A 125049-nucleotide genomic window follows, 5' to 3' on the forward strand; every position below is an offset into this window, starting at 1 on the left:
GTCGGGATAGCAGTGGGAGACAGGCAGAGACAGAGCCTATACACCTCCGCACTTGTGCCAAGGATCTAAGGAGTAGAAACCAAATCCTGGGATGTATCTGGCTTATTGTGGAGAGGATCCAGTCCTGCAGAGCCCCAGTTACCTGACTGTTGGTGCCTCCAGTCTTGCTAGGGGGATGGAAGCATCATGCTGCAAGGGTTTGCTGTTAGCAGGTCCTGGTGAGAGATCTATGGGGCACCTTAGAAGAAAGGCAGGCCAGCCAATTTGCTGTCTGTCCAAAGTAAACAAATGAAAACTGAAGAGGTGGAGAAAAGTTAATAAAGGCAGGGAGAAAAAGGGATCCATAAGGGGGAATACAGCAATCTCCTTTCCAACATTCAGGAACCTCAAGGGAGAGGGCAGAGGTGATGTAGTATGAAAGGTAGTCACCAAAGAACCCCTTGCTCATAATTGTTCTGCTCACCCAGGCTCCCTGTCACTGGCTATCCCACTACTAGCTAATTCCACTTGGTTGATTAAGCTATGCCTGTTTACTGTTGCCTTCTAAAAAAACAGATCCCCCAAGGGATAACACTTCCATTCAACAACTCAGTGGGATTAGTTTATAATGATTGATTTGGCCAGTCTGAGTACTGACTCTGTGCTGCTTGTATTATGCCAGAAAGTTGGGTAGAATGGAAACAAGAGCTCATTGAGGTGACTAAGAAGATTCATTTCAATCTTCCAGACACCATTGGTCACCTGACAGGGAGCTGCTGCAGAGATAGGAGAGAAACAGAAAAATGTACCACACTGTCACCTCCCTCCAGGACCTTTTAGCCTGGTTGGAGGGAGTCAAGACACAGAACAAGCAGCTGCTTATTTAGTTGCTAATAAAGTCAAGGGCTGCTTGAAGAGCAGAACTGGGGACTTCTGTGTCAAAGAGCCTTTTCAGATACTCTCATGGTTGAACCACACTGACCCTTTTCATTAGGCATCTGGAAAACAAGCTGATACAACCTCACTGTTTTCTAAATTTTGAGATGGGTGGGGCTTCCTGGTTCTACAGCCTCACCTTAGTTTCTGCCTCCCATCATAGAGTTCTTTCTAGGCTCAGCACTATTGAAAGGGAGTTATTCATAAGCATTTACAGGGTGTTTAGGGTCCACCTACCTTTTCTGCTCCTTCTCCCAACTCTGGCCATTTGCCATGTCTTGGTGGGCTGAGTGGTTTCACACTTACTAAATGCCCCTGAGACACATGGTTTCTGTATATCACAGTCTACTCACAAGTTACCCTTGTAAGAAAACTTTGCCAGCTCCTGGCTGTGGCTGCCACTGTGACCATCATCAAATTGAAGTAAAGAAGCAAGAATTAGGAATGAAGAAGCAGACAGGGCCCAGAATCCGGGTAGCAAGTAGGGCCAGACAGGGTGATGTTGGGAGCTGCTCTCGAAATACATGCCCTTAAGTCCTGAGCAAGAGATACGGAACAATTATTGTGCCCTGCAAGGACTTGGGCTTTACCTCCACTTAGATAATGAGGCATGGCTCCAGGAGTAGATGTCACCCGGTGGGGTTGAGTTACACTCATCTTTCCTTTGTAATTCTACCCCTTTGCCCTTTTGGGGATGGAATGTTCCATGGAACCTCCCCTTGTGTATCCCCTATATAAGAATAAAGAATTCCAGTGGCTCTCTCTCTTTCCATGGACTCCTATGATCACAGAGCTGTCCCCGGATTTTAGAAGGTACTTCTCTGTGTTTATGTGTCTTCTTTGCCATTTTCTTAAGTTATTGGAATAGTCAGATTTTGTGAACCCAGCATTAGGTCGCTAACTAGGAAAGGGTTAGCAATAGGGTGATATTGCCAAATCATGAGGAGGTGTGCTTCTTGGTGAGACTGTCACTGGTAAATTGTGTTATCCTGGAAACGTATTCCAAGTCAGGGATATTTGAGGGCTGGATCCAAAGCCCACAAGGAATAAGAAACAGAGGCCAGTGCAGGATCTGACACTAGGGATCAGAAGAGATTGTGCAGGCCAAACCAGAAATCAGATCTGGTACACAAACCAAACCTAAGGTCAAGGTACTGAGGCGGACTAAGGGAGAGGGCGGAGAAGGCACAAGATGGAGATGGGGGTTCAAGACTGAGAGAGCTAACTGATGTCTACAGAGAAGGCAAAAGAGTCCGGGAAGAAACACCAAGGAACTTTCTGAGTAGAGAAAGAATGTCCTAGATGGTGGGAGAAGCCTGGGCCCCAAAGGCATATCTATTTGTCAAGTCATTGGATTGTGCAGGGTGTGGTGGCATATGGCTGTACTTTCTGAGGCAGAAGGATCTCAAGTTCAAGGTCAGCCTCGACAATTTAGTGCGACCCTGTCTCAAAATAAAAAGGGCTGGGGAGGTAGCTCAGTGGCAGAGCTAGCATGGGCAAGGCCTTGGGTTCTATCACCCCTGCCAAAGGAAAAAATGTCATTGGATTTTATATTTAGAATTTGTCATTTCAACATATATAAATTTTACCTAAGAGAATAGTAAACAAATTTAACTCTAGTTAGGGTTATTTGTAGTTGTAGTGTATAGACTAGTGATTCTGAAACTATATTCAACATGACCTTGAGCTCAACATTAATGGGAGCCAGATTTATCACTGATGGGGAAAGAAGTTACACCTATGGAAAGAGTGTGGCATGTTTCCTAATATATATATATTTATGCCTCTATCTATTTCTATATGCATGTGCACACGTGTGTGCAGTATTACCTGTCTGATGAAAGCAACACACACCAAAAGCACACCAATACACACACCAATAGGAATGAGCACATTTAGCACCTATATCTTGATTTTTTTCTTAAAAAATTTCTTCTTTGTGGTACTGAAGATTGAACCTAGGGCCTTCCAAATGCTAGGCAAGTATTCTACTACTGAGCTAATCCCCAGCCCTTTTTGTTGTTTTTATTTTGAGACAGGTCTCACTAAGTTGTTGAGGCTGGCCTTCAACTTGGGACCCTCTGTCTCAGCCTCAGCCTCCAGCATAGCTGGGATTACCAGTGTGTGCCACCATGCCTGACTTCAGGTCTTGATTTCTAACAACCATTCCCCTACTGAAGGATCCAGTCGCTGGGCACAGTGGTGCATGCCTGTGACTAGGTGGCTGAGACAGGAGGATTGCGAGTTTAAAGTCTGGCCTCTGCAATTTAGCAAGTTTCCCTTAGAAACATAGTGAGACCCTGTCTCAAAATTAAAAAATAAAGAGGGCTAGGGATGTGGCTCAGTGATTAAGTGCCCCTTGGTTTGTTCAATCTCCAGCACAATAAATAAAAATAAATAAATAAAGGAACCAGGGATCTTTGAGATATAGCTTATTCCAAGTCTGGGGTAGGGAAGGTAGAGGCCGGGCCTGGAACACCTTGTTGTACCAAAAAACGAGGACATGCTCAAAGAACAACGGTATATGTTGATAAGACTCAGAAATCTTGACGGGGCTCCCACTGACCAAATCTGGGACAATTTGAGCAAAATAAATAATACTTGTAATAATTTATACCTCATTGAATTACATAAGAATCTATACTGACATAAATAAATAAGTAAATGGAGGTGAAGAGAAACCTTTTCATTACAGAAGTATGCCAACTAATAAATATAGAAGGCATGGCGAAGCTACGTAGAAATTCATGGATATTTGATAAGAAACAGGATAGCCACAGAGTTGCAAACTACTATCAAAAAGATAAAACAAAAATATGTATAATATGTCAAAACATATTCTACTATCATGTATAACTAATTAGAACAAATTTTAAAAATTTTAAAAAGAGAAAACAAAAAGAAAATTGTATCTGTATTGAACATGTTTAGACTTTTACCTTATCATTATTCCCTAAACACTACTTTCAATGGCATTTATATCGTATTAGTATTTTAAGTCATCTAGAGATGATTTGAAGCATAGGAAAGGGAGCATGTAGGCTATATGCAAATGCTACACCATTTTATATCAGGGACTTGAGCATCTACATATTTTTCCATCCATGGGGGTCCTATGACCTTCACAGATGCCAAAGAACAAATTACATATTAATTAAAAAGGAAAATGCAGGAACTTCACAATTGCAGACATCACCTTAATCAAATCATCAAACCTAGCATCTCTATATTGGTATGAATTAATATCTAGTATCATGTGCCTGTGATTAAGATGTCCAGAGAGGGACACACCAACGGTTGTGTGATAATCCTGCCAAAAATGTAGAACCTGAATCTGATTATGAGGAAACATAGGACAAACTCAAATTGAAAGACATAACTAGCTTGCAATCTAAAAAAATATTAGAGCCAATAAATAAAAAAGAAAGGCTGAGGAACTATTCCAGACTAGAGGAAAATAAATAGACCTGGCACCTAAATGCTATGTGTGATCTTGGATTTGCTCCTAGACTTGGGTGGGAAAATGTAAGGACTTTGTAAATGTAAGGACTTTTTTCTCATTTGTAAGCAAATGAGAAAATAGATTGTGTTATATTAATGCTGAATTCCTGGTTGAGTTAGCTGTACTGTGACTATATAAAGAATGTCTTTCCTGGTCTTTGGAAAATGCCCACTGAGGTACTATATCTCCAACTCACTCTTGAACGGTTTAGGGGAGAAGTGGTGAGGCTTTCAAGATATGTCTAGGTCCTGGAAGAACTGCCCTCATGAATGAATTAGTGTATTTCCTGTGAGCATAAATTTATTACCACGAAATTATTATTATTATTTTTTTTTTAAATTTTTTTTTTTTTTAAGAGAGAGTGAGAGAGAGGGGGACAGAGAGAGAATTTTAACATTTATTTATTTTTTCTTAGTTCTCGGCGGACACAACATCTTTGTTGGTATGTGGTGCTGCTGAGGATCGAACCCGGGCCGCACGCATGCTAGGCGAGCGCGCTACCGCTTGAGCCACCTCCCCAGCCCCACGAAATTATTATAAAGTGTCTGGTCCTCTGTTCCCTCTCTCTTTCACATGGGCCTACTTGTTCTTAGGTTTTCCTCCAAGAGTTGAAGCAGCACGAGGCCCTCATTGGACGTGACCACCTAATCTTGGACTTCCCAGCCACTACAACTATGAACCAAAATAAAACTATTTTCTTTATAAATTACTCACTCTTGGGTATTGTGGTGTGACAACAGAAAATGAATTAAGATAATTGATGCCTCTGTATTAAGGACTGAAGAAGTTCTTTCTACTGTTCTTGTATTTTTTTTTTGTAAGAAATTATAGCAAATTAAAAAGTCCTCCCCAAAGCAAACAAACCAAATAATAAGCCCGTGATTGTGGTCAGAAACCAGAAAACACTGGTACTAGCAACCGGGAGGTCTGTACTTCCTGCTGGGCCCAGAGCCAGCCCAAAGTATGGCATTCTAGTGACTGCAACAGGATATAGGTGACTACCCTCCTGGTTGGCTTAGTTTGCTGGAACATGCATTATGCAAATTTTGTCGGCAGCCAGTCCTCCACCAAGTGGGGCACAATCCCTGGCAGAGCCCATCATGTCCTCAGAGAAGCCTTACAGCTGTTTTGTGTCAGATGATTCATTGACACCAGGCAGTAAACAGAAAAATCATTGGTAAATGTGTGAAATTGTGCTCAGATTTAATCTCTTTTCAACAAAAGTAATTAATGTTTAAGTCAACTTTTGTTATAGCCCATTAATAAATAGAACATGTTTGTATTTTTGCTAGGAGGCTTGAATTTTTTAAATCTGGTATTCTTTACCAAAGAACAGGAATCAGTTAAGGTTTTCCCGCTTAGCGAGTGTTGTATTTAGGCTGGGGGTACAGATCAGTGGGTATAGCACTTAACTCTGGTTTTGATCTCTACCACCCCAAGAAAGGGGAAAAAAAAGTATTTACGACATACACTTTCCTAAGCAATTCCTTCCCAAAGAGAAGCGTATGTTTAATATGGTTTCTGTGGCCTTTTACCCCAGGCTAGGCCTTTTACTATGGCTTGAATGCAGTGATCTTTTTCTTCACTCTCTCTTTTTGGCCAGGTTTCTGAATTGCTAATTATATGATTTTTCTCCATTTTGCCCCCAGAAGCTTTTTAAGTGTTTTGTTTAGCTATTGGTTTGTTTTGTTATTGAGCAATTTGAATGCACCACTCACCAAAGGCCAATTAGCTGAAAGATAGGCTTCTCCTACAACCTCCAGGAGGTCATCAATAATCATTTTCTCAAAGCAAGAAAAAGCCAATTTGGAATCCCTCCAAAAGCCAATCCACCTGGTAAATTCTTCTGGGCCTCCCACTCACACCTAGGGAAAGGACCAGACGTGACTGAGTTCCTGGGGAGTGGGTCAAAGATTGCCCTTGCTTTTCCCTCTGCTGGCCTGTGGGGGGCGTTTCTAGCTTCCTCTGGGCTCTTGCAGGACAGTACCAGCTGGGAGTACCTGGCCAGTTACAGCAGGGACAGTGGACAGCCTGCAAAACATCTCGCATTAAAGCTAGGGCTGAGTCATCTGGGCGTGGTGGTGGTTGGTTAACATTCTTGCAACACAACAGTGCAGACAGAGAATCTAGACTGTATTTTGTAACACATTTGCAAGGCCAATTCATAAAGGCTAGCTCTCAGACTATAAAAGAACAGGTGAGCACACCCACTGCTCCAGAGCACTGAGTCAGCTCTATGGGGTGGGCTTAGCCCAAGGCTCACCCTTCCAGGGTCCAAAGGCTCTGTAGGGAGAGGGCAGGAAACCAGATTTATGAGAAAGGTTAAAGATCAGGGAAAAGTGATTGGGAAGGGACATCTCTCAGCTAGTCTGTTGCAAGCCTCTGGTCTTTTGGGTTTTAACTACTGATGGTCTCAAACTCCTGTCTGGACAGAATTTATTTTTATTTTTATTTTTTTTATTGTTGGTTGTTCAAAACATTACATAGTTCTTGATATATCATATTTCATACTTTGATTCAAGTGGGTTATGAACTCCCATTTTTACCCCGTATATAGATTGCAGAATCCCATCAGTTACACTTCCATTGATTTACATATTGCCATATAGTGTCTGTTGTATTCTGCTACCTTTCCTATCCTCTACTATCCCCCCTCCCCTCCCCTCCCCTCCCCTCTTCTCTCTCTACCCCCTCTACTGTAATTCATTTCTCCCCCTTTTATTTTTTTCCCTTTCCCCTCACTTCCTCTTGTATGTAATTTCGTATAACCCTGAGGGTCTCCTTCCATTTCCATGCAATTTCCCTTCTCTCTCCCTTTCCCTCCCACCTCTCCTCCCTGTTTAACGTTAATCTTCTTCTCATGCTCTTCATCCCTACTCTGTTCTTAGTTACTCTCCTTATATCAAAGAAGACATTTGGCGTTTGTTTTTTAGGGATTGGCTGGCTTCACTTAGCATAATCTGCTCTAATGCCATCCATTTCCCTCCAAATTCTATGATTTTGTCATTTTTTAATGCAGAGTAATACTCCATTGTGTATCAATGCCACATTTTTTTTTATCCATTCGTCTATTGAAAATCATAGAATTTGGACAGAATTTAGTAAAGCAGAAGGCAGCCATTTATTATCTCAGGCAGAGTGAGGTGCTCTGGAACTGATTTGTTTTAGGGCATTATTGATTTCTACTTCTAAAACTGTAATAAAAAATCCAGTTTATTGGAGATGATGGCACCAGAGATGTAGGTTGGCAGGCCCCTGGTGACCACAGTGGGGCTCACTTGTTTTCCTCACAGCTCACAAACATTTCTTTGGTGCAGTGATTTAAAGAGGAACAGCTGGTCCTGAGCCCTAACTAAATGTCAGTCCTTATGAGTAAATGTTTCCCAAAAATCAAATGGGGGAGCCCACAAAAATTGCTGAGATTAACACCCTGGTGGGATGGCCACATCTGTCTCCAAAGTGGACACCACCTTGGAGATTGGACATTCGTGGGCCTAGAGTTTAATTAGTAATGAGACACTTATTTTCAGTCCTGTGATCAAAGTATGGGGAAATAGACACTCTCTGCCTTCTTGCCTTGGGTTATTTTTCTCCTGCTTCCTGACCTGTACTGGTAGAGACAGTAAAGACAACAGAAGAGGGAGTCCAGGGAGTCGAGAGAAATTCCTCTATGTTTTTAACAAGTTAACATCCTGCTCTTACAATTTGGAAGCAGAGCATGGAGTGGCTAGCCTGTCTACTCACTTGGACAGTTATTTTCTCTACAAAAAAAAGGGTTCCCAACACTTCCATTTATATTGAATATTTCTGTCTAGGGCTTCATATAATCTTGCGAAATTGCACTTGACAGCAAAGAGGGCCAGGTGTACTTATGGATTATGTATACTAGAGCCTGTGTGCTTTCCCCTGAATGGTATAGACCATGCTTGCCTTTTCCACAGCTGTGGAATTTTGGGTCATTTGGTTATCTCTAGCCACCTAGTACTGCTTAAATTTTCCATGACTTTTTTTGAAGGTTGCCAGGAGTGATTGTGAGGTCCCCTGGTGATTCAGCTTTCATTTATATAAATATTTGATTTGAATTTTTTAAAAATATTTTTTTAGTTGTAGGTGAACACAATACCTTTATTTATTATTATTTTTTTATGTGGTGCTAAGGTTCCATCCCAGTGCCTCATGCATGCGAGGCAAGAGCTCTAACTACTGAGCCACAACCCCATCCCCTGACTTGAATCCAAATAAATTAAATGTATTTGGATTTTGTTTAAAAAAAAAAATATAGATATATATATATATAATTATAAACTAGGGCTGGGGAGATAGCTCAGTTGGTAGAGTGCTTGCCTCACATGCACAAAGTCCTGGGTTCATTCTCCAGTACCATTCACGAACAAAATTATGAACTATAAACTATAATTAAAAATGCAAATATATAGTTGTGTTAACTACCAAATTATAACAATGGAAACCCCTGCTGGCACATATAATTTGCTCATGAGAGAGAACTTCTTAGGCTTTCCCTCTCTGGCTCTCTATTGTGCTGGCTGTCTTTCATTATCTCTTTTGACTAATCAGACTTTAAGCATAATTAATCTAAATAAAATGCACAATTCTTGAGGGTATGATTCATGAATTTTCACACGAAAACACTCTATATAACTACTTCCTTAATCAGGTTATTCAGCACTCCATAAATTTCTTTGTCCCCTTTTAAGTCACTAGTAGCCCCTCCCCTTCTGACTTTTTTTTTTTTTTAAACTGGGGATTAAACCCAGAAGTGCTTTACCACTGGGCTATATTACCAATCCTTCTATTTTTTATTTTGAGATAGGTTCTCGAAAAATTGGTGAGGTTGGCCTCAAACTTTGGTCTCTTCTGCCTCAGCCTCCAGAGTTACTGGAATGACAGATATGCCCCATTGTATGCAACACACTGTTCTCACTTTTATCACCGAAACTTAGTTCTGTGCCATTGACTAGGAAGGTGATAGATCTGCACTGACCTTTTTTGTCTGTTCCTGGCACAATGTTCCCAGAACACAGAGCTCAGGCAACTGCTACACAAGGCTCAGGGACATCTTTTTGTCTACTATTAGTCATGCCTTCATTGTGCATTCTCAAGTAAAAATGTAATCTGCCACAAGACTCCACTATTTGTAACACATTTTGGATATTGTGTGTCTTGAGTTTTGCATTTAGAACAAAAGACTCAATTGTCTTAATTTGATTTAATTTGCAATTTTAAAAAATGCTTTGGTTTTCCCTTTTTAAATCTGGGCCTGTTTGAAGAACAAATAACAAACTAAACAGTTTTTAAAATATTCATTTACCCTTTACAAATGTGTGTGTGTATGTGTGTTTGTATAAATTAAATGCAGGGCTTGATATAAGATTGCAATGGTCAGATCTATATTATTTCAAGTTTTGGTGTCATCAAAACAATAATTTTTCTCATAGCTTGACTTTGTGAGAAGTTAATGCTAAATAATTTTTAACTTAACATATATATTCATGAATTGTCTTTCTGTCTTTTTTTTTTTTTCCTTTTTTCCAGTGCTGGGGATTGAACCCAGGGATCCTTTACCACTGTTACATTCCTGACCCTTAAAGAAGTTTGTTTTTTTTTTAAAATATCTTTGTTTATTAATTTATTTTTATGTGGTGCTGAGGATTGAGCCCAGTGCCTCACACATGCAAGGCAGGTACTATATCACTAAGCTATAGCCCCAGCTTGAAGTTTTTATTTTAATTTTGAGACAGACTCATGAATTATTTCTTTAATATTTAAAATCAGAACCGTAAGATTTATCTGAAAAAGTTATACTACTAAAAATGTTTTGTAGGGGATGGAGACATAGCTCAGAGTACATGACTAGCATGTATGAGGTTGTGGATTTAATGCCGCCCAAATGTTTGCAACCGATACCCTAGGACATAATTTGGTTATAAAGACTTGATTCACATGATTTATTCAGGTTGGGGTTTTCCTATCTGTCCTTGTTCTTTTCCTATTCTGATTGAAGCACTTTCTTAAGTGTTTCTTGTGGGAACAATGGAGCAATGTAGTTAACATTTCACCACTTCACCTGGAGAATTCTATATGCCCCTTCCTGGTAAGCTTGATTTTAAAAGTCCCTTTCCGAGTGTGAGTGTGTGTGTGTGTATGTGTGTGTGTGTGTGTGTGTGTGTGTGTGTGTGCTGTTAACAGTATTAGGAATTGTCATTTTTATCCCTGTAGGTCAAAAGTATTCTATTGTTAAAAAAATATAAATACAGATTATTTTTGAAAGTCATTTCCTGAAATTAAGTGGGGAGGAAAGCCTTGGGCTTGAGGACAATGAGTCATCACCAAGCAGCTTGCAAAGAGCACGAGGCTTTGGCTGTGATGTAGAGAAGCCTTGCTTAATCCTCTACAGGGCTCAGATCTATGAGCTACCCAGGATGTGGGAAGGGCTCAATGGAGCTCCAGAGGGGGCCGATGTGTAGGACAGTCAGCATGAGCTATTATAGGCACAGGTGAGAGCCAGATAGGTCCTGGGATATTGCTGGAGCCATTCAGCAGCTGGGAAAATGGGCTTCATTGAGTTGCTGCACTGTCTGCAGTTGGGTTAGGATGGAACCAATCCTAACATTTGGTTGGGCAACACACATCTGAGGCATGTTGAACGGGGATGTGAAATGGACCGTGGAAAGAGGCAAGAGTTTGGAGGTGGGAAGTGGGAAAGGAGAGATGGTGGAGTACTATCTATAGATAGTACTGGGGCCTGAGGCCTCCAAATGATCCCTGGCTCCAAATGTGGATTCATTCACTTAAAGCAACTTCAGAGAAGGGCCTCACAGGCCCTAACCACAGTGAAAACTGGGGAGGACATTCTGATGGAGGCTGCACAGTCATGGTGGACAACAACCCAACCCACCCTCTGCTAAAATTAGAGATGATGCCTTTCACATCCACCCTGTTGGTGGTGACAGAGGGGGAGGATGATTTTCCAGATAACTCCTAGACCAACAAATACCACTAGAGTTTCTAAGAAGGAATTGAGGAAGTGGATCATGAGAGGTCCCACTCTGTATCAGAGTGCGACATCATTGACATATTCCAGCTTTTGCTATGTGGATAACCTCCCCATCATTCACTGCCTTTGCTGTCCGCTATTTCTCTGTAACTAGCAGTGCATTTGAGTAAAAGTGATCACGAAGTCCAACTGCCTGGCTTCATACTTCAACTTTGTGACTTACTAACTGTAAACATGGCCAAGTTTTCTAAATGTCGCTTCATTTCTAATTCTTAATCTGTGAAGTTGGTGATAATAGGTTCAAGTCCTGAAGTAAAAATGATTAAACAGGGTAATGTGTGTAAAGCCCTTGGGTGGTGGCGAGGGTGGAAATAATTATAGCATAGAAATGACGATAGTGACAAACCAAACCGCAGCCATGTACTTGTTCTAAGGTTGGCAGAGTAGAGGAGAAGGTGGGGAAGAGCATCCTGGGGGCTTGTGGCCCAGAGGAATTTGAGAGGGAGGGCTTCCCACTGTGGATACTCTCCAAGGGCCTCACCAACCCAGGCTGATTCATTCCCTTCCTTTGCTGGAAACATCTGAGTGGCTGATGTTTTTGGCCAGGCCCTGACCATTCCTAACCCTGGTGGTTATGTGTCTTTCCATCATTCTCCTGTGCTGCTCCTTATACCAGCCCCTTCTTTCAACTCCTCCTTTGACTTTTACTCATCTCTGCTTGCTTCTTCCCTCTCCCTGAGCCCTATGTCCAACAACTTCCGCCATCCTGAGACTCTTACATCCATAGAATCCCCCTATGCCCCACCTTTCCCTTCCTAGAGCTTCTCCTTCTTACTCAGACCCTTCTTACTGCCTACTGGGCTATGACTGGCCTCCCAGCCTCCAGACATCTCCTCTGCACCCTCACTCAGTCTCATCCAGATTAATCTTTGTAAAACTGGAAATTTCAAACTTTTCAGACCATGACTCACAATAAGAAACATACTGTACTTTACTTTACAAACCAGTATACACACACATAAAACTCACAAAGCAATGTTGTGTTTGGTATTTTTAAATTCACGATCTACCAAATGAACTTTGCAACCCAATAATGGGTCATATCTCACAATTTGAAAACACTGCTTCAAAGCCTCGCTCTGACAATGTCCTTACTCCAGTGAAAGCTTTTGCTCATCCCTGTTAGCCAGTGAATTTAGTACAAGTTGTTTAACCTGGCATTAAAGGCCTTCTGTAGGACCATCCCAATTTGTCTGACATTATTATTTTTTTGTCTGCCTTCATGTATGCCATTTAACCTCTCTGGGTCTTAGTAGTCTGATAGTATAGGATAGGCATGAAAATTCTTCTTTGAAGGCCAAGGGTAGACCAGATGGTCCATTTGGTTTCCTTTACCCTGGGAGTTATGAACCTGGGATGGTAAATGTCTAATATCCAATAACCAAACATGTCTCCTCTCTGGTGTTTGTGCACTCTCATGTCTAGATTTTTGTTCATGTTGTTCCCTTTGGCTATCTTCTCTATCTATTTTGCAATCCCATCAAGCTCCAGCAAGAGCAAAGGACACAGGAAGGAAAGGTCGGAACTTACTAAAGGAACACCATTTGTCCACTAAGGCCCATATGTGACACGTAGGTGAGAAGAAAGAAATGACACTACAGAGGTAGCTGACCTAGATCGTGCCAGATCAAGATCCTCATGCTGAAATTTCATCTTAATTTAGAAATGTTATGAACGAGCTATGCCATTAGCATAGAACAAATGCTTTTGTGTCTTTCCACAATATCAGAATTTATAAGTAAATAAAGAAAGAAAGAAAGAAAATTACAAACTACCCCACTTTCATTGGTCGCTATTCACTGAGTATTTGTGGTTCTTAGGCTGAATGATCATAATAACTTTTATTCCATTCATTCCAATCTTAATTTCCAATATTTATAACACATCATATTTCACAAAATGATATATGTGCATATTATATATAAGTGTGTGTGTCCTTTCACCTCTGTACTTAATACACAAAATGTAGTCACTCAAGGTGAACTACTGCTTTATGAAATGGAGTGACTCAGGATTTGGCACAGCCTGAAAATGACTGTTCTATACATCGTGAAGTAACTCAGAGCAGGATGCAGCCTGCTCTTTACATGGGGAGTCAGTGATAGTTTCAAGGAGATGGATTTACTGGGAGCTGGAAACAGCAGATATCTTTTCAATAATAAAATTGATTGTTTCTGTACTTAATTGGTAGAAGGACAGGCCAGACCAGAGATGGATCTTAGAAACCCAGGCAGGCAGAACTGGCAGGTTCAGCTTTGGCCACAGGTGGACATCCTGAAGAGCAGGACATACGATATCAAGGTTTATGGGACTTGAACAGTTAGCCAAAAAAGTGCCTGGCTTCTGCCAGCTCTGGCTACACAGTGCAGGAACACAGACAAGGACTGGGACCTGTGAGCAGGAGCCCTGGTAGGGCTGATGAGAACAAAGCTTACGGCCAAAGTCAAAGCCCTGTATATGACAGGTTCTCTGTTAAAAGCTCTGCTATTGGTCTTACTCCAAAGCCTGAAGTCTGAATGACAAACTACCAGCAAGTTTTTTTTTTTTTTTTTTTTTTTTAAAGAGAGAGTGAGAGAGAGAGAGAATTTTTAATATTTATTTTTTAGTTCTCGGCAGACACAACATCTTTGTTGGTATGTGGTGCTGAGGATCGAACCCGGGCCGCACGCATGCCAGGCGAGCGCGCTACCGCTGAGCCACATCCCCAGCCCTACCAGCAAGTTTCTGAGGGCAAGTAGCAAATCCTCTCTCCTCCTGAACCTGCACGATATTTGTAGAGTTAACCTTGATAAATATTTTTTGGGTTGAATTGAAAGGGGATTATGGTTCTTGTCATCCCACAGATACTACTGCTTATTTGTCTGTCTTCATGGATGATTCTTTTGCGTCTGTATCCTGGGCCTTAGACAAGAGCCTGAATTCCCTTCTAAATACCAAAGCTCTGTTTGTGACTGGTTAGATTGATAATCTGATTTCATTAATACCTAAATGCATTTCTATCCTCAGCTTCAGTAACTGATGATGGTGTGAACTGCCACAAGAGTCACGAGTGTTATTGTCGTCTTTCACACCAAAGGTGTTTGAAGAGCATCAAGACCTCAGTTCTGCAGTGAAACATTAATCATAAGTTGTCATGAGATCCATTTCCTTTCATGCAGTAGAAACCAACATGACGTTATTTCTCTTTTCTTATAATCTTTCAGATATAGATGTCCCCCACTGATCATGGTTCAACTTCCCTGTTTTTGACTTTGCAGACATGATACACACTCAGTAGAAACTGGGCTTTGAATTTTGAATCTGGATCTTTTCCCCAGCCAGGGATGTGCAGTGTGGTCACCCTGGAGATGCCAGGCAGTCAGCCGCAGCTCCTGTTGGCCTCATGATCACGAAGCTCTGTGGTGTGCTGTGTTGCTAAGCTACGGTGTTCAGTAGGTTAGGTGGATTCAGTGCATTTTCAATTTAGGATATTTTAAACTTAGGATGGGTTTAATCAGGATGAGACTCCACCATAAGCGGAGGAGCATCTCTGTGTTAAAATTTCCCCAGGGCTTGGAAGATGAATGGATCCACTTCAGAAGCAAGACTGTCACTGTCTAGAGGAAGCTAAATCACAGGCTGGAGTTGTTGGCATCTGGGGTCCTACTCAAGTTCCGGCAGCCCACATGGGTAGGAGAACCTGGCTTTGGTCACTCTGGAGCAATACACTCAGGGGTAACATGGAAATGTTCATCCACCAGGAGAAGGGTGTAGGATTGTTTTCGTGAGTAAAGTCTCCATACACATGGGTTATTCAGAATCGTCGAATCTTACTTATTCACAGGAAAATGGAAGAAAGTGGAGCCAGTTCCACTTTTGAGGCTTAGTCTATTTCTAAAAAATGTATGAATGGCTAAACAGGATTAAAACACGATAGCATATTTTAATGTTTGTCTTTAAAATTAAAATTGCATAATGGATTTTGTTTTTATTTCCCTCCTATAAGTTCAGCTTTGTGTTTGAATTCATAACCTTATTTGCAATGAGCATAAAAGTCCAAATTTGAAGCTCTGTCTGAAGATGAGGATGGGAGCTCTTGTCCCCTTCAATGCACCCAGGACTCCCCTTGTCCTTGTTGCCCCTTCCCCCTGATGCCATCATGCACAGGGGACTATATTGCAGCTCGTTGTGTGTCTTTAATGCCATACCATCTGCGCCTTCCCACAGCTACAGAAGTTCCTTTGGCTTCCTCCCAGACCCAGGGAAAACCTCTTCCCCTGAAGAAGGTCTCCAGGGTCCCACAAGCCCTTCCTGCCAACTTAGCCAAGAGCACTTGCTATTTGGCCTGAGTTTTGTGCCTAGTTTCTCCAGCTGTCTACAATCCTGAGATTCAAAATGCCTGGGCAGGATCACCTGTAGCAATAGAGAAAGAAGGGATTCCCCCAGGGAGACTTTCACTTGAACACACAGTAAATGCCTCTAAAGCCAGGGTAGGAGGTGCTGTGATGTTCACATGCGGAAGCATGTGATATGATTTCCATTGTGATAATAAGAGGAAGTGTCAACACCCTTTTTTTTTTTTTCCAAAAACAGCCAGAGACCTGACCCAAAACACTAATATACCTACTTTAAAAGATTTCAACTTGAGGGAACAATGGTCAGAGGGACTGATTTCTTTGTAACTCACTTCTTCTACAGTTCTGGGGGACTTAAACCTGGAGTTCCTCTGAGGCAAGACCTAGCTGGCACTTTTTTTTTTTTTTTTTTTTACTAACACCTTGCCTCTAAGAATTTCCAATCTGTTTCCAGAGAGTTAAGGAATTAGTGCTTAACCCTATATCCCTGATGAAGAATAGTAATTTTATTTCTTTTAGAAGGTGGGAATCTCAGTCCTCAGGGCATCTTCCGTGTCCTTAGGAGGTGGACCTGATTGCTGCCCTAGAGGTCACTGACAGTTGGGAATGTAGGGGTGGTGAGGAGCAGGGAGTGACACAATTAGCTGCCTAAGCAACCTGGTCACCTAGAAATTATTGACATGTATAAATGCCTACTCTTCAGAAAAAGCAGATAAGCAAATGAAAATGAGCCAAAGGAATAACAGAAATTATTATATGCTAAAGGGATAAAAGACATTTCAAATCAACTTCATCTTAATTATAAAGAGGCACAACATGATAATGTAGCTGCTACTACTGTGTTTTTTGGCAAACAGCTATGTCATTTTGCTTTCTTAAGACTGTAGCAAAAGAACAAAAAAAATTAAAAAAAAACATTTAAAAAATTAATAAATCCCAAGGGGAGAAAAGACACATGTGGAAGGAACATTCTTCCCCAGACTCAATCACATTTACTTTGAAAAAGTAGCCCATATCTAAAAATATTTATCTTAGAAAGCTTCTGCTCACTGGAAAAAATGCTAGAAAATAGAGCTGATTTATCTTGGGTGTTAGCTCATAATAGAAAAATAATAATAAAGGAAGTGCCACGTCTAATATTAATTGCTGAGCTTTGGAAGTCTTGGTCACAGGACTTCTGATGTGTATTTCTGAAGGCAATGACTGTTACCATCCCTTCCTCTCATGCCCTTTAGACAACTTTCTTTTTTTCTTTATTTTGTGGTACTGAGATTGAACATCGGGCCTCACACATACAGGGCAAGCACTCTACTACTGAGCTCTAGTCCCAGCACCCTTTCTTTACCTTTAAGAGTAAAGGTTCTGGTAAAGGTTGACATGAATTCTGACTAATTAATTAATTATTTTTTTAAAAAGAGAGAGAGAGAGAATTTTTTTAATATTTATTTTATTTTATTTTTATGTGGTGCTGAGGATCAAACCCAGCGCCCTGTGCATGCCAGGCGAGCACGCTACCGCTTGAGCCACATCCCCAGCCCAATTCTGATTAATTTAGTCATGGCAAGGTTACCACTTCCTTTGCTCCTATACCCACATCTTTTACCCTCCTTTTTATCACCAGTGAAAAATGATTTTCTCCATCTCCCACTATCAAAAATAGCAGCCCCAGTTATACTTTTCTTCGTGTTTGAGAAAAAAAAGATTCAATCATCCACTCAGTTCTTTTTATTCAGCGCATATGTGTTAAGTACTTTATATTTCACTACCCACTGAGGATAAAGTAGTGACCCCAAAAGAGCCCTGAACTAGTGGCAAGAATCACATCAAGGGATTGGAGATATAGCTCAGTTGGAAGAGTGCTTGCCTCAAATGCACAAAGCCCTGGGTTCAATCCCCAGCACACCACCAAAAAAAAAAAAAAAAAAAAAGAATCACATAGGTAAATGTAAAATTAATCTCCGGGATAAGGACCTACTCTCTCCAAAAAGAAATCCTCCTTGTTCTTAGTTCATGCCTTCAGCCCTTCTTGTTCTCTCAATTCCTGTCTCCAACTTTAATCTAATTATCCTAGTTACCTGATTCTTCCTCCCAATGTGCTCTGGTTTTCCCTCTTAACCCTTTCTCCAAATGTCAGGAGAGAATAATTTTATATTCTTTATCTTGTTTTTCAGCCACCAAACCATGCAAGTTGCCCTTTGCAGGTTAGCAGCAAGGATGTCTCCACTATTGGATACTCCTTGTAGCCTTTATCTTTGCTCTTGACCTCTATCAAGAGAGATCACCCCTACCAGGCATGGTGGCACACATGTGTAATTCCAGCGGCTTAGGAAACTGAAGCAGGAGGATCAAGGGTTCAAAGTTAGCCTCAGCAATTCAGTGAGACCCTGCGTCTAAGTAAAATATAAAAAAGAGCTAGGGATGTAGCTCAGTGGTTAAGTGCCCCTAGGTTCAATCCCCAGTACACAAAGAGGGGGCGGGGGAAGAGCTACCTCCATCTAGAAACAACCTTCCCCTATCAAACTGCTCTCTCCTTTCTCCTTATGCTGCGTAGTAAAGACTGATGTCCCCTAGGGTTCCATTTTCCACCCTTCTGCCCATTTGGGCATGCACTTTCAAGGTTTCAATGACACTCTCTCAGCTTCAGTTTGAGCCTTCTCTGAGCACAGACCTACATTTTTATTTCAACCTTTATGTTTAGATGCCCTATTGGACTTCAGATCTGAGGATATGCAAAACAAAACTCATGGCTTTCCCTTTCAACCCACTCCTCTGTTCCTTGTCACAATCAACAGCGTCACTTTCCATTCAGGCGCCAAGGCAAAAGCCTCTGAGTCATATTAGCACACTTTGCCCCTCATTCAGGCATTCTGTCATTGGGTGCTGTTAGAGTTCACCCTTGGATTTTCTGTCCCAATGAGGAAGGAAAATAGATTTCATCTAATGTTCCACCACTGACTGATTGTTAGTAGCTGCATGAAACACTGTGTTGAGAAGGATTCTGAGGTTGTATCTAAGCTCAGCAAGAAATAATTATTGTGATCAGTTATCGGTTCTGCCTTAAGTGATAGAATGCATGCCAGATTATTCCCATCCAGCGCTAAACCTAAATGGAGAGAAGCCCTTCCCATTACCATTGCCATGCCCTGGGCGCTCTCCCAGAGTATCACAATAGCCTCTTCTTGGTCTTCTCCTTCCTGACTCTTCCTCTCATTTATCCAGTCCTTGCATTAGCACTCTAAAGCAAGTCCCTCACACTGCAATAAAGCATGTGACATTAAAGGCCATTCAGAATTTGATGAAAGCACACATACCCATCTCCCTATGCAGCTCCAGGGCCCTGTGTGCTGCTGGATCAGTGGTATAGCATTGTGCTTCACAGCCCAGACTTAAGGCCTTCCTGACTGGTTTCAAACCCCAAATCTGCCATTTACCAGTTGTGTGACCCTGATCAAGTTGTTCGATTTTCTGTGCCTCAATTTCCTCATCAGCAAAACAAGGAGAATAACCATTACTAGCCCACTGGCTTGTTGTGAGAACTAAATGAGTTAAAGCACAGAAAATGCCTAAATCAGGTGCTAGGCCAGGTGCGGTGGTCCCACCTGTGATCTCATCTATTTGGGAGCCTGGGGCAGGAGGACTGCAAGGTTGAGGCCAACCTGGGTGACTTAGCAAGGTCCTACCTCAAAATAAAATTTAAGAAAGTGTTCAGAGACAGAATGTTCCTGGGTTCCATCCAGTAAAACACACACACACACACACACACACACACACACACACACACGGATAGAAAATGCCTAGATTACCTCCTGGCACATAATAAACCCAATGTCAATGTTCACTCTTATTGCCACCACACCTGGCAATAAGCAGACCACTGGTTTTGGTGGGGCTGTTTCTGTTGGCCCTTCCCTACACTCAGGAAGGATCAATCATTCCTTCTCTGTCCTCCCATAGACATGTCAGATTCCTCTACTCCACCAGTTACCCCACTGTCGTGTAGTCCATTGTCTATGTGTGTGTCTGATAAAATGGTTAGGGGTTCCTCAAGGACAGGTAACATATCTTTCCTACTCTCATGTCCTCTGCTTCTACCAGTGTCTGGAAAATAGTAAACAAAGGATGGATGATGACACAGTGAATGAATGAATGAACTGGCAGCTGAGGCAGAATGAGCACTGAGGCCAGGTGCAGTGGGCACTATAATCCCAGGGGCTCAGAAGGCTGAGGCAGGAGGAACACGAGTTCAAACTTAGTGAGGCCCTAAGCAATTCAGCGAGACCCTGTCTTTAAATAGAATAGTTTTAAAAGGCTGGGGATGTGTTTCAGTGGTTAAGTGCCCCTAGGTTCAATCCCTGGTGCCAAAAAAAAAAAAAAATGAGCATTGGGTAAGAATGGTTATTCATGAAACTATTATCTACCTCCTTTGAAGGGTCCAGTTTACATCCTGGAATTCTATACTAGTAACATTTAACATAGTTAAATTTTTTTACTTGCCCATATACCGGGATATCACTAGCAATCAGTTTCCCAGTCCCAACTTTCTCTTTGTCCCCTGGATGGGCTCTAATTAACTTAAATGTTATAGTGCTCATTCTCCTCCATAAAATTAAATTGCACTTGTCAAGGCCAAATTTTCATGATCCAATTTCCTCTCTCCATTTAATTCTGCACTAGGTATGGAACAAATAGAAGCCCTATGCCATTGTAAGACCTATGACCTTTACCCTGATGGAACCAGGGGCAAGTAGCTCTAAGGTTTTCAGGATCATGACTCTCATTACTACAAATGACAACAAGGCATTTGGAGAGCTTCCACTTATAACTTGGATTAGAAAGAATTATCCCTCTTTTGAAAAATACTTACCACCATTTGCCGTCTCACTATGGGTGTGATTTAGTCAATTTTATAGGTGCCTTTGTCGCCAATTTACTTCAACAGTTTAAACTTCCATCCTTAAACTAAAGCTTCTGGGCTTCTCTGAAAGGTTCTCAATCTTGGTTCTTGCTTGTGTGGTTCAGAGCTTGTGACGTGCCCTTCAAAAGTGCAGAGAGGGGGAACTCCTCCATGTTCTCTGATTTTTCTGCACAAACTAGATTTCTCCAGCTGGTTTCACTGAGATATTTATGGTTGCTTGCTAGGAGGAGCATTGAAACTATGCACAGCACATTGCCAACGTGCAGATCTGGAAAGATCTCCCAGCCAGAGCCTGTCAGTCCTGTTTGCCCCACCCTGCCACAGCCCTGGCAAGCCCCATACTTCTGTTTGTACCGCGAGCACTTCTGCTCTGTGGAGGAGATACCTATCAATGGTGACAGACACACTTGCCAGCTGACCTTCTCCTTCTGTTTCTTCAATGTGGCAGACTCTGCACCCAGAGAGTGTTTTGACTGTCTCAGTTTCAGTAAAAGTCTGGGAGGAATTCTTATGAAGCAAGTCTATGTGCTCTTTGCAGAGGGGGTGGGGAGTAGGAAGTATGATTTTCGTGTAAAGAAGAGGACAGAATGTGATGCGGAACAGGTGGACAGTAGAATGACATCCTGGAGAATGCAATAAGTTAGAATCCAGAGCTCATGAGAATGCGCTGGGGAGGAAGGCCAGATAATCATGGATCTGAACAAGCCTGAGCTGACAATGTGCAGGGACAGGCTGCCTAGCAGAGAAGGTGCATCCCAACACCAAGTTCCCAGAAAAGACTCCCCCCTCAGTCGTGAGTGGGTAGTTTGTGTTTCAGGAGGAAATCCTGGAGCATGAGTCAAACAGCAGTAGCCATGGCAACAACACTGACAGCCAGTTCTTGCTGGCTCACGTCAACAGCACATAGAATCCAGCCCTTCATAATCATGGGGCCTCTAGTGGGGCTTCAGGAGGGCCTCCATTCTGTATTTATTAGAACTTTTTGGTAGCAGGTGACAGAAATCAGCCTCAGCAAGCCTAAGCAGAACAAAGATATTTTTAAAAGGATCTGGAAGCAGGGGTCAAGAGTGACTTACAAAATCCAAATGTGAGACTACCAAATGAGCTATATCTCCAGCCCCTCTATCAGGCTTCATATTTTGGGGGGTGGAGGAGTACTGGGGATTGAACTCAGGGGCACTTGACCACAGCCCTATTTTGTATTTCATTTAGAGATAGGGTCTCACTGAGTTGCTTAGCGCCTTGCTTTTCCTGGTTTTGAACTCATGATCCTTCTGCCTCAATCTCTGGAACTTCTGGGATTACAGGCGTGCGTGCCCCACCATACCCGACCTCTATCAGACTTCTTGATTCATTTCCACTGACCAGCTTTCTCTGTTTTTTCATTTCTCGAGGCAGAATATGCTTGTAGGTTTACATGGCAAAGATGCAGCCACACAAACTAAGTGACTAGCGGCCCATTATGGGCCCAAACTTCAGCTCTCAGGTGAGAAAATCCAAATGCTCAGCTTGTGTAAGGAGCTTGCTTCTGATTCTATCAAATGGCAGCTAGGATGAGAAGTCGTAAAATGCCAACATGGCTGCCAGGGGCCACCCTGTGAGGATGGAAGGAAGGTTGTTCTGAGGGCAGTTTTTCAGTGTTGTTTTTTCTGTTCACTTTCTCATTTTTATGGGTTGCACCTTCTCATTATTTAAGTCTCAGCTCAAATATCACCTCCTTAGAGAAATCGTCACTGGCCACACTAGCTAAAGTGATAATCATCTCCTCCCCATCCCTTCCTGATTCTCTTTTATGAACTGAACTGTGTTCCTCCCTAAATTCACTTTGAAGCCCTAACCCTCAGTACTTCTGAATGTGACTACATTTGGAGAATGGGCCTTTAGAAGGTACCTAGGTTAAAATGAGCGAGCCCTAATCCAATAGAACTGGTGTTCTTGGGGCTGGGGTTGTGGCTTAGTGATAGAGCACTTGCTTAGCACTGGTTCGACCACAAAAAGATAAATAAATAAAAGTATTATGTTCATCTACAACTAAAAAAAATTTTTTAAAAATAGAACAAGTTTCTCATAAGAAGAAAAGTTTGGGACACAGATGTGTACACAGTGAAGACTGTGTGGAGATAGAGAGAGAGTGGCCACTTACAAGCCAAGGAAAGAGGTCTCAGAAGAGATTAGCCTGCCGGTCTTGGACTTTTGACCTCCAGAATTGGGAGAAAATAAATGTCTGTCATTTAAGCTGCCCAGTTGATGTTACAGCAACTCTAGCAAACCAGTGCACTCTTTCTCTCTCTCTATTCTTTTGCCTTGTTTTATGTCTCCTCAAAGGGGCAGTTTAGCATAGTTGTTAAGTGTGTAGCTCTAGATTTGGGCTGTATGGAGAGTGACAGTAATGGCAGCAGGTGTGCATGTCAGAGCCTGAGGGTTGTGCCATTAGCCCTGTGGACACAGAAGTAGCTGTGCTAAGAATGTGGTTTTTGTGGTAATTAATGCTAAAGGCAAGAGTGGGTTAGGTCTGAGGGATAGATAAGGAAGGGTGGAGCTGGCCGGGCGGAGGCTGGGTTGCAGAAGGAGCGTTCTTCCTGTCATGGCACCTGGATTACCTCTTACTCTGATGCTGATGGCTTCCCCATTCAAGAAAAGAGGTCATCCTCCCTCAGCAGGTTGTAGCTCCTGCCATAACCCCTGAGGGGTTCTATTTGCAGCCTGGGAGGGAGACTTTCTAAACTAGCATCTGGCATATTACTGCGTAGACCCCATTTCATTTGTTGACAAGGTTTTGAGGAGGCTGTCACTCAGTTGATAATTCACTCATTGAGTGGATTTTTATAAAATGGGGTTGGGGCATACATTAGACCCCCACAGAATGCCTTGGAAATGAAGGACTCCGTGCAGGCAAATAGGATGGAACACAGCAGATGGCCAAAGCCAGTTTGTTCTGGAACTGGAAATTGCTCTGTCTTCAAAACATAAACTGTGTCCCCGTGACACCCAAGGCATCCTTCAGTCCCTAGGTCTGCCAGCCACATGTTCCACGTTTCCAACTCAGAAGCCAGCTGTTGGCATCCGAGGGACCAAATGTCCTGATGTCTGCCTCCACATCTCACTTGTCACCTGGAAGTGTTGACACTATGTGGACGGAGAGAGAATTGCCAAACTTGCTGTGGGCTCTCTGGGGCCAAATGTGAAAACTAGAAATATCTTCATGTTTTCATTTTTTTGGCTGTTCCTATATTCTCTGTCTCAAGATTTAACACCAATGTGTTTTTGTTTATATTTCATAAGAGCTTCAGCTTTTGTGAGCCATCTTTACTTATTTGGCCCACTGTAGTTAGTTTCTGGCAATTTTCTCTCTCTCTCTCTCTCTTTTTTTTTTTTTTTGGCTGGTTCCAGATTCACTCACACTGTTTATATGTCTATAATTTTCTTATTTTCCTTTTTCTCTCCCTTCTCTCTAATTCTATTTTTCTATTTAGAAGTGACTCTCGAAAAAAAAAGTTTGCTCTGCTTTCTCCTCCAACTTATTATTTCCCCTTTTCTTTTTTGTTCATGCTCAGAGTTTTCCCCATTTTGCTCTTGTTGCCTTCTGCTCTCTCCTGGCTTAATCTAGCTGAAATTCCCCTCCTCCAGGCGATTTCTGGACCTTTCAACCACTAGCAGCTTCCTCAAAGCTCCTCAGGCCCTCCAGGTGAGATGACTCTCTTAGGGTCCTTGCTTTTTCAAAATCATGGACCTATAATTTCAGTCAGTAAAAATCAGCCGACCTATCACCTGAGAGCTAATGAGAGACTTGTCCCTTATTTCAAATACCACAGTGATTTTACATAGCAGTTACTCAATGATTTATTTTTACTGATTTATGATATTCCCTTTGAAACTTTTCTTGGGAGAGCTTGTACTAAGGCTTTGGGTTGGGTACTAATGAGCCATTTATTGCATGTGTACAAATTATAAACTCCCAGGCACTCCCTCGTATAGCAAGATCCTTTGTTAGTTTTACCCAACATGAAATTGACACCAAAGGGTTCATAGAGATGAACAAGAGAATAAGTGTAGCTAAAAGGAAGTTTGATCACGCAATTAGGTGTAGTAAGATCTCTAAGTAACAAAGGCACAAGCTTTATCTATCCCTAAAACGAGCAAGATGACCAATAAGAAAGGCAAGTGTGTGACTCATCCCTTGTCTCTATAGCAATGTGCTTGGCTACTCGTTTTCTTATTACCAGGGGATAACCCTCTGGGACTACCACGCCTGGCCATGTGGACTTATGACTCAAAGTCTTAAGATTTACAGCATATTCCTAAGAGACAAAGGGCATTCCTGTGAGTAAATCCATTGGAATACCCAAAGGTTAAACATTTACTGTGGGCGATCCATTCAAGTAAATTGACTGCTGGGCTACCTCTTCAGAGGAGGGTTTATATTTTTGTAATCAATCTCCAGCCACACAGTGATTTCTGTGTGTCAGCTTAGAGGGGACAACAGTGCAGAAACAGTTTGGCCATGAAGGCCTTTCAAATTTTATCCTAGAGAATGCCAAGACACTTTTTCAGTTCTATCAAGTGAGTCCTTTGGGTGGTCACTTCCCTCCTATGGTGGAAAATTGGGTGAAGTAATTTATCTTTACATTATTTACAATTGATTGGTTGTTTTATGGGAGTGCTGGAATTCTGTGGGAACTAGGTGATTCTTGGATAAGCCAGTTGCTACAAGATTTTTTTTTTTGCTATGTTTTTCTAGATAAATTAGACAAGTCAGGACTTCTGGACTTGGCTCCTAGGTACCAAGAAGCTGGGATAAATAAATAACTTCTCCTGTGTTTTGGTCCATTCAGGCTGCTATAACAACAACACCCATAGGTTGGGTGGCTTATATATAAACAACAGAAATTTTTTTTCTCATCATTCTTCAAGCCGGGAAGTCTAAGACCAAGGCCGTATTTCTGGTTCATAGAGGGTGCCTTCTGACTATGTCCTCACTAGATAGAAGGGACAAGGGGTCTCTCTTGGGTCTCATTTATAAGGTTACTAATCCCACTCATGAGGGCTCTGTTCCCATGACCTAACCATGTCCCCCAATTATCTGTCATCAGCTTGGGGGTTAGGATTTCAACATGGAATTTGTGGGGGGAGCACAACATTCAGAGCATAGAATCCTGACAGTAAAAATGAAACAATAATACTTACCTAATTCTTATAACAGAAAGAGAAGGTGAAGTTAAAAGGAGAATATACATAATTTGAATTTTGTGTGAAATAAAGTATTAGAATTATCAAATAATTGCTTCATAAGGGAATTTGCTCTGAGACTAGGTCTATTGATTTAATAAAAAGTATTTAGTCAGGACTGTGGTTATAGCTTAGTGGTAGAGCGCTTGCCTAGTATGTGTAAGGCTCTGGGTTCCATACTCAGCACCACATAAAAATAAAATAAAGATATTGTGTCTACCTACAACTAAAAAATAAACATTTAAAAAAACAATAACATGGGCTGGGGATGTGGCTCAAGCGGTAGCACATTCGCCTGGCATGTGTGCGGCCCGGGTTCGATCCTCAGCACCACATACAAACAAAGATGTTGTGTCTGCCAAAAACTGAAAAATAAATATTGAAATTCTCTCTCTCTCTCTCTTAAAAAAAAAAAAAGTAACATGCTCTATGGCATGCTCCCTCCTCCTTTAAAAAAAAAACAATAACATTAAAAAAAAGAAGTAGTATTTAGTCAGCTCCCTAGGGAACTGATAATTGACAGGTTTTCTGCTTTTTTGTTTTTGTAAGTATAACAATCTATTAGTTGAATTATTTACTTATTAAATGTTTGGTCCTTTTTAAGGAGCATTAAATAGTTAACTAGAGGGAAGAGCCTTGAAAAGGATCAAGTCAAATAGCCCAAAGGATTTTCTTCTAGTGCTCACACCATGAATTTATTCACTTAGTAAATATATATTGAGTGCCTACTATGTGCCACTGGGATACATTAGTCAAAAGTAAAGACTGTATGTGTAATATGAATTGAATTGCATTCTGCCATCATACGTAACAAATTAGAATAAATAGATAATTTAATAATAATTTTTAAAAAGTATAGCAAAGAGCTGGTTGCAGGAGCTCACACCTGTAATCCCAGCAGCTCAGGAGGCTTAGACAGGAGGATCAAGAGTTCAAAGCCAGCCTCAGAAAGAGGTGCTAAGCAACTTAGGGAGATGCTCTCTCTAAATAAAATACAAAACAGGGCTGGGGATGTGGCTTGGTTGTTGAGTGCCCCTGAGTTCAATTCCTGGTACCCTCCCAAAAAAAGTATAGCAAAGAAGCTGTGGCAAGGTGTGTATGGATGGGGGTGAGGGTGGTGGCCATAATAAACAATAGACATAATAAATTAGCCAATTCTATCGAATGCTGGCAGTAAATAAGTATGATGGAAAAAAAGAAATATTAGACAGGGGAAAGGGATCAGCAGCATGAATAACTAGAAAAGGTGTGAACTACAACGTTCAGCAGGGTAGAAGAGTAGACTCAGAGAAGGTGACAATGAGAAATGACTCAGTGGAGATGAGAGAGTCATAGGGAACTGCCAGTGTGAGGATGCTGGATCGGCAGGAGTCTTGTGTGTAGGAGGAACAGAACAGAGCGAGCAAAGAGGAGAGTGATAGGAAGGAAAGTCAGAGTTAAATTTTAAATTAAAATGTTTGCTAAAAGTAGGCCCAAATCTTCATCATGTGAGATTAGGCCCCAACTTTCTTAATAACACTTCTCTGGCGCAATAATTAAACCTAGAATCAATAAATGGGATGGATTCAAACTAAAAAACTTCTCAGCAAAAGAAACAATCAGTGAAGTGAATAGAGAGCCTACAGAATGGGAGCAAATCTTTACCACAAGCACATCGATAGAGCACTAATCTGTAGGATATATAAAGCACTCAAAAACCTTAACACCAAAAAACAAACAAACAAAAAAACCCAAATAACCCAATCAATAAATGGGCCAAGGAACTGGAAAGGAACTGGACACTTCTCAGAAGAAGATATACAATCAACAAATATATGAAAAAAATGTTCAATGTTTCTAGCAATTAGAGAAATGCAAATCAAAACTACTCCAGTCAGAATACAAACAATAATAAGTGTTGGTGAGGATGTGGGGAAAAGGCACACTCATACATTGCTGGTGAGACTGCAAGTTGGTGCAGCCAATCTGGAAAGCAGTATGGCGATTCCTTGGAAAAGTGAGAATGGAACGACCATTTGACCCAGCTATCCCACTCCTCGGTCTATACCCAAAGTACTTAAAAACTTACTACAGGGACACAGCCACATCAATGTTTATAGCAGCACAATTCACAATAGCTAAACTGTGGAACCAACCTAGATGCCCTTCAGTAGATAAATGGATAAAGAAACTGTGGTACATATACACAATGGAATATTACTCAGCAATAAAAGAGAATAAAACCATGGCAGTTGCAAGTAAGTGGATAGAGTTGGAGAATATAATACTAAGTGAAGTTAGCCAATCCAAAAAAAAAAAAAAAAAAACAAACGCCGAATGTTTTCTCTGATATAAGGAGGCTGGTTCATAGTGGGGTTGGGAGGGGGAGCATGGGAGGATTAGATGAACTCTAGATAGGGCAAAGGGGTGGGAGGGGAAGAGAGGAAAATGGGGGTAGAAAAGATGGGGAATGAGATGGACTTATTACCCTACGTACATGTACAAAGACATGAATAGTGTGAATACACTTTGTATATAACCAGAGACATGAAAAATTGTGCTCTACATGTGTAATATGAATTGTAATGCATTTACTGTCATATATAATAAATCAGAATAAAAAATAAATTAATTAATCAAAAAAATGTTTGCTTCCTTTTTTCATTGTCCCTTAATAGCAATATAGCTTTTATAAGTTACATATTTTTTCTTCTCTAATTTGGAAGATCCACCCCAAGTAGGCAACATTACCAGGTTGCTTAGGTCACCTAATACATACACAGAAACACACACACACACACACACACACACACATACACACACACACACACACATTCTCACATATTATATACATATGAAAAACTGTACTTTATTTATTTATTTATTTATTTATTTATTTTTTAGTTATAGGTGGACACAAGGTCTATTATTTTACTTTATGTGGTACTGAGGATCAAACCCAGCACCTCATAGATGCTAGCTGAGTGCTCTACCGCTGAGCCACAACCCCAGCCTGAAAAACTGTAATTTAGACTTTTCATTTATTACTCTCCTTCAGTCACATTGTATCAATGAGATTATATCACATTGCCATTTTCTATTTGGTTTTCTCAGTGAACCAGGAACCCATTGCCCCAAACAGAACACAGAACATGTGTAACTATGTCACAAAATTTTGTCACAATCACCCAGTGGCCAGTTCCAGCCAGTCCTCCTATTTCCCCCTGAGGTTATTAAAGGTTTCCTACAGTTCTACTGTTGTGTGAGCAGAGTCCCTCTTCTGCTCAGTGCACCTCACCCTGGTACTAACAAAGCAGTGTTGTCAGTCCTTGCCACTTGTGGCGACTGCCATGTCCCCTTAGGAAATGCCCAGTACCTACTTGAGGGAGCCGCCCAGTGGCACTGCCAGGAGTCCTCCCATCTGTCTCTGGAGGTTTGCCAAGAGCCAAGAGCCAGTGCAGCCCTGTGTTGGGTGTATGTGGGTAGTTTCTCAGAGCTTTTCAAATACAGCTCAATCTTCCCTCCCTGGGGTGCTGTCCCTTCCCTGGTCCTTTGTTCTTACTCTTTTCTCTGACACCAAATCCCTTCCTCCTCTGGCTCAAAATCCAAAGCCTCCCAACACACCAGCTCAAGAGGACACAGAGGCTCTTCTCACTGGTGCCATCAACCAGAGGCAGAATCCCACAATGAGACAGGATATGGCTCCTGAGTGACAGAGCAACTGAACTTCCTAATTGTTGAGAGATAATTTAACCTTATGTTCAATCATTCTTTCCATTTCTGAGTGACTATCCCAACTTCCACTAAATCTACCCAATTTCAGTGTCCATTGCAGGCCCTTTCCTTCTTCTCTCCCTCCTCCCTTCCAGTCCCCCCGGCGCCCCTGCCGTCTGTTGACTAATGAATATTCCATTTCCAAAGGTCTATTTCTTTAAAAAAATTTTTTTAAAAATTGTTCTTTTTAGTTATACATGACAGTAGAATGTATTTTGACATATCATACATACATGGACTATAACTTCCCATTCTTGTGATTTACATGATGTGGAGTTACAGTAGTTGTGTATTCATATATAAACATAGGAACATTATGTCTGGTTCATACTACTGTGTTTCCCATTCCCATCCCTCTGTCTTCTCCCCACTCTCCCCCCTTAAACCCTTCCCCACTTCTCCCTCCTGTCCTGCCAATTGTGAATGAGCATCTGCATATCAGAGAACATTTGGCCTTTGTCTTTTTTGGGATTGGCTTTTTTCACTTAGCATGATAGTCTCCAGTTCCATCCATTTATCAGCAAATGCCATGATTTAATTCTTCTTTATGGCTGAGTAATATTTTATTGTGTATATATACCACATTTTCTTTATCCATTTATCTGTTGAAGGGCACCCAGGTTGGTTCCATAGCTTAGCTATTGTGAATTGAGCTGCATTCTTTCATCTTAACCTATTATTTGTGATCATGGCCATATTTAATGCTCTATGCCTAGGTTTTCTCATCTTTAAAATGGGAATAAAAATAACACTCCCTTCCATATGGGTATGTAAAGCACTAAGCATAGTACAAGGCATACTTGAAGAATATTAGCTATTATTATTATTATATAAATAAAAAAAATCTATCTTGGACATCCTTAACCATCTTACTCAGTTTTTATCCAGCTAAATATCAGCTTTCTTGCAAACAACCTTTCACACAGCATAGCTTTGTCCTATTCCTTCCCTTACCAAAGCTACTTTTTACTTAATTGTTCCCTGCTTTGCAGGACTCTCCCCTAGTCTTCGAGAAAACAGACTTCCTAGGAAGGAAGTAATTGGTTTGTTCATTCATTCATTCAATAAACATTACTGAAAACCTGCTTTGCACCACATCCTGAGCAGATGCTGAGGGTGCATCAGGAAGCGAACACCAAACCATTTAGGAATGTCAGTCAAAGGTGTCCACGCTCAGTACAGTTCAGAATGGAAAGGAATGCAAAGCCGGAAACATAGGAGTTCTCATCCATATTTTAGACAGGGACACACCTTCCCACCTCAGGACACAAGTCACCTTGCCCTTCTGGGGTAGGCTTCGGGTAAAGGAAATGGAAACGGGATGAGACTGCCTGCGCCTGGACGGAAAATAAATCAATAGGGTTACAACAAGCAAGCAGAACCTCCCAAAGCAGCACGCACTAAGAGCAGCAGTTAAGGGATGTTCCTCTTAGGAATCGGGTGATAGGGAGAGAGGTAGGGTCCCCGCGGCCTCTCTACTCCCGGTGTCAAGACCTTGCCCCTGGAGCGGCGGCTCTGTTTGTCCTGTGGGCGCAGGGCTGGTCCTCCCATCCCCCGCGAGAGGCCGGGGTGCGCCGGGGCACTGCTCCGCCCCGGGAGGGCGGGCCAAGGGTATTTGAAGGCAGAGCCACCGCCCCGCAGCCAGCGCCCGCACCACTTTGCCAGGAGCCACCCGGAGAGAGCGAGAGAGACGCCAGGCAAGGGTGAGCTGCGTGGGCGTGGGAGACCGCACCTGCCGCAAGGCAAGGGTGAGCTGCGTGGGCGCGGGAGACCGCACCTGCCGACAGGGCAGAGGCTTCGGAGCGCTCACGGGGCTTGGCTGTTGGGACCGGCGATCATGGAGAGCCGGGCAGCCCGCGCTATGCCAGCCCGGAGCCGAGCGTGGGCATAGTTCTGGGCACCGATCCATAACTGTTGATTCTTCCGGGGTCTGAGACCTGGGGAAAGTTAGCAACTCCCTACTGAACTCGCATACACCTAGCCCTGGGGCAGTGAGGACGTCAGGCACTGGGCACTCTCTGCGCTGCCGCACAGCGGAAGCTACCATCCCACCCTCTGCCAGCCGTGCTTTGCGTGTAGAGTAAGCCCTAACCCACAAGGAGCCGCCTGCCAGTCCGCTAGGTCCCAGCGCGAGGGAGTGGTGGGTGCGATAGGTCATCAAACTGAACGGCTCCTTCTAGCTTGGTGTTAGGAACAAGCTCTCCCTTCCCAGTGCATGAGGTACCTTCCTGGGGGCTCTGTAGGTCTTGTGGGACCCCTGACTTGGCTGACCAGGCCACTTTGGGGCATCTGCTGAGCTTTCATCTGCAGGAGATATTGCTGTGGATGCAAATGAGTTCTTCCAGCAGCGGCAAGGCCTGCAGCCTCTCTTTGAAAGCTGACCCCACAGAAAATGATGCTGTCCCAAAGCCCAAGTGGATATATGCCTGACTTAGCAAAGCCTGAAACCTTTAAGCGTTTGGTAAATCAAGTGACTCATCCCTGCTCAGACTGGCTAATATGGGCAATAATCATCTCAAAAGGGTGCTGAGGATGTGTTGGGTGTGGCAAGATATTGGGTTCTGGGATGCAAAAGTCTAGCTGGGGGCTTGTAAAATGTGTGAGGATTTATTCTGAATTATTATTTGCTCATCTGAAAACTTAAACTGCTTGCATTCTGAGGAGTAGGTACTTAATGCCAGGGAGTAAGGGAGACATGAATTAAGGCCTGTGACTTATGTGTCAGCCCAGTCCTTAAGGACATGGATACCTATTACAGAACACTGTGGAATATTTGTAAAGTGACTCCTTGGAGTTGGGTTGCTAGACAATGAGAATACCTGGACCTCAGTCTGTTTCCAGAATCCTGGAAAGAAATGGAAGTTAGGTTGAGTTAACTCTAACAAAAATGATAATGATAAATTTAAACACATAGGTGGGCCCAGAGCATGAAAAAAACTTTCACCAACTAACAAATTTGTAACTTGCTTGCTTCAATTTAATAAACTTTTCATGTTAGGAAACTATGTGTTTCTGTGAAAATTAAAATTTAATAATAATGATTTACTTTTCTGCCATTAAGTCTCCTTTCTAGATACTGATTTGAAGTTCTTTTAAAGTAGAATCTTTCATTCCAAGGATGGTCATGCATTCTCCTTGATCTTAGGGGAATTGGAGCTATTTCCTAAATTCATAATTTGGAAGGTTACATTTGAAATGAGCACTTATCCATATTCTGGGGAGAAGTTTGATGATGGGCCTTTGAATATTTGGAGCTTAGAAAAATCTAAGTTACACACAAAGCTGAACCTAGAACCTTCATTGCTTGGAATCTTCATTAGCCAGACTTGAACTCGTCACTGCAAGAGAAACCTATATTCATAAAGTATAACCTGAGAATCTAATGTCGACCTTACCTACCAATTGACTTGTAAGTACTTATGTACCTGAAACTACCAGTAACTCATCCACAACCTTGCTTTTCTTTCCTGTGATTGTTTAAGACACAAGCTCTTGGTGCCAGAACTGGTTCTTCTCGTTAAATTGAGTGGCTAACTGAAGAGGATAATGCATGCTGTATGCTTCAAGTTTGCTGGTGACTAAGGGTCATGTGTTTGCCATTGACTGCTCTCCAGCTTTTCCAAAGGGGAAAAAAAATCAGTAACTGAGAAGCACAAAGTAACTTTACCTTCCTTGGTGCTCAGGAACTATGATGAGAAAGAAACCTTAGGAAAGGGCAGGTCTTCTTTCTCCTAACTCAGCATCTCAGAGTTACCCACTCAGTCTCAGCAAGGGCAGGAGGTAGACAGCCTCATGTGGGTTCTAGGAGAGTTGGGAATACCTGGGAGCTCTGAGGAAATACCTCCAAAGTCTACTTCATTACAGCTTGTTTAAAGACAGGAGCCTTAATTTTTAAATTTTTTTGTTGGGTGTGTACTGGGCATTGAACTCAGAGGCACTCAACCACTGAGCCACATTCCCAGCTCTATTTTGTGTTTTACTTAGAGACAAGGTCTCACTGAGTGCCACCAAAGCGGCAGACAGGAACCTTACAAGGAGAAATTTTAAAAGTGTTCCTGGGAACCCAGACAACTGGATTGATTGCTAGGTGGGCCTAGAAGAGTAATGTGCAGTGACTAACTACTCTTTATTAAAGGGAAGAGCTACCAATTAACAGCTAATTAAAACGGTCTGTATTGTGACTCATGTTTAAATTTCTTATTCCAAAATTATACTGAGCTTCTTAATGTTGGTATTTCAAATGTGGAGATCCAGGTAATATTTCTGTAATTGTTCATCTTTGATAAAGTGGCCTCTGCTTCCCTGCACCTCAAAATTCTCTGAGACTAGAAGAACCAGGATGGAGTTCACATATCTATACTTCTGCAGAGTAGGAAGATTTTTTTAAAACATTTGATCATATGCATCTCTCTTTAAAACTACTCACCTTTAAAAAAAAAAAAGAAATTTTCTAGACAAGAAAAATACTTGTAATAAGAGATCCTTTTTCCCCCTCCCTAAGTTCTGATGTTACTAATCTTGACTTCAGAAGAATACCAGTTATAATCATTTTCAAATAAGAGATCTGAATGGTTGGGAGTTGGCATAATCCAAATTGTGCATAACTAGTTTTTGGAAAAGTACAACTTATTGGTTAAAGTGTGGATATAATTAGCACAGTGACTATGCAAAATGGCATCCTTTTATTAAATATTACTATGTGTGGCCTGGGTTCAATCCTCAGCACCACATACAAACAACGATGTTGTGTCCGCCGAGAAATGGAAAATAAATTTTAATAAAAAAATAAAAATAAATATTACTGTGTGCTGAATTAGTCATCCAGTTAGTTTTCTGACAAAAACACAATCTTGTTTTCAGTTCAATTAGAATTTCAGCATGCTCTGTAGTTCTGGATGAATAGACCAGAGAATTAATTTCTTGGTGAAGTCATTAATACTTTCAAACAGCTATAAGGTTTCAAGGTGCAAAGTTTTGAATTAGTGTAGAATGAGCCTACATTAGGAGTCAGGAGACTTGGGCTCTGGTTCCTGACCTGTCAATGACAGGTTGACTCTGTGGACCTGTTTCCTTACTTTACAGTGGGAATATTAATTTCTTCCTGTAATTCTCATGAGATTTACAGAATCAAATAGATAAGGTATGTGGAAAATGCTTTGCGTTCTGAGAAGCCCCACACAAATGCAGTGTCATTATTCTAATGGGTCAGAGGAATGTGTCATAACACAGTCCAAACTGTCATACAAGGCATATGTGAAACACAGTGAACTCTGTTTTGTTCCTCAAATTGCATTTGGTCAGATTGGAAAATAAACTAAACAGATTTGAGCAGGTTTTGGGTGGAATAAATGCTAAGTATGGAAATGGCCCCTTTGAGTTTCTGGCCTTCATCAGTCTTTACAGTCATCTTAATTTGATCAGAGTTATATTAATAAGGCACCTATGAAGCACATGATACCAGTAGAAACTTTAATTTGTGCAACTGAAACTCCCTGGTTGGTTTTTATTGATGTGAGTATGTACATTTACATAGGGATTCGAATGCTGACAGTCTAGATTGGTGGTTCTCAGCTAGGCATGGCTTTGCCCAAAGGGATATTTGGCAAGGTCTGAAGACACTTTGGGTTATTACAAGTTGTAGGGTGGTGTGCTACTGACATCTTATGGATTGAAGCCAGAAATGTGGCTAAATAGCCTAAATGCACAGGATCACACTGTGCCACAAAATGTCTACCTGAAGTGACAGTAATATGAGATTGAACATAAGTTCCTGTGCAGTGGGGACATTTCAAAGAAACCAAATGCTTATAAAAATTATTGCTGAGTCTTTGGTACATTGTTCATGGGTGGAAAAGGGTGTGCGATCAAAGGATCCTAAGCTCTGCCCACCTTGAAGTTCAAGATTGTTTTCTACCAGTGTCCAAAATGAGAGAGGCTTTCTTTTCTTTATTGCTTTCTTTTTCTTTTCTGTAACCACTCTTCCCTCAAGTTCCTCCTGTGGTGGCAGCACTGTTTCCTATACAGTATTGTGACAGTCTTGTGGGGAAAGGCACACAAGCATAGGAGCTTCCCACTTTTGCTTTAGAAGTTTAAGTTCAATAGGAAATACAGGGTGGGGAAGGAATAGTAAGCTCTAGGAGTCACTGTGATTTTCCTGTCAAACTGATGGTAGTTTTTCACCATGGGAGTTGGGCATGGTCATAACTAAATAAGTTGGAGAATAACCAGGGTAAAAGAGATGGGAAAAAAATTAGTAAAAGGTAATGTTTGAGAGTGATATAAATAACAGTAGTATAAATACATCTTGTGTATGTAAATGAAGTATATATTAAGTCCTAGGAGGAGCTATGCCTTTTTTTTTGCAGAGAATTTTAATATTACGCATTTTTAGGACCTACCATGTAGTTGTCATTTACTGAATCCCTTTTGGGACCATGTCATTTCTTTAAAATGAGTAATTAACACAAGTAAACAAATAAAGGAAGAAGAGATTCTAGTTGTTTACAAGTCTGGGTAATTTTGACTATGACACAGTTTATCCTGAGCTTAGAAAGAAGTCACCCAGGATGCAGAGGTTCTGGGCTACCCTTCAACTGCCCTGCAGAATGGAAGCAGCTATGGAGCAGGTGTGAAGCACCTTGTGCTTTTGGAGACTTGGTTCAGGGGAAGGAGCAGGAGGGAGCAGTAAATTTTCTCTAGCCCTGTGGCAGCTTTCAGCATGACAAACCTTGTTTGACAGTTCCCACTCCAAAATGTTTTTCTTTTTCTTTTTTTTTTTTAGAGAGAGAAAGAGAATTTTTTAATATTTATTTATTTTGTTTTTAGTTTTCGGCAGACACAACATCTTTGTATGTATGTGGTGCTGAGGATCAAACCCAGGCCCACATGCATGCCAGGCGAGCGCGCTACCGCTTGAGCCACATCCCCAGCCCCCAAAATGTTTTTCTCCACATTGTTTTGTTATAGTGCCCAAGATTTTATTCGGAATACACATACCTTGGAAAAAAGAAAAGAAAAAAGCACTTCCAAATAAATGTCACTATCCTTCAAGGCTTAGTTCAAATACTATGTTCCCTTCCCTACTCCGAAGTTAGCTTCCCAGGTTTGCATTCCCACAGCATATGGCCTGACAGCATGGATCACTTATTCTCTTGTATTTGCCTACATCTGCCTGCCCAGGTGGACTGTGGGCCCTTTGCCATACAGATCCTGGCCTGTTCATCTGAACATCCAGACAGGAGTCTGCACAGTGCCTGACCTGGAGCAGGCATCAATGTGCTCCAGTGATAGAATAAATAATCAGGCAGCAGGTAGAGCTGTTTTTCAGATCTCACTAGGATGTGGGGCTGCCAGAGGGAAGAAAAGGGGACTTAAGTCATACCAACAACTGAGCCCTTTGTGAGGGGTAGTGGAGAGAGGGCACGAAGGAGTGAAGGAGGCTCAGGACAAACCATGACTATTTAAATTATTTACCTAGAAAAAAGGCAGAACATTTTCTTCCTGCTCCTTCTCCCTCATGCATTGTATGTCCTCTTACTCTCAGATTTCAGAACACAAGCTAATGTGATCCAAGTTTGAATTTGAGTAAATAGCGTTTAGTAATGTAGCTGGAAAGCATCCCCACCCATTACTGTTTTTATGGTTTGGCACTGTTGACTTAGGCAATATACCTATAGATTGAGTAGAACTGCCCATGAAGTATTCAGGAAGTTAAATCTTAGGGAAATTAATGAATCCAGTGATAATAACACACACTCTCTCTCTTTTCTCCTCAGGAAAATGGCAGACAGTTTTTCGGTAAGTGCTTCATGTCAGTTTTCTTAGCTTCATACACATTCACATAGGTGTAGGGTTTCATTTTTACCACCAGACTTCCCCTTCTCACTGTCCGACTACATGGTTTCCACTGAGGGCCTGTTAGCTGAAGTCTTGTTTTTTCAGCAGCAGTTTGTGGGAAGAAAGCCAGGCAGAAGCCTGTGAGTCTGCAACAGTCACTCACCCTGCTGGAAGCAGCAGGAAGTGTAGCCCAAAATCTGAGCATCCCCATGTTTGAGATTGGTTTCTCATGTTGATTCAAAAGTGTGTGCTCCAGAGACTGACACAAGAGAATCAAAAGTTTGAGGCATTCCTGGCAACTTAACAAAATCCTGTCTCAATCAATCAATCAGTAAATAAATAAAGGGTGGTGGTGCAGAGGATGTAGCTCAGTGGTGAAATACTATACTTGCGGGGGATGTGGCTCAGGCAGTAGTGTGCTCGCCTGGCATTCGTGCAGCCCGGGTTCGATCCTCAGCATCACATACAAAGATGTTATGTCCGCCGAGAACTAAAAAATAAATATTAAAAAATTCTCTCTTTAAAATGAAAAAAAAAAAAAAAAAAAAAGGAAATACTATACTTGCCTCTTGTGCCCCAGGCTCTGGGTTTGATCCCCAGTACTGCAGTAAACATATACATACATACATACATAAAATAAAGAAAAAAGCATGTGTTTGTAGATCAAGGAGAGCTACCTCCTGACTTCAGCAAATTACAAAAAACTGAGATGATGGGTGGCTAGAAAAAGTGAAGAAACATATAGAATCCCAATGTCTAATTTTAGTCTTTGGAACTCAAAACTATTAAGAGGTGGGGAAAATTTATTGATATTAATTTTGTACCTTTCCCATATTTCTCTACTTCTTAGATTACATGCTTGTTTTTCTGAAAAATCTGTTTTCATGAATATTTTGTATCTTGTAATTGTTTATGTCTTTCTTTTCAGCTTAATGATGCCTTATCTGGGTCTGGAAACCCAAACCCTCAAGGATGGCCTGGTGCATGGGGGAACCAGCCTGGGGCTGGAGCAGGGGGCTACCCAGGAGCCTCTTATCCTGGGGCCTATCCCGGGCAGGCACCTCCAGGGTCCTACCCTGGACAGGCACCACCTGGAGCCTACCCAGGGCAGACACCTCCGGGGCCCTATCCTGGACAGGCACCTCCTGGTGCCTACCCTGGCTCAACTGCACCTGGACCTTATCCTGGACCTCAGGCACCTGGAGCCTACCCAGGGCAACCAGGTGGGCCTGGGGCCTACCCACCTCCAGGACAGCCAAGTGCTCCTGGAGCCTACCCTGCTGCTGGCCCCTATGGCACCCCTGCTGGACCACTGGTAAGATGGAGTAACTCTGTCATGGAATTGATGTGCAGAGGGCTCAGGGAAACTTTATACCTTCAGCTTACAGTCACATTCTGAAAACCAGCTACTGGTGTGTGTTGATTTGGTAGAAAAAAACAAGTGTTCATATTGCATTTATTTTGTACTGTTAGTATAAAGTGAAGATAAAACACCTTTTTAAGGCATTATAAAGCTGCTTTTAATATAAATCAAGTTAGGATTGTAGTAATGAGAGAAAGAATGCCACGCCATTAGTATGCATCTATATTATTTAACCCCAAAACCACCCCATACCATACTGTTATTACCCCCATTTTATGCATGACGAAATGGGGCAAAGGAAAAGTTATATAATTTGCCCAGGGACACTGAAGGAACATGTAGGGGAACCAAGGTAATCTGATTTTGAAAAACCTCTTAAAGATAATTCTGATATAAGGTTTGAATTTTCATGCAGATTAAAATACATTTTAACAAGTGAGTTCCAAATGAATACATAACTCAGGGAATCCAGGTACACTCAGTCATGGATATTTCCCTTGCAAATTGATAGTCTAGTTGAAAGAGAAGATCTAAAAATGAAGAAAGAGCTATCCAACAGTGTTGGATGTGACCATTTCATGACTTTGGAGAAGATGGCTCAAGGCAGCACCATCTTCTTCTGGAACAGTTTGGAGGAAAGCTCAGAGAAGATGGGGGACAGTGGGTAGTACCGGGCAGTGCCTGGCACAGGGTCAGTCAAGAGCAGGCAGGAGGAGACTTGAAGGCTGTGGAGACAGGCATATATGAGAGAATGCAGAGGAGAGCTTCCAGGACCTATTAAGTCTTAGGAGTCAGGACTCTGGCTTTCAAGGCTGGACAACTAGAACATCAGCAAAGCTTTAGCCCCAACTGGGAACTCAGGAAGAGAAACTGATGGATGGGAGAAGGCAGGGGAGACACTTTTGGTTCATACTTGCTGGACTTGAGGCTCTAGTAGCAATGCCAGGTAGGAGGAAATGCAGGGCTAGTGAAGATCAGGCTAGAGATGAAAGCTTCATGTGGTAGTTGAACCCAGGGGAAAATGTTATAAAGGGAAAGAGAAGAGGCCACAGATTGAGTTCAGGGATATTCATGGCATCTTGAACATGGATGGAGAATACACATCTGTGGAATGAACTGTGTAAGTGTTCATCCCACAGACAGAACTTAAGCTTTTCCAGAAATTAGTCTGTGTGAATGAGGTGTGGATTGAAATAGCCCTAGGAGTGTTCTAAGAGGGAAGCTTATTTCTCTAGCCCCTGGGCAAGGCAGCCTGAAAGTCAAAACAGATGGCCTAACCTGGGGCTGTATTGTTCACAAATACTAATTGTGACTGAACTTTAGCTATATTTTTTTCTTTCCCCAAGAAAAATGACTGTTGATACACATATACCTGTTCTTTCCCAGACTGTGCCTTATGACCTGCCCCTGCCAGGAGGAGTCATGCCTCGCATGCTGATAACAATTATGGGTACTGTGAAGCCCAATGCAAACAGGTAAAGAGGCAGCTTGACCTATCTGTTGATTCATTTTTGATTATAGAATGATATATTCTAAATTTTAATATTTCCAAAATTACATGTTCAGGATCTTGGCTATACTGTCATATGGGATTATCTCATATTCAATATATGTTCCCAAATAATTTTTTTTTAAGTGTCAGGGTCATTCACTGTAAAGGTAACACACCCTAATCTGTGTATTGGTATTCATTATATCATTTAATTTTCACAGTTGAAGGTAGGACAAGTAACAATGCTACCTCTTTTACAAATAAAACCAACGCTCATGTCCTATAGATAAGTGGCAAGCCTGGGAACCTCAGTCTTCTGAGTAAACACTGTTAAAAGGTTTGAAAAGATTCTATCCATTGACAACTTCACCAAAATAAATCAACCTTTGTCATTGGAACTGGTTTGACTGAGGTAGGCTAGGATGGAGTAAGGTTTTATTGAGCTAATTTAGGAAAATTCATGCTGATTTATGATTGCCATGGCTGCCTGGCCCTGGTTGTCACCACTGGTGCTGGTTAAACTTACATACAGTATGAAGAGGCTGAAAAGGTCCTAAAGCCATCCCCTATACCTGTCCCTGAAGTTAGTGCCATTAAAGCTCCTCCAGCCATTGGTGAGCTGTCTCTCTGAGTCTTATAGGCAGTACACAAAAGGTATTCATTCAAATCATGTCACAGGCTTCTTCAAGAAGATCATTTATTTATCCATAAATAACCTGAGTTATCTGTCAGTTTATTGCTGGGGAATCAATGAAAGCCACATCCTGTCACCAGATGAGCACATGTTCTAATTGGATAATTTTACATTCACATAGCCCCCTGGTGTTTTCCTCCAGCCAGCCTCCTCTGGTTCTGCATGGAAGTATCTACCCTAAGCCAATCTTTCTTTTTACACACCTAGATAGCATCTCTAAGGTCAACCTTTCCTCACACAAAGAAACTTGTTTGGCAGTAAATTACTGTATGCCTATGTCCTTATACATGTTGCTTCCCAAGGTAACAGAGTCTAGCACACCTTATCCTGTGCATGTGATACCCATGATTTGTTGGTATCTGTTTTCCTCCTCCAGAGAACCACACAGTATCCTTGCCTCAGTTCGTCATTGCAATGGGAAGTTTAGTTGCAGTAATACTAGAGATGTATACTGAGACCATGGTTGATCAAAACTGATTCTGATTAAAATGGTTAATGGCAGTAAATGAAAAAAAAAATTGCAGCTTGGTACTGCAAATTCTGTGAGGAACTACATGAAAAAAAAGTGCTTGACAGAGTTGACAGTATCTTCCTTTTCACTGAAAACAGAGCCATTGAATATTTAGTCAAATACAAATTCTATTGCCATTTTCCCTTGTGAGTTTAATATTGTAAATTGTGGTTGAATGTGACTGGCTGAGGGATTCAAAATTCCCAGAGAATCCATCAATCTAGAGCACAAACCTTATTTAAAAACACCAGCTGATTCCTGATGCTCTATGGAAAAACCTTGAAAAACTCAGGAGTAGGCTTGATCTTTTAATAAAGAAATTTGTACTTGCATTACCATCTAAGAAGAAAAAGAGTCAAAAAGTTCAACTAGCACTTTCATTAGTTCCACTTTTCATCATGGAGTATGCAACATTGTTTTTTGTCATAGCTTTACAATTTAGCAACTACAGTATATCATTCTTGCTGTTTTAGAGGAAGTAGGTTTCTGACTAACCACAAGGAAGCCAGGTATTTTCGCTGACTTGCCTTTAACAAGTATGAGAAGCAACCTGGCAGGGCAAGTAAGAGAGAACCAATACTATCTGTTCAGGCATAGTGTTTTCAAAGTGGTTCTAAACCTGTATAAGGAAACCCTGAAGGGTTTTCATGAATGAGTCTGTAAGGAGGGGATTACAGCTGAATGGGAATATGGGACCAAGGACACTAAGGTAATATGTACGCGTGCGCGCATGCGCACACACACATGCCTTGCTGACTTTAAGATTTTGACAGTAAATAAATTTGGGGATTAGTGTACTTCCTAGTTTGAACCCATTCTCTGGTTTGTTTGCTTCTATTCAGAAAAATTTCCTATGTATTATGAAATAATTGGCTTTTTAGAAACTTATATGCTCTTCACTTGATTAAAAAAAATGCAATTTTGATCATTTTAATAACTCTGGTCTTTGGTTTAAAACAGAATTGCTTTAGACTTCAAGAGAGGGAATGATGTTGCCTTCCACTTTAACCCACGTTTCAATGAAAACAACAGGAAAGTCATTGTGTGCAATACAAAGCTGGATAATACATGGGGAAAGGAGGAAAGACAGTCGGTTTTCCCATTTGAAAGTGGTAAACCATTCAAAGTAAGTGGTTGCTACTATTATATATTAATAATATGTATTTCTCAAGGGAAGTCACTCTAAAACCACAGCACATTGAAATGATTTTTTACCAGCTGTCCTGAGGCACCAAACCAGCCTGTCTCCTCCCTACCTTTACACTTTGCAGGCTAAGAAAATGGCTGAGAGTGAGACATTCCCTAATTCCTTGCAGGCATTTCACCATCATCACAGTGGCCACCCACCCTCACTGCAAGCTAACGATTTTCTAGAAATTAATAAAAAATGGCAGAAAGTCTTTATGTCAGTTATTTCCCTAAAACAATATGGTTGGCATAAAATCAAAAGGAAATGTTCACCATGCGCGGTGGCACATGCCTGTAATCCCAGTGACTCAGGAGGCTGAGGCAGAAGAATCAGGAGTTCAGAGCCAGTCTCAGCAACTTAGTGAGACCCTGTCTCTAATAAAATATAAAACAAAAGGGCTGGGGATGTAGCTCAGTGGTTGAGCACCCCTGGGTACCTCAGCTTCTCTCAACCTGCAGTACCAAAAGGGAAAACAAAAACAAAAAAAAGAAGAAATGAAATGTTCTATTAATTCTAAAAATCAATATGCTTAGCTGGGTATGGTGATGCATGCCTGTAATCCCAGTGACTCAGGAGGCTGAGGCAGGAGGATCACAAGTTCAAAGCCAACCTCAGCAATTAGCAAGGCCATGAACAACTTACTGAGACCCTGTTTCAAAATAAAAAATAAAAAAAGGAATGAGGATGTGGCTCAGTGGTTAAATACTCGGAATCAATCCCCAGTACCAAATAAAATAAATATCAATATACATGTTTTATGAAAATAAAAATTTGTAGATGTTTAACTTAAAAAGTCTCCTATCTTCACAGAGGATTAAATTTGGTATCATTCCAGTATTTTATGTAGTACTAGGGATCGAACCCAGTGCCTCATGTGTGCTCTACCACTGAGCTACAACCCTAGCCCAATACAACACATTTTCAATATTTATTTATGCAGTGCTTGGGATTGAGCCCAGGGATGTGGTACCACTGGGCTACATCCCCAGCCCTATATTTTGAGACAGAGACAAGCTAAGTTGCCCAGTCTGGACTTTAACTTTTTTCCATTTTTTTATAAGTGCATTATGGTTGTATTGTGTACTGATGGGGTTTGTTGTTACATATTTGTACATGCACACAATACACACCATAAAAATATAATTTGGACAATCACTCCCTTAGAACTTCTCCTCCATCCCCAACACCCACACCTTGTTCCCTTTCTTCTACTCATCTCCCTTTGATTTTTATGAGATTCACACTGTTTTTCCTTTTTTTTTTTCCCTCTCCAGCTTCTGCATGAGAGAAAAATTACAACCCTTAACCTTCTGAATTTATTTCTCTTAACACAGTGGTCTCTAGTTCTATCCATTTTCCTGCAATTTTTCATAATTTCATATTTCTTTATTGGCTTTGAACTTTTGATCCTCCTGTCTCAGCCTCCTGGTTGCTGGGATTACAGGTGTGTGCCACCATGCTTGGCTCACATTTTTAAGTAACTGCTTCAACAGATATTTATAAAGTCTGAAGCACTGAGTTAGGATTGTAGTCAATAAAAATGGCTAGACTGTAAGCTCAAGGTCAGGGACAAGGATCACAGTCTACATGTGGTAGACAGCTTTCCATTTCACAATATTATTACTTACTAGTATTTCATTGTTTAAATATGTGAGAATTTTACCAGTACCCTACTGATGAATATCTGGACTATGGAAATATGCTGAAGAATAAACCTGAAAATATTTAACCAAAATACTGTAATAACTACCCTTACACACACATCTTTCTTTCCTAGAATAACTTTATTCAAAGAATATAGATGTTTAAAATTTGCATAAGGCATTGCCAAATTACTGATTACAAAAGGATGTGAGATTGCATATCTAACATTTGAGTTTCCCCTAACCCTGCCAAACTGGTTAAGGGATTCCTACTATAGTGTTTACTTTTTATTTATTTTATTTTTTTTGCTACCAAGGATTACACTTGGGGACACTCGACTACTGAGCCACATCCCCAGCCCTATTTTGTATTTTATTTAGAGACAGGGTCTCACCAAGTTAGTATCTTGCTTTTGCTGAGGCTGACTTTGAACTCTCTATCCTCCTGTCTCAGCTTCCTGAGCCACTGAGATTATAAGCATGCACCCCTGTGCCTGGCTGTCTTTCTTTTTAAGTGCTACAAAACCTTAAAAAGTTTAATGTAGGCAAATTATGAATCTTGCCCTTTATGGTTTCACTTAGGTTCTTCTAACAATTGTGTTGCTTTGTCTTTTTTGTTTAAATAATCTGGAACTTATTTTTATTGTAAAGTTACTTTCTCCGGATCTTTTCTATTTTTTTAAATACATTTTTTTTATAGATGGACACAATATCTATTTTTTATTTTTATGTGGTGTTGAGGATCGAACCCAGTACCTCACATGTGCGAGGCAAACACTCTACCACTGAGCCACAACCCCAGCAACTCTGGATCTTCTTAATTGGGTCTACAAATGATAAAGATGACATGTTGAACATCCTGAGTTCAGGCTATACTTGTTTGAAATTAATGGGTATTTCTATTATTCCTCTTATTTCAAATTGACAAAAACTATATGTCTCTCTCATGTACATGTTTTGAAATATGCACACATCATGGAATGGCTAAACTGCATTAATTAACATAAGTATGACCTCACATGACAATTTGTGTGTATGCCTTTTCAGATACAAGTCCTGGTTGAGCTTGACCACTTCAAGGTTGCAGTCAATGACGCTCACTTGCTACAGTACAATCATCGGATGAAAAATCTCAGGGAAATCAGCAAACTGGGAATTTCTGGTGACATAAACCTCACCAGTGCTTCACATGCTATGATATAATCTGGAAGGGGCAGATACTTTAAAAATAAAATTGAGTCTAAATTTTACACATTTAAAGGCTTCATATGAAAAATTTTACCTTTATTCACAAATAGCCTTCTTGTAAGCATCCATTTAATAAATATTCTTACGCTAAATTACCTGTCTTACATGTCATTTAATTGGAGTTTATTAAAGATAATGTACAATGGAAAAATATATAGCAATATTAATACTGCCTTAGGGGCTCCTGAGTTTTCTATATTTGCTAATGTACTTAAGAGAAAGAAAGGAGGTAAATATGAGGCACTTGAGGTTGCTGTGTTAACCCGACATATTGTCTTATAGTGGCCTTTTTTTTTTTTTAACAAGTAGAAGGAATATACTAAAAAATAACAATAGAAAGTAAAAACAAGGGCTGGGGATGTGGCTCAAGCGGTAGCGAGCTTGATTAGCGTGTGTGCGGCCCGGGTTCGATCCTCAGCACCACATACAAACGAAGATGTTGTGTCCACCGAGAACTAAGAAAAAATAAATAAAAACATTAAAATTCTCTCTCTCTCTCTCTCTCTCTGTCCCCCTCTCACTCTCTCTTTAAAAAAAAAAAAAAGTAAAAACGAATCTAACAAAGTTGCTTATTATAAAGTATTATGTAGTATGCATAATTGAGTATACTATTATACAATTGGCAGTGTAGGTTTGTTTACACTAGCATCACCACAAACAAGCAATAGGGTGTGCTCCATTTCAAGGGCTAAGTCACTAGGCAATCCGAATTATTCATCTTCATCATGATCTTCTGGGCCACAAGATCTCAGACTATCACTGACCAAAATGTCATTATGTTACACATGACTACATTTTCTTTTGCCTGCTTTTTAATCCTTTTTATCTCTTGTAAACAATGAGACTATCTCCATGTCTTGGTTTTTATAAAATTTTCAGATTTGAAGAAAAAAAATCTTAGTTGGCAAAATTTAATTGTACCCATGTGAATATTCTTATGTTTTCTATCCTTCCTTATTACTAGTAAAACCGAAGATTCAAAAAATTTTGGAACTGGATGAGTTCTCACTACTTCAGCTTACAGAAAAGCATTATTTTATCTATTATTATTTCGACAATATCATCTTCTTAAATACTTTAAATTAGTAATTATCACAGGGTAGGTGTCCTGGGAAGCAGAGTAGAATACAAGGTTTGTAATAGAAGGCACTTAGAATCAATACATGTGGGGACAAGAACATGATCGGGCAGAGGGAGTTCAACAGCAATGTCTAAGCCCACCCTTGGGGGCATTCTGAAGTTTTAAGGGAGCCAGGCCTTTACATCCCCAGTTCAGTCAATCACTAAGCACTAAATACAAGACACAGGAGAAATGGTGTGACCTTGGGTGCAATGGCTGTCCTCAGATGAGGAAGTAGACAAGCTGAGGGCTGTGGGCCAGTGGTATAGTTCTTTGGATCCTAAAGAGGAATTTGGACAACATATATATAGCATATTTCAAAAACTATGTAAATTCCTTATCTTAAGGTTTTAGTGTTGACTGTCCTACTTATGAGATTCAATGGAAGAGCATAGCTTTGGAGGGGAAAAAATGTGGTTTATACAAAATTACTTAAATTCTCTGGGCCTTGGTTCCTTTATCTATAAAATATCTTGTAGCATTACTATAACATTACACAAAATAATTTTGCAAGAGGGCTGTCAAATAGTAAGCCCTCAATAAATAGAAATTTTTCTTTCTATTTTGGAAAGGCTCTTATTTTACTCAAGTAGTTTTCTTTCATTTTGTCTCTAAAATTTTCCCTAATACCTTGTAAGTCTAGAGCCCAATCATCCAATAATAGGAGACATCGATGGCTGCCTGTTTTCTACCAGCCATGTTTTTATTCAGATATGATTCCAGACTCAATAAGGAATCCTGATTAGTCACTGAAGTCAACTTCAATGTGGCATTAGTTGGCCTAATCAGGCCAAAGGGAAGGACATAGCTGCTTGCCACTAGGAACCATCTTAAGACCCCAACAGGACCAAGCCTTGGATTAGAAGCTGACACAAAAGATGACAGAAAAATAAGAATGGAATGTGGACCTTGGGGCAGTCATTGAACTGTTTAGAATCAACCTGATAACCCAGGAAATAACAAGTTTCCTAGTTGTTAGGCTAGTATGAGTCCATTACTCATTTGTATAATTCAGATAAGCCAGGAAGAAAGAATATAAACATTTTGGTTTTCTAGGGGCTCAGGTCTATGAATACCTAAACAGCTAAGTTTTCTAAATTATTCAAAAGTATACCTTATTAAACCTACCTTAAAAAATCTTGCTATTTTTTTTTGTTGCTGACAATGACTTACTCTTCTCTGCTTTATCCTTGAGAACAGATGTTATTTTACTATTATGTTGTATATTGCTCTATATAGATTATAAATAGTCATGAGTTACCCTGTATTAACATTTTAGGTGTTCATGGTTGTGGGCCCTTAGAAAACCATAATTTTTATGTATATTTCCTTTTATTCTGCAAGGCTTGTTTGAATTATTCACTAATCTACTGAAGAGGAGGCATTCTGATAATATTCTTCTAAGCCAGCACCTCACACTGCCTTTATTTAGGGCTTACTTGGGCTTGATAATAAATACCATCTTTCAGCAGGGTGTGGTGGCGCACATCTATAATCCCAGCACCTCAGGAGGCTGAGAAGGGGAATCACAAGTTCAAGGTCAGCCTCAGAATTTAGCAAGATCAGAGGATATAGCTAGGTAGTAAAAAACCCCTGGGTTCAATCCCCAATACTGCAAAAATAAGTATGTAAATAAGTACCAACTTTCCCACAGCCTAACACATCTTTCTCTGACATCAAAAGTAGTACATGGTGGAACATGCCTCAGCAATTTAGTGAGACCCTGACTCAAAACGGGCTGAGGATAATCTCAGTGGTAGCATGCCTCTGGGCTTAATCGCCAGTGCTGGGGGTCACGGGGTAGGGGAAAGAAAGCATGTTTCCTTTTCTCATTTGAAAACTCCTAATCTTAAAAGGTTAGGCATAAAATTCCTATTTGTTTGGTAAATGCCTCCAATCTTCAACTCATTTTCAGACATAAATAACAGACCTGGTGACTAGCTACTGAGTCTTTTTGGTGCTCTGCTATTCTGTAGCTATGCATTTTACAATCCTATAGTTAAAGAGAGTGTATAAAAGAGAATATACTTCAAACACATTTTGTGATTAATACGAATCTCTCTTCAAGAGAAAAAGGCAATGGCTGTTGTCTCATCAAGCAGAAAGTGAAAAGAAAAAAAGCAAGGATTTAATGGGCATCTCTAATAATTTAACCATTTGAAATTGTAGCATGTAAGCTCACTTCAGAATCCAGAAAGTTCATCTACAGAAACTCAGTATACACTGGAAAATGTAATACTCCAAGCTATTTAACATCAACAAATTTAAGAGTTCAAAATAAAAAGAAAGTATAAAAGGATACAAATATGTTGGTTAAAATTTAATATTTTAACTAAACTAAAATTTTATAAGCTCTAAGTAAGTATAATTAGCTTTAAACCTACACATTTTAGACAAAAGACACAAGGTGAAACATACCTTTTATTCTATGTGGTTAATATACAAAACATTCCCACTTCCCCTGAGAAATAGTATATCTAAAATACACATAGATTAATACATACTAAAACATTATATGACAATATATAAATGGATTGAATAGAAGTGAACACAAATACATCTTCATCAAACTTCTAATTGCCTACAAATATTTCACAGCATTGAATTTATTTTTAAATTCAAAATTCTTCTGGTTTTTCTCCACTGAGGGGCCTTAGAGGTGAAAAGGTAATGAGATTACCACCAAAGGAGATGTGTCTGGCATGTTCTTGATGTCGCCTCTCCACCTGATTACTGAAGTTTAGGCCTGGCTAGAGAACAAATTTAGAGAAATCACTAAAGTAACCATCAAGAGTTAGCAAGGACTAGGATTGTGGCTTAGTGGTAGAGTACTCGCCTCAATGTATGAGGCACTGGGCTCAATTTTCAGCACTGCATATAAATAAATGAATGAAATAAAGGTTCAGGGATGGGGTTATGCCTCAGTGGTAGAGGGCTTGCCCAGCATTTGTGAAGTACTGGGTTCGATCCTCAGCACCACATAAAAATAAATAAAGCTATTATGTCCATCTACAACTAAAAAGATAAATAAATATCTTCAAGATGGCTAGTTAATAGATCAATTAATAACAAATACATTTCCCTGTGCAATAATACTACATTACTAGTAACTTGACTTTGCTACTTTCTAGTAAACTTAACTTCAAAAAATTTTTTAATTGAAACAAAACTGGGAATTTGTTCCTAAAGTTATACACACATACACATATATCTACATATAGATATATATAAAAATGTTTACATATATATATATATATAAAATTATATATATACCTATATATATAAATTGGGCAGTATACACAAGATGAATAAAATTATGACCATATCTTAGGCCACTCATGCAGATTCCACAAATTCTAAACTATATAACAATATTTAATAAGCCCTTTACTAGAGTGTGATCCTGATGGGATCCTTTATTCCTTCCCTTCAAACTCTACTTCGGTTTTGAATAGTACTACTGGGCAAGCAATAATTTGGGCCTATCTAGACCGGTGGACTTAAATATCTAACATTTATGAAATGAGAAAACAAATCACAGGAAAACAAAGATTTATCAGTTTATCATTAGGTACCTTTATTCATATTAATATAAAAAATTGAATATTTTGACTTATTAACTCCTAGACTTACTTATATATTATCAGAACCAATAATCCAGAGTTCAGATATGGAAATAGGATTAAATCAGGTTTATACAAACTGGCTTATGCTGAAGTCCCCGATCCTCTAGGTTTCAGTTTGTGATTAAGGAAAGCAAAGACCAAGAAGAAAATCCTTTTTCTTGGTACCAGGTATTGAATTCAGGAATGCTTAACAACCGAGCCATATCCCTAGCCCTTTTTATGTTTTAATTTGAGACAAGGCCTCACCAGTTACTGAGACTGACTTAGAACTTGCAATCCTCCTGCCTCAGTTTCCTAAGTTGCTAGGATTACAAGTATATGCTGTGGCTCAACTTCTGACTCAACTTCTCCTGAGACACAAGGCAGCCCAAATCTTACCACAAAGGAGGTACTCAATTTAATGAACTTCTCATATTTTAAGACCAAGGACACAAACAGTTATCTAAAAGAATTGGATGCAAATAACCAAGGATGTTTGAAGACAGGATAATACACCTGCCCACACTGTGTGTTTTGGATAAGCAGAAGTTAACCTTGTATTTTCTTTGCATGATTTAGAAATACCTAGCATAATCCAAGCCACTATTAGACATTCAAGTATTCAACTAATTTTTTCATATCAAATTTGATATATAAATCATAAAGGAAAATAAATGCTCAGGCTTTAAATACTAAAACATACTATATTTTAGAGTACATAAACATAGAACATTTTTTCTCCATTTTTAGAAAATGAATAATGAATGGATTTCAGAGTAAGCAAAAACAGTAAGACAAATTTTAAGCCTTGCACACATTTTATAAAACAAATCTAGAATAGAAGGAATTGTCAAATTAAGTTTGAAAACTTACCGAATCAAGAAGGTGGCATTCAGTAAAGACACTTTTATTATCAAGTAGTACTGAGAAACAAGAAAAAATAATTTTTAACTTTAAAGAATATTTTTGCAGTCAAGGATGTTAGAAATGAGTAATAACTTGAAAGCTATGAAAAGGTCTGTATATCACATGCTAAGACAAAAACATAGATCATTTTATGCTATATTTTTAAAGTAATTTCTTAATAATATTCTTATCCTTAATTTCAGCATAAAAAGTGTCTTCTTTGATCAGTCTCATGCTTATAATATTAAGGATACCTAAAAGATGCTGACAAAGATCAGGTAGAGAACATTAAATACCTGGACATAGTTAAACCATTTTATTTTATCTTAGGTCCCAGCTAGACCACAACCATAGTAGCAGATGAAAATAACTGATGAAACTGGCACACATTATAATGTAACAAAAGTATAAGACCCTTTTTCTCTTGTAGAGCAATCACAACAAAAGTAGGTATAAGCTGAGCACAGTGGCACACACCTCTAATCCCAGTGGCTTGGGAGCTGAGGCACTAGAATTGCAAGTTTAAAGCTAGCCTCAGGAAATTAGTGAGTCCCTAAGCAACTCAGCAAGACCCTTTCTCTAAATAAAATGTTAAAAAGTATATGGGGGTGTGACTCAGTAATTAAGTGCCCCTCAGTTCAATCTCTAGTACAAAAAAACAAACAAAAAAAAGGGTAGGCATTAGGGAGGAAAAAATAGAAGATATTTTGAAGACAGGTTTGGAGATATGTATTAAAGATAAAAACTAAGAAACTTAGAATTTTTCTGAGACTTCAGAAAATGCTGTTAAATGAAGGATTCCAAAGTAGGTATTATGTAAAATGTTCCTCTCTCCAATGTGGATTAGTATACTTTTTTTTTTTTAGGTCTCTCTCAAGGTTTGGGGTTAAGAGTAGAATACAATAACATAAACCAGTGGTTTTTTTTTTTTTTTTTTTTTTTGTTGTTGTTTGTTTGTTTGTTTTTGTGGTGGGGGGATAGTAGGGATTGAACCCAGGGGTGCTTTTCCATTTAGTTACATCCCTAGCCCTCCTCCCTTTTTTAAAACTTTTTTTTTTCAGTTGTAGGTGGACATAATACCTTTATTTTATTTTTATGTGGTGCTGAGGATCAAATCCAGGGCCTCATGAATGCTAGGCAAGTGATCTTGCTCTGAGCCACAACCCCAGCCCCACCCCAGTCACTTTTCATTTTGAAACAGCATCTCACTAAGTTGACAGGGCTGACCATGAACTTGAGATCCTCCTACCTCATCCTCCTGAATTACTGGGATTACAGATGTGTACCACCATGCTCACTTCATAAATTATTTCAGATATTTATTGTGAATGTTCAATTTCTCAACCTTTATCTTTAGAAAATGGTACTCAGATTTTTTATAATCTATACCTTAATCCAAATTCATTTTTCAACAAAGCCTCTTTGTATTTTAGACAATCTTACCCAATTGAGAAGGATTAACTTCTTGTGAGATGTTATTTTGTGATGGTATATTTTTTTCAGGGCTAGTCATCAAAACATCTTGTGAAGTAACTGAAGAATTTAGTTCCATTCTTTCCTCAATATCTGAAATTTCTTCTTTTTTGTTAGTTCCATATTCATCCTGATATGAGATGAAAAATACAAAAAGCTCCAGGTTTTCAAATAAGCCAAAGGTCACTGAAATAAGAATTATCATTCTGTAGGACTAATATAATTTCTAATGGGAAATCTAGGTGTTGCTTATGGAATTGCTACACAGAATGATATAAATAGATGATATACTGGACTATCTACTACAAATAGGACTTACATGATTTATTTCAATTAAGCCTTGTACTCCAGGACACTGAACATCTTGTACTATGCTATTCCTAAAAAAGAAAAGAAAAAAAGAAAAATTGCATTATACTCCACTAATTAAGCATATTGTTCTTTTGACTTGCCTTTTAAATCTATCCTTTATGGAGAGAGTTAGTTTAGGAAAGTGGTCAAAGATAGCGCCTGGTCCAAGATCCAGCCTGACAGAGATATAATGGACTATAGTGACTAAAGCATGGCCTTACAAACAAGGTATTTTCCCCCAGAAACTCCTGAGCTGGTCATCAGTCTGGTCAGCCAGGTTAATGTAGCTGCACTGGCAAGAATTTCTTAGCCAATTCTAGAGCCATACACCAGGGACAGGTCAAGATGAAATTGACTTCTGTAAGTTGAACAATCCAATTATTGTGTAGTTAGAGTTGGCTACATTGGCTCATTAGTTATAATACAATACAATCTAAAATCTTACATTGTAATTTATTAGAAATATGTATCTCAATGTCTTTGAAGTTTTTTTTAAATTCACCTTTTCTAGTTAACAATACAATCTAAAATCTTACATTGTATTTTATTAGAAATATGTGTCTCAATGTTTTTGAAGTTTTTTAAATTCATTCTCTTTTTCTACTTTTTAACCTCATTTTGTCTTTACTGTACAAAGTTGCTTATTACTAAGATGCTCTTGCTGAACTATTTTTGGCAATCAAACATACACACACACACACACACACACACATATATATTTTAGTTGTTGTTGGACCTTTATTTTATTTATTTATATGTGGTGCTGAGAATCAAACCCAGTGCCTCACACATGCTAGGCAAGCACTGTACCACTGAGCCATAACCCCAGCCCAGCAATCAAACATTTTTTTAAAAAACATTTGTAATATAACTCAAATGCAATTATTGATCTTCCCAGTATAAGACAAAAATCTAAAGTACATACTATGAGAACTTATTGGCTTTTGAGAAACAATAATAAATTGGACTGGGTGTGGTGGTACACACCCTTAATCCCAGCAACTAGGGAGGCTGAGGTAGGAGGATCAAAAATTTCAAGACCAGCCTTTGCAATTTAGTTGGGGGGACAGGAAAGGGAAAAATGATGATAAATAGTTATTTTATTTAGTACTGGGGATTAAACCCAGGAGTGCTTAACCACTGAGCCACATTCCCAGTCATTCATTTATTATTTGAGAAAGGATCTCACTATGTGATCCTCCCCTCTTCAGTCTCCTGAGTATCTGGAATTACAGACATGTACTACCATGCCCAGCTCCAATCTGAAATCTGAAATCTCAATCCCCTCATTCATAGAAAGCATAACTTGCCTATGTTATAGATCATTGTGAAATCTAATTAACAATATATTCCAGGCATATTTTACTAGTTTAATAATCTGAAATGATATAATATGATTAGCATTTGTTAAATTCTTAATAACACGTTAAAGAAATACCTGCTTTCAGAAATACTTGAAAACAAAATTTTCTTATCAACACATTCACTTTTGGTGTTCTGAGGATGAGGATTCTCCGGTGATATCATCTTTCTTGGAAGGTCCTTGCCGGCTTTGCCCTCAGGTATGGCTTTGCTGATGGACTTAGGTGTTCCATGTCTTTGAGAAAGATGTTCAGAGGAAAGTACTAGAAGACGAGTGAAATCACCTCAAAATCAAAAATTTCTTTCATTCACTTTTCTTCAAAACCCATAAGACAATGCAAATCCTACTTTTTTCTGTCAAATAATATTTGTTAAAGTCAATGCTTGGAATTTTCTATTAAAGACAGTTCTAAACCCTCAAATTAGATTATGCTTCCATTTAACATTTCACTACTATAACATTAACAGAAGTAATCTTAAAAGGCAGAAGTATACAAGGACAAAGGAAATAAAAGAACAATAACAAAAATAATTTGGAAGCTGTTATGTATTATGGCCAAGTGGGATATTGCTTAGAACCCAGCAAATGAATACTAAGCCACCAATCAGGAAAGAAGAGTCCACTCAATTTCTACCATAGAACACTTCAAAAGAATCAATGGGCTAAAGTATTTCTGAAAGTGAAGATAAAAATGGAGCTAAAAACAGAAGAGGAGTTTAAAGTTAGTTTAAAGAATTATTAGAGCTTATATTTCTTTGATCATTCTGCAAAGTAGAGCCAATAATCTAGAGGGGTCCTGAAATATCTGAAACAGAAGGTCTCTGGCTTAGGGGGATACTAGATACAGTATCACTATATTGATCAATATCACTATTTTCAATATAGTGAGATGGGTCACTATATTAAAAATAAGGACAGTAAGTGATTATTTACAAATAATCTGTTGAAATTTTTCCCCTCTACATGGTTCCTGAATGGATGGCAGCCAAAATTATAGCATCCAGACAGCAGATGAGAAAAATCTTCTATGGGGAATCTAAGTAGCCTATGAGAAAAGATTTAAATGCAGCAAAGTATAGGTTCCCAGGACAATGGCCCAGCTACCTGCCCCCACAGTAAAGGCATAACCCTTGTACACAGATTCCAGCCAGTTACTTACTACCCATTCTTAACCATAACCAAGTAGTAAAGGATTAGACTTCTGAGAAAAACACATGAAAGTATCTTGAAACAAAAACTGACTAAATTAGGGGAAAAAACATAAAAATGTTATTAATATCCATAGTGTTCTCATGAAACACGTGCAGAATAATAATTGGGGAATGAGCTCGTTGAAATTAAAAACATTATAGCCAGCAGGAAAGTTGAGGAAATCATGTTGAGAAAAGTTGAGGAAGTACAGGAAAGAAAGTTTACCAGAAGAAAATTATATGTTTCTGAAAAACAATCAAACCTTGTTTAGAAACATAGTGTTAAATAATACCAAAAGACTACAATAAGAGGCTGGGGTTGTAACTCCATGGTGGAGTGCTTGCCTAGCATGTACAAGGCACTGGGTTCAATTCTCAGCACCACATATAAATAAATAAATAAATTAAATAAAGGTTCATCAATATCTTTAAAAAAAAAAAAAAGACTACCATAAGAATTGAAGTGATGGCCTTTAGGGACTGGCAAATGGGATGAAAGGGGCCTCTTCAAGGACTACTGTTTTCTAATAAGCCTCATAGAAACTAAGCATTATACTTCAATTTTAAAAGATCAGTTTTTCTCACAAACCTTCCCTATTCATAAGGATGGAGTTGAGTATAGTTGTGTACCTGAAAGAACAGAGAGGGATGAGTTCCTAGCTGCAGAAACCACTAGGATCCTTAAAAAGTATGGGGCAATGCTATTAGTAGTGGTGGGAGACTCTCATCATATGGAGAGCTCAGCTGCTTAAAGGGAGAAAACAAATCAAAGCCACTCCAGCTATGATATCAAAACCAACAAGAAGGTTGTAACATACTTGAGGTGATATATTTATACCTCTTTTAAATAACAGTACTGGGGACTGAACCCAGGAGCCTCGACCACTAAGCTACATCCCCACCCCTCTTTATTTTTTAAGATGCTGAGGCTGGCCTTGAACACATTATCCCCCTACCAGCAACTCAAAAGGGTGATGTAGGGGGATAATGTGTTCCAACAAGGTGATATATTTACATCTTAATGAAAGTATCAGATAGCAAGTATTAGAAGCTTAGGGTTACTTTTAGAAAATTAGTGAACACAGACTTCTTAGTGGACATATGTGGCTTATAAATAATTTTAATTGAGATACATTTTTAATAAAAATGATCTGTGAAATAACAGTTATTCAAAAAGTTAGAAAATTAGTTTCCTAAAGTATTAAATAATGGTTATACTAGAATATTTTACTTATTTTGCTTTTGAAGTGCTAGGGATTGAACTCAGGTTCTCTTGCATGATAGGCAGAGGTCTACCACTGAGCTACACCCTTAAACCTCACTAGAATCCTTTAAAATTGGGAAATTAGTACTTTTACTATCTGTCAAAATATTTGAGTTTTAACTCAAGTGAAAAATACCAATTCCACCTTTCATAAGCTTTGTTTTAAAACACAATAGAAGTGTAAGGTTTAATGCCCAAACTACTTTTCATCTTTTTTTCGGGGGGAGGGGTTCTAGAGAGTAAATTCAGGGGTGCATAACCACTGAGCCACAACCCCAGCTCTTTTTTGTATTTTATTTAAAGATAGGCTCTCACTGAGTTACTTAGGGCCTCGTTAAATTGCTGATGATCCTCCTGCCTCAGCCTCCTAAACTGCTGGGATTACAGGCATGCACCACCATGCTCACCTTTTCATCTTAATTCTAATCCAACTTCTTGCTTGAAGAATACAACTTCTCTTTATTCCATCATTATCCTTACCTCTTAGGATCTTGTGACCTAAGCTTCTAGATTGTGGGGTTATATGGTAACAATAGCTGTGAAATCACTTACAAAATATAAACTCAATCTTATAAAGCAAACCCCCCTTAAACCAATCTGGTCATACTCATCAAAATAAAATTTGCATGCATGTGTGAATTAGCACATAGTCTATTCTGTTTGAGAAGTCATAGCGTTTACAACTCTTCATATCAAAAACTTTTTTGTGTTTTATATAAATTTGCCTCAAATATTTCTCTTAAGTCTCAGCAAAAACAAAACAAAACTAACCTGAGAATGATTTCACGGGACTCTCAATTCTGAAAAACCCAGCATCAAATACTATTTTGTCAACTTCTTTTGATATTACAGGGGCGGTTGCCTCTGAGTGTTCTTTCTGTTTAATTTTCTCTCTCATTGCATTTTTTATGGCAGCTAGGCGATTTCTAGCTGCAATCCTTCCATCATCATCCTGTTTTGGTTTACTTGCCATGCTTGAGACAATTTTTTTCTGCAAAAAGAAACAATGTTAAAGCTGTTACTATTAAAAAAAGAATTTTGTCACTTAAAAAGTCTAATTTAAAAAAAGTGTACATTAAATATATCACACATTCACCACATACTTATCAAGTTCCTAGTATGTGCTAAGAATTCTGGAGGCAGAATGGTAGGGGATATCCAGGCTGGTGGCACAAGGCTGAAATCCCAGCTACTCAGAAGGCCAAGAGGGCAGGAGGAACACAAGTTCAAGGAGAGCTTTGACAACTTAGTGAGACCCTATCTCAAAATAAAACAAAATAGGGCGGGGGCTATAGCTCAGTTGGTAGAGTGCTTACCTCCCATGCACACGTCCTAGGTTCAATCCCCAGCATCATTAACTAACTTAAAAAAAAAAAGGAATGGAAATATAACTCAGTAGTAGAATGCCCCTGGGTTCAATCCTTAGTACTGCAAAAAAGTAGAGGAGGGGAAAAAAGGTAAAAGACAAAGTTTTTAAGTTTTTGCCCTAAAGAAGTTTACAGCTTGGTAAAATAGCTAGGATTGCAAGAAGGATAAGTATCATGTTAGAGGTAAACTCAAACAGCTATAGTAGATTAAGAGAATGACACTTAAACCAATCTTCAGAGGTCAAGAAAAGCTTACAAGAATGTAGCACCTAAGCTGAAATCAATTAGCCAGGTAAAAGATGGGTGAAGAAAGGCTAGATGAATAGCATGTTTGCAAAGCCAGAAGGGAAAGAAAACAAAGAAAAAATGGCAGGATATAAGCAACAGTGGGATTATAAAATCTCTTGTAATCATTTTGAGGGTACATCTACACATGACAGAGGAATAAAAAGGAGTGGTTTTTAAGCAACAGGTTAACAGTATAAAATTTTGTGTTTTAGGAAGACCGCTCTGGTTACTTCCAGGAGAATGAAACTGGGAAGAAGACTACTGCAATGACATTGGGAAAATATGATAGTAATCAGACTAAGGAAAAGGATGTGGAAAAAAGTGATTGGATTCAAGAGATACTTAAGAGGCAGAAATAAGATGACTTGCTTATCTACTGGATGTGGTTGGATGGAGATAGTGAAATGAAAAAAAGGAAAGGATCACAGGAGATACTCAAGTTTCTTACAAACCTGACAGGATGGTCACAGGGAATGTGTGAAAATCATTTCAGTGTGGGATATACTGATTTCTAAGGTCTAATGAGTCATAACATATAGAATTAGAGTTGGGCAGTAGGTATGATTTGAAATACAGACTTAGGAATCACTGAACAGCAGTTTAAGATTGTACAGGAAGGGCCGGGATGTAGTTTAGTGGTAGAGGATTTGCATGATATGCATGAAGCCCAGGGTTCAATTCCCAGCAATGGGAGAAAAAAATCATACAGGAAGAATGTGAAAGGCAAGAAGAAAGTTGAGGTAGAAACTCTGAATATAAAAACATTTAAGAGACAATGGAAAAGCAAACTTGCAAACATGACTAAAGATTTGGCAGAGAGGTAGGAGGAAAATCAGAATATAATTTTAAGAAAAAGAGAGTAGAACATATTTAAAACTAAGGAAGAGTTAGACTTTATGAATTAAGTATCTAATAACTTCAGTAATGAGTTGATTAATAACCTTGATAACTGCTCTTGAGGGACAGGGATAAGTAAAACCGAATTGCAGAGAGAAATGGGAGCCAAATCACTTAAGATATCTACGACCTTTTCAGGAAGCTTGTCTATGATTTGGAAGGAAAAGATTGGGAACAGAGGGGCAAGTACAAATAGTCAGAGGGAAAGGTGAACACTACAAATTGGTTTATTTGTTTTAATGTAAACAAAGTTAAGACAGACACTTCAAAAAGCTGAAGAAAAGAGGAAAACAGGTTAACTGATAGAATAAAAGGATGATGAACAAGAGACAGAAGGAAGCAGTATCATAATCTGAACATTAACTTGTAAGAACTAGGGGTAGTTCTCATGGTAGAGCTCTTGCATAGCACATGAATCCCCTGGGTTCACCTGCCAACATTGTGGGTGTGGTGGTAGTAAAAAGGCCTTAAAAAAGAAAAATAAACTGTATCCTATGAAATAAAGTAGAAGGAGAGAGACATCTGGTGATAACAAGTAGAATTACAAGGCTCTGATATGATATAGCCATTATCATTGATATTAATATTTCTAGGACTAAATAAGAAATACCCCCCACCCCCAGTAGCTTTAATAAGTAATATCCTTCACTATTTAGAAAATTTGAAATTGATTCAATCACTTAGTTGCTGCCCTCAGGGTCTTTCTTGTCATGAGGCTTTATTAGTAAAATAATTTTATAATAAAGGTTCTTTTAATGCTTAATCACCTTAAACTTCAAAGATAGGATTCAGAACAGTCTTAATTTGGATAACAAAATGTAAAAAAAAAATACTAGACAACCTGGCATAGTTTTTGTCTACCTGAACCAAAACCATTGAGCTCAAAATATCACTGTATTAAAAATGACTAGAGACTACCACCTGATCTTTGTGCTTGACTCCTGCCAGGATAAAATTACCTTCAGGTTATATATATATAAAATAAGCTTTATATGAAACATAGATAGTTTCTTGTTTAATCTTAGGTCCCTCCACCAAAATATCTCTTTATATATGTGCAAATATCCCCAAACCTGAAATATCTCTGTTCCCAAGCACTTTTTTTTTTTTAAGGGGGGGGGAGGGAGGGAGGGAGAGAGGGAATTGTTTTAGTATTTATTTTTCAGTTTTCGGTGGACACAACATCTTTATTTTTATGTGGTGCTGAGGATCGAACCCAGCACCCTGCGCATGCCAGGCGAGCACGTTACCGTTGAGCCATATCTCCAGGTCCTCAAGCACTTTTGATAAGGAATATTTAACCTACACTAAAAACTGGGATGTTCCTTGTATTAATCTTAAAACGTACTAATGTGAATAAAAAGAAAACGTGGGGTGGGGATGTAGCTCAGTGGTACAGCGCTTGCTTAGCAATTGTGAGGCACTGAGTTCAGTCCTCAGTATCACATAAAAACAAACAAATAAAGGTATTCTGTTAGTTTACAACTACAAAAATAATAATAAATAAATAAAAGGTATTGTGTCCATCTACAACTTAAAAAAAAAACAAACACCTTAATACTATCACAGTAATGCTACTGGTATCCCTCAGAGAAGGTAAATATTGAAATGATATATTTTTTAAAAATGACTAGAGATAGATAAAAATGGTATAAATTTCACCAGGTAATGGTAAAGGGAATAAGACATAAGTTCTAAAGAGCCACTGTTCCTCTTTTCTTTTAAAAAATGCCTTTCATTCTAAAATCTACTATACAAAAAAGCATACAAACCAGCAAGGGAACAGAGTCAACTGGTTAAATACATGGATTCTGGAATGAAAAAGTCTGGCCTAAAACCCAGCTCTACTTTGAGCAAATGATTTAATTTTGGGGGGCTTCAGATTCCTTAATCATAAAATGGGGCCAATAGAACCCAGCCCACCAGATTGCTATAAGGATTACGTAAATTATATAAAATACTCGGAATAATATTTGGCCCATACAAAACATTATGTCAATCACTTATTAATAATATCATTACAACCAAATACATCAGTACAGTTTAAAGAATAAAACCAACAGTCATGTACTCCCTATCTGCTAACTTCAAACCATCTGGGTGCCTCCATTCAATCATAGCTCTTACTTTCTTTAAACACTTTAAATTTTGTGATCATTTCCTTGTTCTTTACTTAAAAACAATCAGGACTTTGTAAGTAACACATGAAACTTTATAAAATGGGAAAACTGAAGTTAAATGTTTCTAAAACTTAAAAACAAAAATCAAGTGGAAGAAATATTAGAAATATGAAATATAAACCCCACAAACTTACCCTAAAGACTTTTTTATTTGTATTGTTATTGTTTTGCCATCCAGACTCCTCGAGTTTGGTCAGATTGTTGAATTTTTGGTTTACATCTTCTATCTGTTAATAAATAAAGCCTAAGTTTATCAGATTAATGCTAATCAATTACAAACTAATAAATTACAAGCTAATGAACTTAAGCTTCAAGAAAATTGAGAACAGTGACTCAGAACTGGCGACTCAGCTAGGAAGGGTGACAAAAGACTATAATTCCAGTTACTCCAGAGGTTGAGGCAAGAGGACCTCAAGTATAAGGCCAACCTCAGCAACTTGGTTAAGACCCTGTCTCAAAATATAAGATGAAAAGGCTGGAGATACACCTAGTAATAGAGTGTCCTTGGTTTTAACCAAAGTACCATAAAAATAATAAAAAGGTGAGTTATTAAAATTAGACTGAGTCATTTTTTATTTTTTGACAATAACAGAGATTAAATCAGGGATGCTCTGTCACTGCTACTGAACTACATTCCCAGCCCTTTTTATTATTTTGAGACAGGATCTTGCTAATTTGCCCAGGCTGTCTTCTAACTTATGATCCTCCTAACTCAACCTTCAAAGTTGCTGGGATTACAGATGTGCACACTGTGCTCAGCTGAGTCATTCTTTCTTTATGTTTTATGTTTTGGGGTGTGTGTTTCTGTGGTACCGGGATTGAACTCAGGGGCACTCAACCATATCCTAGCCTCATTTTGTATTTTATTTAGAGACAGGGTCTCACTGAGTTACTTAGGGCTTTGCTTTTGCTGAGGCTGGCTTTGAACTTCTGATTCTCCTACCTCAGCCTCCTAAGCCACTGGGATTACAGGCAGTAATTAATTACCATACCCAGCAGCTAAGCCATTCTTAATTCAGTGTTTACATCAAGAATATTTATCTCAGTTGGTTGAGCGCTTGCCTAGCATGTGTGAGGCAATGGGTTCAAGCCTCATCGCCACATAAAAAAAATAAAGATATTGTGTCCATCGACAACTAAAAAAAACAAAACAAAACAAAAAAACCTAAAAGATGAAGTTAGACTCCGACTTCACACCATACACCAAAACTAATCAAACAGATCACTCACTGAACTCTAAGTGCTGAAAACTATAGCACTTTTAGTTCAAACAAAAATCCTTGTGACTTAACATTAAGAGTTCTTAAAAATAATGTCAAGGGGCTGGGGTTGTAGCAAGGCCCTGGGTTCAAGCCTCAGCACCATATAAAAATAAATAAATTAATTAAAGATATTGTGTCCAACTACAATTAAAATATATTTATATTTAAAAACTATCAAAGTCACAAAAGAAAAAAATTGATAATTTGAACTTCACCCAAATTAAAAACATTTGCACTTCAAAAGACATCATTAAAAGTCAGCCAAGCACAGTGATGCATCCTCCCAGCAGCTTGGGAGTCTGAAGCAGGAGGATCACAAGTTCAAAGCCAACCTTAGCAAATTAGCAAGCCACTAAGCAACTCAGAGGCTGGGGATGTGGCTCATTGGCGAGTGCCCCTGAGTTCAATCCCTGAAATATATTAAAACAAAACAAAAAAACTAAAAGTCAAACCACAAACTTGGAATATTTGCAAATATTATTTCTGATTATATCCAGGATATGTAATGAATACTAAAAAGTCCCTAATAAAAAGACAGACAACCCAATTTAAAAATGGGCAAAAGATTGAACAGATATTTCATTAAAGAAGATACATGAGCTGGGTATCATGGTGCAAACTTATAATCTTAGCCACTCAGGAGGCTGAGGCACAATAATCACAAGTTCAAGGCTGGTTTGGGTAACTTAGTGAGACTCTATTTCAAAATAAGATTTTTTAAAAAGGACTAGGAGCTAGTGGTTCATCTCCAGGGTCATTAAAAAAAAAAAAAAATCCTCAGACAGCAAAGTCCCTTATATAAAATGGTATAATATTTGCATATAACTTATGTATACCCCATTTACTTTAAACCATCTTTACATGACTTATAATACTACATACAATGTAAAGTAGTTGTTACACTGTATTGTTAAGAAAAAAATGAGAAGAAACAAAGTCTATACATGTTCCATACAGAGAATTCTTTTTTTTTTTTTTTTCATTATGAGGCACTTGACCACTGAGTCACATCCCCAGTCTTTTGTTTAAATTTTGAGACAGGTCTCACAAAATTGCTGAGGCTGGCCTCAAATTTGGGAACCTCCTGCCTTAGCCTCCTCATCACTGGGATTATAGTGCACTCTGTTGGACCAAGCCAGACATAACTTTAAAAAAAATATTTTATTGTTAGTAATTCCCTAGGGCTGAGAGTGAGAATGGAGACTGATGGTAGTCAGGAAGGATCTTTTGGCAGTGATGAAAATTCTAAACTTGGATCGTGGTGATGGTTGCATAATTCTAAATTTATTAAAAACAACTGTATACTTAAAATAGACAAATTTTATGATATGTAAATAATACCACACAGTTTCTTGGTTAAAAACAAAACAAAACCTCATAAAAAAGGCCTCAACTTAAAGTGGTCCCCACTAATCAAAGCTGAGCAATGAGTCAGGTGCAGTAGCACACACACATAATCCCACTGACTTGGGAAGCTCAGACAAAAGGATCATAAGGTCAAGCTCAGCCTCAGCAACTTGGAGATACCCTTTCTCAAAATAAAAAAGGCTTTGAAAGTAGCTCAAAGTAAAATACCCCTGGGGAGGGGAAGGGGGGAATGGAAGGACAGCAGAATAAAATAGACATTATTATTGCTGTGGGTATATACGTGACTACATGACCAATGTGATTCTGCAACCTGTACACTCAGAAAAATGATATTATCCCATCTGATTCAAATGTATGCTATGTCAAGATCATTATAGTGTCATATGTAACTAATTGAAACAAATTAAAAAAAGAGTAAAAAAAAAAAAAGGAAAATACCCGAGTTTAGCCGTCAGTACCAAAACAAAAACAAGATAGAAAGCTGAGAAACGAGCATGAATAAAGATAATAATAATTATAAATAACGTAAACATATCAAATATCTTTAAATCCATAAATCAATACTAAAAAGCAAAATTAATTGGTCAACACTAAAGGATGCTAATGAACCAACTCACTGTTATGAAAACTGGTAAAGGTATAAAAAACTGGTCATAAAATAATCCTTCTATTATTACGATCACATAAACATTATTGACATCTGGGCCACAGAATTACTGTAATTATGTTCTCTTCCTCGTAACTCTTTTCCAGATTTAATAATCATTTTTTTTGTTTGCTCATTTTTCATGTACTTATCAATTCATCTCCAAATTCTGCATAGTAAGTATAAATTAAATTACTACAATTAAAAAAAAAATCAGGTATTCTATTCATTCCACTTCCCAGAATTCTGGACCTCCTGCTATCTTAACTACTGTTCTGTAAACTTTCCACACTCCAAGTTGCTTTAGAATCCTTCTTCATTCACCATCAGCCACAATTCCTTTTCTTCAGCCCTTCTCTGGGGATAGGTCGCACTCTCCTCCCCCTTTTCTTAGCTTACTCGAATTTCTGTAAGGTACATAATGTTAGTTTCTCAAGAAAGGAAGCATGGGAGGAGATAAAATTTGAGACCTATGGTCTGAAATATTTGCCTTTCCAGTCTCATAATTGATTGGGTACAAAATTTAAGATGGGAAGCTATTTTCCCTAGATTTTTCAGAGTGTTGTTTTCCTGGCTTTCAAAATTGCTACTGAGAAATCCCTGGCTATTCTGATTCTTGAGGCTTTGAATAAAGTCTGTTTTCTTTCTCTGAAAGCTTCTAGATTTCTTTTTTTATCCCAAGATTTGTACAAATATATTTAATAATGTGAAGAGATGTGGGTTTGGTCTGATTTACAGTGTTAGGCACTGAATAGACTACTTTAGCCTAGAAATCATGTCCTAGAAAAAAAATTTTAAACTATTTCACTGATCATTTTTTCTCCACAATTATTTTTCTATTCTCTTTTTCTGAAATTCCAATTATTTGGATATTATGCTTCCTGGACTGGTCCACTTAATTTTCTTTTGTGTTCTTTTCTATTTTACATCTCTTTGCTCCACTTAACAAGAAATTTTCAGAACTCAAACTCTTTCTATTCCATATCACACTTCTGCTCTTATTTTTTAACTTCAAAAGGCTATTTCTGTGGTTCTATGAATGTTCTTTTTCAAACAGGTATTTTTATTTGATAGATGAAATGTCTGATCTCTTTGAAATATTAATGCCTGCATTTAAATGTTCTTTTCTCTTTATATTACTCCCATTTACTCTATCCAAATAGCTTTTCCCCTAAATGTTGGCTTTGGTCTTTTTCTTTTAGGTCTAAAGCTTTATTCTGAGGTTGGTGCTATAGCACAGTGGTAGAGCTCATGCTTATGAGCAGGCACAAAGCCCTGGGTTTGATCTGTAGTACAACAAAAAAATAATAAAACTTTCTTCTTCAAATATCTGCTGTTTCATGTATAACTAATTAAAACACATTTAAAAAAATGTCTGTTGTTGGTTATTAATCTTAAAATTTTTTATATGCTTATTTCTAAAATAAGTTCAACAAACTAGAAATTATTACCCACCCCCTACCTTTTACTGACCCTTCTAGTGATTTCCTCCATCATGGAGAGATTTCTACATTAGAATTATGTGTACTGTGTAAATTGCTAATCAAACTAAAAATTTCTCTGGGATGGAGAACGGGACTTTTTATCACTCCAAATACAAAGCCTAGCACACAATAGGGACTCAATAATTGTTAGTTGAACTGAACTACTAAAGACTAGAATGCCATATTTCTCACATATAAAACCCCAGTATTCAAGAGTTGGATATAATCTCAATTTCCAATTCACACAGAATTTATCCTGACAACATAGGGGGAGAAAAGGACATCAATCATAAAATGTAGACAGTACTTTATCATTTATAGAGGTGTTTTCTAATATCTCAATATTATAGGTACTTAAGCAGCTACTGTTACTCCATTTTACTACTATTACTCAATTTAAAAAAAATAAGTTACTATATTCAAAATACTTGGCCACATACCTGAAAACTAACCATGTCCCAAAATCCATCCAGATCTGCACAGGTAGTTTCCATTTCACCTCGTTTATATTCACAATCATTCACCAGTCCTTCAAATTGTTTGAATCTTTCCTTAATAAGGAGTCTTGTTTGACCAACTGCTGTGCGAATAAGATCTTTAGCTAAAAGAGAAAAGTGTTTTAAACGTTAAAGCACAAAATAGCACTTTTACAGCAAGTCAACCAACTGATAAGACTCCAACCCAAATATTCTAGGGCTTGCAAAATAAAATTAAAAAGAAAAAAAAGTTTGTGGTATTGTGGGTTGAACCCAGTGGTGATCCTCAGATCTTTTTATTTTTTATTTTGAAACAAGGTCTTGGCTAAGTTGCTTGGGACTTGCTAAATTGCTAAGGGTACCCTCCAACTTGAAATCCTTTTGCCTTTGCCTCCTATTTCACTGGGATTACAGGTGTGTACACTACACCTGGCCAAAATTCTTAAAGCAAAAAAAAAAAAAAAAAAAAGTTTTTATCACAAATTTCACCAATTACTGAGCATTAACTATTTCCTTTGATTTCTATTGACAACTGGTAATGTTCACTATCATACATATATTACTACATAATAAAAGACATTCTACTTCTTTTTATATTTTACAATATTTCAACCTCAAATAGCTCATTGTACCTAAGTATCTAAGAATGATTGCATACTGAGAGCCTACATAAATTTTTTTTTCTTAAACACCTTTACCAAATAAATGAGAAACTTTTCAGAAAAAAACTTTCAATATTAATTTAGGTAACTTTTATTCTGAAAATATTTTTATATAATTTAACAATACCAGATACTGACATCACCTATAAAATCATATAGAAATTTAAAAAAATACACAAAAGTCTTATACTACTTTAGCAGAGAGATACTGGGAAATATAGGTTTAGAAATAAAAAATTCTTGCTATTTTGAATAACAGTGAAACTGTAAAGTTGTACAACATTAGATTTTTATGTTTCAGATGGATGTGATTATATTATAAGAAACAAAGATAAGATCATCAAAAAACAAAAGTTTTCTCACCATCATCTGGAATATCCAATTCAAGCTTCCTGTCCCACTCAAGGCAGTGTGAAGTCAATTTGTCAGTTTCTGACTGAAGGATATTTCTAAAATGGTGAGATAGATTTCAGTTTAATGAGTGTTTCCCCCATTGGTATCCGTAATAGCATCACAACACTGTGATACATTACATTAGGAAGGTATATAAGATACATACAATATTAATTTCCCAGAGTTGATACCTAATTATTTTATGAACTTTAACATGTTAAAATCCACAAATGCAAATTAATACTATGTCCATCCTTCTACATCTATCATAGCTAGATGAGGCCAAGAACCCACTTCTTAAGCTAACATTTCTAGTTTGTCTTGTTCTCATTTTTCAGTGTCTAATATTTCTCAATGTTCATTAGATTCTCTGATCTTGTCCATGGAACTAAGGCTAACCCAACTGCCAAGAGTAAACTGAAGCTAAAAACTGTAAATAAATCTATGATTAAAGTGATATCACCTTACAGAATTTAATTATTTGGCTTTGCTTATTTATGGGCAATGGATCTCAACTAGGGTTGTTAACTTTGCTCCCCAGTGGACATTTGTTGATGTTTGCAAATATTTTTAGTTGTCACTACTGGTTAGGGACACTACAAAACATCCTACAATACACTAAATGGAATCCCCACAATAAGTACACAAACTACAAATGAAAAGCATACAAGGTACAAGGAACCATTTTATGTTCTCATTGACAGTAAACAATTTCAGTTTCTCAACATGCTAGAATGCTTTTTATATAGAAAGAGACTGAAATTTTCTCAGGCTTGCATTTCTCAACCTTAGCATGTTAACATATTAGATTATATAGTTCTTGTTGTGGGGGTCCACCTGGTTCATCATAGGATGTTTTACAGTATCCCTAGCCAGAAGTATTTATGTGACATTCTTAGCATAGTTGAAATCATAGAAACTAGAATAGTTTGCCAAAGGTTGTGAGGAGGGAGAAATAGAAATTTGCTATTGAATGAGTGTAGTTTCAGTTTTACAAGATGAAAGACATTATGGTGATGGATGGTGGCTATGGCTCTACAATATTATGAATGCACTTATTCATACTAGTGAAATGAACTGTATACTCAAAATGAAGATAGCAAATTTCAAGTTATCTATATTTTATCACAATAAAAAATGGAGAAAAAGTATCTCCTCAAATTCAAGAGATTAAACAAAACAACAACAAAACCCAAAGCATCCTAGCAAGAAAAACAGGATAGTTTTTTCTTTCTTTTTTTCTCAGAAGTGCTAGGGATGAAATCCAGGGCCTACACATGGTAGGCAAGGGCTCTACCACTGAGCTACATCCCCAGTTCAAGTTTGTTTCCTGAAAGAAAAATTTAATAACTCACATTCAATGATAATACACAGACTGACAGAATTAATGAGCAAAGGACCTGGTTCAGCTCTGATATTATCTAGTTGGGTGAACTGCTTAACACTTCAATGACTCAGTCTCACAAACAATACACTAGCTAATTTCTAAAATCCCTTGTAATTCTAAAATTTATGCTCTCAAAAATAATCGAAGTGGGGAGGAGGAAGTCCGGCCCCGCCCCGAGTGCTAGCCTGGAGGAAGCCCATCAAGCCTTAAAACCCATCAAAAGGGGTGTGGCTATCAGCACTGCGGCTGATCCAGGTACTCGGTTTCCAACTCCCCCACCCTTAGCTGCAATAACTCAAAATATTTTCCATAAGCTTTTGGGAGTTGTAGCTGTCAACGCAAAACAACAACTGTACAGGCATCTGGTTTCTACCTCAGAGACTAGAGCAGGGAAGATACAGGTGGAAGCTCATTTCCTTTCACACTGGCTATACCCACCACCCTGAATACAGAGGCTCAAGCTAGGAATAGACAACGCCACCTACTGGAAGCAAGGAAAACAGTGTTCTGAGAGACTCTTTTTTTAAATCTCTTTCTTTCTCTCTTTTCTTCTCTCTCTTCCACAACTTCAGAACTGTGCGTGAACAACCGAATTACCAAAGTAATATAATATAGAGGAATTGCATATACCCCACCTTCCCCCCATTTTTTTCTTTATTTCTATCTTACTTTCCTTTTCCTTCTCTTACTTCTCTTTTCTTCCTTGTTATATTTTTCTTTTTTTAAATTCGTATTCTCTATCCCACTTTCAATCTCCTAACCTTTGCTATCTATACATAGGGTAACTATCTAAATTCAGATAGGAGGTTGAGTCTATACATTCTTCCATAAATTACCAGTCTATTGTTTAGAGTTCTCCAAAGGTGCTAAGTTAGTTTAACCTCATACCCTCACTCCTTTCCCTATAACATCCTTCGTCTGAAATTAAGTTTTCTATATTCCACCAGTTATGGTACGCCTTTTACGAAACTAATGAATATATTCTTAAGTAATAATTAAAACCAATATCTATAGTCTTAGAATCTAACTATAAATGTATTAATAATGAAAACTTGTGATTAGATAATGTACTATTGATATTGGGAACTGTTAACATTGTCTTTCTCCACAAAAGAGGGATTTTGGAGCTATACAAGAACAATACAAATATATAAGGGGAAAAACAATAGTACAACAGTTTCCAAAGCTAGAAAGAATCATGAGCAATATGAAAAGACAAGGAAAGAAAGGACCACAAACAATATAGGTCAATTCAACATTAGATGAGGTAATATCTGCAGCTGATGGAATGTCAGACAGAGTTCAGGATATACATGCTTCAGATGATCTGGAGTCTCAAGGAAGACATTATACAGCAAATTCAGACAATGAAAAATCACTTTGACAATGAATTACATAAACAAATCCAAGAAGCAAAAGATCAACTCTATAGGGAGATAGAGGATATAAAAAACAAACAGAAATCCTGGAAATGCAGGAAACAATAAACCATATTAAAAACTCAAATGAGAGTATTACCAGCAGAATAGAACACTTAGAAGACAGAATTTCAGACAACGAAGACAAAGTTTTTCAACTTGAAAAGAACATAGACGCTCAGCGAGAATGTTAACAAATCATGAGCAGAACATCCAAGAATTATGGGATAACATCAAGAAACCAAACCTAAGAGTTATTGGGATACAAGAGGGTATAGAGGTCCAAACCAAGGGAATGAGCAATCTATTCAATGAAATAATACTAGAAAACTTCCCAGACTTAAAGAATGAAAAAGAAATCCAAATACTAGAAGCCTACAGGACACTGAATGTACAAAATCATAAGAGATCCACAATAAGACACATAATAATGAAGATGCCCAACATACAGAATAAGGAGAGAATCTTAAAAGCCATGAGAGAGACGAAGCAGATTACATTTAGGGGTAAACCAATCAGGATAACTGCTGATCTTTCAACACAGACTCTGAAAGCTAGAAGATGCTGGAACAACATATTTCAAACACTGAAAGAAAAAGGGTTCCAACCAAGAATCATGTATCCAACGAAATTAAGCTTCAGGATTGAAGATGAAATAAAAATCTTCCACGACAAATAAAAGTTAAAAGAATTTGCAGCTAGAAAACCAGCTTTTCAAAATATGCTTGGCAAAACATTACAGGAAGAGGAAATGAAAAATAACAATGAAAACCAACAGCAGGAGGTAGTACAGTAAAGGAAAAACTAAGCATAGAGGAAAAACAAATCATGTTAAGTAACAAACATAACCAAATATGGCTGGAAATACAAACCATATCTCAATAGTAACACTAAATGTTAATGGCTTAAATGCACCAATCAAAAGACATAGGCTAGTAGAATGCATTTTTAAAAAAGATCCAACAATATGCTGCCTACAGGAGACTCATCTGATAGGAAAAGACATACACAGACTGAAGGTGAAAGGTTGGGAAAAATCGTATCACTCATACGGACCCTGGAAGCAAGCAGGGGTGTCCATATTTGTATCAAATAAAATAGACTTCAAACCAAAGTTAATCAGAAGGGATAAACAAGGACACTACATACTGCTCAAGGGAACCATAAACCAACAAGACTTGACGATCATTAATATACATGCCCCAAACAATGGTGCAGCTACGTTCATCAAACAAACTCTTCTCAAGTTCAAGAGTCTAATAGACCACAACACAATAATCATGGGAGAATTTAACACACCTCTCTCACCACTGGACAGATCTTCCAAACAAAAGTTGAATAAAGAAACTATAGAGCTCAATAATACAATTAATAATTTAGACTTAATTGATATATACAGAGTATACCACCCAACATCAAGCGGATACACTTTCTTCTCAGCAGCACATGGATCCTTCTCAAAAACAGACCATAAATTATGTCACAGGGCAAGTCTTAGCAATTACAAAGGAGTTGAGATACTACCATGCATTTTATCTGATCATAATGGAATGAAATTGGAAATCAATAATAAAATGAGAAAGGAAAAATCCTACATCACATGGAGATTAAACAATATGCTACTGAATGAACAAAGGGTTACAGAAGACATCAAAGAGGAAATTTAAAAATTCTTAGAGGTAAACGAAAACTCAGACACAACTTATCGAAATCTCTGGGACACTATGAAAGCAGTACTAAGAGGAAAGTTCATTTCATGGAGTTCATTCCTTAAAAGAAGGAAAAGCCAACAAATAAATGACCTCACACTGCACATCGAAGCCTTAGAAAAAGAAGAACAAATCAGCAGCAAATACAGTAGAAGGCAAGAAATAATTAAAATTAGAGCTGAAATCAATGAAATCAAAACAAAAGAAACAATCAAAAAAATTGACAAAACTAAAAGTTGGTTCTTTGAAAAAATAAATAAGATTGATAGACTACTAGCCACGCTAACAAAGAGAAGAAGAGAGAGAACCCAAATTACTAGCTTACAGAATGAAAAAGGCAACATCACAACAGACAATTCAGAAATACAGAAGATAATTAGAAATTATTTTGAAACCCTATACTCTAATAAAATAGAAGATAGTGAAGGCATGGATAAATTCCTTAAGACATATGAACTACCCAGATTGAGTCAGGAAGATATAAACAACCTAAACAGATCAATACAAAATGAGGAAATAGAAGAAGCCATCAAAAGACTACCAACCAAGAAAAGCCCAGGACCGGATGGATATACAGCAGAGTTTTACAAGAACTTTAAAGAAGAACTAATACTAATACTCCACAATCTATTTCAGGAGATAGAAAAAAAGGGACAACTTCCAAATTCATTCTATGAGGCCAATATCACCCTGATCCCCAAACCAGATAAAGACACCTCAAAGAAAGAAAACTACAGACTAATATCCCTAATGAATTTAGATGCAAAAATCCTCAATAAAATTCTGGCAAATCCTATACAAAAACATATCAAAAAGATCATGCACCATGATCAAGTAGGATTCATCCATCGGATGCAAGGCTGGTTCGGAAATCAATAAACGTTATTCACCACATCAATAGACTTAAAGATAAGAACCATATGATCATCTCGATAGACGCAGAAAAAGCATTTGAAAAGTACAGCAACCCTTTATGTTCAAAACATTAGAAAAACTAGGGATAACAGGAACTTACCTCAACATTATAAAAGCTATATATGCTAAGCCTCAGGCTAGCATCATTCTAAATGGAGAAAAACTGAAGGCATTCCCTCTAAAATCTGGAACAAGACAGGGATGCCCTCTCTCACCACTTCTATTCAATATAGTTCTCGAAATACTGGCCAGAGCAATTACACAGACAAAAGAAATTAAAGGCATTAAGATAGGAAAAGAAGAACTTAAATTATCACTATTTGCAGATGATATGATCCTATACCTAGAAGACACAAAAGGGTCTACAAAGAAACTACTAGAGCTAATAAATGAATTCAGCAAAGTGGCAGGATATAAAATCAACACGCAAAAATCAAAGACATTCCTGTATATCAGCGACAAATCTTCTGAACTAGAAATGAGGAAAACCACTCCATTCACAATATCCTCAAAAAAAAAAAAAAATACTTGGGAATCAACCTAACAAGAGGTGAAAGATTTATACAATGAAAACTACAGAATCCTTAAGAGAGAAATAGAAGATGGAAAAATATACCCTGTTCATGGATAGGCAGAACTAACATCATCAAAATGGTGATATTACCAAAAGTTCTCTATAGGTTCAATGCAATGCCAATTAAAATCCCAACGGCATTTCTTATAGAAATAGATAAAGCAATCATGAAATTCATATGGAAAAATAAAAGACCCAGAATAGCAAAAGCAATTCTAAGCAGGAAGTGTGAATCAGGAGCTGTAGCGATACCAGATTTCAAACTGTACTACAGAGCAATAGTAACAAAAACAGCATGGTACTGGTACAAAAACAGACGGGTGGACCAATGGTATAGAATAGAAGATACAGAAACCAATCCACAAAATTACAACTATCTTATATTCGATAAAGGGGCTAAAAGCATGCAATGGAGGAAGGATAGCATCTTCAACAAATGGTGCTGGGAAAACTGGAAATCCATATGCAACAAAATGAAACTGAATCCCCTTCTCTCGCCATGCACAAAAGTTAACTCAAAATGGATCAAGGACCTTGATATCAAATCAGAGACTATGCATCTGACAGAAGAAAAGGTTGGCTCCAATCTACATATTGTGGGGTCGGGCTCCAAATTCCTTAAGAGGACACCCATAGCACAAGAGTTAATAACAAAAATCAACAAATAGGACTTTCTTAAACTGAAAAGTTTTTTCTCAGCAAGAAACAATAAGAGAGGTAAATAGGGAGACTACATCATGGGAACAAATTTTTACCCCTCACACTTCAGATAGAGCCCTAATCTCCAGAGTATACAAAGAACTCAAAAAATTAAATAAGAAAACAAATAACCTAATCAACAAATGGGCCAAAGACCTGAACAGACACTTCTCAGAGGAGGACATACAATCAATCAACAAGTACATGAAAAAATGCTCACCATCTCTAGCAGTCAGAGAAATGCAAATCAAAACCACCCTAAGATACCATCTTACTCCAGTAGATTGGCAGCCATTCTGAAGTCAAACAACAACAAGTGCTGGCGAGGATGTGGGGAAAAGGGTACACTTATACATTGCTGGTGGGACTGCAAACTGGTGCGGCCAATTTGGAAAGCAGTATGGAGATTCCTGGGAAAGCTGGGAATGGAATCACCATTTGACCCAGCTATTGCCCTTCTCGGACTATTCCCTGAAGACCTTAAAAGAGCGTGCTACAGGGATACTGCCACGTCGATGTTCATAGCAGCACAATTCACAATAGCTAGACTGTGGAATCAACCCAGATGCCCTTCAATAGATGAATGGATAAAAAAATGTGGCATTTATACACAATGGAGTACTATGTAGCACTAAAAAATGACAAAATCATGGAATTTGCAGGGAAATGGATGGTACTAGAGCAGATTATGCTAAGTGAAGCTAGCCAATCCCTAAAAAACAAATGCCAAATGTCTTCTTTGATATAATGAGAGCAACTAAGAACAGAGCAGGGAGGAAGAGCAAGCAGAAAAGATTAACATTAAAAGAGACATGAGGGGCTGGGGATGTGGCTCAAGCGGTAGCGCGCTTGCCTGGCATGCGTGCGGCCCTGGTTTGATCCTCAGCTCCACATACCAACAAAGATGTTGTGTCCGCCCAGAACTAAAAAATAAATATTAAAAAAAAAAATTCTCTCTCTCTCTCTCTCTCCTCTCTCACTCTCTCTTTAAAATAAAATAAAATAAAAGAGACATGAGGTCGGAGGGAAAGGGAGAGAAAAGGGAAATTGCATGGAAATGGAAGGAGACCCTCAATGTTATATAAAATAACATATAAGAGGTTGTGAGGGGAATAGGGGAAAAAAAAAAACAAGGAGAGAAATGAATTACAGTAGATGGGGTAGAGAGAGAAGATGGGAGGGGAGGGGAGGGGGGATAGTAGAGGATAGGAAAGGTAGCAGAATACAACAGTTACTAACATGGCATTATGTAAAAATATGGATGTGTAACCAATGTGATTCTGCAATCTTTGTAATGTTTTGAACAACAAATAAAATTAAAAAAAATAAAAAAGAAATAAAGTTTATCTTCCTCTCTTTACAATGCACCATTTGTGGAATATTAACACAGTTATTTTGATTTCAGCTCTGTCATACATCCAATAAAGCCCTTGTTAAAATAAAAAAAAATAATTGAAGTGGCTCTCAAATACACACAAAATATAATAAAACAAATAAATATTAAAATGATAAAATTTCTCATCTACATGATTGGCAAAACTAAAAAAAATGCTAGTTAGATATTGGAAAAAGTGAAAAAAAAAAACAAAAAAGAAACAGGAACTCTAATTAATCTTACTTAAGGGACTAGAAATTGAGGTCATTATTTGCATATGTGAATAAAAAAGCATGTAGGTTGTTCTTTGTAGCCCTGACTATAATAATGACAAACAAAACCCAATGTTAATGCTTAACAACAGGGTCCTGTTAAATAACTTGTGGTATATCCACATAATTAGATGCTATGCAATCATTACAACACAAACCCAGCCAGGTGTAATGGTGCACGCCTATAATCCCAGAGGCTCAGGAGGCTGAGACAAAAGGGTTGCAAGTTCAAAGCCAGCCTCATAAACAACAAGGTACTAAGCACTCTGTGAGACCCTGTCTCTAAATAAAATACAAAATAGGGCTGGGGATATGGTTCAGTGGTCGAGTGTCCCTGAGTTCAATCCACAGTAACCTCCCCCCAAAAAGAATACACAAATCTGCATGTGCATACACACAAGGCACGAAAGCTCTTTTAAGTACTAAAATGGAATGTCTTCAACATTTAACATTAAATGAAAATGAGATAATTTGTATTATACACTACTGCTCATAATTTAAAGAAAAAAATTCTATATTTGTCTACATATGCATTATCTATCTCTGGAAGTTTTCACAAGGAATGAATGATACTCACCTTCCATGGAGGTTCAAACTATGAGGTTGGGAAATAGCACTGGAAAGGAATCTTTCCACTTATACCCTTTGCACTGCCTACTCTTTGAACTAGCAACCAAATGAATATACTAGCTATTGAAAAAATAATTAGAATGTAAAAAATATGTAAAATTCACCCCACTAACATACTATGTTAAATATATACAAAACTAAATATTTGAGTTTTAAATGATTAGATATTTTTTTTATTTTTTATTTATTTATTTTTTAAATTTTTTTAGAGAGAGTGAGAGAAGAGAGAGAGAGAGAATTTTTAATATTTATTTTTCAGTTCTCGGTGGACACAACATCTTTGTTGGTATGTGGTGCCTAGGATCGAACCCGGGCCGCACGGATGCCAGGCAAGCGCGCTACCGCTTGAGCCACATCCCCAGCCCCGATTAGATATTTTTTAAAAAAATTTTTAGTTACTGTTGGACACAATATCTTTATTTTATTTATTTATTTTTATGTGATGCTGAGGATTTAACCCAGTGCCTCAAATGTGCTAGGCAAGCGTTCTTCCGCTGAGCCACAACCCCAGCCAGTAAATGAATAAAGAGACAAACCTGAAATAAGGTACATCGTGTGTTGGCTGAGACTTTTGACCTTCATTTAATTCAAGTGATGGGACATCTTTAATTGAAAGGCCATTTGAATTCTTAGCAGTAGCTTCATTTTGATTTACGCTATGTTCTAAAAATTAAAGAAAATATTACATACAAATTTCAAAATAGCAATTCTTAAAATGACACAAAAAGGCATTTTTTTTAAATTTCAATTTTTTCAATTTTTTTCAATGTTGAATTTTATTTCTGCCTCAATTGTTTCATTCAACTATCCTGTAATATGGTGCTCAAGAGATTTTTCATCTCTTCAAATTTACACTTACTTCCTGTCTGTATTTTTATTATAACTTTCTCTCCAAATGTCTTCATTCATACTCTCCCTTTTATTTATTTACTTTTGGAACCTGAGGTCATATCTCTGAGCTATACAAAATAAATGAACTCTAAACAAAGCTGATAAATCATAATCTAAAAAAGTAAGTAAAAATTTAGTTAAATACTATACCTTGATTTGAAACTGTTAGAGAACCCAGAGGACACTGTAATTTATTTGAATTTTGCTGTACTGTCTTGGTAGAGTAAGTTTTACATTTTGGGGTCAAGATTTCATTTGTTGCTTCTTGAGTCTTATCACTAAAAACAACAGCAAAAATATACTTTGTGAAACATTAATTCCATGTATCTTATTAAGGGATTTCAGAATTCTATTTGTTTTTTAAAACCTGGGAGTCAAATAACAATGTTCCCATTTTTAAAAAGTAAGTTTATCCTGGAGGGAAAAAAAAAAAAAAACTTAAGTACATATAATGGGAATGTCCATCTGTATCAATTCTAATGATATTCAAAGACTCTGAAGATCTCTTAATAGAAGATAAGCATTTAATAGTCTTCAATGCTGTTGAGTAGTTTCTAGTATATTTGCTGCCAAACAATATTACCTTTTCTTTTAAAAGGAGTCTAACTGATCCCCCCAAACTTTGCAATTAATTTTTTTAGAGGTAATATTTTAAAGGAACTTGCATAAAAAACAAAACAAACAAAAAATCTGAATTATGGCAGTTTTCCTCTTGTAAAAAAATTTACTTCTGTTCTATTGGGAGTGATAGCACATGCCTACAATCCCAGTTACTTGGGAGGCTCAGGAAAGAGGATCTCAAGTTCAAGGCCAGCCTGGGCAACTTAGTGAAACCGTGTCTCAAAATAAAAAGACCTGAAAATGTAGCTCAGTGGTAGAGCACTTTCTTAGCATGTACAAGATCTTGGGTTCAATCCCAGTACCGGCGGGATGTGTGTGTGTATGCGTGCGTGTGTGTGTGTGTGTGTGTGTGTGTATTCTGTGTTTATATATATGTACAAACATATATAGAGAGATCTGTATTTCTCTGCATAAATACAAATTTTTAAGTGTTATAATTAAGTCACTTATTAAGAGTAAATGAAACCTACAAATTGAAGAGTAAAAATAATAAAAATGCATAGGAAATGCTAAATTTACAAAAGCATTATTTTTACCCTTCTAAGTAATATTGTTGTTTTTTTTAAAATATTTATTCTTAAGCTTTAGGTGGATACAATATCTTTATTTTACATTTATGTGGTGCTGAGGATCGAATCCGGTGCCTTGTGCATTCTAGGTGAGCACTCTACCACTGAGCCACAATCCCAGACCTTTTGTTTTCTTTTTTAGTTGTAGATGGACACAATACCTTTATTTTATTTATTTATTTTTATGTGGTGCTGAGGATCAAACCCAGTGCCATACTAGGCAAGCTCTCTACCACTGAGCTATAACCTCAACCTTGAATAATGTCTATAAAAAAAACACATCCTCATCATTTATAATTAGCATATTTCACTAACTTAAATAATATAGGAAAACATAGGCCAAATCTAAAAAAGGCATTTGTTACCACCCCTCTAGGCAAAGGTTTCATTAAGATTTTACAAGTGTGTTTATATATATATGTTTTTTTCTTTAAGATTTATATTCTTACCCTTCTGATTTTAAAGGGTTCCAGGTATAACTGGGTGTCAAGAAAGCATCGGCACTTGTGGGAGTCATGAGTGTTACTTGATAGGTCTTCAAACCATCCAGTGGATGAAACATAAAATCATTAGGTGCAAAGGAAATTTTTGTTTTGGTTTTTGCAGGATTTTTCTTAGGTAAGTTTTCCATTTTTGATAAGATTTTATCTGGATCCATTCTATTTGTTGCACTGGTTTGTGAATCCAAAGTATTTTCTTCATTATCAAGTTTAAAAGAAACAACCTAGATAGAAGTAAATGGAACAGAATGAGAATTTCTCTTCCTGGGATACATTCAACCAATTTTTACAGGATTGAAAAATGTGACAATTGAGCTCTATGTCCCCTATATATAATTTGAAAGGAAAAAAATACAATTAAAATATATATAGGGAATTAGAGGACCAGCTACATTAAACCCCTATGATCCTGGAAGAGAGAGAACCAATTCTTATTAAAAGAGCATATAACACTCTGTAGGCATTATAAGAAAATAAAATATATATGAAAGTTGAAGATGGAAAAAATTACTCAACTAACAAATACACTTTTTACTTAAATTACATGGATAATCACAATTAGTTTGAGAATCAGAAATTTAGTATTAGATGACTGCTGTTAAGGACCAAATTCTTTTTAAAACTAATCTTAGATGTAAGTAACCTCTTGATAAGAACAATACTTTTCAATATGACACAGTAAGATATACCATATAAAATATCAAACATATTTTTAAACATAAGTTTTAGATTTCTAAGTTTCTGGGAATGCTTGTGATTTTTAATGAGATCTGAACTCAAAATAAGGTATTTCAACCTGGACAAACATTTAAGTGGTAACATTACCCTGAAGGGTGGAGCGTCAGTGAAAGTAAAAATTTGTGATAAATCTCTAAGGGGAAAATAAATCCAAGGGAAGAGCTAGAAAGATTGTAAAGATTCATCCCATAGTGCTTTTCTTAAAATATCTACATGTGATTTTTAGTAAGAATATAAACAGATTTCTTATTCTTGAACAAAACATTTTTTTAAAGATGGAATTGTAAAATGGATTATAAACCCAGAGATTAAGCCCTCTATAGTGCCTTTTAAAAAAAACTAATTAATAAACAAATTTAAAAAAATAATAATGCCTCTTTTTGTGGGGAGGGTACTGGGAATTTAACCCAGGGGCAATTTACCACTAAGCTACATTCCAAGTCCCATTTAAATTTTTTATTTTAAGTTGCTTATTAGGACCTTGCAAAATTGCTGAGGCTGACCCTGAATTTGCAATCCTTCTGCATCAGCCTCCTGAGCTAATAGGATTACAGGCTTGTGCCACACAGCCATATGCCTCTTTTTTTATTATCAATTTATTAAACTCTATGCTAGATACCATCAGAAATTTTAGCTTATTTAATTCTTAAAACTGGACTATGTAGGTATTCTATGTTAGAGATGGAAAAACAAACTCAAATTGTATAATTTTCCCAAAGATATGCAGCTAACTGGAAGCAGAGACAATAAACAAACTCAGGTCTAATTGAATACAAAGTAAATACATTTCACCTTTCTCCAACTTATCTCTTAGCTAATTCTCATATAATGGCTTTTCAGCTGTTTTTATTATTTTTTCCATAATCTTTTGGTTAACCAAATTATACTTCCTTTACCTATAAAGCTCTGAGAATAAGACACCTGAAAAAACAACAATAGTAAATTCTCATAATTCTTTATGGTTCAAAAGGCTTTAACACACATGTAGGTTAACCTCTTGAAGCAGCTCTATATGTGTAATTTCAACTTTATGAAAGTAGCAAGAGATTTTCAGAGCATCTAGAGATAAACAGATGTTTATTCTCTACCTTGTCAGGTTTTGTTTCTGTCTTTTTCACAGGTCTTCCTTTATTTGGTGCCTTTTTTTCAGGTTCATTATCTACAATAAAAATGAAATTAGATATAAATTTTGGCTGATAAAAAATGCTGTATTAAAGCTACTAAGGTAATTTGGGAAAAAGGAAAAAAAGGTGACAATACAAATGCATGTCTTGATGGATGTTTCATGATTAAAAGTCACATGATAAAAAGAAATAAAAATAAATGAAATTTCCTGCCAAACACAGGCCATCTGTTTTAAAACAAAACAAATGTATTTATCTTTTACTTTTTCATCTGAATAAAAAATGCATTTTATAGACGGGTAACAAAGAAAAACACCAAGAACCACCACCAAAAATAAATGAATCACTCAAGATTCCATTACTGAATTGACACTTTATTCAATTTTTCCTATGTCCACATGTTCATATATTATTTTTTCAGAGTAGTGACACTACTGTTTAGAGTTTCATCTGTTTTTTTCCCCATACTTTTTGGCGGGGGGGGGCGGGGGGGGGACAGTTGGGACGGTTGGGGGGGCCTGGGGACCAAACCTAGGGTCTTGTGCATTTGAGGCAAGCACTCTACCAATTGAGCTATATCATTAACCGTGTCATTAAATATACTTTAATAGCATCTACATTGTATTTCAACAAATGGATAAAGTGGGATTTATCTAGGCCATTAAGTATTCACTTCAGAGCACTGATTATACTAACTCAGGTGCTTCAACATTCCAGCTCTCGCTGTGTGTTAACTGAATGTCAGGACACAGACTCTGCTTTCCCAATTGAATTTTCCATTTCTCTCTTTCCTACTCAAAAAGTACATGCTGGTTTTAAAATTTAAACCCAATAATAACCTCAAGGGACAAAACATTCTGGTTAAGTCACTGATCAAAAAATAGTTCTTACCATTAGTGGCTCTTGTGACAGGCTTTCTTGTATTGCTAGTTGAGACTGTTCTTACAATCTGCGTTGTTGTTTGAGTAGCAGATCGGGTCATTCTCACTGATGTGGGCATAACAGGCAGCACAACTGCAAGGGGAAGATAATCTAATCAAATGTTCTTTGTATTAACAAGTTTTTACTGTGATAACACCAGTAATTGTTAATATTCCTACCTTTTTTCTCTTTGTCCAATACTTTCTTTTCTGCAATTTGTTTTTGAACAGGTCGGATGGCTAGAACATCAATCCCATTCTCAATCTATTTAAGAAATTAGGTACTATGTGATTTAACTGCATAATGAATCAAACTATGACAATTTTAAATTGTAAAATGATCCCTCAATTGAATCCTGACAATTATAAATTACCCAGCAAAAAAATCTATTAACCTAAATAAAATGAAAGGAAGAAATGTTTTCAATTATAAATATTCTTATATCCTTTTTTTAGAGTCCTAGAATTAAGCACTGACAACACAGCTAATTATAACCACCTGATGGTCCTTGAACTCAACAGGAATACTTTCATTTTGAGAGCCTTGAATTTTGCCTAGAAAACTCTTCTTTCGGATAGAGAACCCTTTCCCATGATTCACTTCCTTAAAGACCCCACTCAAAATGCCACCATTTCAGTTGGGCTCTCCCTGATTGCCCCAATCAAAATTCTACCCAACACATACTTCTGGTATTCCCTAACTCCCTTCTTCTAAAATTTCCTCCATAATACTTATAATCATTATATATATATATATATATATATATTTTTTTTTTTTTTAATTGCCAGTCTGATATGTAAGTTCCATGAAGCCAGAGAATTTTGTTCTTTATGTATCCCATAGACTAGAAAAGTGCTAGGATTGTGGTAGTGACCCAAAATCTACCAAACACATGAAAACTTAGCTTTCTGACCAGATAAAAGTCATACTATCCCTCTTTGACCACTCCATTTTCTTAGAAACCATAATACTCATCTGCTATGTGCTTTTCATAGCACATGTTTTCAGCTATTTACATATTATATATTCCAAGTTACATGCAGGTAACTTGGAATATATGAGTTCAGTAAACAAAGATGGCGACACAAAGTTTGGTAAGGATCTATTATCAATTGTACCTTAGTTTGTTCAGTTTGGTCTTTGGCCTTTGATCTTGTAATCCGTCCAGAATATGGAATAGCCTTTAACAGTCACATGAAAATCCAGTTAAAAAAAAAAAAAACATAAAATGAATTGGCAAAAGCTTACTTTCATGTCTCATTATGAAACAAAATTCCCAGTTTAATATTAAATTTTATCTTCAATTATTTATGGCCAAAAGATACTTACTAAAAATTCCTACCTTTCTTCTGGTTCTGGCTGGATTTAAGTTATTTTTTAATTTTTTGTTACCAGGGATTGAACACAGGGGTGCTTAACCACTTAGACCCCAGCCCTTTTTATAATTTTATTTAGAGACAGGGCCTCACTAAGTTGCTAAGACTAGCTTTGAACTTGGCGATCCTCCTGCCTTAGCCTCCTCAGTCGCTGGGGTTATAGGTATGCGCCACCATGCCCTACTGGATTTAAATTTAATAGCTTCAAAAGTTACTCATATTTCTCTATTAGGGAAAAGAAACTTCAAACCATATTTTCCCTGTACTAGAATCCTCATTAATATGATAAGTTAGACATATTTGTGAAGAGGGTAATAAGCAGACTTGAGTATTAGGATCTTTCATTTTCTATTTATAAAAAGAGATTCTCAGGGCTGGAATGTGGCTCAAAGCACGTGCCTTACATTCTCAAAGCCCTGGGTTCAATCCCCATTCCAAAAAAGAGATAAATGAATACCAGCAAAAAAAAAAAAAAAAAAAAGGAAATAAAAAAACTTAAAAATTTTTCCACTTAAATTATTAAAACTTTTTTAGTTTTAATAATTTTGCTTTTATATCTTGAAGGAAAAAATCTAACAGGAGAAAGACTAGGGTAGTAAGTTATTTGTCAACTTTAAAATTCTTTTAAGAAGCGTAATTATAGATTTCTCTAGATGAGATGCCATTTTGTATCTCCAAATCTCAGTAAAAACTTAGTGCTATAGAAATAGGATTGCTGGACATGGTAGCGCATGCATGTAATGCCAGAGGCTCGAGAGGCTGAGGCAGGAGGATTGTGAGTTCAAAGCCAGTTTCAGCAAAAGCAGGACACTAAGCAACTCAGTGAGACTGTCTCTAAATAAAATACAAAATAGGGCTAGCTACTAGTGAATTTTTCTATTTAACACAGTGATGGGCCTCTTTTTCCCCTCTACCTATAACACTATTTAAATAGTTATTTACAATTTGAACCAATGACTGACATCCTACATATTCTGGGAAAGCCAACTTAAATATAACCCCTTCCAAGAGGTCTTTGATGTTCTTGCAAACAGAAATAATCTCTCCCTCCTCTAACATACAAAGAATAGATTTAGCTTTATCTTTCCAACTTGAACTACAGCCATTAATTTTAGTCTCTTTCTTATTGTTCTAAGATCATGCTATATACAGAGTAAATAATCAAAGATCTGCCAAGTGAATCAACGAGATTCACAAGGCCCAGAAAAGTAGGCAATATTTTAGGTCTTTATATCATTCCATTCTTATTTAAATTTGGAACTCATATACAATGACATCTTGGAAACACATTATTTAAAATGAGATCTGTGTTATATACTTTTAGAATAGCCAGTAGGTCAGAAGAATTAAAGTTCTCCTGGGGTGCAGCAACTCAAAGAGTTGAGACAGAAGGACTGCCAAGTTTAAGACCAGCCTCAGTATCTTGGTGAGACCAACGCCCTCCTCTATCTTCTATCCTATTTTAGTTTTACTGCCACCCTCACAAGTCTTTTTACCCTGGTGTTTGATTTCTGCTCACCTGAGGGTGCTCTTTAAAAAAAATAATAATAATTTTATATATCTTTATTGAAGGGATTTTATTTAATCCTATAATTAAACCACATCTATATCCTCAATGTTATATCCTAAGTCCATATCTTAGCACCAATCTCCATTCTGTTTTCAAAATTTTTATTCCCAACTGTCTATATAGGTGGCCCAAATAAGTTAAAAAAAAAAAGTTCATAAACATGTACCCATGTAAGCTTATTACTTTTGTCTTCCTCATCTTTTTGGCAGTATGGCATAATTTGTACATTTGTTGAAACTAATAATTCCAGAATCATCTGCCTCTGACTCTTTATTAATTCCTTCAACCCTTATCATTTACTTGGCCACCAGTCCTGTCAAATATATCTTATACCAGTTTCTCTTTTAAACCCACTGCCCCAGACAACTTATCCCATCGATTCTGTTGTAATAGTCTCACAAATTATCTTCTTATCCATAAATGCTTTCTTTTCTAGACTGTAATTTTTAAGGCCAGGGTAGACTTTCTGAATTATTAACTTGATGATGGCCCTACCTCATTTATAAATCTCCCCTGACTTTCCATAACTTACTTACAAGATAAATGCCAAATTTGGCCTGGCTGAACCAGATTTCCTAGTCTATCCTCTCTCCATTTATATATCAAGGAATCTGATTTTCTTTTCTTTTTTTTCTTTTTGTTTGTGGTGCTGGGGTTTGAACCCAGGGTGTTCTACCATTGAACCATATCCATATCCCTTTTATTTATTTTGAGACAGTGTCTCACTAAGATGCTGAGGCTAGTCTTCAACTTGCAATCCTTCTGTCTCAACTTTTTGAGTTGCTGCACCCCAAGAAGCCTGATTTTCATTCTTCTGAGCTACTGTTATGTCATTCCCACCTTCTACCAATTAGTTAATCAATTAAATTAATAAAAGGACTAAAAGAAAAGGCATTGGTCATTTTGTTTCTTAAAGAAAGTTCCAGATAAAAGGAACTATTCTTCTTTATCAAGTTAAGATCATTATTTTACCTTTTTTGGCTCAGTTTTCATAGCATTCTGATTTGATAAAAGAAAGGAAGGTGCTTCAGGTCTATAAAGACCCATTTTAAATATTCCTCGTTTAGCTTTCTCTCTCTGTTCTTTTAATTTTTGAAGTTGCTTTTCTTCTTTGTATTTTTGAAGCATTTGTTTTCTTTCTTCACTTAGGACAGTTTTCAATGACTCTAAGCACAAAAAAAAAATCAAAACACAATATATAAAACATTTCAAATAAAAAAGTTACAGAAAATGTTTAAAAATAATTTTGTCTAACTGCTTCTAAGAAACCCTTCTAATAATTTATTCCTTAATATTCTAACTTGTTGAGAGCCACAGCAGAGTTGGGATGGCACCAGAAGGAGTGGTTGAGAGGTGACACCAGCGAGCCATTAAGATGATAATTAAGTTAAGCTGTGTATAATTGCTGTGACTGGATGAACCTGGATTGGAGCAGGCTGTGTATTCAGTTGTATATGACCCCTGCTGTCAGGAAATAGGGCGGCTCCTGCTGCCTTGGGCTCTGCTACTTTTGAGTTCTGAGTTCTCCTGGAGCCCTGTTGAGGGCAGAGAGAGTTCCCGGAGACAGCATGTGGAGTGCTGGTGAGAGTTCGGCAATAAAGTAGTTCCTGTTTGAACCTACAAGTGCCTCAAGGCAGCTAGGTTATTTGTGCCCAGCCAGACTGTGGCACTAACTAAAAGTTATTTTAACCCCTAGTCTTTTCAAAATTACTATTCCTGTGTGTGCCTTCACTTGTTCAAATATTAATGGCTTGCTATATGTACCAGGCATGTGTTTTGTTTTGAACCCGGGGTGCTTTCCACTGAGCTATATCCCTAGCCCTTCTGCCCTTCTTTTATTCTGAGACAGAGTCTTGCTACATTGCTAAAGCTGATCTTGGAACTTTCCATCCTCTTGCCTCAGCCTTCCTAATTGCTGGGATTTTAGGCATGTACCAAAGTGTCCAGAGTTATTACTTCAATTTTAAATTAATTAACTTATAAGATAATCTTCTAAAGACCCACAGTATTGAATGTCATACACTCTATATTTGTATATCATATTTGCTTTCTTGGATTTTTTACTAACTCCTCTAGTCTCCATTTTTTTTTCATTTATGTATTTAATTTTATTTTACAGTACTGGGGATTGAACACAGGGTCTTGCACATGCTATGCAAGTGCTTCATTACTGAGCAATATCCTAAGTTCTTTTTACTTATTTTAAGGCATGATCTTGCTACATTGCCCAGGTGATTTCAAACATGAGACCTTCCAGCCTCAGCCTTGTTAGTATAGTACACTACCACATTAGCTCCTCCATGCTTTCCTATGAACTAGAAATTATATCGAAGGGTTTAACTTCATTTGGTGCTACTACTCAGTTCTTTGCTTGTTTCCTCATGTCCTTGCCCCCTAAATGTTGAAGTGTCCAACACTTTTCTCTCCTTTTTCCACTCACAACTCTGGATAATCACATCCAGTCTTACAATTTCAACTACCATATAAATTCAGGAGTTCCTGAAGTTATTAGTTATATCTCTAATTCAGACTTTCTCCCTAACTCATCTTGTGTATTTAATTACCTTTTCATCATCTCCTCTTACATGTCTAATAGGCATCACAAATTTAACATGGCTAAAATTGAACTCTTAATTTTACCACACCCTTTAAAAATTATTCCTAAGTATTTTGTAACTTTGCAAATAGCCAGTCCACTTTTTACTTATTCTCAGACAAAAAAATGTTTGGTTCTTTCAAGGTCTTCCCATATCATTCTATGCCCATATTTTCATTTCCTTTAAATTCCAAAGGGATGGTATTCTTTTCTCTCTCCCCCACACTACTAGCTCATTTCCTCTGACCTTCAAACAGCACTGATGATATCATGTTAAAAATAAAAACAGAAGAACCCCACAACAGTTTTTATCCAATTCTTTTTTCCTTACTTTTCTTCAGAATCACAAAAATGATATATCTGGAAGAAATGTTTTAGGCCAATGTTACCCTTTGCAGAATCAATTAAGTGTCTTATATGTTTCATACTGGTCCTGGAAATTGAAAAATCCGAAGTAATTAATAGTTAAACAACTTGACATCTCATTTTCTTTCTCTATAAAACTTCTAAGAAGACTATCTTCTTTTAAATTCTCCATTTACCCTGGCTTTATTTTACTGCCACCTAAACAATGAAATAGAACTCCAATGACTCCTGGCTAAATGAAAAATCATTTCTTATTCTTTCTCCTTCCCTATAAATCCCTTGCCTTCTAAGACACTATATTTTCATCATTTTTTATCTTTCCTGAGATTACTTTTTTTTAGTTTGTCTTGATAATAGCCCCAAATCATTTTGGGCAAACTGTAAGGATGAATTTTTTTTTAATATTCATTTTCTGGGGTTGGGGATGTGGCTCAAGCGGTAGCACGCTCGCCTGGCATGCGTGCAGCCCGGGTTCGATCCTCAGCACCACATACAAACAGATATTGTGTCCACCGAAAACTAAAACAATAAATATTAAAAATTCTCTTTCTCAAAAAAATATTCATTTTCTAGTTATAATTGAACACATTACCTTCTTCTTCTTTTTTTTTAAATGTGGTGCTGAGGCTCGAACTCAGGGCCTTGCACATGCTAGGCCAGCACTCTACTGCTGAGCCACAACCCAGCCCCAGGATGAATTCTTTGCTCTTTTCTTGCTCTGTTTGAGTTACCCTTTAATTTTTTTCCATATCTTAATTAGTACATTATATATGAAAAGTGTTATGACATATTCATACATGCATAAAAATTAATATAGTCAATATCATTCCCCAGTATATCTCCTTTTTTCCCTCTCTTCCTCTCTCTCGCTGGTTACTTTACTATACTGGTCTTTCTTCTATTTTCATGAGATTCCCCACTCTCTAGCTTCCACATGAGAGAAAAGGAAACACATGATCCTGGACTTTCTGAGTTTGACTTATTTTACTTAACACATGCTTAAGTTCTATCCATTTTCCTGCAAATGAGATAATTTCATTCTTCATATTGAATAAAACTCCATTATGTATACTTATATTTCATTTATCTATTCATTCATTGACAGACACCTATTGGTTGGTTCTATAATCTGACTACTGTGAATTGTGCCATTATATACACATATTGAAATATGTATATACATATGTATATGTATACACACTCACACACACACACACACACACACACACACACACACACACACACACACACCACACACCACACACACACTCAGATACTTTAATTCTTTAGGATAAATACCCAGGAGTGATGTTTTCTTATTGTTATTCCACAGGTTTTTTTATCCATTCTATTTTTATGTTTCTTATTAACCTTGTCATTACTTATCTAAGTTCCAGAAGTTAAGAACTTTAGGTTTCCTACAAGGTAATATAGATAATAAAATGCTATCGTACCTCCATAGGAAAATGGCTTTAGCCTAGCTAGGGACATTTATGGCCTTTAATTTAAATGGCTAGGACTTAGTTGTAGAAAACACCAAGTTATTTAGAATATTTCAAAGCTCCACTCTTTTGACCATTTTTTAAAAATTTGGTTTTGGCCAGTTTTGTTTTGTTCTTTTTGTTTTACTCACAAGCATTAAATCAACTTTTATTCACTCTTAAAAATACTTAAGCCAGGCGTGGTGGCACACAAGTAATCCCAGTGGCTGGGGAGGCTGATACAGGAGGATTACAAGTTCAAAGCCAGCCTCAGCAAGACCTTGTCTCTAAATAATATACAAAAATGGCTGGGGATGTGGCTCAGTAGCTAAGTGCCCCTGGGTTCAATCCCTGGTACTCCCCCCACCCCACCTCCCCCCAACCCAAATACTTAACTACAACAGAACTTTACTTACTTGGCTTGGTACTGGCCTTTTCTGGAACAAGCTCTTGCAATGTCTCATCTAATTCAACATCTTTCAAACCAATGTGTCTATTTCGTTGGTATTTCTTATGTCTGTTTTCTTTTTGAGACAGTGATTTCCTATGAGCAACTTTAGTTCTAATCATTTCAGTACTTAAATCCTTTCTGTGATGACTGGCAAAACGTGATGAAGACATACTGTCAGGGAAAAGAGAAATAGAAACCAACATGAATTTTCTTTTTTTTCTTTTTAAGAGAGAGAGAGAGAGAGAGAGTTTTTTAATATTTATTTTTCAGTTATCGGCGGACACAACATCTTTGTTTGTATGTGGTGCTGAGGATCCAACCCGGGCCACACGCATGCCAGGAGAGCGCGCTACAGCTTTAGCCACATCCCCAGCCCTCCAACATGAATTTTCATTTAAATATTTTTAAAAATTAAGATTCCAGTTCATCTTCCTCCCACTTCAGAGCTATTTGAAATAAAACTATTAAATGCATAATGGAATACCTATGTGACAATGAAGAATAGAAAAAAGATTACCAAGAGAAAAGATGCTACAACCTATTTTGGAGTTCTAAATAGGAACCTGTTTGATAGATGAAGTGAAGCCCAGGAAAACTATAGTCTAGAATATAGACAAGAGGCTCCGGGATTGCCATAAAGAACACCGAAATAGAAGCGTGCAAGTAAAGGTGAAAACAGGGAACATACAGGACTGTATATAGAACAGTTTCCTTAACTTTCCCTGTGTTACCAGGCAACACTATTACCACCTCCTCTAGCTGCTTCTCCCCAGTTTGATTAAACTGCATAAAATTCATTTTTTCTTTTTCCATTTTGTGTATGTCTCTTATGCCAGTGGACACTGAATCCAGCCAGAGGGGATCCAGGCAGGATCCCTAGGGGATGCTGCCAGTAACACCCTGGTGATGAATAGCCTGATGTTTCTTCTCACTTCAAAACAACACAACACACACACACACACACCAGATGCCTATTAGACTTGTCCAAAAATAGGCAGATGGATTTTTAAACTGGGAAAAGAAAGGTTTTTCAGGAATAATTACCACAGTGATGCAGAAAGATAACATCAGTTTGCCCCACTATTTTTTTAGCATATATATTTTTTAGTTGTAGATGGACACAATACATTTTATTTATTTATTTTTATGCCATTGAGCCACAATCCCAGCCCTTGCCTCATTTTTTTATCCAAGCAAGAAAACACATAGTTTACTTGGTACACACCCTTTTCTTTAGAAAGATTTTTTGAGAATGTATTAAAGAAAAACAAGAAAGTCAATAAAGACAGTGTCATAAGTTCTAACAGTGACTCCAAATGAGAATAATAAAGGATAGTGGAAAGTTTAAGAGGGTCACTTATGCACCTGATATTTCAAGAAAACTATAAAGCTAGAGAGAAGACTTGTTCTCCAGAACAAAAGTCTTGACAGTTTAAAAGAAGGTAAGAAGGTCCCCTCTGTGATTAGAAGGTTTAAAAAGTTATGGGCACCATGAATATATAGAAGTACTCCCTTTCTACCACCATATTCTCACAAGGTACTGCTAAGTTTCTGTTATTGTTTTTTGTAGTGCTGGGGATTGAACCCACGGCTTCGTGCTTGTCAATCTACTACTGAGCTTATGTCCCCAGACCTCTCAATACATGTCTCATGTCAGTCAGGCAAGCAATCAATCTGCAGGGGACTCCAGCTGGGTGCACTCTAATTCAAAACAATTCTGATTCTATCTACCTGAAGACAACATCAGATCCTTCAGGTTAAGGGCTCAGTCCTACAAGACTGCCCCCATATCCCATGTCAAATTGTTTTACCTGTGCTACTGACTGACTAGCTATATATCAGGGTTTCCACAATCCCTGTTTTCAGGTTGCAGTTATTTGCTAAAGCAGCTCACAGATCTCAGAGAAGCATTTAATTTACACATACTGGTTTATTCCAAAGGTTATAGCAAAAGATAAAGATGAAGAGATGCACATTTCTAAGCTGTCTTCAAGCGCATTGCCCTCCATGAACCTTCACATTTCTACTTGAAAGTTCTTAAAAACACGATTTTTTTTTTGTAGATGGACACAATACTATGTGTTTATTTTTATGTAGGGCTGAGGATCTAACCCATCTGCCCATGCTAGGTGAGCGCTCTACTGCTGAGCCACAATTCCAGCCCCTAAAAACATGATTTTAAGCAATTACAAGAGCATAATTAGCATCCCACTTGGATACTAGTAACATTCTCCTTGAAGAGCCCAGGGAAAGTGACATGGGCTATGCTTTTCATGAAGAAGTCTCCTCTAATATGTGATTTGTTGCTATTATGTGATTTGATAAATAGTAAAAGTTAAAACTTGTTATTAGTTACTTTAAGAGATTATCTAGGGGCTGGGGTTGTGGCTCAGTGGTAAAGCAATTGCCTCCCATGCATGAGTCACTGGGATCTATCCTCAGCATCACATAAAAATAAATAAACAAAACATATTGTGTCCACCTACAACCAAAAAAATATTTTTCAAAAAGACTATCTAACATTAAAGGTATATTTGTCACAATAACCCTACAAAGTAGTTTAGTATTATTACCATTGTACAGATAAGGTAAATTAACTTCCCACATTAACACAGCTAAAAGATGGTCTACCCCAGGTCAGGCAGACTGCCTTTCACACACACCTTAAATTTTCTTTGGCTGCTTGGAGTTTCTTCCAACTTAAAAGTCTAGAATGCGTTAGTGTGGCGTGCCAGAGGTTCTCAGCTGGGAGTTTTTAGTTGTCAAAAGATCTGGGAGGAGCTCCTGGAATGTTCAACGTCCAGCATCGTGGAGCACTGTGCTACCTCATAAGCCAATTACATCCCACTGGTAAAACGCTGACTGCTGTATAAACCACGGCAACAAACATTTACACTTTGGGAGGCAACCCCGTCCCTGAGAGCCCTCCCCCGAGCGGCGATCGACAGACTCACAGTCTCACTCCTCAGATCGTCTACGGCAGCGGACCAAGATATTCCCCGCAGCTCTCCAAAACCCACCTACCTGAGGAACCTTCTAGTGCGAAACTTCAATCAAACTAAAAGTATAAGGGTCCTCCGAGTCAGGACAACGTCGGTCGCTCCCGAAGTAGGAACGCTAAAAGCCGAACCTGCGCAAAATTCAAACCTTCCGTACCAAGCCTCTGATTGGAGGGGCTTTAACCAGCACTTCCGGGAAAGTGCCCGCCTCTTCCCTTCGACGAATCTTGCGATAGGTTCGCTCTGTGCGATATTTGAATTGATTGAAAGGCGAAGGGACGGTTCAATAGATGGGTGTGACGGGAAAAATAGGCGGAACCGCCACGCTGAAGGCGAAGAGCGGAGGCGTAGGGCAGCAAAGTCAGGTGCGGTAGCCAAATCTTCTGGTGGAATTCTGGTAGCCAGCTGTATGCAATGGGCGAGTTCGTCCCACGGCCCTGAACTCCCAGAATTTCCTGGCCTTGTTTAGTCACAAAAATCCAGAAGACATTATTAGCCAGAAAATATTTCATTTACTTGCGGTACTAGGGACAGAACCCAGCGGGTCTTTTTTTCCTGAGCTGCATACCCAGCACCTCCTTTTTAAATTTTGGAGACAGCGTCTCGCTGAGTTGCTGAGGCTGACTTCGAACTTGAAATCCTCCTGCCTCCGAGCACCACCACCCCCAGCTTTTCAACATTTGAAAGAAAGGGCCTGCCACACAAATTCTGTACATCCTTTAGTGACTTTTTCCTTTCTGTCCATTTTTTTTGTTAAGGGGAAATTTACATATGGTGAAAGGCATTTTTTTTTTTTTTTTGAGAGCACAATTTGATGGGTTTTAATAAATGTAAACAGCTGTTTATCTAATGGCCAATCAGGATTCCCATCATCAGAGTTCCCTCCACTCCTCCTCTGATTCCATCAGGAGGAAACTTAGTCTTCCTCTCAGCAAGTTTTCAGGATCCTTGCGTACTGTTGCAGGAGCCAACAGTTAATTTTTATTGCCGAGAAGTATTACATTGAATGCTTTAGCCTTTCTCCTCTTTGTGTTATTTCTGATCTTGGGCTAGAATGAACGAAGTTGTTATGATCTTAGCTATATCTCTTTTTTAGGGCATTTTAATTTCTGTTGGGGAAAGTTAGGCATAGCTTGTTTGGGGCATTCTGGGTAGGTTTAACTAAGAAATTAACGAGCAGTTTTCTAAAGTCCTGCCTTTGATTTATAGGCACTCCAGTTATTCCCGTGCTTTCTTACGTTAGGGTTGTCAGTATTTCATTTTAACCCTCCAGAGGGTGCGAAATGATGTCTCCTTTTAATTTTGTTTGTGGAGACAAGGGTCTTGCTATGTTGTCTAAACTGGCCTCTAAATCAAAATCTGAACGCACCCTCCCTAGTTGCTTGGATTTCATGTGTACCCCACCATAGCCAGTTTTGAAATTGTTTCCGAAAGCTCTGTCCTTGTCCCCCATGCCAATCCAATAACAAGGACACCGGTTTTGAGAAAAAGGAAATAGAACCTTTTATTGCTTTGCTAACAAAAGAGAAACACTGGGGACTCCTGTCCCAAAAGCTGTGATTCTGCCCATCAGCTGGAACAGGGGGCTTTTAAAAAAGTGATTCAAAAGCTACATTCCCCTCATTTCTGTCTGGAGTTGTAATTCATTTGTTAATTTGGAAGATAGTCATTTCTGAGATCTTCTGGTACCATCCCCAAATTCCGAATTACTTCAGTTCTATGTTGGGTATGTACTCTAGGACAGATAAATCTGCCTAGGATGAAGAAGAAAGGTAATCCTGTTTCACTTGAGATTAGGGAGGAGAGAGAGGTTAGGGAAAAGCAATGAGAGAGGAAAAGAAAGAAACATGTCCATTTAAAAAATAACTTGCAGTGACAAAGCAGCAAGTGTTATATTAAGAGCATAAAGTAAACCGCTGTTACACAATGACTAATGATAATGAGGATTTTTTCATGTGTTTATTGACTATTTTTATATCTTGTTTTGTGAAATGTTTGCTCAAGTTTTGTTTTTAGTTTTTTAAAAAATGTTTTTAAAATTGAATATTATAGTTTTTAAATTTGGCTGTTTCTTTATTTTTCATTTGTAGGAATTTTATTCTGGGTATAAGTCCTTTGTTAAATATGTGTATTTTGAATGTATTTGCTCATTTCATGGGTGGTCTTTTTAAAATCAAACTTTAGACTCACTGAAAAATTACAGATAGTAGAATCCTCAATGCTCATACCCATTTCTTGCTGTTTACATAAGCATGGTACCTTTGTTACAATTAATGGAATGATACTGATACATTATCATTCTTAACTAAAGTCCATATACTCTTTAGATAGTCTTACTTTTTTTTACCCACTGATCTTTTTTTTTTCCATTCTGTATACCACCTACATTTAGCTGTCATGTTGCTTTAGGCTACTTAGCCTTTGACTGTTTCTCAGATTTTCTTTGTTTTTGATGACCTGGGCGTTTTTGAGAGGTCCTCTCCTGATCAAGTATTTTGTAGAATGCCCCTCAAATGGAATTTGTCTGATGTTTTTCTCATGATTAGATTGTGATTATGGGTTTTGGAGAAGAAGACCACAGAGGTAAAATACTGTTTTCATCACATTACATAAAAATATATACTTTTTGTATAATATGTCAAAACACATTCTATGGACATGTATAACTAAAAACTAATTTTAAAATTTGTTTTAAGTAGTTACACATGATAGTACAATGATCTTGACATATCATACATTTGAATCAGATGGAGTATAATTTCTCATTTTTCTGAGTGTACAGAATCACATTGGTCATGCAGTCACGTATATACATACAGCAATAATAAAGTCTATTTTATTCTGTTGTCCTTCCTGTATGACATATGTATAACTAAAAAGAACAAATTTAAAAAAAAAATTAAAGAAAAAGATACATACTTTTGGGTCTAATCCCCAGGCCCCTCCAAGAGTAAAATGTTACATACTATCAAGATGACCTAATATGACTTAATCGATGTTAATATTAAACTTGATCACCCAGTTTGTTTATCAGGTTTCCCCACTGTAAAGTTATTACTTTCCCACCTTTCCATACTGTGGTTCTTTTGAAGAAAATTAGTATACAACAATACTCACTTAAGGAGTTCAGAAAGTTTTGCTCCATTCCCTTAAGGATAAAGTATATATTTATTTAACTATTTGAAATGTTTTCTTTTGGGGGGGATGGGCAGGGGATTTAACCCAGAGTCACTTTACCACTGAGCTACATCTCCACCTCTCTTTGGGGGAGTACCAAGGATTAAACTCAGGGGCATGTGACCACTAAGCCACAACCACAGCCCTGTTTTGTATTTTATTTAGAGATAAGGTCTCACTGAGTTTTTTAGTGCCTCACTTTTGCTGAGGCAGGCTGTAAACTCGTGATCCTCCTGCCTCAGCCTCCTAAGTCAGCCCATTACAGGTGTGTATCATGGTGTCCAGTTCCTTGGTTTCTTTTAAAACCCATATCTGGGCACTAGATATGTTCCTTACTACTAGGGAATCTCTCAGCTGATGAAGTAAAGGAATATACTTGTCTATATTAATGTGTGTGTACAGATATCTACAAATATTTCAATATGCAAATATCTGTGACTGTTTTAAGCTAATCAATGAGTTACTGCTGATGTCTCCAACTCAGATCCATAGTTCTAACCTAAATTGCTTATCTGTAACCGCCCACTTCAATAGTGAGCAAACTGTCCTTTTTTTTTTTTTTTGGCATGGATAGGAATGGTGGGTAGAGGGATATGTTTGTAATTGAATCCAGAGCTTTCCAACCATGTTAACTACACACTGGATGGCAGAGTTACATCTCAAGCCCTTTTTGTTTTCTTAAGGTGTCATTGGTGAGTGGTTTGGACCTGTGATGGTACAAAGAAATTCAATTTACCAATGTTTTTTCTTTTGTCTTTAGTGCTTAGTTTTCTAAGAAATCTTTGTCTAACACAAGATCACAAAGTTATACTATGTTTTCATTTAGAAATTTGGTAGTTTTAGCTCCAATGTTTAGATCTGTGATCCATCTCAAATTAGTAGTATGTGGTATCTTCAGTCTTCTCTCACTTTTTTTTTTTTATTTTTAGCACATGCTCCAGCACCACACATACACGAAGTTGATCTGTATAGTTGTTTGTCAATAAAATTCCCTCTGCAAACTTTTAGGTGAGTTAAAAAACTACCATACTTGACTGTATTCAGAAATACAAAACAAAGCATTTATATGAAAATAACATAACATTGCTCCACAGACCTTTTTTTTTTTTTTTTTTTTTCTTATTTAGTGGTGGGGTCTCGCTGAGTTGCTTAGGCCCGCACTAATTTGCTGAGGCTAACTTTGAATTTGCGCACTAGGTTTGCTTTTCTTTTTATGGGGGGTTGGGTGAGGAGGTTACCAAGGATTGAATTTAGGGGCACTCAGCCACTTAGCCATATCCCCAGTCCTATTCTGTATTTTATTTAGAGACAGGGTCTCACCGAGTTAGTTGCTTAGCACCTCGCCATTCCTGAGGCTGACTTTGAACTTGAGATCCTCCTGTCTCAGCCTCCCAAGCCTCTAGGATTATAGGCTTGTGCCACCATGCCTGCCCCAGCTTGCTTTTTAAATCTGTTTATCAAGGATATGATTGGTAGCCTTAGAATAGTTTCATCTGAATGGGGAAAGCATAGTACCATGAATTAAAGCTTCATTTGGAATTACTGAAACAGAATATGGTTGAGGAATCACAATTTTGGGGATGGAAAGGACTTGAGATTATTGACTTCAACCTCATCCCACAACTAATTTAGTAGCAGAGCCAACTGGTTGTGGTAGTACGCACTGTAGTTACTAGGAAGGTGGAGGCAGAGGAGGATGATGTGAGCCCAATCGTTTGAGGCCAGCCTGAGCAACACGGGCCCCATCTCAAAAACAAAAAACAGAACAAAACAAAAAATGAAGGTAGAAAAGCCAACACCCAAATCCAAGTCTTTTAAATCTTTCATGTTTTATTTTATTTTTAAAATTTATTTTGACTTTTTTCTTCACTTTTTTTATTGGTGCATTATATTTGTACATACTGATGGGATTTGCTGTTACATATTTGTACATGCACACAATACACAATATAATTTGGCCAATATCACTCCCCAGCAATGGCTTGTTTTAATACTTGCTTGAGAACAGAAAAAAGCACAGGCTTTGGAATCAAAGAGATGTGATTTAAAAATCACCTCTTTGCCTAAAGGGTATAGCTCTGTGGTAGAGTGCTTGCACAGCATGTTCTTTAGCATGGGCAAAGCCATGGGTTCCAATCCCACCCAACACCAAAAAAAAAATAATAATAAGAGGAAGATGGTCAAATCATATCAAATAACCACCTTACATTAGGCAAATTTTCTTCATCCACCTCTTTAGGATTGTTGGGCGAATTAAATGAGATAATGAGTTTCAGTCCTGCTTCCTACCAGGATGCCAATATGGTAAAATTACTGTCTCTCCTATAAAGTCAAGTTCAGAGGGAAAACAATGCCAAGTTACAGGGTAAACATCAATATATCAAGAAAACAGAAAATTCTGGGGCAATCCATCTGTTCCGACCTGGTTTTTATAAGGTGATGGGTACCCTGGGCAAAGGCAAAGGAAAAATAAATTAGGAAAAAAATTGTAAGGCTTTGGTTTCTGCCTCTTCCCATTATTCCTTTGGTATAAACTAAAATATATAGAGGGAGAGGGATGGAAAATAAGATCTCTAGAAGAAATAGAAAAAAATAAAAATATTTGAAGGTGAGAAAATATATTCATAATATTTTCGGTTGCTTAAAAAATGCTAAGACCAGACAGATGTGGTGACATACACCTGTAATCCTAGGAATTCAGGAGGCAAAGTCAAAAGGATTGCAAGTTCAATCTTGCAATTTACCAAGAACCTATTTCAAAATAAAAAGAGCGGGGGCTGTAGATATAACTCAGTGGTAGAGTATCCCTGGGTTGAATTTCTAATACCAAAAAAAAAAACCAAAAATACCCCCCCCCAAAAAAAACACACAAAACAAACATAAGTCCAAAAAGAAAAGAGAACATATATTCATAAAAATCTGGAATTAAAGTCTCTAGCCAGGCATGGTGGCACATGCCTGTAATCCCAATGATTAAGAGGCTGAAGCAGAGGGATCACAAGTTCAGAACCAGCCTGTGCAACTTAGCAAAACCCTGTCTCAAAATTAAAATATAATTTTAGAAAGGGCTGGGGATGTGGCTCACTGGTTAAGTACCCCTGAGTTCAACACCCACTACAAAAACAAAAAAAAGTTTCTAGATAATAGCAACATACAGAAGATGTTAGAGGATGTACTAAAATCCTTATAAGTTAGGGACTTTTACATAAATATATATATTTACACATGTATTTTTAAAACAGGAAACAAAGTTGGACAAACTGGAATTAAAAATTAAAATGGTAGAAAAAGTCACAAATATATCAATAAGTGTGATAAATATAAATGTCAGTAAACTCACTAATTAGAAGATAGATTTGATCTTAAAAATTCAGATATAGGGCTGGGGTTGTGGCTCAGTGGTAGAGTGCTGGCCTACTATGCATGAGGCACTGGGTTCGATATATATACATATATATATATAAAATAAAGACATTGTGTCCACCTAAAAGTAACAAATAAATAAGATCATTCATTCACATTTGATCAATATAAAGATCAACATCCTTTAAAAAAATTCAGATATATACTGTTTTATAAGTGATATGCTCAGATAACAAGGATATAAAGAGTATGCAGGGGGAAAAAAAGTGTATTCTATATCAGGCAAATACTAACCAAAAGAAAGCTGGGACTTCATTAGGGATGAGAAGAGTCATAAGTAGAGTGATAAAAGGTTCAGTTCACCAAGTCAGGCAAGTTGAAACATGTATGCATCTAATAAAATAGTCTAATAAAAGAGAAGCAAAATTTATAGAATAGGAAAACGTTGACAATAGCCACTATTATTTTTTTTCTTGCTATTGGGGATTTAACACAACCTTATGCAAGTTAGACAAGTGCTATTCACTGAGCTATATTCTCAATCCCCTTTTTAAAAATTATTTTTATTATATTCAAACAGGGTCTCATTAAATTGCCCAGGTTGGCCTCAAACTTGGTGATCCTCCTTACTCAGAGTCTCAAGTAAATGGTATTTCAGGAATGTGCTACCACACCTAGAAAAATTCATCATTAATGTGAGAAATTGTACTAGTCCATTTTTCTTTACTATAAAAAAAACTTTCAGAGATTGAGTAATTTCCAAAAACCAAATAAAATTAAATTAAAAGAAGTTTACTTATTTCATAGTTTTGGAGGCTCAAAGTCCAGAGAACTCTGGTAACTGTATCCCCTCATAGCTGATGATATCATGGAAAGAATGCATGTAACAGAGAGCAGCCAAGTTGGGAGACAGCAAGACACAAGGAGACTAATTTCCCACAAGAACCACATCAATCCCTTCCAAGTCATATCTGCAATGACCTAATGACACTGGGCTCCACCTCTTAAAGGTCCTACTACCTCTTAGCATCACCATGCTGGTGACCAAACTTCTAATATATGAAACTTTGGGGGAGACAATTAAACCATATCCAAACTGAAACAGAGATTTAACATGCACTCTATTATTTATAGGCTCAACAGACAGAAATTTAGCAAAGATATATAGAAAATATGAACAAAAATATTAATACATTTAACAAAATGAACATCCAACAGTGGGAGAATATATATTTTTCTCTAGCACATATGGGACAGTTGCCAGCTGGGCTGAGTGGTATATACCTGTAATCCCAGCTACTTGGGATGCTGAGCCAGGAGAATCACAAGGTCTGTCATAGCAATTTAGCAAGTCCCTGCTTCAAAAGAGGCAGGGGTAACACCTGGGAATATAGCTCGGTAGTAAAGTGCCCCTGGGTTCAATCCCCAGTTCTGAAAAAAAAATTAAAATTAAAATGGGACCATTACCAAAGATCACATATTAGACCATGAAAAAAAAAATCAGCAAATTTCAAGGAATAAATACATAATCAAGCTAGAAATTAGAGCAAAGAAAACATTCAGAGGTGGAATATGATGGACATCATTATCCAAAGTACATGTATGAAGACATGAATTGGTGTGAACATACTTTATATACAACCAGAGATATGAAAAATTGTGCTGTATATGTGTAATAAGAATTGTAATGCATTCTGCTGTCATTTATTTTTAAAAATCAATTAAAAAACCCATGAAAAAATAAAACATAAAAAAATAAATTAGAGGGGTGGGAGGGGAAGGGAAGGGGTAGGGGTTAGCAATGATGGTGGAATGTGGTAGACATCATTATCCAAAGTACGTGTATGAAAACATGAATTGGTGTGAACATACTTTATATACAGAGATATGAAAAATTATGCTCTATATGTGTAATAAGAATTGTAATGCATTCCACTGTCATGTATTTAAAAATTAAATCAATTAAAAAATAAATTAGAGCAAAGAGATAAATTTAAAATCACTGTTAAATAACTCTTGAGTTTAGGAAGAAATCATATTAGAAATTAAAAAAAAAAAAAACTAAAACTAAACCCAAATAAATATAATGCAAACCAAAGCTTGTGAATATAGCAAATGTAGTACTTAAGGAAAATGTCAAGACTTTAATGTTTACATTATAAAACAAAAAAATCTTAAATTATAAAAAAAACCTCCAAATTAATAAGCTGTGGCTCTCTTAAGAAATTAGAAAAATAGCCAGGTAAAGTAATGCATCCTTGTAATCCCAGAAATTTAGAACCCTGCAGCAGAAGGATTGCGAGTTCAACATAGTTTGGGCACCTTAGTGAGACACTGTTTCAAAATAAAAAATAAATAAGTAAAAATTTAAAAAAGGCTGGGACACAATGGTAGAGCACTCCTGAATTGAAACCCTAGCACTGGGGCAAAAAAAAAAAAAAAGAAATTAGAAAAATAAAATAGAGTAAACTAAAAGAAAATGGAAAGCTGCTATGGGGGAAGCAGCTTCCTTCTACTGTGCCCTTTCCCCATGGCATTCTACCTCACCTTGGGCCCAGAGCAATGGAGTCTACTATCTCTAATACTGTTCTCCTCTAAGTTGTTCTTGTTGCATATTTTGGTCCCAACAACACAAAAGCTGACTAATACAATCAGTGTAATTGTATTTTAGTACAATATAACAACTTTCATTGCCAATCAATAAAAATTCACATATATAGATAGGTAGATGGATTCAGATGTGTAGTCTCATCATTTTCATTATAAAAATATAAAAAGGGTGGGAGTGTGCTGAGGTTGTAGCTCAGTGGCAGAGTGTTTGCCCAGAATGTACAAGGCACTGGGTTCCATCATTAGCACCACATAAAAATAAAAAAATAAAATAAAGGCATGCTTGTCCATCTACAACGACAAAAAAAATTGAAAAAAATATACAAAGTCCTGGCCAAGAGTAAAAGCTGGATTTTATTCTGCTCATACCACTTATTAAATTTTTTTTTCTTTTTGACAAATTGCTGCATGGTTGTCCTGAACCTTAGTTTCCTAAATAGAAAGCATGGGAATAATGATATCTAGACATATCTAATAGAGTTGTGTTGAGGATGAAATCAAAATGATGGATACAATGATGTTCTGAAAACTTTTAAAGCTCTGTATAGATAAAAGCTATTTTTATTAAAGCATTTTTAATTGGGAAAAATATATTTATAAATAACATCATAAATTTATACTATTTTTCCAAAATTACTAATTAGGCTCTTCTGATATAATGTCTTTAGAAAGTATTTCCTAACAGTGATTATCTAGGGGTAATTATTTATTTAAACAAATTCATCAGACTAGTAGTTTCCTTTTTTAAATTAAATTATTTATTTATTCTAATTTGTTATACATGATGGAAGAATGCAATTCATTTCTTTTTTTTAAAAGAGAGAGTGATAGAGGGAGAGAGAGAATTTTTTTTTTAATATTTATTTTTTAGTTATTGGTGGACACAACATCGTTGTTGGTATGTGGTGCTGAGAATCGAACCCGGGCCGCACGCACGGCAGACGAGTGCGCTACCGCTTGAGCCACATCCCCAGCCCAATTCATTTCTTATTACACATATAGAGCACAATTTTTCAAGTCACTGATTGTACACAAAGTATTTTCATACCATTCATGTCTTCATACATGTACTTAGGGTAATCATGTCAAACTCATTCCACAATCATTCCTACTCCTTTGCCCCCTTCCTTTCCCTCCCTTCCTTCTGCCCTATCTAAAGTTTCTCCATTCCTCCCATGCTCCCTGCCATTGCCATTATGAATCAGCATCCTCATATCAAAGAAAACATTCAGCCTTTGGTTTGGGGGATTGGCTTGCTTCACTTAGCATTATATTCTCCAACTTCATCCATTTACCTGCAAATGCCATGATTTTATTCTCCTTTAGTTTTGAGTAATGTTCTGTTGTTTATGTATACCAAAGCTTCCCTATCCATTCATCTACTGAAGGGCATCTAGGTTGGTTCCATAATTTAGCTATTGTGAATTGTGCTGTTATAAACATTGATGTGGCTGTGTCCCTGTAGTATGCTGTTTTTAAGTCCTTTGGGTACAAACTGAGAAGTGGGATAGCTGGGTCAAATGGTGTGTTCCATTCTCAGTTTTCCAAGAAATCTTCATACTACTTTCCATATTGGCTGCACCAACTTGCAGACCCACCAGCAATGTATGATTGTGCTTTTTCCTCCACATCCTTGCCAACACTTATTGTTGTTTGTATTCTTGATAGCTGCTATTCTGACTGGAGTGAGATAAAATCTTAGAGGAGTTTTGATTTGCATTTCTCTAATGTTGAAAATTTTTTTTTCATATGTTTGTTGAGAAGTGTCTGTTCAGGTCCTTGGCCCATTTGTTGATTGGGTTATTTGTTTTTTGATATTAATATTTTTAATACTTTATATATCCTAGAGATTAGTGCTCTATCTGATGTGCTTGTGGTAAAGATTTGCTCCCATTCTGTAGGCTCTCTATGCACCTCACTGATTGTTTCTTTTGCTGAGAAGAAGCTTTTTAGTTTGAATCCATCCCATTTATTGATTCTTGGTTTTAATTCTTGTACTATAGGAATCTTATTAAGAAAGTTGGGGCCTAATCCAACATGATGGAGATTTGAGCCTACTTTTTCTTCTAATATCCACAGTGTCTCTGGTTTAATTCCTAGGTCCTTGATCCACTTTGAGTTGAGTTTTGTGCACAGTAAGCCATAGATGTTTTATTTTATTTTGTTACATGTGGATTTCCAGTTTTCTCACACCATTTGTCGAAGAGGCTATCTTTTCTCCAATGTACGTTTTTGGTGACTTTGTCTAATATAAATGTAGTTATGTGGATTAGGCTCTGTGTCCTCTATTTTGTACCATTGGTCTACTGGTCTATTTTGGTGCCAATACCATGCTGTTTTTGTTTCAATTGCTCTGTAGTATTGTTTAAGGTCTGGAATAGTGATGCTACCAGCTTCAGTCTTCTTGCTAAGGATTGCTTTTGCTACTCTGGGTCTCTTATTTTTCCAGATGAATTTCATAACTGCTTTTTCTATTTCTATGAGGAATGTCATTGGGATTTTGATTGGGATTGCATTGATTCTGTATAGTGCTTTTGGTAGTATGGTCATTTTGACAATATTAATTCTGCCTATCCAAGTATAAGGTTGATCTTTCCATCTTCTAAGGTCTTCTTTAATTTCTTTCTTTAGCATGTTGTAGTTTTCATCGTAGAGGTCTTTCACTTCTTTCATTAAGTTTATTCCCAAGTATTTTATTTTTCTGAGGCTACTGTAAATGGGGTGGTTTTCCTAGTTTCTCTTTTAGTGGATTTGTCACTGATGTATAGAAATGCCTTTGATTTATGGGTGTTGATTTTATATGCAGCTACTTTGCTGAATTCATTTATTAATCTAGGAGATTTCTGGCAGAATGCTTTGGGTCTTCTAATGTATAGAATCATATTTTCTACGAATAGTGATAATTTGAGTTCTTCTTTTCCTATCTGTATTCCTTTAATTTCTTTCATCTATCTGATTGCTGTGGCTAGGCTAGTAGTTTCAATAAATAAGATAGAAATAGAGGAACAAAAGGAATTATTTCATTTCTATGAAATTATCTGTCTTATTTTTAAGCTCTTCTAGGTTATTTAAAAATTTATTTTTATTTTATTTATTTATTTATTTATTTTTGGTACCAGGGATTGAACCTGAGACACTTAACCACTAAGACACATCCCCAGCCATTTTTTTTTTAGAGAGAGAGGAGAGAGAGAGAGAGAGAATTTTTAATATTTAATTTTTAGTTCTCGGCAGACACAACATCTTTGTTGGTATGTGGTGCTGAGGATCAAACCCGGGCTGCACGCATGCCAGGCGAGCGCGCTACCGCTTGAGCCACATCCCCAGCCCCCCAGCCATTTTTTGTATTTTATTTAGAGACAGGGTCTCACTAAGTTGCTTAGAGTCTCACTTCGTTTCTGAGGCTGCCTCTGAACTCATGATCCTCCTGTCTCAGCCTCCCAAGCTTCTGGGATTACAGGCATGCACCACCATGCCTGGCAAGCTCTTATAGGTTAAACCATATAATAAAACTGGCAAATACAGAACAGTTAACTTAATTGAGAGTTTTATACTATTAGAAGGACAAGTTCTTCCCAATTAATGAAACATTTTAAAGTTAGTGAGTACAGGTCTGCAGAATAATTATTCTTTCTTTAAGAATTTTAGGGCTGGGGATGTGGCTCAAGCGGTAGCGCGCTTGCCTGGCATATGTGCGGCCAGGGTTCGATCCTCAGCACCACATACCAACAAAGATGTTGTGTCCGCTGAGAACTAAAAAATAAATATTAAAAAAAAAATTCTCTCTCTCTCCACCTCTCTCACTCTCTCTTAAAAAAAAAAAGAATTTTAACTGTGCAGCATTATGATATACTCTAACCTAAAATGATAATGACTTAAAATCAGGATGTATCTCAGTATTGGTAGTTAATGAATCATCATCAGTTATTATAATTATAGAAACACTGAAATAAAAACTTCTCAAGAAAGAAGCTTTGGAAAAGAGGTAATAGTACCAATTAAAAATATATGTAATTTCATTACATATTTCAAGGAAAATGAACATGCCTATATTAAAGGAAGAATGCTCTAAGTGAGTTGATGATTTTCTATATGGCAGGGAAATTATGTCAAAATCATAGTTATAAAATTGAATGCAGGTGTATGCTGAGTTATTTTTACATAGCTGGTGACATAGTAAATTAATGTAATCATTTTCAAAAGCAATTTGACAATGTGTACCAAGAGTCATAGAAACTTCAGAGTCTTTTTGGCCCCCAAATGACATATCTGACCAATTGTCATGAAATCAAATGCCTAAAGATTTTCTCCAGTTTCCTGACAATGAAAAACTGAAAGCAATTTAAATGTCAACAATGGGAAAATAGTTTAGTAAAGACCATAATCTCTTTGATGGCATATTATGCAATTGCTAAAAATAATAACCATGAAAGCCAAATCACAGCATAGAAACATTCATATGACATAATGTTAAATGAAATACAGTGTTTGTTCACTGTTGAAAAAGGTGAACTGTAATAGACCAAAATTATAATAACCATATTAATGTGTAGATGGAGATGACTTTTTGCTTCAAAATGCTTAATAGTGGCCATGCGGATGTAGCTCAATGGTGGAATACTTGCCTATCATACACAAGGTCCTGGGTTTGACATTTAATAGTAAAATGCTGTTATTTTACAATTATATGTTAAATTTTCATAGTGCCAATCTTAAGAAATGGTCTTGTAAATTTTTAACATTTTCTGTGGGTATTTGGAAGCTTAGATTATAAGAGCTCAATGCATTTACATAGTTTGGGAAGTGAGGCAAATGGTTCCTCTGTCTCAATTGCTATAGCCATATTAAATTCCCTAAAAAGGTATTAGTTAAATGGCAGAGTGTGGGGAGTGAAATTGATTCAAATTATATTGTTCTATTGTTTGCATGTATGAATATATAACAATAAATCCCACTATTATGTACAATTATAATGTACCAATAAAAAAGGACATAGAAAATGAAGTGTAGCTGTGGAATGTTATAAAGCCTTTGAAAATGGCATTAATTTGAGCTTATTCATATGGAAAAAAATGACAAAGACAGGAGACATATTATATAGCAGTATGTACCTAATTTTTCATTAAATCATATAGATTTATTTGTGTCTATATGTAGAAAAACCTGGAAAAGATATACCCCAAAATTGTTAGCAGTATTTATATTAAAAAATGGTAAAGACTGGCAGGTGGAGGTGGGGGAACAACCCCAAAAACTCACAATTAACCAAACTTAGCATTAACTTGTATTTTTTCATTTACCTACAAATGAATAAATACCTTCAAGTGTTTTCAAATCAGAGAACTTACCAAATTTAGATATCGGGTTGTCTAACATTTAAGTCTTTTCATAGTGTTATGCTCGAATTTGGGACCCCCAAAAGACCACCAGAGACCAAGATCGATGTAAACAGCAAAGAGGTGTTTATTGCGAGCTAGCTCAGTCCTCCGCGCACACAGCAACTGGTGACGCTGAGAGGCCTCCAGCCCAGGGTTTGCAGCAGTTTTATACATTCTTTGGAGAAGGCAGGGACCTCACATACATCATAGCATCTCTTAACAAATCATCACACACCACGGGAAAATCAAATAACAACTCTAAAACATGATTAGCATATTAACTGGCGGGAACAAGTTGGGTAGGGGTGATTGGTTACTACAAGAGGGGGATTCATTTGAACCAATTGGTTTAAGCCAAGAGGGGTGTTCATGCTGAACTATGGTTTCCCAACACATTATCAACCACCATAAACTACTGGGAGGGTCATCTGGCATCCCAGGTATTTCCCTGTCTCATGCTGATTGGTGGCTGCTAGGGGGTTGCTATGGATCCCCACCTAGCCTGACTTAGTCAGGGATACCTGGCACAGCAGATCTCTCCTGTTATTTGTAGATAAACAACTTAGCGGGGTGGGAATTTGCCTAGGAGTGCTCTGTGGGTCTTTCCAAGGACAAAGGCCATATTCCTTCCTTGGACAGGCTTTGCTCTGAGGTAGAGGCTGGTTTTTCAATAGAGTTTAATTCAACATGCATTGAGCCCTATTCAGTTCAAGTGCTATATTTAAGCTTTGGAGGCAAATCAGATGAGTAAGATATAGTTCTCAGCTTCAGACTTCTAATGATAGACTTATAAGCAAACATTTTCTATCAAGCCAGAGGAGCTGGGATAAGTCCATTTGATGTTTCTCTTATCTGAGTAGTCACTTTTGTGTGTGTCTGTATGGTACTAGGAATTAAATCTGGGGCCTTGAACATGCTAGGCAAGCATTCTACTACTGAGCTATATACATCAAGCATCTTTATTATTATTTTTCAAAATTTTATTTTGAGACAGGTTCTTGCTAAGCTGCCCAGGCTGGCCTTGAATTTTCAATTTTCCTGCCTCTGCCTCCTGAGTAACTGGGATTACCGGCATGTGCCACGGCTTCCCCTGACTCTAAGTGATCACTTGATCAGCCAATTAACAACTACTTGAATGCCTGCTATTAATTACTATAATAAAATCTGCTTAGTGCAATTTTAATGAACACTAATAACCTATGAACTGTGTACAAATTTCAGTCTTTTAGATCACAGAGTTTTTTTTTTATTTATTTTATTTTATTTTTGAGATAGGTTCTCCTTATGTTGTCTGGGCTGGCCTGGAACTCGTGGCTCAAAAGATCTTCCCATCTCAGCCTAGCAAGTGGCTGAGATTATCATACTGGGCTAGACTAAATATTTTAAAAATGAATATAGTCTCATATATACTAGATGAATTGTGGCTTCCATAAAGAGCTCCAAATGATTCTTCTAAGAAGAGGATTTGGGGCTATGTTTGTGGCTCAGTGGTAGAATGCTCGCCTTGCATATGTGAAGCACTGGATTTGATCCTTAGCACCACATAAAAATAAATAAATAAAATAAAGGAGGATTGTGTACATCTACAACTAAAAAAAATATTTAAAAAAGATAGGATTCCACTGCTGTTAGAGCAACAGGTGTATCCATGAGACTTTAAAATATTCACAAAAGAAAAAAATAAATGAGATGGGAAAGTGCTGTCAAAATAATGATATATTTTTTAAAAGGCAGAATAGAAAACTACAACACAATCTAGTTATTAAAAATAAAATATTTGCATCTAATTATAATAATTGCTAATAGTAAGCTCTGGCCATGTGCCAGACCCTGTTTTGTAAGTGCTTTACTTATTTACAGGAAGTCTGTGAAGTAGTTATGGCTGAGAAACTCAGACCTAGAGGGGTTAAAAAACTTGCCTTAAAGTGACCTACTCGAAATCACACAGAGGAAGTAGATAAAGAAAGAATTTTTAATTAATTCTTAGATTCAGAGTGAATAATAATGGGTATTTTTTAATGTTCTTTACAATGCTACATATTTTCCCTAATTTTAAATAGTAAAATAATTTTTCCCTGTAATCATAGAATTTTTTAAAAATAAAATATTCAAGCTTTTATAGCCAATAAGATTGCTCAATAAAATAGGACTAAGTGAAATGCTGTCTGCCAATTTTTTTTTTAATTGGGAATTAAACCCAGGGGTACTCACCCACTGAGCTACATTCCTTAGGGCCTCACTAAATTTCTGAGGCTGGCCTCTTGTGATTTCCTGCCTCACCCTCATGGAGCTGCTTGTATTAGAGGAGTGAGACACCATGCCTGGAGCCACAAAACTTCTTTGGCATATTGTGAGCAGGTTATTCTGAAAAACTGCATACTTAGGTATAGCTCTAAGAAGCTGTCCGTTTGTAAAAGGAATGTACATTTTTAAAGGAAATCCACATGAAATATCTATCAGGAAGAGGATTGCTCCAGACAACTGCTATTACTTGAGAGACATTGATCTATGTAAGAAATGTTTTTGCACCGTACATTTCCTCCTGTTATCGTCCCATAATTTGCCACCCAACCCTCTGTCCCCAGATGCTGAACCTCTTCCCTGTAGTTCACAATGCAATATGCACTTCAATTTCTAGCCTTTTTGTTTGTTTGTTTGTTTGTGGTACTGGGGATTGAACTCAGAGCCTTATGCACGGGAGGCAAGTACTTTACCAATGAGCCAGCCCTCTGGCCCTTCTGAGTCTCATATTTTGTGGAAGTCCTGTGCATGTATACATAATTAAATATGTTTTCTCCTATTAATCTGTCTTATGTCAATTATGTCAACTTAAATTCATAGCCTTGCCACAGAATCTAGGAGGGAACCTCTCTAAAATCAAAGACCTAAGCTGTCCAACATGGTTGTCACCAACCACATTTGGCTATTGAGCATCTAAATATACCTAGCGTGACTGAGGAAATAGATTTAAAATTTTACTTTTAAATAATTTAAGTTTAGGGATGACAGTGTAGTTCAGTAGTTGCCTAGCATGTTCCAGGCCTTGGGTTCAATCCCCAGTACTGAAAAATAAATAAATAAAACCCAGAAAAACAAATAACTTAAATTTGAACTTAAAACTGGTACTTGATTCAGTTATTGGAAAAGTCTTTAGTATATTTTAAACAACTGGGATATACGAATCTACTTTTGCAGTTAGAAATCTACTTTTTAAACTGCAAGTTTTCTAAATATAGAATAAGTATTTTCTTTCTTTCTTTTTTTTTTTTTTTTTGGTGTTGTGCTGGGGAATTGAACCAGGGCCTTGTGCATGTGAGGCAAGCACTCTACCAACTGAGCTATATCCCCACTCCCACAAGTATTTTCAATGAAAATATGAAACTGAACTCCTGAGACTGGAAGAACTCTGGGATAAAGGGGTTTATTGAGACAGTACTACCTAGAAAAAAAGAAATGATCCATCATAGGACATTATCCCCAGCAGCATAGCTAGAGAGTAGTTGGAAAAATGTCCACTGGATCTAAAATATTGGAGAATTTTATTTCGGTGCTGGATATAGCTACATCCCTAGTCCATCTATTTATTAATTGTGTTGGGGATTGAACCCAGAGCCTTGAGCAGGCAAGACAAGCAATCTACCAACTGAGTTATATCCCAGCCCCTCATCCCCATTTTTTAATATATATTTTTAGTTGTAGGTAGACACAATACCTTTATTTCATTTTTATGTGATGCTGAGGATCGAATCCAGTGCCTCACACATGCCAGACTAATGTGCTACCACTGAGCCACAGCCCAGTCTCCCAGCCCTTATATTTTTTTATCTTGAGACAAGTTCTCATTAAGTTGCTTTGGGCCTTGCTAAGTTGCTGAGGCTGTCCTCAAACTTGAAGTCCTCCAAGCCACTGCGAATATAGGCATTTGCCACCTGCTGTTTGTTTGTTTGTTTAAGGTTTTAATACACATTCAAGAATGCAAAATAGAGTAGGGCAATACCACTCATGATGTAATCTCAGCAACTGAGGAGGCTGATAGTGGAAGATTGCAAGTTCAAGGCCAAGGCCAGCCTCAGCAACCTAGTGAGGTAGAGTGCCCCTGGGTTCAATTCCCAGAACAACAACAACAACAACAAAAAGCAAAATTATCTTTTAAGCCAATAACTTATGACTGATTAGCCTTTCCCTATCTCTCTTCCCTTCTATCTTCTCCCTAATTAAGTCTAAGACATCTCAGAATTTTAAAAAATCAATCTAAAGCCCTAAATTGAGATCTGCTATATTGGATCTCTGATATTTGTTCCTGTACATATACATACATATTTTAAAAATATTTTTACATTTATTTTGTGTTGAAAAATATAGTGGATATACTGAGTTAAACTATATTACTAAAATTTAATTTCATTCATTTCTATTTACTTTTAATGTGACTTTAAAGCCTTTAAATTGCATGCATGGCTCATGTTATATTTCTATTGGAAGATGCTGTCATAGTCTAGGAGGCACTTTGCTGTTCAAAATCATACCAATGAGAAAGGAATGTCTCACTTCTGTTTGAAAGGTCTGAGCCTTAAGGGTCACTTTGACCTAGAAAAGTAGCCTCTACTCCCAAGCCCAGAGTTTCATATAAGAGGTTTTTAAATTATAGTTTCCAAGGAACCAGATATTTAGACTAGCATGTTTCTAACAGAGCTTAAAAAATGTTTCTAATGAGAGAAGGCCAAGGTTTTATAAATAATGTTGCTCCTGGGACCAAGCAACCTCTTTTATTTCTGAGTGATCACTACTCTTTTTCCAGTGACCTCCCAGTTCTGTTTTGTTCTGTGAGTTCCAGATGCCTCTGCTTCATAACAAAACCCATCCAGAGCTGATTCCTGCTTCTTGCTGGTCCCTCAGAATAATTCAGCACAAGACCAAAGCCTGTGGTAAGCCTCTTCCCATCTCTGTTGCCCAGACACCCCGTGATTCTAGGAGAGGCATGTCTTCTCAAGGCCCTAGCAAGGAGCCATCCAAACTTTGTAGAACTACAAGTATGTTTCTACTACTTGGTGATCTTCATATGATTGATTTTATCTATAGACATATTGAAATGGAGTCTTGAAATCTTGATGTTAGATAGCCAAACAAGTGAGAGGAATCATTCATACAGAAATATTAATAACATATAGGTTGAGAGCAGAGTTTTAGTAGGACCAACCTGATATAGTTTGGAACTCAAAAGTCTCTCAAAGGTCTCTGTGTTAAAAGCATGGTCCCCAAACTGTGATGCTATTGGGAAGTAGTATAACCTTTAAGAGATGAGGTCTTGTTGGAATAATTTAGGTCCTTGGGGAACCTTTAGGGGGATCTTGGAATACCTGCCTTCCCTCTTTCTCTACTTCCTACCTGCCATGAGGTGAACAGGCCCACTCTGGCAGCATTTCTGCCATAATGTACTATTCAGTCACAGGCCCTAATCACTAAGTCCAAGGATTATGGATTGAAACCTCCAAAACCATAGCCAAAATTAAGTTTTCTTCTTTTTAAGTTGATACCTTAGGTGTTTTGCCACAGTGATGGAAAGCTGACCAATACCAACATGGGCCGTAGTCTTGAAGTTGCTCAAATTCTGTTCTCAAAATTCGTCTTTAATGCGCAGATAATGCTAATGTAACAGGACACTTAAAATTAAAGGACTACTTTGCTTTTTCCTTGATAGTTTCATCTGATGCTGAAAGCAAAAATTTCCCCCACATGAGTCATGCAGGGCAAGGGGTGAACCTTGCAAAACCAGAATTACAACATACCTCTCCACTCTCGGGCCCAGCAGCTTGACCTGACCTGATAGACATATACATATTTTTAGTTTTTGTTCTCTGAAGTATAAAATCCTAATGGCTCTTTGGCCAAATCATGAGTAAATTAATTTCTTATTTCACTATCATCTCTTTCTTTTGGTAAAAAGAAATCCAGTCTGTTGAGGCCCTTGTAGTCAAGCCTCTGGCCTTGGGCTCTGATAACCTCAGTACCTACTTCATGAAGTGGTTGTGAAAATTAAATTAGTATAGAGGGAGTACAGGTTTTGGCCACATAGACTTAGGGTTAATACCAACCTTGCTACTTTTTAATCTATATGGCCTTGGGCAAGTGACAATCTTTTTTTGAGGTATGGTTTCTTCATCTGTAAAATAAAGATGACAATATTTTCCTCATAAAACATTAATTAAGATAAAGATAAATAACATGAGTATCTGAAAAATAAAGATTTTCAACAATAATGACAACAATGCCCTTTGAGTTTTAATTAAAAACATCGAGAAATAGAGGGCAGGAACTTTTGCTCTCAAAAATGACAAAATTTAATGTTAGTTGGCCATAGCTATAAACTGTTGGAATCTTCCTGGAAAACAAACTTAAAACATGTTTCCCAACTGGTTCTATCTGTCTAAGGGTGGTAAGATTTCACAATATTTACAATACTGAATACTGAATCATCAGTTTAAATCAACCTTTTCTCCCCTGAATATTAAACAAGTAGAACTCAAACTTATTTTATTCATCCATTTATTGATGTTTTCTGCTACCAGTCTCTAAAGGCTGTAGATGATATTTTCCTTAGGAACTATATGAGAAAACATAGCAGAAATGCAGTAAATATTTTCATTGTTTTTTCTTCAGTATTTATTTTTTAGATGTAGTTGTCAATACATTTATTTTATTTATTTATTTTTATGTGGTGCTGATGAGCGAACCCAGGACCTTTCACATGCTAGGCGAGCGTTCTACTTCTGAGTCACAACCCCAGCCCCTTATTGATATTTCATTATATAGATGTTTTATATCTACATAATAAAATATCAATGTAGATATAAAACATCTACATTTTTAAACCCGTATTGTGAAATGATAAAATATGGTTGAAAACACTTTTTAAAAAAATCCCTGTCAAATTTAAGCATGTAGCTTCTAAAACATCTCTGAAAATGCATAAATAGAAAGTTGACAGGTTATAGATACTTAAAAGTTATGCATACATATGGATAAAGCTTGGAACTAAGCATGTCATATGGCAAGATTGTATGAACATTTCTTTAATTTTAATTTCTACTAGTGTTGTAATAATGTTTTTTACATAATAGATAACAGCTTAAAAATTACTGCAAATAACTGAATCTAAGCATATATCCCTAAGGATCTAATTAACTGTATTACATTTTCCACCTATTTAAAAATATTTATTCAAAAGAAAATATTTTATTTAATAGCTACATAGTTCTTTGTTTTACTTAGGTTATCTTTATATTGCTAATCATTCTTTTTGTTAGCTATTTAGGTTTTAAAGTCTTTTGACTATTATAAACAATCCTCTAATTAATATCTTATAAACTGTTAATTTTTGTTCAATGTTCTTTTTTAAATATAATTAAATTATTTAATTTCTCTAGTCTTTATAAAGAGGGAGGGGATGGTATAATTTAAACTATGTTTAACAATTGAAAGAAATAAAAGTACTCATCAAATAATGTAAAATTTATACATTAGAAAGAGAAATCCCTCCCCCCCCACAATACCTTCATTTTGTTTATTTTAGTGTAGTGCTACCACAGCCCTGGTCCCACCCTTTCTCTTTTGTCATCCCACTTTCCTCACTCCCTGCCTCCTGACCCCAATTTAAGTATGATCCTTTTCCAGGTGTCCAAGTTTCTGATCATTTCTTATGAAAGAATCCCAGATGGGGAATTACTGAGTAATAAAAATTCCAATAGCTTAGAAATTATAGACATTAAAAATAGAAACATTCAGTGCAATATTAAAAATAAAAATATTTGCACCAAAAATAAAAAAAAATAAAAAAAATAAAAAGCCCAAAGATTAAAAAAAAAAAGTCAAATGGAGTGTGGAGTGTGGAAATGAATTCATGTAATAGTCAAATGGAAATTTGGTGTTTAAGAGTTGAAGAGAATGGATTCCTTGGACAATAATTACTATTCAAAGAATAACTAAACATTTTGCAAAGGAGAAGAATGAGAGAGATGAAAGAATTTCCATGATCCCTGAAGGAACTGACCCTGCCAAGAGTGTGTTAAGGCTGTGTGGTTAATGACCATAGTCTCTTATACTTTCTTATATCAGAGTCTAAATATCTGCTATATAACGTTTAAGTTTCATGACATTTATCATGTTATAGATATTGATAGATAACAAATAGGAACTGTGACTTATCCTAACGAAGTAAACGAAGTATTAGAATATATTCTTTTTTGGGGAAGGGGTACAGGGATTGAACTCAGGGGTACTAGACCACTGAGCCACATCCCCAGACATATATATATATATATATATATATATATATATATATATATATATATATATATATATATTAATTTAGAAACAAGGTCTACTGAGTTGCTTAGTGTCTCACTTTTGCTGGGGCTGGTTTTGAACTCCCATTCCTCTTTCCTCAGCCTCCCAGGCTGCTGGGATTGCAGGCATGTTCCACCAGGTCGGGCTAGAATGTATTCCTTTTTTTTTTTTTTTTTTTTTTAAGAGAGAGTGAGAGAGGAGAGAGAGAGAGAGAGAGAGAATTTTTAATATTTATTTTTTAGTTCTCGCGGACACAACATCTTTGTTGGTATGTGGTGCTGAGGATCGAACCTGGGCCGCACGCATGCCAGGCAAGCGCGCTACCGCTTGAGCCACATCCCCAGCCCTAGAATGTATTCTTAAAAATAATTTTATTGGGGTCTGGGGGTGTGGCTCAGTGGTAGAGCACTCACATAGCATGTATGAAGCACTGGGTTCGATCCTCAGCACTGCATGTTTTGCTGACAACTAGAAAAAAAATATTTTTAAAAAAGTAATTGTACTGGATCAAAGGACATGATTTTTTTAACTCACTGATTTCCTTTTCTGAAATACTGCATTCTCATTAATATTGCTCTGTCAATCTTGTTAATTTTTGTTAGTTTTTCTGTCCAGTTATTTTCTAAGTGTTTTTTTCTTGTGTAAATTGTTCATCTGTAGAAAGCTGACATTTAAAAACAAAATTTAGTTTGAGTATTTTTAGCAGATAATTATATAGTGGAAAGGGATTACTAATGAATTGAGAAAGTGAAGATTACTCCACTACATACAAGTATAATGTGCCAATTTTAAAAAGTAAAGATCTAGTAGTGCCCATCGGCACATTTTTAAATGAGTTCTTTATTAACTGCATCTTATAAATATGAACGAGGAAGTGTAATGTGTTAAAAATAATCTTATTTGTTTTTAATTAATCTAATATTTTGTTAGAAAAGTATTACATGCACATAATATAAAAGTTAGAATAAAACAAGCTTAATATGACAAAATTTCCCTATTTTGCCCAACCCTCTCCTCTCAGTTGATAACCATTTCCCATAAATCACCTGTTAACAATTTATGCTTTTAGTTTAATATCATGTTTCTCCTCTTCAATTTTTATCTAATTTACATGAATCTATTGATTTTCCACTAAGAAAGATTAAAAATTTATCAAAATCTGCCTACCCCTCCACCTCTGGAATTTTTTTTTTTTTTTTTTTGTAATGTTGGGAATCCAACTCAGGCAAACACTCCAACCACTGATCTACATGCATCCCATCCCCTACCTCTAGATTTTTATTGCTTATACTCTTCATTTTTTTATTTTCTTGTGGTTGCCTTATTGACTTTAAATAATATATTTAAATGCATAGTTCTTGACTCACAAAATTTAATATGAAAGATAAGAATGTTACCTTTTAGGGGGATGGGAATAGGAAATACAGTAGAATAAATCAGACCTAACTTTCCTATGTTCATATAGGAATACACCACCAGTATAACTCCACATCATGTACAACAACAATAATGGGAAGTTATACTCCATGTATGTATAATATGTCAAAAAACACTCTACTGTCATGTATATTTAAAAAGAACAAATTAAAAAAATAATAAAAATTATTATGGTTTAGATCTGGAATGTCCCCAAAGGCTCATACGTTGAAGGCTTTGTGTCCAGTGCAGCAATGTTCAGAGGTGAGGCTTTTGGGAAGGGATTGGGTCATGGGGGCTCTAACCTCTTCAGTAGATTAATCCACTAAGGGATTTATACATAGCTGAATGGATTATTGGGAGCTGGTAGAAACTGTATGAGGTAAAACACAGTTGAAGGGAGTTAGAGTGTGCCATTTGGAACTGTATCTTGTCTCCAGCTGGCCCCTTCCTCCCTTCTTCCCTCCATTTCTCTCTCTCACTGTTCTATCATATGATCCCCACTATATGTTTGCTTCACTATAGGCCCAAAGTGATCGGCTAAGTGACCATGGACTGAAACCTCTGAAACCTTGAGCCAAAATAAATCCTTCCTCCTTTAATTTGACTAATTTTAAACCTTTTCTTTTATTTTTAAATTTGTTTTTAGATGTTGATGGACATTTTATTATTTTATTCATTTATTTATATGTGGTGCTGAGAATCAAACCCAGTGCCTCACACATGCTAAGCAAGCACTCTATCACTGAGTCCCAGCCCTAGCCCCTTAAACCCTTTTCTATTTCAAAATATATATGTTTTTATACATATATTCATGGGTACATTCTTATGAATATTCATGTTTCCCATTATACTTTTAGATTCCCTAACCCTGACCCTAAACCTACAAAAAATTTAATACTAATCATAACCATAGCCTTATACCTAAATCATTTGGTATAAAACCATATATATTAATATGAATACTTATATTTTGACATATATATTTCATTATCAAGGGTATATTTGCAAATATTATATATTCATACATATTATTTATACATGAATGCACAAAGTAAAAATACATGTATTTATATGACTCATATTAAACCCTGTCTTTTTCAAATCATATATATTTATGTTTTCATACCTATTTTCACACATACATTCTTATGAATATTAATGTTTCCTGGTATACATATTAATTCTGTAACTCTAACCCAGCTCCTACCCATAATTTACTACTTTTTCTTTTTCTTTTTTTTTTTTTCAGAGTAGAAATTAGAAGCTTATTAAAGGACAGCAGAAAAGACTTCTCCTGGAGGAAGAAGGGGACCCAAGAGGTGGAATCCCTACCCATAATTTACTACTAACCTTAGTAGTAACTAAACCTAATTTAATATGAAAACATACCTATTGATATGCATATTTACAGTTATTCATTTTCTAACCATAACACTAACCCAACACAAAATTTAATATTAACCCTAACATTATCCATTTACCAAAATACTATTTAACATTTGATATATATAAATAAGAATATATATGTGGATTTTGAATTATACATTTAATTTTCAATGGTATATTTAAATATACATTTTTATATATTCATATATATGATTATTCATGTATCCCTAAATTTTAAAATGAGTGTATTCATATGACTCATTTTAAACCCATTCACATTTCAAAACACATATTTTAATATATTATTTCATACATAATTTTATGCAAATGTAATTGTGATTATTCATGTTTCCCTATATATATATTTATTCCCTAACCCTATCCCTAATCCTACAAAATATTGAATCTTAAACTTAACATTATTGGGCTGGGGATGTGGCTCAAGCGGTAGCGCGCTCGCCTGGCATGCGTGCGGCCCAGGTTCGATCCTCAGCACCACATACCAACAAAGATGTTGTGTCTGCCGAGAACTAAAAAATAAATATAAAAAAAAAAAAAAACAAAAAAAAAACCTTAACATTATCCCATACCTAAACCTATTTTAACATAAAATAATACATATTACTATGAATATTTATGTGTATTTTAACTTATATACTCAATCATCAATTGTATATTTGCATATATATTATTATATATTTATATATAAGATTTAGGCATGCCTCTCTAAATTTAAAATAATTATACTCATATTACTCACTTTAAACCCTTTCTTAATTGAATACATATATATTTATATATGTTTTCCTACATACATTCATAGATACATTCTTATGAATATTCATACTTCCTGATATATATTCATTTCATAACACTAGCTCCTACCCAGCACACAATTTAATACTAACCCTAAACATATCCCTATACTTAAATCTAACTTAATATAAAATCATATATATTAATATGAATATTTATATGTATTTTGATTTACATAATCAATCATAAATGTTATATTTGCATATATATTCTAATATATACATATATATGATTTAGGCATTTATCCACAAATTAAAAAACGTGTATTCATATGACTCACTTTAAATTTTTCTGTATTTCAAGACATATAACATGTGTTTTCTTTTTTTTATTTAATTGATTTTATTTTTTTTAAATACACAACAACGGAATGCATTACAATTTTTATTACACCTATAGAGCACAATTTTCCATATCTTTGTAAAAAAGTATGTTCACGCCATTTCATGTCTTTATAGATGTACTTTTTTTTGCATTACAATTCTTATGACATATATATACCACAATTTTTCATATCTCTGTTTGCATATAAAGTAGGTTGACACCCAATTCGTGTCTACTTACATGTACTTTGGATAATGATGTCCATCACATTCCACCATCCTTGCTACTCCCCTGCCTTCTCCCTTTTTCTCCCTCCCCACTTCCCTATCTAGAATTCATCTATTCTTCCCAAGTTCTCCCTTCCTACCCCATTATGAGTCAGCCTCCTAATATCAAAGTAAACATTTGGCCTTTGTTTTTTGGGGATTGGCTAACTTCACTTAGCATTATATTCTCCAGCCCCATCCATTTACCTGCAAATGCCATGATTTTATTCTCTTTTATTGCTGAGTAATATTCCATTATGTATATATGCCACATTTTTTTTTTATCCATTCATCCAGTGAAGGGCATCTAGGTTGGCGCCACAGTTTAGCTATTGTGAATTTTGCTGCTATAAACATTGATGTGGCTGTGTCCCGGTAGTTTACTGTTTTTATTTCCTTTGGGTATAGTCCGAGGAGAGGGATAGCTGAGTCAAATGGTGGCTCTATTCCCAGATTTCCAAGGAATCTCCATACTGCTTTCCATATTGGCTGAACCAATTTGCAGTCCCACCAGCAATGTATGAGTTTATCTTTTTCATATATATATATTTTTTTCTTACATATTTTCATGCATACTTTCTTATGGATATTCTTATTTCCTGATATACATATTCATTTCCTAACTCTACACGAAATTTATTACTAATCATAAACTTACCCCTGTACCTAAACCTAATTTTACATAAAAGCATATATATTAATGTGGAGTGTGGTGACTGAGATTTGGGGGTCCCTGATTGCTTCATGGCTGTGGCATGCATGCTGCCTGGGAATGTTTCTGTGCAAGGGTACAGGATGCTTAGTTGCTATGGTGATGCCGCTCTGGAAGAGGCTCTGTGCAAGAGTCTTATCAGTCTTGACCTTGATCTCAGGCACACAGCTTCTGGGGAGAGACAAATGCTGAGCATGATAAAACAACTATGTTTCACCAACAACTTTCACGCCAAGCCTGCCTGCTTAACTTTAGACAGTGAGCTTCCTGAGTTCGGCAGGAAGCTCCTCCAAACATTGCAACACTGAAATAGTTAAAAGAATCTTTCTAGTCCTGTAACTTTGTAGTGCACAAAAACAATGTGTCTGTAGTCCATTACTTCTTGATTATGAGACCCTACATATATAAACTTGCTGAGCTCTTTAGTCACTGTTCCTCCAGCAAAGAACAGTGTCCCACCTGATCCCAGATTTTTATCTACCTGTGTGTGTTTTCCTTAATCATCTATCACCCCTTGCCAGTACCTCAGGTTCAGCTGTGCAGGTCAAGGCATATTAATATAAATATTTATGTGTATTTTGATATATATTCAATTATCAAAAGTATATTTGCATATTTAGGCATGCATCTACAAATAGCAAAATGTGTATTCATATGACACACTTTAAACCCTTCCCTATATATATATATATATATATATATATATATATATATATATTTTTTTTTTTTTTTTAAGAGAGAGAGATAGAGGAGAGTTAGAGGAGACAGAAATTTTAATATTTATTTTTTAGTTTTCGGCAGACACAACATCTTTTTGTTTTTGTATGTGGTGTTGAGGATCGAACCCGTGCTGCACGCATGCAACACTGAAATAGTTAAAAGAATTAGCTACTGCTTGAGCCACATCCCCAGTCCTCAAAATATATTTTTTGTATGTTTGCATGCATCATTTCACACATATATTCTTATGAGTATTCATATTTTAGGAAATACATATTTATTCCCTAACCCTAACCCTAACATATCCCTAATTTAATACTAACTTAACAGTCCCCTATACCTGTTAAAGCCTATTTAAACATAAGCCTATATAATAGTATGAATATTTATATATATATTGTCATATATATAATCATCTATATTTCTTATATATCATTATATATCCTTTTTTATGATTTAGGCATGCATTTCCAAATTACAAAAAAGTGTATCATATGATTCACTTTAAACTATTCCATATTTCAAAACATATATGTTTGTTTATGCTTTCATGCATATTTTCACACATATATAATTATGAATTTTCATTTCCTATCCCAATATACATATTCATTTCCTATCCCTGACTCTAACCCAACGCATAATTTAATATTAACCCTAAACACATCCCTCCACTGAAACCTGTTTAACAAGAATTATATATATGAATATGTATATTTATATATATTATGACTTATGTGTTTAATTATCAATGGCACGTTTGTCTAAATGTTATATATTTAAGATATATGATTCAGGCATGCATCTCAAAATTGCAAAAACAATTGTATTCATATGACTCACTTTAAACCCTTCCCTATTTTGGGCTGACATTGTGGCTTAGCAGTAGACCACTTGCCTAACATGTACAAGGCCCTGGGTTCGATCCTCAGCACCACATTAAAAATGAATGAATAAAGGTATGAATAAAAATGAATAAGGGTATGGTGTCCAACTACAACTAAAAATAAATAAATAAATACCCTTCTCTATTTTGAGACATATATATTTGTATATATTTTCACACATATATTCACACATTCTTATAAATATTCAAATTTTCTGATATACATATTCATTACCTAACCCTAAATCTAGTCCAACCCATAATTTAATACTAATCATTAACCAAGTTTAATATCAAAGCATATATATTAATATTAATATATATGCATATTTTGACTTATATGTTCAATTATAAAATATATTTACATATGTATTATTTTACATTCTTATTTATGATTTGGGCATGCATCCCTAATTACAAGGAGTGTATTCATACGACTCACTTTAAATGCTTCCGTGTTCTAAAACAAATATATTCATGTATGTTTTCATGCACAGTACCCATACCCCTACATCTAAACCTTTATTTATGATTTAGACATGCATCCTCATATTAATAATATACAAATATGCCATTGGTAATTGAATATAAAGTTCAAGTACACATAAATATTCATATTAATACATATGCTTTGATGTTAGGTTAGGTTTAAATGTATAGTTAGGGTTAATATTAAATTATGGGATGGGTTATGGTTAGTTTTAGGGAATGAATGGGTATTGGGAAATATGAATATTTGTAAGAATGTACGTGAGAATATATGCATAAAAACATATAAATTCTCGGGAGGCTGAGACAGAAGGATCCTGAGTTCAAAGCCAGCCTCAGCAAAGACCAAGGTGCTAAGCAACTCTGTGAGACCCTGTCTCTAAATAAAACACAAAAAAGGGCTAGGGCTGTAGTTCAGTGGTGGAGTGCACCTGAGTTCAATCCCTGGTACCAAAAACAAACAAACCTATGTTTTGAATATGGAAGATTTTAAAGTGAGACATATAATTACACTTTTTAAAATTTGGAAATGCATGCATAAATCATATATGTACATATAATAATAGACATGCCAATATACCACTTATAAATGAAAATATAAGTCTGAATACACATAAATACTTATATTAATATATGTACTTTTGGTGAAATAAGATCAAGGCATAGGGGTATGGTAGGATTAGTATTAAAATATGGGTAGTTAGGAAATGAATATGTGTATAAGGAAACATAAATATTTATAAGAATGAATACAGGAAGATATTTATGAAAACATAAATATATATGTTCTGAAATAGGGAAGGATTTAAAGTAAGTTGTATGAATACAATCAATTTGGAAATTCATGTATAAATCATATATATTAATTATATTATAATATATGCAAATATACCACTTATAATTGTTTATATGTCAAAATATTCATATAAATATATGTGCTTTTATATTTTAAAAGATTAGGGGCCAGGGTATGGTTAGGGTTAGTATTGAAATATGGGTAGGTTAGAATTAGGGAATGAATATGTATATTGGGAAATATACATAAGAGGTCATAAGACATGTTTATGACATAAGTCATAAGAGGTATGCATAAAAATATGTATTAAAAATATATATAAATATATATGTTTTAAAATAGGGAGAGGTTTAAATTGAGTCATATGAATGCAGTTTTTAGAAAATTGGAGATGCATGCCTAAATTATAAAGAAGAATATACAATAATATATATGCAAATATACCATTGATAATTGAATATATAAGTTAAAAATACATAAATATTCATATTAATATATACACATTTTTGTTAAATTATGTTTAGGTGAAGAAGTATGGATGGTTAGGTTTACTATAACATTATGTGTTGGGTTAGGGATAGCATTAGGGAGTGAATATGTTTATCAAAAAATATGAATATCATAACAACTTGTGTGTGAAAATATGCATGAAAACCTATATAAATATGTTTTGAAATAGTGAAGTGTTGATGGGCACTGTGGAACATGCCTGTATTCCCAGTGGCTGCAGAGGCTGAAACAGGAGGATTGCAAGTTCAAAGCCAGCCTCAGCAAAGGCAGGGTGCTAAGCAACTGAGTGAGATCCTGTCTCTAAATAAAATACAAAATTGGGCTGGGGATGTGGCTCTGTGACCAAGTGCCCCTGTGTTCAATCCCCAGTACCAAAAAAAAAAAGAAAGAAAGAAAATAAAAAGAAATAGTAAAGTTTTTAAAGTAAGTCATGTGAAATATTTTTCTAAGAGATAAATGTGAAAATAATATATATTAAATATATAATACTATATATGCAAATATACCATATGCAATTGAATATATAAATCAAAATAAATATAAATATTCCTATTTATAAATGTGTTTATGTGAAACTGAGTTTAGATGTAAAGGTGTGTTCAGAGGTAGTACTAAATTATGGGTTGCGTTAGGCTTAGGGTTAGGAAATAAATATGTAATCGATATCATGAAATATGTATA

General features: G+C 37.0%; 2 protein-coding genes across 5 annotated transcripts; one reads left to right on the forward strand and one right to left on the reverse strand.

Moving 5' to 3' along the window:
• Positions 1-31285: 31285 nt before the first annotated feature.
• Positions 31286-45788, forward strand: Lgals3 (galectin 3). Of its 2 annotated transcripts, none has more exons than XM_078049931.1 (6): positions 31286-31423; positions 37496-37517; positions 38485-38871; positions 40306-40394; positions 42577-42742; positions 45496-45788. In XM_078049931.1, exons 2-6 carry the CDS (start codon positions 37500-37502, stop codon positions 45649-45651), a joined length of 816 nt encoding a protein of 271 aa, XP_077906057.1. In that variant the 5' UTR covers positions 31286-31423; positions 37496-37499; the 3' UTR covers positions 45652-45788. The 2 variants fall into 2 exon arrangements, with proteins under 2 accessions (XP_077906057.1, XP_077906058.1); XM_078049932.1 differs by having other exon boundaries at positions 31334-31468.
• Positions 45789-49224: 3436 nt separating this feature from the next.
• Dlgap5 (DLG associated protein 5) lies at positions 49225-93341 on the reverse strand. 3 transcript variants are annotated; one of them, XM_078049929.1, is made up of 20 exons: positions 93199-93334; positions 92838-93039; positions 90140-90345; positions 86253-86446; positions 83453-83515; positions 82514-82598; positions 82305-82427; positions 81378-81448; positions 79501-79775; positions 78012-78139; positions 77507-77633; positions 67962-68047; positions 66901-67061; positions 61835-61927; positions 57740-57959; positions 54590-54797; positions 53120-53180; positions 52771-52930; positions 51295-51344; positions 49225-49566 (listed from the first exon to the last, which is right to left on the reverse strand). In XM_078049929.1, exons 3-20 carry the CDS (start codon positions 90342-90344, stop codon positions 49435-49437), a joined length of 2442 nt encoding a protein of 813 aa, XP_077906055.1. In that variant the 5' UTR covers position 90345; positions 92838-93039; positions 93199-93334; the 3' UTR covers positions 49225-49434. The 3 variants fall into 3 exon arrangements, with proteins under 3 accessions (XP_077906055.1, XP_077906056.1, XP_077906054.1); XM_078049930.1 differs by lacking the exon at positions 92838-93039 and having other exon boundaries at positions 54590-54776; positions 93199-93341; XM_078049928.1 differs by lacking the exon at positions 92838-93039 and having other exon boundaries at positions 93199-93341.
• Between the last annotated feature and the right edge of the window lie 31708 nt (positions 93342-125049).

Source organism: Ictidomys tridecemlineatus, chromosome 5, assembly GCF_052094955.1.
Source record: "Ictidomys tridecemlineatus isolate mIctTri1 chromosome 5, mIctTri1.hap1, whole genome shotgun sequence".
Taxonomy (NCBI): domain Eukaryota; kingdom Metazoa; phylum Chordata; class Mammalia; order Rodentia; family Sciuridae; genus Ictidomys; species Ictidomys tridecemlineatus.

Coding starts and splice junctions, on each gene's coding strand:
- Lgals3 (XM_078049931.1), top strand. Junction 38,872..40,305: donor GCACCCCTGCTGGACCACTG/GTAAGATGGAGT, acceptor GTTCTTTCCCAG/ACTGTGCCTTATGACCTGCC. Junction 40,395..42,576: donor GTGAAGCCCAATGCAAACAG/GTAAAGAGGCAG, acceptor GGTTTAAAACAG/AATTGCTTTAGACTTCAAGA.
- Dlgap5 (XM_078049928.1), bottom strand. CDS start 90,344: ATGTCTTCATCACGTTTTGCCAGTCATCACAGAAAGGATTTAAGTACT. Junction 83,516..86,252: donor TGAAAACTGAGCCAAAAAAG/GTAAAATAATGA, acceptor TGACTGTTAAAG/GCTATTCCATATTCTGGACG. Junction 67,062..67,961: donor ATTGGATATTCCAGATGATG/GTGAGAAAACTT, acceptor TTTCTCTTTTAG/CTAAAGATCTTATTCGCACA.